The sequence below is a fragment of the Varroa destructor genome, unplaced genomic scaffold, assembly GCF_002443255.2.
Source record: "Varroa destructor unplaced genomic scaffold, Vdes_3.0 BEIS01000001.1, whole genome shotgun sequence".
NCBI classification, from domain to species: domain Eukaryota; kingdom Metazoa; phylum Arthropoda; class Arachnida; order Mesostigmata; family Varroidae; genus Varroa; species Varroa destructor.
Window position 1 is genome coordinate 75,092,262 of NW_019211454.1, and position 119,970 is coordinate 75,212,231.

The 119,970-nt window shown below is 38.1% G+C and overlaps 6 protein-coding genes and 3 long non-coding RNA genes across 50 annotated transcripts; 4 read left to right on the top strand and 5 right to left on the bottom strand.

The window, feature by feature from the left end:
• Positions 1–14,112: 14,112 nt before the first annotated feature.
• Positions 14,113–16,373, top strand: LOC111255395 (uncharacterized). Its single transcript, XR_002675466.2, has 3 exons — positions 14,113–14,199; positions 15,083–15,189; positions 16,235–16,373. It is a non-coding gene; the product is annotated as an uncharacterized LOC111255395 (long non-coding RNA).
• On the bottom strand, positions 14,192–30,180 carry LOC147759097 (uncharacterized). Its single transcript, XR_015319443.1, has 3 exons — positions 29,781–30,180; positions 28,549–28,633; positions 14,192–15,089 (listed from the first exon to the last, which is right to left on the bottom strand). It is a non-coding gene; the product is annotated as an uncharacterized LOC147759097 (long non-coding RNA).
• Positions 25,193–51,734, top strand: LOC111243091 (intraflagellar transport protein 140 homolog). 2 transcript variants are annotated; one of them, XM_022788163.2, is made up of 9 exons: positions 25,193–27,692; positions 27,937–28,109; positions 34,650–34,896; positions 40,576–40,719; positions 43,426–43,587; positions 47,475–47,900; positions 48,156–48,414; positions 48,777–48,987; positions 50,301–51,734. In XM_022788163.2, the coding sequence occupies exons 1-9, from the start codon at positions 25,365–25,367 to the stop codon at positions 50,512–50,514; spliced, it is 4,164 nt and encodes a 1,387-aa protein (XP_022643898.1). In that variant the 5' UTR covers positions 25,193–25,364; the 3' UTR covers positions 50,515–51,734. The 2 variants fall into 2 exon arrangements, with proteins under 2 accessions (XP_022643898.1, XP_086833992.1); XM_086977866.1 differs by lacking the exon at positions 43,426–43,587.
• A 433-nt stretch (positions 51,735–52,167) lies between these two features.
• peng (Pumilio and CPL domain-containing protein penguin) lies at positions 52,168–57,509 on the bottom strand. 3 transcript variants are annotated; one of them, XM_022788176.2, is made up of 6 exons: positions 57,308–57,509; positions 57,036–57,105; positions 56,618–56,872; positions 55,867–56,436; positions 54,207–54,482; positions 52,168–52,930 (listed from the first exon to the last, which is right to left on the bottom strand). In XM_022788176.2, exons 2-6 carry the CDS (start codon positions 57,078–57,080, stop codon positions 52,220–52,222), a joined length of 1,857 nt encoding a protein of 618 aa, XP_022643911.1. In that variant the 5' UTR covers positions 57,081–57,105; positions 57,308–57,509; the 3' UTR covers positions 52,168–52,219. The 3 variants fall into 3 exon arrangements, with proteins under 3 accessions (XP_022643911.1, XP_086833994.1, XP_086833995.1); XM_086977868.1 differs by having other exon boundaries at positions 57,261–57,312; XM_086977869.1 differs by lacking the exon at positions 57,308–57,509 and adding an exon at positions 57,237–57,260.
• Positions 57,510–57,577: 68 nt separating this feature from the next.
• On the top strand, positions 57,578–89,052 carry LOC111243107 (glycosaminoglycan xylosylkinase). 5 transcript variants are annotated; one of them, XM_086977870.1, is made up of 10 exons: positions 57,579–57,814; positions 58,491–58,736; positions 58,845–59,033; positions 60,214–60,431; positions 61,513–61,706; positions 63,137–63,311; positions 81,882–82,067; positions 82,232–82,291; positions 83,512–83,675; positions 84,497–89,052. In XM_086977870.1, exons 1-10 carry the CDS (start codon positions 57,785–57,787, stop codon positions 84,511–84,513), a joined length of 1,479 nt encoding a protein of 492 aa, XP_086833996.1. In that variant the 5' UTR covers positions 57,579–57,784; the 3' UTR covers positions 84,514–89,052. The 5 variants fall into 5 exon arrangements, with proteins under 5 accessions (XP_022643938.1, XP_086833996.1, XP_022643928.1 ...); XM_022788203.2 differs by lacking the exon at positions 84,497–89,052 and having other exon boundaries at positions 57,578–57,720; positions 83,512–84,048; XM_022788193.2 differs by lacking the exon at positions 84,497–89,052 and having other exon boundaries at positions 83,512–84,048.
• Positions 70,312–79,043, bottom strand: LOC111243126 (uncharacterized). Of its 4 annotated transcripts, none has more exons than XM_022788241.2 (6): positions 78,699–79,043; positions 77,747–77,925; positions 76,883–77,126; positions 76,405–76,674; positions 73,668–73,897; positions 70,312–73,455 (listed from the first exon to the last, which is right to left on the bottom strand). In XM_022788241.2, the coding sequence occupies exons 1-6, from the start codon at positions 78,868–78,870 to the stop codon at positions 73,315–73,317; spliced, it is 1,236 nt and encodes a 411-aa protein (XP_022643976.1). In that variant the 5' UTR covers positions 78,871–79,043; the 3' UTR covers positions 70,312–73,314. The 4 variants fall into 4 exon arrangements, with proteins under 4 accessions (XP_022643976.1, XP_022643995.1, XP_022643967.1 ...); XM_022788260.2 differs by having other exon boundaries at positions 76,345–76,674; positions 78,838–79,042; XM_022788232.2 differs by having other exon boundaries at positions 76,345–76,674; positions 78,699–79,042.
• Positions 89,053–89,219: 167 nt separating the features above from the next.
• Positions 89,220–93,233, bottom strand: LOC147759098 (uncharacterized). Its single transcript, XR_015319442.1, has 3 exons — positions 93,096–93,233; positions 90,662–90,716; positions 89,220–90,417 (listed from the first exon to the last, which is right to left on the bottom strand). It is a non-coding gene; the product is annotated as an uncharacterized LOC147759098 (long non-coding RNA).
• A 546-nt stretch (positions 93,234–93,779) lies between these two features.
• On the top strand, positions 93,780–110,229 carry LOC111246163 (uncharacterized). Of its 31 annotated transcripts, none has more exons than XM_086977882.1 (11): positions 93,780–94,018; positions 101,527–101,657; positions 101,900–102,124; positions 102,855–102,916; positions 103,205–103,261; positions 104,548–104,650; positions 105,046–105,259; positions 105,385–105,638; positions 105,916–106,002; positions 109,020–109,221; positions 109,929–110,229. In XM_086977882.1, the coding sequence occupies exons 1-3, from the start codon at positions 93,888–93,890 to the stop codon at positions 101,995–101,997; spliced, it is 360 nt and encodes a 119-aa protein (XP_086834008.1). In that variant the 5' UTR covers positions 93,780–93,887; the 3' UTR covers positions 101,998–102,124; positions 102,855–102,916; positions 103,205–103,261; positions 104,548–104,650; positions 105,046–105,259; positions 105,385–105,638; positions 105,916–106,002; positions 109,020–109,221; positions 109,929–110,229. The 31 variants fall into 31 exon arrangements, with proteins under 31 accessions (XP_086834008.1, XP_086834009.1, XP_086834006.1 ...); XM_086977883.1 differs by having other exon boundaries at positions 102,855–102,910; positions 103,205–103,321; XM_086977880.1 differs by having other exon boundaries at positions 102,855–102,910.
• A 5,922-nt stretch (positions 110,230–116,151) lies between these two features.
• LOC111242898 (mitochondrial adenyl nucleotide antiporter SLC25A23-like) lies at positions 116,152–119,865 on the bottom strand. Of its 2 annotated transcripts, XM_022787832.2 has the most exons (3): positions 119,619–119,865; positions 118,598–118,920; positions 116,152–118,114 (listed from the first exon to the last, which is right to left on the bottom strand). In XM_022787832.2, the coding sequence occupies exons 1-3, from the start codon at positions 119,812–119,814 to the stop codon at positions 118,097–118,099; spliced, it is 537 nt and encodes a 178-aa protein (XP_022643567.1). In that variant the 5' UTR covers positions 119,815–119,865; the 3' UTR covers positions 116,152–118,096. The 2 variants fall into 2 exon arrangements, with proteins under 2 accessions (XP_022643567.1, XP_022643566.1); XM_022787831.2 differs by lacking the exon at positions 116,152–118,114 and having other exon boundaries at positions 118,128–118,920; positions 119,619–119,863.
• Between the last annotated feature and the right edge of the window lie 105 nt (positions 119,866–119,970).

Below are 119,970 nucleotides of genomic sequence, written 5' to 3' on the forward strand. Positions count from 1 at the left end.
ATTAAAAGATTAAATCAAGCGGGATAACCGAAAGCACTAAGCGATTGTCAAACGGTTTATGAGGATAATTCAAAGTTGACCCTAATCCAATGCGGGTGAGCAGCTGCCATGAACCGATGTTACTTAAAACCTATCGAAGTTAAATTCCCGAACTCTGCGTCCGGAATTCATCAGACGGCAATTTCTGGTAGGAGCATTCCATATATGCCACACATTTATGTCCAGCTTAAGCTCAGCAACCATCCATGTTGAAATTGAACAGTCGCAAACATTTATGGTGTGATGTGTGACACTACAAACATTCTGTATCTTTTTTTTTACTGAGAAGAATAGCAGACTACCTAAAAGGCCATCGACGTAGCGGGTAGTGTGACGTGCATAAAATAAATGCAAGACTATAATAATTACAATACACTGTCATTGATCAAAGTACAGGTTCTACTGTGGTATTGGGAACAGGAAGTACTGATCGGAATCTAGTCGTTTCGTATTGAAACCATGTACTAAAATTATATTGACTTGTAGAAATTACTTAATATTGCACCATGTTCATTATTTTCACTTTACAGTCTGTCAAATAATGCCATCATAACATATTGTTGAGTTTTATCGAAAGTGTCTCCATTTGCCTTCTTTGATTTCTAATAATAATACACGTGACTACACTGTTATTGGAGAAGCATTTGCAAATTTCTGTGAAAAGAGAATCGTTCATTGGGACGCGTGGTGCAAAGGCTGTTCACTACAAAATGTATGAACATCTGAGCCATTCGCAGGTCCAATTTAATTTTCTTCTGTTCACGGAAAGACAAAGGTGACGTGAGCCATTTTTCGTTACTCTCGTTTATTATCGGATGTTGTATTAAAGCAGATTTCAATGCTTTTATGACCTTATATGAGCTCTTAATAACCTGATAATGAAGAGACCTCAAGGAAAAGAACTGAACCGTAGTAGCCACACACATATAAGCAGAACGATCGTGAAACGAAATTGCTGAGTGGGTTGCAAAGGGCAAGGTACTTTTGTCATTCACAGATATAGAAAATAAAATTCTAAAACGGCGCATAATGCAGCTAGGGAACCATATCATTCTAGTCGCATTGTAGAAAAGCTAATTCGTTAAGGCTTCTCAACTGCGTCAGAGCGTGGCAAAGCGCGGAGTCACTACACCCATGAGGTCCTTCGGACTTCCTGTCGAAGTCCGAGTGAGCTGTTAGTTTAAACCTCCCAAAGAGCGTCGACTAAACTGTGCACACAAGTATGCCTGTTTCAAGCACAATGTCATAGTTCGACAGTTAAGCAGCGGTCTGTTTTTTAGATATTGCATTTTGAGATTTTAGGCGATAACTCTACAGACGGTCCGGCGAAACATCCTGCAAGTCTTTTGTAATCCAGTAGGTCAAACATCTGACAAAAACAATCACATAGGTCATGATTACTATCAACGATGCAAGCGCCCTACGTTTCGTCAATGGGACTGTGAAGAAGTAACAATACAGAAAAGTAATTGAGACGAAAATGTTGGCTTAGGTACAAGAATAGTTCCCTGTAGAACTATATTCATCTATGACAGGTGTTTACCGCTTATTGCGCGAAGGTCCTGCTTTGGCCTGAAAAGTCACCCGATCTGAATCTGACCAAAAACTTGTGCCTTTATATCAAAGAGCGCGTCAGGGCTGGTCAGGAAATGACGAACATTTTAGAACTCAAGAATACAGTGCTGCAAGTAGACAGCCGGAATTCTAACCTAACGGAAAGGGTGTGTAAGTACGTCTGGAGCATATTAGATTAAATTGCAGCAGTAATCGTAGACAGGGATGGAAGAGCAAATATCATTAGCCATTCCATTGACCACCAGTTTGGTCACATGTGTTATCACCAGAAAGTAACCTTTTTATGGGAAAAAAAAACAAACATAGATAGACCCTTAAAATTAAAACGCCTTTTGATGTCCCCGTCGAACGACGATTAGACACAAATCCGGCTCGAAATGTAGTATTTCATGAATTCATGCAGTGGACATACCGTGACAGAATCCGTGCTGTTGCTGAGAAACCAGTAGAGATTTCGGGAATTTGTCTTGTATCACTTCTTAACTACCGATCTCTTTGATGTAGCACTATATGATATCAGTACACATATTGTTCTATGAGTTTTTGGGGTCTACCTTAAAATAATCGCAAACGAATAGCTGAATCTTAAGCAAAATAATTTTACATACAAACCCTAAAAGAGTGTTTGAAGTGATGCATCTTAAGTAGACTCTCTCTGGAATAGCATAAAGGAACGGCACTAACAATTTAACTTTGTAAAACACCTTCACCTATAAAAGATAAAGAATATATATGTCAATTGTCTTGGAGACTGTTCCAACGATTATAATTTTTGTGGCAGACGTCCTTGGCCGAGTGAAGCAGGCCTAAAAACTGGTGTTTGGGAAAACCTGTCTTCATTTCTAAAACTTGCTTGTTTTGAAGAGGTACTCATAGCATTCGTTTTAAAAAAAATAGACAATTATAATATCTATAATAATTTAATCATATGTTTTATAAAACCCTTTTCTCTCACAAAAAACTAAGTAGGGCACTTGTTTGTCATAATATATGTAACATTAATAAATATATGTGACTGTTCTATTTTCGTTTTCGTATCGTCACCCTTGATCGTTAATCAATCGTGTCGTCTTCTCCATGCTCTTTTGAAAATTAAAGTAATCTTTTCAAACCCCACTTTCCCGCTTTTTACTTTCCTCTGTTAAATACTGAAAGCGATCATCTTTTATTGTAGATCATTCGAGGTCCCAGGATCCGATACTTCTGTCTGAAGCGACGCTTAGCTTCTCGCGTTCGTTTCCGAAATTTGGTTACCACTGTCTAAAGATGCTCAAGAGGCCCCTTTCCACCGTGGTCTTTAAGGGTAGACAGTTTTGCAAATTTTGAATTCTGAAAATTCTTGCAAATCGCTAAGTTAACTTTGTTCAGGAGCGGTTCCCGGTCTTCTTTTTTACGGCTCCAGCCAGAATCATCATCAGTCTGTTGGGGAATTATGGAAATCATCCTTAGGGTTAGCTAATTGCGGGCTTCCAAAAAAATATTATAATCGTATGTCACTATTAAATTGATACGATTCAAACCATAAATAATTGTCTTCTTTCTATTTTGTGTATGTCTGAGAGATCGAATTCTGGTACTATTTGTAACCCACTATTTAAACGTATACATACTTCAAATCAATGACGGTATACTATACTATTAGTAAAAGAAGACGTGCCCCATCTGAGTAAAATCTGAAGTTTCAAATACTTCGTGTTATTGATTTTCCTTCTTTTTACGGTCAACCAAGGCCCTCTTAAAAATGTCTTTGGCATATAATAACATATATTAACACCATTAGTTTGACTGGCGCATCAGTAATAGCAAGTATTTCTAACATTCAATAGTTCTCACTGAAAGATTTCCTTACACAACGTAATTCATAATAAAACGCTTCAAATTCATAGCATTTTTTGCGTAAAAGTTTAAACCACAGTAACGAAAAAATATAATAAAATGATAAACCAGTTTACCGTGCTAGATTGCTAAGAGTTCCGCTACTGAGACCCGTTATTACTAAAGTACTATATTTTACAGTATACATTTCAGTTCGACATACTCCTTTTTGAAGCCAGAAGCCAAGAAGCCGAACTGGATCTGGCAAAAAAAAAAGCAATCACAAAGAAACACGGAGAAGAAGGTTTCTAAAGGCTATAACACTTGACCATCAACAAATAAGAGAAATTATAAAAAAAGAACAGGAGCAGCTATTGCATGTACATCAATATTGCAATTACGAAAAATAGCAACATATAAAAGCTTGTTACTAAAAAATGCTGTCATTAACCCCATTAACCAACCTGTACAAATAATAATTCAAATGAAAACTAAAATTAAAATGCCCTGTCTTCTGCGAACTTTTACCGGGGCGCCCTGGGTCTCTAAAATGATATTAGGCGCCATGAAGTTTGGATGTGTTAATAGTAATGAATGTACCCCTCACTGACCACCGGTAGTATATTTTGTGTAATCAGATCGTTATTTGAATGATTGATTTTATCGCCGTATGTGTTAATTGAAAAAACGCGTCTCGACGTACTTGGTGGCGCGGAGAGTTTCCTATCAAGTGAAATTATTACGTCGTCCTTAAGAAGCTTCTAAGGAGGAGCTAAGTCGGCGTCCAAAAACGGGCCTATATTTTCTTATTTGACCGACCTCATGGTAACACTGAGCAGGTTGGCCTGCTGCAGCAGCAGGCGGTTCACAAGTACAACGAAGAAAAGTGATTATACGGTCGGTAGTGGCGTGCAATGATCGAGTTGACCTGGGAAGAATTAAACGGTAAATCATTCAGGTGTCTTCAATAACAATGCTATCTTCATATTCGGAGTACACATCCGTACAGGGAGCACTTTATTTTGGCGATTAGCAAAAATTGTTTCGAACGCCGACATAGCCGATATAGACTAGAACACTTTCCCTCAACACACAGACTTTAAATGTTTGTTGCGGCCGCTTTGAATGTATCTTCTCGGCCGCAGAGCCTTATAAGAAAACGGTTGTGTATAGCTACATGCGACTGTACGCTAGAAATGATCGCAGTTTCACGGAACTAATTAACAAAAACAACAAGCATACACACAGCACATATACTGCAATAAGTTGTGTAGGAAGATACACTAGGTAGACGTGTGGGGCAACTAAAATTACCTTTATTAATTAGAATTTTGATTTTAGAAACTATATCGATGATGAAGAACGTTTTGTTTCTTTTAACAAACCTACCTGCCGCCGATCACACATGTTGTGAAGGGTATTTTTTTTTAGCATTTAGTGTGTTTACATGTTTATATAGGTATTATATGTAATGCAATCCGATTATCTTTGAGCGAGTCGGGACTACTTTAATACAGGAAGCTGAGTCTGCGCATTTCGTATGATATGTAGACATAAGAGATTTGCCCCCCAATGATGTTCAGTTGCAGTTTCGAAGAGAATCAGGAGGAGATTGAACGAGGTGTTTTAGGATGTCTGTACTGTACGTGTATATGCACGACACCCGGTTCTTGCTCTATATAGTTTAAACTACAAGAATTTTCAATAGGCTACAATGAAGGTTCGATTTGCACATTTTCGGCACAAAACGCAAATTGTGACGGAAGTGGTAATTGTGGTAGTCTTCATACTGCATATTAGTACATTTTTAACACTGGCCATTTCGTCGCCCGCCATCCGGGACTCTAAATGAATAAAAGCAGAAGGCAGCGAGTAAACAAAAACAAATTTGAGCGTTGACATCCATAATTCTGTTACAATACTGCCATAAATTTACGATTTTGCGTCAAAATAATGAAAGGATCCATTGATACCACTAGACATTTGCTCAAACTTGAGCAGTTTTTACTGTAATGCACAGGAAGTATTGCAGATAATTAGGATATAAACTGAAACATATGAAAGGGATGTGTGCATTTTATAAACCGCATGCACTAGAGACTATTTTCCTTTACAAGAAGATGTCTTGAGATTATTTTAAGCAACAATGTTGTTTTGAAAAGTCAGACCTGCTCTAAAACATTCGTCCACTTGCTTAATATTCCAACGTCAAAGTCAACAGTGGTCACTACTCGCCTTTTAGTTCCGATAAATGTTAAGAACCCCAACTTGCATCTCGGACTTCATAGTACAAACTCTGTGAATAATATTATTAAAGATAGTAGGTGGGAGTGTGGATGGGTCTGGGTAGACAAAACGTTACTGGAAAGAAATCAGTTTTATTTTTGCGACCCACTTGCTGGAACAAGTTGCCTCGATATATGTGGGCGAAAGAACATCTGCTAAACGTAAAACATTCGAGTGTCTTGCGGTTTGGTAATGGTTACATGCTTGCTTATAACATTACAGACCCACGATCGGCGCTGTTGTAGAGACAGAATAGATCGCGTCCCAATGGACAGTGTAAATATGCTTGAACCCGCAATGGCATTTGCTGCGGGGTTCTTACCCGTTACTGGTAAACCCTGGCTGCTAAGAAAATTTGACGCGTCGCTTATAAATTGCGTCACGTTGATAAAACCAGGAGAAATGCTTTCTAGAAACTATTTTGTTTCGTAATACGAGCAGGCTTGGATACATTTAACTAAGATGAAAACAGTTATCCTTCAACATTGTTGTTCATTCTTCCTGTTATTCCCACGAATGCAATTTCAAGCTAATAGTAGGCCAAGGGAAATTAGAGGACGTCATTAAGTATGCACGGCCTTTCAAGGTAAAGATTTTTCCTCCGTGTAGTCTACACATGTTATACGCCACCTATTTTGAAATAGTTACTACGATAGAAGCTTAGATTGAATAGAATAGAAGATTAAAGTAAGCTAAACTGAAATTCATCGTTGAGTTTCTGTTTCATGTTGTAGGCGCTGCCGATGCCGTATGTTGCCGTCTTGAAAGCTACGGTACAAGATGCCAGAGAAGGTCATATCTACAAATGAGAAGTTAACCTAGGTACTTGTTTCATGCGCGGCTACAATTTCAGAAAGGTGTAACACATTTTTTGTTAACACCGGCTATTGAAATAAGTTCGTGATATAACGACCTATTCATAGAAGTTTCACTGTTGCCCAGTTTTTCATTCCCGAATTCCCACGGTTTATGTGAATGCAAGAACAACACCCACATATATCTTGGTGCCACGGATTACTCTCACGGAGAGTTAACTTTGCTAAGTGGCAAGAAAACCGTAGCTGGATGATCAGCATACTAAACAAGTGGCACTAAACAAGTGGTACTCTTTTACCAATAGAAATACAAACCTCTTTGAAATTAACCCTTTAACTGAATGTTTTTAGAGGTACGTTTGACTCGAGAGTTATATGTATTAAAGGCGCTGGGGGACGTTTTACATAAACAGTGGTAAAACACACACATGTACAAGTCACAATACGAGATTAAGAGCATACGTCTAAGTATTGCCTTTTTACTACAGGATCAAGTGCGCTTTACATGAAGCTCCACCAATGGAGTGTCTTCAATACTCCGCTGAAGACTCCGGTCTAGTTTGTTTATTAACCTAGCAGCAGGATTCAACTACACGATTTTTGTTCGTCGTGACAGCAACAAGTGCTACAAATTTCTTTTCAATGTCTTCGATAAACAACAATGCGGTCGCTTCAATGCGAGATTACGGACGGTATAAACAGCAAGATCATCGTTCTGAAGATAACTTTGATGTCTTTCCATTTTCATTTGCTTAAGACCATAAAGCATAATGTTAAGTTTGATTCTGACACGAAGTATTTGCAAAGCGTGAGATTGTTTGTGAGGGAAAAATAAAAGAAATTTTTTTAGATTATTGAAAATACACATGCAACTGTGTATGTAGACCCATGCGCGAACTAAAATTGTGAGCGACCAAAGCAGTCTTATGTTACTAAAACTCTACATGCATACTAAACGTTTTTTTTTATTTAATCATGTGTGCATTCATATGTATTGAATTATGTACGCTACATATAACGTGTATGAAAGTAGAGAAGCTCTTTGTTATAGTTAAGTGGACTAGCTGCATCGCGTGGTTATCGTGTAGAGGTCAACTTCGGCAAGTTGTAGGGCTTCAAGGTCCATGTCAATAGCGTACCTCTAACGAAATCTAAATTTTCCAATGGTCCTTCCGTTACTTCCAAAAAAAATGTTTGATGATAAGATAAGACTCGGCTATTTTTAATTAGGCAAAGGTTAAAAAAGTACATTGTGGTACATTTCTCGAAAAACGAATAAAAACCCAAATTTGCGTAATAAAGAAAGGATTTTGTGACACAACGTTTATATAGTAATTTACTACATGTGAAGCCGACCGAAGACAGGGCTTTAGTGTGTTCTACCTTTGCTCTTATACGTTTAAATTTCGACATTGTTTTGGCTTCGTTTTGATTGCATCTATTTTAACGTCTTGCATATCCGTGATTCATCATTTTTTCCATTACCTTTTTTGCAAATGTTAACTTTTTCTTGGAAGCTTACAGATCATATTCCACTTTTTGAATGAGTGAATTTAAGCCACACAGACTGATTAAGATACACTTCTTTAGAACTGGCTTTAAAACATTGGATTTTGTGGATATCTTCTCTAGCGAATACGATAGATATTTACTTGCGGACTTTACTGCTCGATAGGGCTACGACATTTCGACACGGCATATTGACTGATTTTGCGAAGGTATTTTAAGCGTTCGACCGGGTTCAAGAAATTCATCTAATATCTATATGGTATCAACACCCTTCCAAGCTCGTAGAGGCCTACCACAGACGTTAGGCTCAGGCTTGATGCTGATCTTCCAGCAGTTGCAGTGCCTTGACCCACCGATTGCTCATACTGTATCCGGTCATAAGTCATTAAGGCAAAAGTTATTTGGAGGTAGCTCAGCGTACATGTTACTATAAACAAGTGGTATATGTATAGTAAATTAGTATACTACGTACGCATTTTCCAAGTTATTTATTTGAGTTACAAAGCTTTTTTATGTTGAATCATTTTCCAAGAGGCACGTAATTTGACTGAGTTCCTCTCTCTATTTCTCTCTCTCTCTCTCTCTCTCTCTCTCTCTCTCTCCCTATATATATATATATATATCGTTTATGTTCTTTCCAACAAAAGTAGGGTTCATGACCAAATCTTGCATGACTCGTTGTCTAGTTTTTTGACGAGAACTAGTTTTATTCGAGTTTCTAACCACTTATTCTCTATTCACTAAAAATAATGAACAGAATTGGTCACGGCAAACTAATTAGTAATTAGTGGCTACTTTTAGTGATTCCAAATGTCCTCGTTGCGTCTAGAGAAAGTTACAGCTGCTTCTCTCTTGTTTTTCAAGAAAAAGGAAGTAGACAACGGTATACGTTAACGGATCAGACTGGACAGATGTGTTTCAATTATTACAAAATAACTTTCTAGCCAAAAAAATGAAATGCCTCTCTCCTTGTACTGAGGGTTCAGTTCAAACTCGTGTCGGTCTCCTCGTTAGTCGTCTCTACCGACACTCTTCGGACTTCTCCAATAACACACATTGTAGATACGTGTGTGCCGGCGATCGCCCAAGCTACCACTGAACGAAAACATCTACAGATACGCTTTTGGAAATTAGAAGAGACTGAAATCATCTGGCCATATCCTGTACACTGGTGATAGCCTAATAAAGCGGTATCCATTGCAAGAGCCGGACAAAGTACATTTTGACGGATTAGACATGCTGGGTGGCGCCAGAACCACCTAGTCGAATTGGCAAAGGCCTCTTAAGTTTAGGAGCTAATGTGTTTGCACTCAATCTTCGGATTTGTCGGTTCGTTCACCTCTGTATTTTCAGTAAGAGAAAAATCATCTAGTCTGCTCCGTGTAGAATCGCGTTAACGAGGTTACGGTTGGGAGCCCGCAAAGCCGGATTGGGACGCAAGGGGAAAGCGGCCCAGGAGTCGCACGTTTGCGAGCCCATTGTTTCATTCCAGTAGGAGCCGACTTACGTCTTTGCAGCCGCCTTCAGTATTGTGAGAGCTGTGAAAAAATGCTCCTCTAAATTACGAACAGGGCTAATCTCAGATGCAACCTTTTTGGGCCGAGTCAAATATGCGTATGGTTGCCCATCTGTGAGATTTTGGTACACCACATGCTGGGTCGAGATACATAGTCGACAAAAAGACGAAAAAAAAAGCGAGGCTGGAGCATATATGCACATGTAAGCTACTATAAGTCTTTCTGGTACGCGACCCGCGTTTAACGTGCAACATTGACGGATCAAAGGAATTCAGCAGTACTTAACTAATGAACTCTCTATCGCTACTTGATGCCTCCTCAAAGATTTTGTTTACCGAATTGCGCATAAAGCATATGTCGGCACACCGAAATCCATTTGCCAGATGGCAAGATAACTTCTTTTAATAAGCTTAATTAGATATAGCACTACGTATGAGTGGCTTAAAAAGTAGTTACATGTGTGATACGCGTTCAAGATGATGTACCCAAGTAACAGCTAATCACGTACAACGTTTCCTAGTAAAGTCGCGAAGGCAGGGGGGCGCCGATGGGAGCACAGAGCGAATTTCGCACAAGCGTCCATCCACTATTAGTACTAGCAGTCTCGTAGTTGCTATCTGCTTATCTGAGATAGAGCTATATTGGTAACATGCCCGAAATGTGCCGCGATGGGAACAAGCAACTAAGCATTTCAATAAGATCAGTCTAAAAATACTCGCCAGCCGAAGGCAATAAATAAGCATGTCTGATCCGTAAAGTTATCAAGATAGATATGCGTACAGTCTTCGTGAAATCGAGCATTACATACAATTATATTTCTTGATTTCCTTTGTCCTAGAAGAAAAAATAAATTACACGCAACATTTTTCCTGGCTTGTGCCTCATACTTTAAACAAAAAAAATGTTTGTAATAGTCAAGATTCATTCTAAGGACCCACTAAGGCCTTACTCGCCTAACTGCTTAGATTTTTACACTGAACTTTTCCTGAGCTGAGCTGCGCAAGCGCAAATCGACAGCGTGAATCCGACAAAAAATCACCTTTTTGTTCAACCGCTGCGTTACAACGACTAGCTTTCCAATAACGGAAACGACCACTGGAGTACTTGAAGCATCTATTCAGCTACAGTCAAGAACACACAATACGGAGTTGCTAGTTCAGACGCAATTGGGGCATAAGAGCCTTATTTACGACTTAACCCTTCCCATTTTAAGCCCACACCCATTCAGCTCTTGTCGAAGCAATAGAATAAAAGCACATGGGAATCAACTAGCTGGCCGACATTGAGGCCGGAAACGCGGCAGCGACTGGTCAGATCATCTTAAGAAAAAGATCGTTTGAAAATTAGATTGCCGCAGAAAGCAGGCACCTTCGGGGCAATGATTAGTACTGGTAGCAGCGTAGGGTCGTGGTTCTCCTTTGTCACCGGCGTCGAAGCAAAGGATGGAAAGAGAGTTCGCTCTTGCTGGTAGCCATGCTGTGTCACGGAGCATCCGTGTGTGGCCCGTACGGCTACGGTCTTCAGAGTTTACTGTACTAGTGGCCTTGTGTCCCTATTGAAACATCTACTCAGCGGCTGTACGTTGTCGTGGTTTGTCGTGGTAGATCTTCGGGTCCTTCAGGTCGTCAGGAAGTTCTCACGCCTATGTACTTCAGCCCATCGTCATAGTATGTCCCTGACTCCTTCCCGTTGTAGAGTACCTGCGTTTGTAGCAGGCAATACGAGGAGGGTACTTGTAAGGATCAACTGAGCAACCCAAGAAGTTGCAGTCGCTCTTTGCCGTTGTAAGCCGAGTCATCCCGCACCGCTGTCAAGTTGCCACACCCCGCGGTCGATAATTGACTATAATTAGAAATTAAATACGGCCGTATCTAAAAACATATCCCAACAGCGCGTTCAAACGTAACGATGCGTTTTGCAAACGTTAAGTACTTCATGCTTTAAAGGTAAATGCGGTTGAGGTATCTGTAGAACAGGCTATATGGAGTCCAGGGTTCGCAATTAGGAGCTATATTATTTATGACAATATATATATATATATATACATAGTGTAAAATCAAAAGCGACTGTCTTATATTTTTGTTTCCTAGTTTTGTCATGAACTTGGTGACATTTCTAATCCGTAAAAAAGGTAGCTACAGGTAACACTGGTATTACCATCATTTAGCAAATAGCTCCATATGGCTGCATTTTATGTTAGCGGTATGAATTTGAGCGGAGAACTATATATTATGTGGGTCAGACACACTCGTTCCCTCAAAGGGGCCACAAAAATAATTTAAACCTTTACTTATCTTGAGATTGAAATAGTTTTAGCCTATATTATAACTTCTCTATAAATGCCAAAACGTCAAGCTGAATTCTGGAGTCGGTTAAATTGTATAATCATAAAAAGGTTCAATATAACTTTGCAAGATAATACTTACGCAGGATATTCATTTGCCCAGTATACATAATAGCCTTCATCAAACAGGATTGTCCATGCATTGTGTTACTGCTAAAATATTTTTAGCCCTTGTTGTTTATGTAATATCCAACGTCTTTTGTATAAGTTACGATTTTGTTTTCTCCATTATTTTAAACGCAAAGTTTTCAATACTTTAGGGCGCTTAAGCATAAGCGTTAACTTGATTAATTTCTTAATTATAGGTTACCGTCTTTAAGACATATGTAAAACTATTTTTGGAAGCTCCTTGCCTTTGGTTAGGCCCAGACCGTATAATGGTGCTGCATAAATCATAATTGATTCAACATATATAGAACACAGCTTAGCGTACGAATCGAAGAGTTCACTTAAAAGGTTGTGTCGCGAGGAGCACTACGTCCGTTGGATGTTCTAAATGTTTTCTTTATTTAAAAAAAAATATAAATCTTTAATTGCATTTCAGGTATGAAGATTTGCGTAACGTAACCTTGTTCCATATTCCCATGCCCAAAATAAAAAACGGCACGTATATCAGGAGATGATTTTAGGTCTAGTCCTTCAATCCATTTATATAAATCTATCAAAGCTTGTTGCATAACAAATTATTTTTGTAAACTAGTTACACTCTTCAATCGTCTGCATGCATTTTTACCGAGACTGATGGTAGCAGTCTGTACGCTAAGAGCCTTGTGTGCAATTCCTACATTAGAAAGCCCAGTGCAGTGGCTTAACGACGTTACATTAGCACCCTTAAAATATTTGGCATGACGGGTGCTTCGAATCAATCCTCCAAATGATTTCCGACTCCTTAACGCGGCAGAATGGTCGGCGACAAATTCAGCGGCAGATTTAAAACCAAATACGTAGCATCAAAGCACAAAAGGACTCTGCGCACCATGTTGACTAGTGGCCTTGAGTGTTCAATAGCTGAATTGTTGTAGTTTATCCTAGTCCATAGGCGAACTACGTGTCCCATATCAGTCTCTGTGCATTGGCATTTTCGTATATAACTAGAATTACGGTACGTTCCAGAATCTTGCACGCCACAGGGAGAGAGAGAGAGAGAGAAGGGTCTCTATTATCTAGAAAAAGGGTCCTTTTGGAAGCAGGCCATCTGGCGTTTCGCTAGCCTTTACCTTACTTATATGTGCCAGATGCTATGTGGATGGACATAGAGAGGTCTTTCTGGGGTTGCAGGTGGACTCCTTTGATTTCGTTGTCGAATTCCGTTGACTTTCGAACGTCTTTTTTGTGTTCCTTCGTAATGGGTTGCCTATTCATAGCCTCGGCAACTTCCTTCTGAGGAATAATGATTGCATATTTGTTTTTGCCTTATGCTGCTACGCTGGTTCAAATCTTAGCGTTGGTCAAAATTAACATCAAATATTAATAATTCGCAAACTAAGGCACAAATAAAAAATAAGGAATTAAGGAAATACAATAGTATTAAAGTTAACAGCTGCTTACAGCGTTGGCGTGCCGTTTCACAGATCTGTTAGAAGGAACGTCAGATTAGTCCACCAAAACCCGCTCAGGTTAGACTTTTGACGGAGGCGAATCCCTGACCGTAAGTTTAAAAAGAGGCCTTGTTCACATTGAAACTGTAATTTAAAATGCCACAAGCGAAAATACCCCAAAAACATTATGTTGCCTTTAAGAAATTCATTGTCATCTTATAAAAGAGGCTGATTCCGCTATTCTTTACAGTGTAAGTACTAATATCATTGTCAGAGACTGTAAATTGTTCAATATTATACGTTTTGAGAACGGTACATACAAAACGATTTATTTTTAGTTTTAAACAATACTGGGTTTTTAAAATATATATATATATATATATATATACATGAGGTGAAAGTAACGGTTTTGTTAGCGGATGATGACGAGTTAGAACTACTAAATCACGAGTTATATGCTACCAGTTGATTGTGCATTTCATTTAAATTCATACATTCTTCAAAAACCGATCTGTTTAATCTGGAAGTAATTTTCTTGTGGTAAAGTTCTCCTTTTCGTAGTCTAAGCTAAACAACGATTCTCAGCAAAATCACCAGCGAGACCGGGTTCTACATGATCTCCGATCTTAAGAGATCGGATTGAACCTTTGTTTCTAATTAAGTCATCCCTACCCGTTTTTTGGTCATAGTGGATTAGTTCGGTCACGAACTGTGTAAAGCCATATGCAGCACATAAGTTGAGCAAGATGTTCTTTTTAAACGTAAGGTCTTTGAAATGCTTCGTAGTTTATGTGGGGTTAAATGGGCCTATAAGTTTCCGTAGCTCCTCTGTTAGCTTCTTTATGCGATTCACAGTAGCTAAATTAACTCCATTAACGAGAAGTAGGCCAATATTAAGCACATGGTTTTTTTCGGCTAAGATAACGTTGCAGCCGGCTGCTTCAGATGATAGAGCAGTAGCCCTACTGTCGGCCCTTGCGAGATCTTTTCTGAGCGAAGACCTATGTTTATTTAATTCACTTGCGCTATTTTTGGTAAGTCATGACACCGCAAAATATTGGTTATATCGTCTTTTGCAAGGAACTAGGCACTTAGTTGTTGTTAAGTACTGTGGAGGGTTTAAATACTGCTATCTATGATGATCTGAAGTGAATCGGGCACGGACGGCTACAGAGCTATGCTGACTGCCACTCGCTGGTCATGGAATAAGCCATTTGGGGGACAGCTTCGATAGAGGCGCTGCAGTTGACTACCAGAACTGTTAGCTTTTCGTATGATATTCCTTATTGCTTTTCCTGTCCTAGGCCCCTTAAATCTAAAATACAGTTGAATCATAGCCCAAGCTTCGCTTCTGGCTGATTTTGTTGTCGACAGAGAGTTGAATGCGACTCTCGGAACGGTTTCTTTGCAAAATGCCAGGGACATTTTTTGGGGTCCTTCTGTTTCGCTGATAGATCACTCATTTTCATGAACTGTTCCACTGAGATATTCGTCTCGTCCTTTTCCTGCTTAAGAGTTTTCATCTATTTTCTAAGCTTGTATCCTTCAAGTGGAATCGTTTGCGGTGAACATCTATCAGCGGCGATGCGCCCAACCTTTCGCCAATAACCTCCTTATCCACCTCTCTGTCTTCGTTGTTTGAAGGATTACACTGGAACGATAAAACAGAACTCGTTTTAGAATGATTCCTCAGATCGGCGAAGATTTCGAAGTAAACTGGGTAGTGGAAGTAAACTCAATCGCTTCAAATGGTACGTTTCACACCTGTTTTCTTCCTTCTCTCTGTTGATGAGCTCTTTGCACATTGAGCAAGTAAACTTCAACAATTTGTTTGAAGTAGTAGTTTCAAGGTCACCTTCCAATCTTCTGCGGCACTGTATCATTCTTAATTCAGCGTCTAGAGATTCACTTTGGACCTCGTTATAGTGTTCGGTGCAGCGCTTTGTCGGATTTCCATGTGAAATTATCTACTTTTTCAAGAACTCAGTATTTTTCTTTGTTTACCTTCGTATCTTCTACATAAGGCTTTTCTTTATTATAAGATAATTACACTCGACACTCTGAGAAATTAGGGAAACTGTTTTTAGAGACATACCTTTTTAATTGCCTGACTCAACTTGCCTCCGTTTATTCTGTGAATAGAATTTATATATATAAAAAAAAGAAGCCTAAAAAAAGAAAATATATATATATATATGTATATATATATATATATATATATATACATATATATATATAAATTCTATTCTTTTTTATTCTTTTTTTCATTACTTTTTATTTTTAAATGCTTTTATATTATATGTATATTTTAGTTTTATTTCTTTTTTATTTTTATTTAACTTTTTAAATATAGATAACATAAACATGTAAGAAAAGTAAGTCATTATTAATATTTCCTGGTCCGTTCTGGCAATACAGCATCCTACAACATAGTAACACGCCACGGCACGACACTCCTGTATATAGCCTTTCTGGTTGTCGAATCTTTTAAGGTCGGTTGAGAGGACTACCGGTTTAAAGACAGATGTTGTCTTTTGATAAAAATAAAATAAACATTAAATTCTAAACTCTTCATTTTTGCCTTCTCCCTGTGTATATATTTGACCCACAATGTCGTATTCATCGTCTGCTCTTTGGGCAAGCTTCACTCAAGCTACTATTCAAGAACACTGGTTTGTTGCCATCGCTGCATATAGATAATGAATTCTATTTTAGTTCATGTTTTTAATAAATGCAATTGTGATATCTTATGAAATCTAAAACATACGTAAATTTTTTAAAATACATGTTATGAAGTTTCAACGAAAATGCCGAAAACTAAAAATGAAGTAGAGAACGGATAAAGACGGTGTGGTATACACAAGGCACAATTCGCATCTGGTGGACACCGTCGCCGTGGACGAGGTATGATGAATTAACCTGTGCCGGCCCACAAGGGAAGAATCAAGTAAGAAAACGATGTCAAACACGAAAAGAGCTATTTCAGCGGCAATAGTCAATAAACTGAGGCCCAAACTAATGTTTATACTTGCATTTATGATTACGGATAAGGCCTCAAGAGAGAACGGTCAGCCCTGTTAGTATCTTGACTTCTTGAACAGTCCCATGGATAAGCGGCACAACAATCGATAGCACACATAATGGTCGTTAGGCATAATCCTATCGCTACGTTTCAGTAATAGACCGAATCAGGTAAAAAGAAAACATTCGAGTTTTGACTTCAGCCCTAATACTAGGTTCGATCGCCTTCATGCGTTCGAAAGGACGATATGTGACGCAGCGTATCTCGCTATCGATTCTATTGAAGTATTGCAAACAGTTTCTGAGATACTCCTACTAAACTCCTAGTATAGCTAATATTCACTATATAGCTATGCCAACTGTTTATGATTGAAAATAGGGAAATTCCTTCTGCCGGCAAATCACTGGCGAGCCTCGGCAGAGAACTGTTTAGCATGAATAAAACAAAAAATAAACAACATTGTTTACAGAATACACTTTTCGATTGAATGACTATAATTTTATCACAAGTAGAAACCAGCAGTTCATTACAAAAATCCAATGGGACGCCAAAGTGGTGCCATTGTAATTAATGCTTGTATAAATATACATTAAACAGCCCCACCCTGTTTGGCAATATGAACAATCGACTTACTAAGCAAGCAAGAGAGGAGAAGAGACTTTATAGGCACTACGTAAAGTCGTTTCTGAGACGCCGTTGGCGTCATTGAACAATTACCATTTGAGATAATATCGATTTGTCTCATAGTTGGTCCACAAGGAAGGCTAACGGTAAACAAGTCTACCGTTAGTCTCCGTTTTTAGGAAGAGAACTTGTTCTTTCACCGTTTTCCTCAAATCACAAACCAAAAATATGTACACTTTGGGCCTTAAAGCATTACATTACAAAACAGTGTCAATATCAGAACGGATTAACCGACAGAAGCAAGATTTCAAAAGAACAATCGAACCCTGTGACATTATGGGTTTCTCTCGCGTTCGGTTTGCCGCGACAAAACTCAAGTTAGCAATCAGGCTGAAATACAGTTGTGCATTTTTGTCAATACAGTTTGCCTGTACACTAGAATTTACGAAGGGCTAAAGGCGACGAAATCTCATACAGGCACGTTAACGAAGTAAACTCACAAGTTCGCGTCAATGTTTTTCCTTTGACTTTTACCCCTGCAGAATTTGCTCCAGGTTGCTCCATATACATGCAGTAAAGTCAATGTCATTTGTTATTAAATGCACAGTTCGAAGCTGACGCATATCCTTTAGGAAAGCCTGTGATCCGTGACTAGTTCATGCGACCCGTAACAGCCTTTACAACTTCGACAAAGGCCATTGCCAATGTTTTTCTGTTAAACAGATACGTCTAAAAAAAGGTTAAAAATGTTGGTAAAATCTGTGTGGTAGGTATGTACATATTATATCATGTTGTTACCGCTTTTATACACTTAGGATGTCCTAAAATTCGAAGTTAATGCTTTAGAGGGTTATATAGCTGCATAAACAACATATTTTTCTTGAAGGACCCGCGAAAGCAAGCACTTACTTTACCACCAAAGCTCTAGGTTATTTGTGAAGGAGGTAACATAACAGAAACAGCTTTAGAAGGGACGCTATTCGCAGAAAACAACTGTTTTAGTTGACTAGGTAAAGTAAGTGGGGCTTGCGCGCCCAAGAGAGCTCGCCATGATAGCTTGAAAGGGTAACGTATTTGCCTGCTAATCTGAGAGAAACGTTGCGGTTTAAGTTCGAACTCGGGCATAAACAGACTTCGTTTTGTGCTGCAAGTCAGCTGTCTGATGGAATACCTAACGGCGACACCGGCCATGAATCTCGAAACGTAGATACGTTTGCATCTAAATTAAATTTAAAAACTTTAAATTTGAATACCTATTTAAGGCTCGTTGATTATAAAGAGCTAATAATAACAAGTCAAATAATAAAGAATTTTAACTCGTTACGCTCGATTTTTTTAATTGAAAATTAAAGGTTGAGAAGCATCTGTCTGATACTGTTTTATTTTAAACGCCCAAAGTGATAACAAAATATCTTTTGGATGCAATCGTACATTTTCGCTTAATTCGAGATCGAGTCAATTTTGTTGTACGGTTATCAGTGGATATTGCCTCAAGTGCCTAAAATAGCGACCATTAATAATAATACATATTTTTAATACATTAATAATACAATGGCGAAAAGAAGTGTGATACGTATCTTTAAGGATCGGGTATTTTTGGAAGACAAACATTGCCTTAAGGGAAGTTATTATGTTTAATAACAATTCCGAAAGGCCGACATTAATTTGAAGACGAAAGTCTTCATTTGTTTTAACGGGCTTCTTTAGTCTAGTTGAATAGTGCTGAGTTCTCGTGTTTGAATAGGCACCCATGGCAACATCAAGGGCATTTGATCTCGCAGCCTGAGCTCTAGTTGGTAGAAATGATCGCGAAAATAGTTGTTCTGTTCTGTCGCAATCTTCAAAAACGTGTCCTACTCTTTCTGATTTGTATCAAGCCTGTATTGCACTAAAATCACCGTTTCGAGCATTTGCTGTGGTATCAACAGACAAATAGCTAAAAAAAAAAAGTAAGAAAAAATGTATTATAAAATAACATATTTTTTATTACTTTCCGCATCTAAGATTTATTTTAGTATTTTGTTAGCACATTGAGCTTGGCTTGATATCAAATAAAGGTGTAGAGTTTTAACTCTATGCGGATGCTGCGAGGTCTCCGGCAATTGGAAAATTTCTATTTCTAAAGGAAAAATATAAATTTTCTTTATATTTGATCTATTACTGTAAGTTGTTGTTAATTGACTTGCAATAATAAGTGCTTGTTTAAAAATAAGGCCACTGCTCTAGAACTCCAGAAATAGAACTTGTTTTTATAAAAACAATAAAGATATTTCTTCAAGAATTGCGTTTGCTGTTTGCGAAGAAGAGCAACCCTAGATAGGAAAACCGATTAAGACAGGCAAAAGATCATCTGGCGGGGTATGAAGTATCAGTACCAGTTACTTTCCTAAGCTAAGCCAACTGTTTGCGTTAAAGGCGGGAGATGTCAATAGTTATTTTACAGCCCTGTAGTATCGCGACACGAAGGGTAAGCGCATTCGGAGAAACACCCATATGGATCAGCGTAAGCATAACCTTGTCGTTGAGCGTCAAGTCGAAGCTTATTTTTGAAATCAACAAATCGTGAATTGAAGACGTCCTCGAGATTGCTTAATGAGTATTTGCCCGCTAATCTTAGAGCTACGTTGCGGTCTAGATTTGAATCCGGGCATAGACAGACTTCTTTTCGTGCTGGAAGAGCCGTCTGATGAAAGGCCTAACGTCGATACAGAACGTAAAACTCGAAACATACATAGAGGCTCTCAGAACTTGGGTTAGATTCTCGCACTGTAAAGTCTTGTTGTATGGAGATCCCTTCTTTCCATGCTGCGGCTAAAAACCACGGATCATGACCCAAACATCTCCGAAAAGTGATTTATGAAGCTTAAGGAGCTAACTAGGTCGGTCGCCGAGCTCCATGGCGCGTTGGCCACATGATGGGTTCTGAATCGGCGACTAAAGGGCTTGCCATTCCTTTAAGGTATTGACGCACACATATTTTTGTAGATCGTTTAAAGGAAGGAGGCGCCTGATCTCGAATGAGTTTCACAGTCGTAGGGAAAGCATTTCTCGTATGAGGATAACAGCCTTCATCAAGAACGCTACATGACCGCGCAGAGGGCTAAAACGTCACTTGAAACAAGCGAAAAAAGTGCCGAGTACTTGAACTTAATATTTAGATATAAGTAAAACGATTCGGAGGAAATTACCCCTTATCGACTCAAGATGCAATGTATTAAAATCGACACCACTATTTAGTTGATGTTAATTCATGGAAACGATAATTTCAACCAATTATCTTTACGAACAGATTCTATCGCTAAGTACATTTATCCACTCTAGGGGAATTTCAAGCTCACGACTCAAGTCTAAATAATAGTACAGGGCTCATTGTTTTTAGCGATAATATCCAGCTCAGTTCGCAGTCTCGCAATGCCTTACGGAATTTACCAAGAATGTCAGTCAAGCTTTTTTGCATCTCACGATATCAACGGTGACATGCTGACCCGCTCTCGTCGTGCGTTGAGGTTAAACGTACCAAAACATGGGCAGCCTAAGCTGGGGTAGCCGTTTGATGTTTTGTCTGCAACGAAACCCTCGCAAACGGTGCTTTCAGGTTTTATTGTTCAATTATTATTCAACGCGTAGTATATACCGAACTAAGTCGAATAAAGCTTGTTAACCTAAACCCCGTTGTAGCTACATTGAATCTTTGTGATGGTACGGTATTTACCAAACTTTACGTTTACGACAGATATAGTCCGTTTCGTTCCAAGGATAGCCATTTGAAGGACCACTTAACGGCAAAGTATCAGGTATAACGATTCAAAGCATTTACCTGTGCAGTAAATCTGAGATACTTGTTGCGTGATACTACTCGGTTTTCGGGTGCGCATAAGCGTTTTCGAGGTAATTCTTGTTAAAAAAAAGATAGTGGCATAAAGACCTGGTTACAAAATGTGACGGCCTTTTGCCAAGTTAGCGATCTGATTCGCAACTGACCTACACTAATATAAAAATTCACCTAAAAAAAGCATGGATTATCGTTATATTAATAGGTACAATCAATAAATCATTGAAAATGAACGATGGCGGATCCAGTCACAATCTAAATGGGAGACTGCCTATGGCCTGCTAGTAAAATTTGCGTGAGTTTTGTCACTCCTGCTATTACACAAAGCAGGCCATCTTCTACACACGTGTGTAATCAGATAAAAAATGTACACTACAATCAGCTTCTCTTGATGTATATATGAGCCAAGTCCGTATATTAGGCTCTGCCGACCTTACATTCTTTTTTTTTTTTACTTTCACTTCTATGACATATTCGTATAGCTTTATTTAGTGCTAGCTGATTACTGCTAGTTTCGAACCACAACGATCAACTAATGATAAAATTTCTAACCTACAAGTCAGCTGCAATTGACGGCTATCTAAGCACCTGTTAAGCGTATCGATGCTTGCTGACACCTTATAGGCGTTCCAGTTGATTAATCTATCGATTCGACTTCAACTGGCCATCATCAGAGCCTAAATTTTGTTTTTTAATAATAGGCCTTTTCACATACTGTGTTACTAACTTTATTAAACATATTATTATTATTATTAAACATAAATAACGTTTTCTAATTTTTGTTTAACGTATCCTCTTGGTAACAATCGCATTAATCTCACAAAATAAAAAAAAAACTTTTAATTCGAAATAATTGGTAAGGTAAACATATTCCACCAAGGAGGACAATATTAGAATATATATCGATTGATAATATTGCCCGGAAATTCTAGGTATGAAATGGCAAAGCAAAGCCGTTCACAGTTTAAACTGTCAGCCAGATTATATTCTGCTAAAAAACTTTTGTTCCTCAAAATTCGAAAAAAACAATCGAGATTATCCTTAATCAAGCTTCATTCAAAGGTAAGCAAAAAACATGTGACATGAGTATCAGAAATTCTGTTTGTAGCTGACAAGTTTGTTTGCATAGTTTTATAAGCGAGATCAAAGAAGCAATTGCCGATGATTTTGAAGTTGAGTAAGTAAAGGATGGCACGATCAAACTATCCGTCCTGCGCTCATTTCGTTGTTACCTGATGTCATGCTCAGCCTTATTTGGCACTCACAGGTATCTCGCTACAGCTACCGTGCTTAATCTATATAGTTAGAATCCTTTGATTGATTGAAAATGTTCTGACAATCGTGGTATCTTATTGTGTTTATTTTATCAGCCTGTGTCAATACGAACAGATTTAATTTAGCTTATGCCCAACCTAACATACTGTTGCGGTAATACGGTTACAGTGATTTTTATTTCCCTGATCTAGTCAAGCCACACGTTTGAAGTTTTTGAGCCCGGTATCATCGTGAGGCCTAGCTTTCAACACAAAGCCCGAGTTCTAACGTAGACCATAACGTGTCCCTAGGATTAGCAGGCAAATACGTTACCCACGAAGCTATCACGGGATCTAATCAACCTATTATCTTATTCCAGTGATCCTGCTGCTTGGACCCTTTTCTAGCGATCAGCTACGTGCGACATAACTAGCAGTAATCTTATTATAATATAGTTGGAATGTCAAAACAATCCTGCTATTTGCTACATAGTATGTTCATCAGCTTATCCTAATATCAGCGCGTTATCGAAACCTTATCAGTAATTATAGTTGTCCACTAATCTGGCGGCGTGTTTGTAGCTGTCCGTTTGCAGCAACCCTATCGCTCTAGTCGGGTCAATCTACCACATTGTCTCAGCTATTTCGAGATTACCTTGATACGGTTATTCTGATGTCGCTTCTCTAATAGAATGTTTTTTTTCTTATTTGACCCACTTCGAAAGCATCAGTATAGAGCTAAATTATATCTAAATATTTTTATAGGGTACCATTCGCTCAGATTTCACCTAGCTAAGGTTCTAAGCCAATATTTCAAACGCAAGTCCGGCACCGCCGTCAAGCATTGCCTTGTAGACCGGTCATGTTTGTTACGATACGAAGTATATTTACGCCCTCTTTCCAATATAGATCAACTCACATGTATCTAAGATTAGTATGTAAACAAGTTAAAGTTTTTAATCGTTTTGTATATTTGAACACCCAGGATCTGAACCACGGGATCCATATTCTGAGGTCATCTAAAGGCTCACTTCAATCCTTCGCATTCGGTTCGCAAAAGCAGGCTTATATTACCGAATGTCTGCCCCGCTGTAAACTACCCTATGCCATGTCACTTTTCCATCAGTTCTTAACTGTATAGCCTGATTCATTAGTGATATGTGGCCCCACGATGCCTGTGTTTTTCATGGACTAAGAGACGTGAGACAGTTATGGCTGTTGTCATGGCCGCCATAGTTGCCACCAGCCACTATCATGTAAGTGTTGCTTTATGCCTGAGCTTTTCACTCGGAATTATGGTCGCTTCGGCCATAACCACTGAGATAAGAAGTCAAGCGATTCTCTTTGTTCTAAAAAAAAATTCGCTTTGGCCTTCAGCTTGAATTGAGCCTATGCCCATTAGGTTGACGCAGTGTACAAAAGCCTGTTACCGGCTGATTATTTCACTCAGAAAGTAACCGAAGTACTGCTGCACCGTCACAGGTAATCTGGCACAAGCTTTAACTTTTAGACATATCCTATTGTATTGGCATCATCTAATTGTTGTGTCTATAGGTACCCAGTCATCGCGTGGGCACATTTTCGCATTTACAAAATCTATTACTAGTTCTTTGTAGTCTCCGATCGCATTTCATCCGTTACACAAAATCGGCATCAATATGTTTTAAAAATTCTCAATAATTTTTTCAAAAATCACCAATGCATCCTTCAAACACAATAACATGAAAAATTGATTTTTACCGCTATTCTGGTTTCGTTCGACTTTGTAGAGCATTTTACGGAGCGGAAATGCACAATTCTTTAATGATGGCCTCCCAGAAATGCGCAATACTGGTCGAATATACCGCTCCAATAGGGGCAACTTACTCACACTACACCCTCTAGCGAGAGAAATTGTTCTCAAAAAAGCATTTAATTAATTTCCAAAAATCTCAAGCACAGCTATAAAGTCTCGCATACTTGATGTATGTAAAGATAAATATTAATTATATTGAGAGATAATACAATAGAGAGACGAACGCAAATGTAAAGTCTGTCTATCGGAAGCTCATTTATTGCACTTCCATTGCTGACCTATAACCTAGCCCGGTCGGCGAGTGAACTTTGAAGCTAACATAAACATATACAAAACCTAAACCCGACAGCATCTATATGTCATATTTGAAATAAGGGGCGTATGGATATTCTTGTGCGCACCAGTTAGCTTCACAGAGAGGTCCTAGTGAACTTCTACCGATTAACTCTGTAGCATTGCCACAAGCACTTACTGGAGATCGTCGGTGAAATAACAACGAAACTTTTATGTGCTAGCTCTACATGACCGGTATCACACATACAACATACAGTATTTCAAATCAAAGTAGTTTTGCATTTTTTTTTTTAATTATCTTTAATTTGATTTTAGTCTTGTATAACCCGCTAAACGAAGCGCATCAGGTAGTTTAAAACACATTTGCTATTAAACATATAATGTATACAAAGCGGCTATTTCACAGTGTTTATCCAATCTAATCCAATGATTCCCTACTATAAAAACGTTTTGCCAAGTCGTAATTTTAAAGATCGAGTTCAGTATATATATATATATATATATATATATATATATATATATATACTACACCTTGGCTCAAAGAATCTAAAATTCCTTTCCATACTCCTAGGCTAGCGCCTTTTATCATTCTGGATGTAAGAATGCATCTTTCAGGATCGTTCCTTTCAAATTATCGTAACCGAGACTCTGCTGATATCCTTTTATCCTCTGGCTACATTGTATGTGTATTCTTCGATACGTAAAATAGATGCTCTAGGATTTTCGAATAGAATACATTCCATAAGAAACATATGCTTTGTCTCCGTTCACTCACTAACCAAGGTCCGCCATTGTCACAACAGGGAAGTGTTTGAAGCGGGCAAAGTACCCATTTAATCCGGCAGAGGATCCTCCGGTCGCTAACGTTGCTATGGCAACCCTCTTAAAAGCAGGAACAATAACAGATAGTGAACATACTCTCCTTGTCCTGCTCTCCCACTCTTGCTTCCTAAATCAGGCGAACAACGAGTGACCTTTGTTTCCATACGTGTTGGACCTAAGTGTAAGGTAGTGGAAGACGATGCTTTATTACACTTTATGAGTGGTTTCGAGACTCGATTTCACGGCAGTGTGTCCTTTCCTATATAACATATGACAAAAAAAACATGGCAGGTACAGTGTATCTGGATGTAACAGTAGAATTCGAAACGTTGGGGTCGAGGACTGAAGTGACACCTTTTGATGCCGTATGGCATTCACGGTACCCGCTATTAGCAATTGGCTACGCTAAGAGTGAAAATGGATTAGTTCGTATTATAGAGTATTCGCTGGAGAACGACACTATCCACCCATTAGAGGACTATGAACATGAGTCTGCACAACCTTGTTGTCTGTCATGGCATCCGTCTGAACGGTGTCTTGTCGCTGGTTGGGAGAATGGCGAGGTAACTATCTGGACGCCAATCGGAGGCACAATTGTGCAAACTGTGCAACATCAATACCCCGTATCGCAGATTGAGTGGAGCGCGTGCACACCCGTTCGACTAGTGACAGCTGATACAGCTGGGTCCTGCCTCGGCTGGCAGTTGCAGGATAATGTAGGTGAACAATTATTTTATCATGAAATCCGAGAGACCCTCGTTGACATTGTATTCCGGCCAAACGCCAAAGATTTCTTCGTTGCTACGGAGTCCGGAACATTATTCATAGTAACTGATACGGGACAATGCCACGATTTGCTTCGTGTTGATGGGCATGTTATCCGCTTGCTGTACAATAGCAATAGCAATACCCTTGTAACAGTAACGGAAAACCTTGTTATATCTCAGTTTCGACACACAGAACAAAATGGCGTGGACCAAGTAAGTCGTGTCAAACTTGCAGGTTCAGGTTATCGTGCACGCATCGAGTGGCTAATGATGGGCGTCCTAGTCATTGCTGCAGGGGATACAAGTTTACGTCTAGTAAATCTGCGCACCAACGACAACGCTAACCTTCATGTAAGCTCGGAAAACAGCAATGAATCCTTTACTGCTCTTGCGGTTGACACTGGAAGTCATAAGGTAGCAGCTGGTACAACACATGGCAGAATTTTCATTTGGAACGAGCCATCCACAGCTGAGGAAGCAGAGGAAAGAAATGCAAACCCGTACGAGGTACAAGTGACTGGAAATTTTCGTACGCTAGGCGTTTGTTCCGCTTTTGGACTAATCAGCGCTGTTGCACAGGAAGTCACCGTGTTTCGGGAACAGCAGGCTTCCCTGGCATATTCGAGTCAACTACTCGCGCTCCAGACAGGCGCTAGAAAGGCTTTCATTGACCTTATCCAAATGTCCGTTAGTGTCAAATTAGAAACTGAAGTGCCAATTCGGGCGCTCTTCGCCGGTAGAGAAGTTGTCGGCGTTTCAGATCGGAAACGTCTTTTATTTTATGAACTTCAACATGCGACGCGAACAGCAAGATTTTTAGGGTCTATGAACACTACTTCAGTTCTAATTTCGCTTCACGACCAGAACGCTTTCGTCATCCAAAACGGTCAGATTGAGGTGCGGTCCTTCCAAGGTGCGCTCAATCAAACAATTGTGGCGCAGCAGGACGAGGGCGAAATAGTCTCAATTGATGTTGCTGGCTTCTTTATAGCTGTGGGCAGCAGCAAAGGTTGTATTCGCATGTGGGATGTCGGAAATCGAAGAGAAATCACTTCGCATGCAGGGCCGAAGTCCCTTCTCATTCCCGAACGGTCCAAGTTACACAGCGTTCGATGTAACGCCAATGGAACTAAAATCAGCGCCATTATGTCCTCCGTAGGTGGAGATCACACGCTTCCCTTATTATATGTGTGGGATATTGAAGAAGATGATGTCTTCTGCCTAGATTTTAGCAGACCCTCGAAGGAAGGTGATCGTAATAGGATGTACACGGATATGAGCGGCAAAGTCCCTGTAAATCACCTTTGGGATGGCGAAGATCCGCGTTTGTTGGTATTAGAATGCCATTTCGAGGACAGCAGTACGGGCAGTTCTGAGGCTGTTATTGTTACTGTCTTCGTGACAGCAGAGTTTGGTCTCGTTGTGCAAGATGCGGTAGCTTTTGATAAAAAAAAATTTTCCCTTATAGGTGCGCATGTACCTTACTTTTATTTAGTTTCTAAAAATGGGTCGTCGGAACGAATGGGACCAGAAAAACTAGCTTATGCGAAACACGCTTACCGTCTAAGTATGAGTGATTTTGTTGGCGTGGAATCATGCGATCGAGAGACACGAGAGGCGGTTCTCAAACTGAGTTTTTTCCTCACAATTGGAAATATGGATGAAGCATTCTCAGCCATACGAAGCATTAAAAGTGAGTCTGTCTGGGAAAATATGGCACGTATGTGTGTCAAGAATAAGCGATTAGACGTCGCTCCCGTCTGCCTAGGCAAGATGAAAAAGGTCTCCGCTGCGATGGCATTACGACAGGTTCAGGCCAAGCACCCTGAGAACATCGATTTACAAGTGAGTACGGCATATATTTTATTCAATACATAGAATATCACAGTAGCAATTACAAATGTAATCTTGGTATATTTAGCATTATGAAGGAGGACTATCAAAAATCAGCTCAGGCCAAAAATCATGCAGTGCACAGCCATATTTTTTTTTTAACGAAAAATACTGCCATGATGCGCAAGTCATTACATCATTGGCAAAAGGAAACTTACTAATGATAAAAGGTACTTCAATATGGTCGTTTTATCAGGTAGCGACGCTTGCTATTTACCTTGGAATGATAGAAGAAGCTAAGAATCTTCTGGAAACGAACGCAGATAACCGCATGCTCATAAAACTCCTTTGTGATTTGAATCGCTGGGACGAAGCACTTGAGCTAGCCGAACGAAAAAGTCGTATCAACCTCAAAAACACCTATTTTAGGTAAGTAAAGCTGTTAAACCCAGCCCGGTTTCCAGAACCCGAACCACTTTGGGCTCTTTGGATTTTCTCTGGACTGTGGTTATAAAGATTAAATTTTACCATTAAAGCATTTCGCTGGTACTGTAGGAACCCTAATGTTTGTGAAAGTCATTTCTACCACACTAATAAACGTGAAACAAAGTAATTTGGGATGGGACGGCCCCGCATTACGGGTCGAATGGTGACAGTCACTCAGTCTCAGTATTAGTGAATGATATGACCGAGCGAGTAGTTTCTGTTTATTTATATAAACGGTAAATAAGTAAGAGTACGATCGTTTTTCTTCTAACTGTCCGAAGACTTTGCTATTAAACCTGCTTACTTTTCGTCCATTACATCGTTTTTAGCAATCGGTGTTTTTTAATATAAACACAAAAATAATATTTTTAGATAATAATACCTTCATTGCAGTAGGAAGAGATTCGTTCTCGAACGCCTTTATAAAATTGCAATAGTGCTTGCAGCTGAAACGCACCAGGATCTTGCTAAAATAAAAGGTACAGGTTTGTTAAATCCAGACATTCTGTCCAGCTTTATTTTGTTGTATATGAGGCTTTAGAGGACCACGGAGAGCATTTGGACCAAACATATGACAATGCAAACACGGCAGCGGTTTAGAGCGTTCTTTAGTCAAAGATAACGTAACATCCATTTCGAAAGGCTTCTTCACTATATTATAAACACGTAAATACATCTAGGTGCGATTTGACTGAGATTATATAGTCTATACCCTTTATTAGCGGGGTATGCATAGCTTATTTTTCAAATTTTTGGCTAAGAGAGTAGGTTTAAAAAATGTAGAATTTACGTATTTTATTTTTACTAATTATTACGATTGGATTTACACTAACCATCTCAACAACATATCAGTTTAGAGCCATGTGTTTCTGATGAAATTTTTGGTAGTCTGGGTTACCCAAGCTTAAACTGCAGATACCGGCCAAGCATTAAATTGGACGCGTGAAATGGGATGCATTACAGCTCGTTTTACCCAAATAAATACGTTTTTGACTTCGCCACGTAACAAAGTTTACACAAACATAAATATAACCTGAGGTAAGGCTGACTCAAGTATACTGATGACACATTGTTATATTCAGTATAAAATATAACACATGTGATATAAGATATCAAATTAATGCTTGTTGCTTTTCATATGCTTGTACGCCCGGCCCAGCAAGTTCCTTAATAAGGTTGCCCTAGTTACTGCGATGAAATGTAATCTTTACGGAGCTCCCTTCCCTTAAATTTGGGCAAATTTGGCCAATGCATATAACGGAGGATGATATTTGTGTTGAAGAAGATATGTTTTTTGGCGACCCAATGAATAACTGCTAAGACTGCGTGGACATGCACAAAAAATGTTGACACACTGTTTGGAATAAAGCAATTCGAGAACGGTAGGCCGAATGGCCTCAAAAAGGCCATCTATACTTTTTGTCTTTAAGTATTGCAGTCCTCCCGCAATGCTGGTAAGATTGAACTATCATAACATGTTTAACATCAAACGCCGAACGCACTTGGTAAGGTATATAGTTGTGCTTGTCTTAGAACTATTTGATTCCTAATAAATAAAATCTGACAAGGCAGGGCTAGTAAAGTATTTATTTTTTTTTACCAATGATTTTTTACCAGTTGAATTTAGCAAAGGGTCCGCTGAATTCTGCCTTCTTCTGTGAGGTAGTACTTGAAACCTTTAAAGAACAACATAATGGTATTCCTGGAGGGGACCTTCACACGATCTGCGCCAACATCTGTAAGATACGGGCTCAATGACCCAATTCTAGCCTCTGTGAAGTATTTTTTCAAGGCTTCTCTAATTCAATTTCACTACAAGAGGGTCAATACACACCGAACCGTCTTCTACTCGGCTACTTTTCATATTGAAGCTTCCTGGTGCACTACGTCATCAAGATGCTATCGAACATTTGACACGCGTTTAATGAAAACCTTGGCCACGTTATAATGTATTACTGATATTTCCCTCTAAAATTTCGTTCACGTCATATGCAACATAACATATTACTGGACAACACACAGGTACGTTTGCAGGTGTACGACTGTAGTTTCCCTGAGACCATATTGCATTAATTTTGTTATTCGGTGGCAACCATCAAAAGAGCGCTCCAAAATTGCTCGAAATGCATCTTCTCCACTGTAAATTGGGGAAGACGAACCCCGATATGGGTTTTTGACTATTTTTACACAGAAGTATATATATATTTTTTTATTTCATTTTGATTCAGCCCGGTGAGAACTTTTGATTGATATCTAGAATGAACCTTCTCCCATAGACCTCCATGTAAATATTCGGTTGCTGTTTTTCCAGTAGAAAAACATTGTTGACGAAAATTTTACGAACGATAGCACATTTCAGCCCTTACAATTTTCCCATGGACATTTATACGAGGACCTTCAAAAAAAGAGCATGAATTGCAGATTGTTTGACAATTTGTTTGAATCGACATTTCGGTCTACGGGACAGAGAATTGTTAATCCAATCGGCTTCAATTTATTGGATGGGCTTACATGCAGCTGTTCTCAGGATGAAACTCATCATGAGAATCAGTCTAACCCGACTGAGACGTGAGAAATGGGAAAGAAACTGCTGACCTGCGGAATTAAGACATCCTATTAAGTTTATTTTCCGTGCAGATTTTTCCAGAATGAAGCTTGAGCGACCCAAAGAAATAGTTTAATCGGTGCACCTTAAACGGTCGTTTTGCGTCAGATAGACCTGTGAATCTACCCTTTTCATATAGATAGATAAACGTAAATAACCTGCTGACTGTGCCTTTTTTGTGACTGCATCTATTCTAATTCGAATGGAACTAAGAGTTAAATGTTTGATTGTAGGTCGAGCCTCACGTGCAAGTATTTGACATGATAGAGGCCGGGGGGCCTGTCCGTAAGTAGGTCGATTTATGTGCAACCCCGTAGTTCATTCTCTCCCTCATTCCTTGCCTAGCACAAATCAAATGATTGCCTTCTGATTATCCTTTGTTTTTCTAAACGCGCATCCTCCAACAGCTGTTTTTGCAACACGTCTGAGAGCACTCAATAACAGCATTTGCAATCTAAATCATGTGAAATAAAATATGTGTCACAGTAAAAGAGGCACGATATAAAGCCCGCAGGGCCCGTCTAATCTATCCTATTAAAGGCTTCGAGTAGTGGTCCAAAGACGATCTTTTAAGGTGGTTCGATGGGAGTCGCTAGAGCTTTATTCTGGGAAGATCTAAGCGGAATATTGAGCCGCCTGAATGAACACGTTTTTCCTATAAAGCAAGTTTCCTTTTCGCCAATGAGTATAACTTCCACTCACTCAGATTACTGCGTACAACCATAGCTGACTATTAATGACGAACCGACCAATCACGGTATCGTTGCCCTCTGCCGCTCTATCCGACCTTCATCGGTTCAAAGCCCGTGAAACCCTGCTAGTCTACCTATTTACCTATTTACAGCTAAAACTCTTTGTCTGTTTATTTGTTTTTCTGTAAAAAAAAAAAAGGTCGTTTTTAATATTAACCAAAAGTTCGTTCCAAACTGAATTAAAATGCAATACATGTTCTTATACCGAAATCTCAGTTTTAGCGTTGGAAATTCCCTCCTGAAAATCAAAGGCTTTATCGAAGCGGTATCTCATATGAAGGATTTGTTCCTGGTGCCAGTCGACAGTTCTCGCCTAACCGAATTAATCGCCTATATCTAAAATGAATATTTCAGCGTGAAAATGGTCAAAAGCCCAATCAGGGATTCGTATTGCCCACATGAAAGCGTCTCAAGTTATTTTTGTGTACCCTTTTGAACGAATTTCTGATAAGTTGAAAAATTGCATTAGCTAACACAGCGGATATCTTTCTTGAACAGCCTTTCTCAAAGATATTATCTAAAATATTTTATGAAATATCGAAACATTTTTTCATTAACTTCCGTATAAACAATATGAATATTGTTTATACGGAAGTTAATGTACTCTAACCGAAAGCTCTCGATGAAGTAAATTAAACTACCATGCATGTTCCTATAACTATCCTATATAATAAATCTTACTTTTTGGCTGGTAAGTGCCATTTGAAGGGAGAGAACTTTACATGCTGTTCTCGTAAGAAGGATTTTTTGCTACCAATCGATAGATCTCCACGAATGGAGTGAAGATGCAATACATGTTTTTATAATTGTTGTTTTTATAATTGTAGTTTTTATAATAATAATAATGTAGAAGTGGCGAAAACCCTATTGATCATATCGGTCTCCTGCGTAGCATTGCGGTAAACACGCGTTTCGAGCGGTCTCTAATAAGTGTTAGTTGGAAAGGCGCCAAGTGTAGAACTGATCTTTTTTTCATTCGTTCTTAATAATCTAAAATATTAAAGAAGTATAACAAAAGAAAAAAGCCTACGAAAAGTTGTGATTTTTCGGAGAGAGAATCAATATGCCAATCAAGAACTATTGAATATTTGTCACTTCTTTCTATTTCATATAACATATTAACAAAACAAAGGTTTCATTCTTAAGCCTTGATGCCATTTAGGACCAAAGTCAACACATTAACCAAAACATGTAAAATCATCACGAAATATATATCATTTCCACATTTTATTAGTATACATGCAACCATTTACGACAATAAAAAAAAAAAAAAAAAACTATTCACCCTGGTAACATCTTCGAAAAGGAATCAATAGATCAACCAATTGCATCAATCACAATGCGCATCGGCATACAGCCAACGCTGATTTATTCACTTGTATCCCCGGAATCAATCAAACAAGACTCATTTAGAGTCCCCCCGGCGAGCACATTAGCACAGGCTTATACTACAAACTATAGAAAAGTAACCTGTTAAATGGAACAGGTTATTACAATTTATGTTGGGTTGAGTGTAAGGCCAACAAATCGGATAAATCAACGGCAAAACAGATGCGGGTCCATTTAGTCTAATACCAAAAACCTCTGTCTGTCTATTCGACCCAAACCGACTCGATAGACTGGTCGGATTGGGCTGCTTTATTCTAGCTCGCCAGAGTTCATCTTACGGTTAAAAACTTATTAGGTAAGTACACCTTTTCAGGGGAAATTTTTTTTCATAAAGCGTTAACTTAATTTACTTAAACTGGTCGTTCTTTGCAATGTTCTCAAAAACGATTCAAAATTTGTTAATAAAAGTATGCTATAGGAAAAATGTTTGTTCTTTTCAAAATAGGTTTATTGATGAAATACTAAATATTTCAATTCATTTTTTTCAAAAGTGCGAATAATTTACTCTGCAGGAAGAGCCAGTTTCTTTTCCTCTACGGAACGCGTGATGTTGATTTGGCTAGTAATTTGGTAGATGAATTGCAAATCACTGGGCATACCTACTACCTACCGAATACCTTGAGATGAATACTTTTTCCCGAACGGTTGGGTTAACCCAAATTGGGCAAGCGAGAACAACTGTAGGGAAACGCGCGACGAGGGTTGAGGACTGGCGCTGCGTTCACGGCCAGAGGTAACATTAATCCCATTACGACAACTAATCACTGCTGAGACAGGCTAATAGAGTAATCGCTCTGCACTGACGAAATGAAAAAAAAAACAAAAAAAAACAACAGGAAAATGACTAAATCAGGGAGATATGATTGCTATTATCTGATGGTTGCAATAAGACAACAAGATGAACAAAACGGGGCCTCGGGAGAAGTTCAACCGATACCTACAAAGGTTTCGATTTGCAGTCGAGCAATAGCTTATTTCAAGTTAGATATGACGCGTATCAAATGTTACAGGAGGCGTGCGGAGTAAACAATGCTGTAGGAATAGGAGAACGGGATACGTGGATCACGGTCTCTGCAAGCGATACATGTTATTAATAAATTCATTGAATTAGGGAATTTTTAGAATTACTGCAACAGGACAACGTAGTTCTTACTGGATCTCAGGACTCCGATACTGTAATTGAGCTACAGTGTATGTTAGGCCAGGTCTAACGCACAATAGATCCGTCCATATTAGAATAGGCTGATGAGATAATTGCAACATCTTAATGTGTACAATAGTGTAGGTTAACCAAAATGTAACAAATCAAATTATATAAATCAAAAACAAAATAGGTCCGCCTAATTCAAAACAGATTTTCATAATTAATACAAAATAGTATACGATTAAAGAGCCTCACACAATCAGATTCTTAGCAAAAACCATAGAAAATACGATAGTGATGTTTATTCTATATGGCTCTAGCCGATATTATCCTACTAACTTTTTACTAAACGTTTTGACTTCAAAGCAAGGTAGTAGTGAGATTGCGAGTGTCCGAGTTTACTTTGAATAAGAGATGTTACACTAAAGAAGCAGTAACGTGCCAATATAGGGCATCTTGCTTCCTTTTCCTTGGTTTATTCCTGGTAAAAAAAAAAAAAAAAACAAACAAAAAAAGGATATCGTAATGCCTCACGGTTTAAGCTCGGGCATAAGCTTATAATATGATAGCTCATATTTCCGACGTCTTTACAGATATGCCAAGCATTTAGAGGAGTTGGGAAAAGTGCAAGAGGCTATCCTGTATTACGAGAAGTCTAATACACACTTGCAACAGGTGCCGCGCATGCTCATCGAAAAAGATATTCGGGCCCTAGAAATCTATATTGCCAAGAGTAAAGATCCACATTTTTTCAAGTGGTGGGCGCAGTATCTCGAAAGTCAAGGCGATACAGAAGAGGCGCTTCGCTATTACGAAATGGCAAAGGACTACGTTAGCTTGGTAAGTGCACAAATACTGTCGTTCAGCAGATTTGTCCTACAGAAAAAATAACACATGACAAATAGAATTTCAATTAAATGTCTGATAATTATACTATACTACAAATATACTTTTTCACTCTCTTTTTTATACCGAACGTTAATTTGTAATAACTTGCTTTATACGCATAAAAAAGTAATTACTAAAACTTGCTAATAACGCCAAGTCAAAGCCATGCTTCGTTCAATGGCTAGAGTCATTTCAGCCAATAACAGTGTAGTTCCCGTTGCAGGTATCTTGCAGCGTCATCACAAAACATTAACTCCATACACTATAGAAATTGATTTCATGAATCTTGCATCTGTTCTTGCAATGAAAAAAAAAAATGTATCAATAATACGGCTAGGTTTGTATCATTTCTCTGTATCTGTGACAAATTTTTTTTGTTCCATATCAAAGAAGTCATTCAATTGTTTTGAAAATCTTCACATCAGCAGAGCACGCGTGACTGGTTTTATTGCCACTCAGACTCTTTGCGTTCAAACGATTTTCTTTGCTTTCAAAGCGAAAACCAAAATTCCGCCAGCGAACTGTCGTCCCGTTCTCGCCGACAGCTTAGTTTTTGAAAGCGGAGTAATACCTTTAAATTATGTTTACGCAACTAAATTCCCGAAGGCTATATAAAATATTAGGCAGAAAGGTGTTGCATTTTATCTTTAACTACTAGATAAGTGTAAAAGCTCCCTAGATCTTCTTCACACGACATTTACTTCACTATTTGGCGCCTTTTAAGCAATTTTAAGAGAATGGGGAAATTTTCTATGCCACAAAAAATTATTATACGATCTAGACCGTTGACCTGAATTGTCACACGAAGCTTATTTTCTGCAACGATCCTCTTCAGCTATTAGGTTAATCCTAATAGCTGAAGGGGACCAAGTAGAGTGAAGTTGGCCTGATTGTCAGCGCTTGAGATTGTTTTCCTACTCGTTGCATGATAAATTTTTACGAATCAACAGGAAACACCTGATGTAATGTGACGACATGTTCAAAGATGTAGAAGTCCGCCGATCACGTAAAATTGTCATTATGTAATAAATAAAAGTTCTTCTTAACGAGCTTCCGATCCCCATGCTTGTCGGATATTCTCCACGTGCTATGTCTTACGGATCCGCATGGTTATCTGTCCATGATAGTACTTTTTGATCGTAACATCGATTTTTCGTAGACAGAGAGTTTTCCCGAAACAAAATTCCCATTTATTAACAATAACCTCCTCTATGTTGTTAGGAGAAAACAAAGCATCGTATAATTCTGCTGAGCCGTGTGGCGCAGCTGAGTTGCTAACTAGGTACACCATGTTAAGCCGAGTTTTTATGTAGAGAACGTACATAGTTCAAGCTAACATACTGCCAATATACGCTTAGTTAAACTCACAGCACTAAAATACACACAACAAGGAGACAATATAGTATTTTAGTGTTATGTTCCTTGGTAAATCAGGAGTTGTATTGATTCACAATAAGGCTACAATAACCAGGAATAACGGTATAAACTGTTAGTCGCCTAGTGACCCATTGGAAAACCATTGATTAATTGAAGAACATTTAATTACGGTGTAATATTCCAGAAAAGTTGTCACTGTATTATTTCTAAAGCGGATAGGTTTTTGTCAGCATAACAGTCGTAAGTTAATATATTCTTTCTATTAAAACGACGTGAATAAATGACAATGAAGGTGCTAATTTGTTTGAAACAGACTACTTTGGCCGTATTGTCTCACTGTTGTCCATGTTTCTTTTCTTTTCAAATTGTTATAGAACATCTGAAAATTCCAATAGGCTGCTAAAATATACAGCTGCCGAATAAATCAGGACGTTGCATATAAGTGCAACTTATTACCAGGAGAGTCTATATAAAACATTCTACTGGTCCTTTAAAGGGTCCAAATTGATCGCTCATTAATTTATAAATTAGTCTGGATTAAGCTTTCTAGTTTATTCTTTAGATGTTGCGCACCTTCAAAAGTGTGACGGTGATACGTTTTATTAACGATTCATGCAGATTAACATACCGTCGTTACTCAAGCACATTGTCTATTGGGGAAAAAAGCTCTTTCAAACTTTTCTACTAAATTTCTGAATGCTTGTCTAAAATGTCACTATATTACCCCTATTTATTTGTTGGTCGCGAACGCAGCAGCTTTTTCGCAAAGAGTATATTTGTCCCCGACTTATTGTATATACATGAAATTAAATCGCGCTTAAATTTTAAGTCTGTAAGCTGTTCTACGGGCTTTGCTGTTTACCAAGAATATTAGATTAAATATAGAAGTTTTCATTAAAAACTCCTCCTTACCACTTACCCACACTTATTGTTTATTTCTAATATACTTATGTACCGTAACGGCGCTGTCACGTGTGGAGAGCTACAATTGCAATACCGTCGTTAACCAATCTCAAGCCCTTTGAATTCGGGCACCTCATGAACTCTCCGAATTTAACAGGGAATCTCAGCATTTTGCCCGGCATTAAGAATCACCCAACCACAATAACCGATTTCTATGTATAACGATCACTAATGATAAAAAGTGGCGTCTGTACATCAGCATGAACCAGATATTGGAATGGCGGCTACGGGGAAGAAATGAAGGCCAGGTTTCAGCCAGATCTTCTTCCGCAAAAGACTACGGCTTGTGTTCAATGGGGCTGCGAGGACCTAATTCTGTGGGAATTGCTTCTTACGTATCAGAGGAGGCATCGAGTAAACAAAACTAAGAAAAAAAAGCCCGATGGATAACGTCAAGTTATCCTGCTCCATAACAGCGCAAAGCTCCACCAATAAACATCGTCAAAGCTGCCGTCCTGGATTTTGAGTAAAAGGCGTTGTTGCGCCCTCCATTTCCGTTGGACCTTGCGCGGGTAGGACTTGTTCATTCATTGAGCAGTCACCTTTATGGCGTTACTCTTGACAAGCATTAACAGTACAAAACATGACTGGAGAACCTGCTACCTTCTGGCGAGACGGTGTGCACCATCTGGTAGGAAAATCGGAGAAAATCATGAACACTAACAGAAAATACAGAACATCACAGTTCTTTGTTGCAGAAATAAAAACTATTTATAAAGATTTCGTTATCATACCTTTCAACCGTTTTAATTAGTCATCTGAGGGTTCAGCAATTTTTAATTTAAAAAAAATCAGCAATGAATCGTTAACGTACACGAATAACTATTGCCTCTAATTGAGTTCGCTGCCACCTTTATATCCAACTACTTACCTTACGTCCCATTTGTGCGCATTTAGCAAAGTACAAGTAGTTGATCTCTCGTTGTTCTAGGAACACAGTGAAACGGAAAAGGATATCGGAAATACCCTGTTCGCGACCTTGAAACAGAAAGAGGCTCAAGCAAATGACCGGATTTAATCTAGCCAAAAGGCGATGCAGGCCATGCAAGAGGCAAGCTACTGAGAAAATCAACTAATTGTGTCCTGTTTTATACTTCCGTTACGCATTACTTTAAATGGCTTATTCTCAGCGCGACACTAAGTGCGCCTACACCCTGATTTTAACATGAACTAATTCACTTGATTCTAATAGACGTGCAGCACAACGGGAAAAATGAACGGACCAGCTGAAAATTGGGCAAGCTCAGACTGCATTCGAGTGATGGTGCTTCGATCGACGAAGAAAGTGACTTAAGAAGAGTTGTCATAAGAGATACTCGGACAAGTTATAAGGTATATGGATAGTGGTGATCCACACGCTCGGGCGAAACACAGCCGTCCGAGTGGCAGAATTGGTTGATGCAACAGCAGCAGCAATCAGGACACAGAAGGCTCTGCGGAGGAGACCTTTAATTAACCTAAATAATTCTCGCTAGGGTCTTCGATTGTTTCGTCAGAAGTGAGTGTTTTTCCTCCTAACCATAGAAAATCGCGTGCTTGCTACAATTTCCTCTCCTGTTTGGTGCCAAAAGCAATATGCGTAGGCCACAACCAACGTTGCTATGATACATTTGGAAGGCGAAAATATGTTCCTCGATGTGTCTAGGAACACTGCTGCGTGAAACGAATTTCACCCGCTATACAAGCATGACAAACATGCTACCCTGAGCAATTGTTTTTATTATTTGTTGCCCGTACAATAACAATACAGATGGTAAAAAGGCAAATATATTTATACGTAAAATTTGTGATTACTACTGATATGAAACCAGATGGGGTCCGCCATTAGACCTGTATGATAGTGAACCACTACAGAACTCAATTTACGATTGAAGGCTATAATAATGGCCACTCCTTTCTTACACATAACATCCTGCTATTTTTTTTCTAACAGAACTTGAACCACGTTGAAACACGGGACAAATGCTTGAATTCGATGTAGTTCATGCTTTGCTCTTGTTAATCGTTGCCCATCATCGGTTTTTAATTGTCTCGTCTCTGTTTTTTCATTACCCTGTTTCGAATAACCGACTGCATTGTTATGGTCGTTCTGCTATCATCAATTATTGTTTTGCTGCCTTCCAGAGACGTGATAACATTGTTGTTCAATAATTCTCTTAGCCCGCTTTGCTACAGTTATCCTAATATGAGATTGTCCATTAATACTGTGAAGCTTCTGTCCTTTTAAAAGAATGCCTTTTCTTCTTACAACGGTTGTTTTATTGGCTTCAATCTCGTTTTTCTATTGCAAGTTATCAGCCATTTTTCTAACCGAAATTTTATGGAAGTATTAGGCATCTTGAAGATGAAAGCACCAAAAATTAATATGAAGAAGTCCGCAACCTAAAACGTAACGCAAAAGAAGTTCCGTAAACTTCTTTCGTTAAAGTTTTTGCACATGCAAAGGACGCGAACATACCGACGCTCGTAATCGATACCCAGCCGTGTCTAATGCGTTTGGTATCTCCGTCTTGGTCTTACGATTCTAGGCCTAGACGATAGGCCTTTAAGCTTGTCGAAGTTTATTCTCAGGGCCTTGTACAGTTAGGCTAAAGATGCTAGAGAATTCAATAAGCTGCAAAGCATGTAGTAAAGGGAAATCATCAATTCGGAAAGCTTTAATTATATTTGTTTGTTTTTGGCAAAAAACAAGTGCGTGTAGATATAAGATCGGTAAAGTTTTTCAATGCTCATTTCTTTGGTCTCATTGTAGCTATAAACAAGATACATTCGTAGAGCATAAATACGGAAATTGTTTAGAGGGTCCTAATCCAAATACCTCACTGGAATTGTAACAAAAAAGCCAAAGATTCATCAGTTTAGGTAGTGGCTAGCCAGTTTTGTGAGCTGGTACTTGTGATAACCGACGTCTATTGTAAAATAACAATTCGAACAAGGTTTTATTTTTCAATAAATGTAGCTACGTTTGTGACGCCTAGGATTTGAAATTAACCTCTTCGCCGTAATGATAAAGAACGATTGTTCCGGTAAAACAGGCCACAAGTGCTGGATGTACTATTATACAGACATAAAGATGTGCCATATACTCCCAATAAACCGTTAAGCCAGATACCATTTATTGAACTTCGTATCCACGTTAATTCAAATATTTCAGATATTGAGCTTAATATTCCTCAAAATGTTGATTGTAGAAATAAACTTCAGCGTCTGATATCAATATATAACTTCAATATCTCAACTATCAATATATCTGCAGTCAGTACAGTTCCTCGCAAATCTTATTTTTGATAGGTGCGAATAAATTGCTTCTTTAACAACGTGGAAACCGCAATGGAAATTGCCAATGACGTCGGGGATCGTGCCGCTTGTTTTCATCTTGCCCGAAATCTTGAAGCACTCGACAAGCCCTCGGACGCTGTCCACTTCTTTTCCAAGGTTAGACTAGTGAGGTTCTAAAAATATTTTTATCTACGCTACATTATTAGAAAGCTGCGACCGTATAAATAGCGGTAATTTCTGAATGTAAGTTATTAAGGTCGTATTAAAATTGCATTGTTGACTTCTTGTCGTCTTCGGCTGATTCGAGAGATAGTGTCTTCGAGATTACCTAAAGCGAACACCAAAATAAATTTCTGGGTAATATCTACCTCTTATACAACAGAAGATATACAAAATCTTATAAGGAAGTAGTTTATGTGGCTATATATTTCTGCTTTTGGTGTTGGGTAATTCCTGCATTAATAATTGTCTATTTTATACAGAGTACGTACATTCACATAGTAGCAATATTATAATTATAGCCAAAATAACAAGAAGCATCTATAACACCTGGAAATACACCGCAGATGGAAATGAAAATGTAATAATGCAAACGATATACACACGCACCAAGTCCACTTTCTACTGCGGCATCATGCACGTATCCCACTTTACATATACTGGATGGACTTTTGTTTTTCCAGAAGTGATGATCTTAGTGAGACTTGCCGGATGAATACTTGCCCTGATGTATCTAACTTCATTCCTCTTCAGTGCTCAAAACGCTGACCTGGAGTGCTCTTTATAGCAGAGCTAGTAATAGGAAAAAAGCATTTGATACCCCACAAAACGATTCTCAGGAAGTCTTTCATATACGTGGAGGCACAGGAATTCCATTTCAACCAGCACTATCGACTTAGTAGTGCAATAACGGTGGGCGAATACGGCTACTAAATTTAGGGAACTGCGCATGAAGTAAAATGGTTTAGGTTGGGAACCAGGCATAGACACGGGATATGTTTTATGCTTTCTGGGTTCAGCGGTTTAAAGTAAGACTTTTGGGTAGTAAAGCAAAACGTAGGACTGGAAACAGATTTTATTTATCTATTATTGGTTTCAGGTCCTCCAATCAGTCAAGTTAAGTAGACTCTTTAACACGCTGTAGTTCTGAGTTTGGGTCTTTTTGCCCTTGGGAAAAACGATTTATGAGCTTAATCGCTTCGCTAGGGACAACCGCATCAAATATATGAGTTTATGTGGAGCATACGGCTTTTTCTTTGTATTCACAGCTCCGTATGGGGCGCGAGACAGTTAAAGTTTAGCGAAGAAATCTTTAATGGCTTAAGGAGCTTCAACATGCCAAATATGCTTGATCCAACTCATCTGTAATACCACGACAATGATACCCTTATACGTCAGCTGGAAAATCAGAAGATCACCTTGCTAGGTTAACAGAACCGCTTTGTAAAGGTTAAGAGGACTGAATAGGCTGTCGTTGGCGCACATGCGCTTTCTTCACTTAATAATTATAAGAGTTGCCTATAAAATTACATTCAAAAATCTGGTACTATAATTTACCGGAATAATTAATGATTTACATTTAAACGACCATAAAATGCTATTACGGAAAGCACTTAAGGATACTGAGGTATTTTATCAGTTATGTTATTATGCGAGATCGCGCCTCATATTGCTAATGATTGATGAAGAAGACACTTTCTGGCATAAAATACCGGACCAAATTTACTAACCAAAGGTCCCCGAGGTTTCGTTAACTACATCTCATCAGTCGTTCGTTGAAATGAACCGTCATCGACCACCACGTTTGGAATTTGGAAATGGTGAACTTTATTTTAAACGAAAGAAGAGAACACCTTTGATTAGATGCCCTTCGAAAACATCAAGCATGCCATCTCGAATGAACCACGATGGAAGTCGTTTTTCTTACACGTTACAGAGCTCCCTCATGCACTCTCCGTTTAGATTAGATCAGTATTCTGGGTTCGATATGGACGAATGGATTCAAGGGCGTGGACAGAATCAGGCTTGGAGTTAATATAAACAGTTTGGTTCTCTACAGGGCCACGAACTCGGCCCGACGATCCTTCTGAGGCAGGCTCCAACATTGTTGATGATTGTAGGCCATAACATCCGCTAATTGTGGGAGGATTTCATGAACATTCGATCATTTTTCGATCATGCTTGTACAGTTGCCACTTGTGAAGATATCAGCTTGAGAAACCTTCGTTCTTAACGTAGAAGCTTGTGTATATAACTTTACTACGCAGAAATTACAGCATGATTGAGTACGCTGTGCTTGGAAAAAGATCAGCGATGCCTCAGGGCTCCGTTTCAAACAAGCAATCTTCTAACCCTTGGTCAGGTCTAGTGGCCTACAGATAAGGGATGGGCCATTAAAAGAGACTCGTAAAGTAACGAGACTGTCGCGTAGGGCGTGACTGTATCGGACATGTATGTTCTTGGATATCGCCGGTTTTTATTGTACCCGAATTGACAATATTTACGCTGAAGTGAAATGCACAAGCGGTAAATGTATGGGTGATTTATACAGGATTGCACATTTATCGATTGATCTAGTGACTTTCACGATATTCGAAAAATGATTGCAGAGTAAATGAGAGTAGTTTACCATAAAAACAAAGTATACGGTTATAAATTAAATACAAATATTATATGAATATTTATGATACTCCGGCAATTGAGTCAGAATAAGTATATAAATATAATCCCCCAAATTAGCTGTTGTTAATATTATTTCTCTTAGGTATGAGTACTCAGGTGAATACCTATTGATGTAGCATGATCTTATCCATGTTATAGGGTATGTAGAAATTAATTGTAACATTTTACCTCATGCTTTAGGCAGGTGCAATTTCTAACGCCCTTCGAGTTTGTAAGGATAATGCTATGGACGACCAGCTTTTCTATTTGGCAATCCAGAGTCAAAATAGTCAAGATATGTTAGACGTCGCTACATACTTTGAGAATGAAGGCGAAAAACAACGCGCTGTCACACTCTATCAGGTAACACTGTATTATGTATGGGATAGTTACTGAGTGAGTGTAACCTAAAGACAATTCCCAAGTAAGAAAAAGCCTAATTATATTTACTGCAACAAATATTTATGTTTCTTATACAAATATATTGTATTTTATCCATATAAAAAGGCTAACCATCTTTAGAATAGGGGTAACGTCAAGTGACCTCCGTTTTATTTTGAGATCTTTCTCTTTTAACTTTTGCACATCCTGAAAATGGTCGTCTGTGGTGATAGTGTCTTCTTGAATTAGGTATTTTTTGCGGATGGCGTAGAGGCAATGTCATTGGGAACCAGATTTTCAATTCTAGGCCGTATGTACATAAACTGACGTGTTTGCGTATTTTTAGTTTTTTTTTTTTCTGCTGAAGACTATAAATAACGACACTTTTAGTTTTATTGGTTTGTTTAAGCAAGATAATAACGTTTTGGAAGTTCCTCACATGTCTGAGAACAACGTGTAATTGATCGTAGCTAAGCACAGGTACTTCGAAAAGGAGTAGAACGTCTTTTGTTGTTTGTTTTTGTGCTTTGTTAATTTTCACACCTGAGTATGACTCTAGTGGAAATCGACAGCGGTGTAGTGTGAGGCCGTTGTCTTATGAAAGACTGAGAGTGACACTCAAAAGCATGGCAATGTGGCCCTTGAATCTATAGGTGGTAAATTTTTCGGCAATAATATGACTGTATATATCATGAACGATCATTATTGTGTTGCTGCAAAGTTTAGGAGGATCCAAGTTCCTCATTAAGGTGATCAGCGGACCCTTTTGTAGTTGCAAGTTACGAAGAGGGAAGTTGTCGAAGAACTGTATTGCAAAGTATGTCGCGTTTGCCGTTGCTTGACCGAACGAATTATATTTGATAAGATTTCCGCCTGAAAATATTGTCTATAATCCTGTCCTCGTTTAATCGGCTATCATGTATTCCGGCTTGTCTTCATAGATGTGACCCTTCACTACAGGCCTCTTCGGTATCGGCACTGTTATCTCACTTGACTACTGAGCGAAAAGTTTATTTTTACTGCGTACACCATAGAGCGGCCAGCCTCGTCTAATAATGCGCCATTTGTCTCAGACGTGGGTGTTGTCAAACTAAGTAGATCTGCTAATTTTGAATTGTTTTCTATGGTACATACTGTATTATCTTTGACACGAATGGAAACTCCGAATTAGGAGTCCGAAATCTGGCTTCCGGGCACCAAAAGGACGGCGATGTCCGATGATGCTATTGCAATTATCATATTTCCGTGCCCGGGTACTTTGGCTAGCTTCAAATCGATCACGAAGAGTTCACCTACCCTTCCTGGAGTATCGGTGAGGATTATTGAGCCGCTGTATTTGATTAGACAACAAAAAAACATCAATCAAAATTCTCTTTCTCAGTCGTTTAAAATTTAATTCTCAAATCAAGTTAAATCTCATTCTGTTCATAATGTCGTGTTGGAGTCCCTGCAGAATTTTGTTTTCTTAAGGTTGATATTTATTATTATGAGCAGGTAAAATTGCTATATTTAACTTGAAAGTATTTAAGAACTTTATTGTGATGAATTTTAGCTATAGCGAGAGTCACGTTGCTCTTCGACAATCGGTTGTTGCGATGATGGCCTTAAGTTCCATCATTATTATTACTGGATTTTTGAGGAGGTTCTGTTTATTTAACAGATTGGTTACTTCTTTCGTCATCAACATAATTAGGAATAGATTTTGAACCTCGTGAGGCATTTGCGTTTACCCAACATTCTTTATAGATTTTTGCAAGTAGTCATCTTTGAGCAAACTTGTTTGAATGTAGCAGCTTACCCAACGATCTGCATGGATAGATACGCAAAAGTATATTTTTTAATAATAGGTACTCTAATTTGAAACTTCTAGTCGTTCCTTATGTTTGACCCACCTATAGAATTTCGGTCCGTCGGCGTAGACCAAAGTTTTTGCAAGGTTATCCTATTTGCAAGAAGCCATGAATAATAACAACAACATTATTTGTCCTTTTTTTTTTCGATATATTGTGCAGACGCGTTTTTCATGCGAAAAAAGTACTTGTTAGTTCTGAGATAGATGTAGATGCAGTCGCTTTATGGGCAGATATCATGCACGAATCGTTCAATGTCGACCGTCGCCATGATGTTCGATCTCCTCTGCCTTAGAAGTAGCTTTTCCGCGTTCCTTAAATTAATATACCGTAATAGATTTAATTGCAATCGATGGTCTTCAGAAATTAGACACTGTATGTTACGACCCACTAAAGCCTAAGCGCATGATGTTTATGCTATTTGTTCTCTTTGTAACCTACCAAACCTTTTCTCTACACAGAAGGTCGTAGGTGTAGCGGAATATGTGGCTCGGTTAACTCTTTAAGCAATTCCCATCTTTTAGGACAGATCAGACAAAGTGAATCAGTTGTATGATACAGGCCACGACTAAACGTAAAATTCTGGATCTGGATTAGAGACTTTCACACTCGTAGTTGAGGTTTGGTGTCTTCATTGAGCCACAGTAGAAAATGAACATGCGCTGGTCATCTTTTTTCGTATTTTATGACTGCCAAATAAGCAACAATGTCGCCGAATTTTTTTTATATGTTATTTTATAAAAAGGTTTTTTTTTTTTTTTTTAGTTAAAACACTGTTTCAGTTAAATGTGGTTGCTTTTCTAGTCGTTAATCTTCAGTAAAGTGGCTTACATTTTGCTTAAGTGGCTTACAGGGCGCATTGGCCATCGCCGTCAGGTATAGCGACGCATTTTCATAAGTGTCAATGTATCTGCGTAGATGCCATGATCCGCTTGTGAACGAAAGTGAAGCGCTTACTAACGTCTGCGAATTTACATAGTTAATCATAGAAATTTTCGGTTATTTTGAATATCGGATATATTTTCAGACCTAATCTTTGCAGCCATACCAATGAAAGAAACTGGAAATATGATTGAATCGACCTTTGCAATGTCGATGCACATATCGAATCGAGATTGATAATCCAAAAATGATCTGCAAATCGCTCGTCTGTCGATTTGGTCACTTTGTTTACGGGGATTATCTTGGTACCATAGGAAATGTGTCATAGTATTACACTTGATTCTGTTGCATTTTGAATAATCCTACCTCGTTGCTGCACTGTGCGCTTGTTCGTACTCGTCTAGTCGTGATCGATCGGGATCAGTAAGGATATGAGCTCATGATATACATTTTGACTGTTTTTAGATAGCGTAAGAAATGTGTCTCCAAAGTACCCTTGTAAGTCTTCAACGATGGCACAAACTTTCTGGATGATTTAGAAGGTACAGATGGTGTGCAATGCTGGATTTAAATAAATAGAGTAGAGTTCACCAGCTTTTCGATGATGATACAAATTGAATCTTGTAACTTATGGATTGCATTGTTGGCTGACCTAGGTAACAGACAGTACCAGGCATTTAGGGAACCGCTGGCTCGAGTAATTCGAAAACATTTAAAAATTAGGCAAAATTGACCCACAGTTATATGCTAAATTTTCTAAATACAAGGTCTATAGAAAGCGCACCTTCAAAAATTTCTCTGGTACTAATGGGTAAAGGCGCAAATTTAAGGAAAAAAAGACTTGTTTTATCTTGTTCTCCAATACAACGCATGCAGTATCAAGAAAGACATCATTACGTTTTGCCTTTACTGCATAAGAATAAATTTAGTTGTAGGGAATGCGCGTTGTGTAATCTACGTAAAAACATCTAAAAAAAAAACCTTACAAAATTAAAGAACCCTATGTATTACGTTACATAGCCTATGTGCACATAACGAAAGAGCATATATATAATATTACTGCTACCACTAGTGAAAGCATTCGATATTTTAGTATAGCCAATTAATTCTAAACGAAGGTGTTTTTTTGTTTAACAGAAGGCCGGTTGGCTAGAGAAGGCGCGTGAGTTATCTGGAGATTCAAGAGTCAGTATAGGTGAGGAACTTCTTGGTCAAGTAGCACAAGAGATCTCAGCCTCAAGCGATGCTGCTGAAGTGCAAACCGCAATAAGACGCCTCATCGATATGGGGCTCACGGATCAAGCCGTGGAAATTCTTGCACTCAACGCGCAGGCCGAGGCTGCAATGGATCTCTGTGCACAATACGATGTGGAACTCAGTGAGCCTCTTGCTGACAAAATGCTAAAGGGTGTCTACGGTGATGCTCGGAGAAGACTATTGATCAAAATAGCTGATTTCTGCCTAAAACAGAAAAGCTTTTACTTAGCTGCAAAAAAGTATACCGAGGCCGGAGATAAGCATAGCGCTATGCGTTCTTTAATTTTAAGTCAAGACACAGATAAGGTGGGTCTAAGTAAATGAGCATTGGCTCAAAACTTCATTAGTTTATATGACTTATTTCTGTTCTCAGTGAAATATATATGCTATGAAAATCTGACATAGCCTAATGTACTATAGACTGTACTAAGCTGCTACGTTGGAACATATTCACATTTAATTAAATTCGTTTACCAAAGTAAAGTATTGTTTTAACATATATCAATGAAAGGCTAGTAATATTTCAATAATATAAATAGAACATTGCACCTGCCTTTTCAGGTCATACTACTTGCTCAGGCATTAGAAGATCCCGAAATATATATCCAAGCCGCGAGCTATCTGCAAACGCTCAACTGGCGGGCCCAACCGGCTATAATGCGACACATCATCGAGTACTATTCGGCAGCCGGCGACCTCGAAATGTTAGGGAACTTTTATGAAAATTGCGCGGTCTCCGAGATTGTGGAGTACCGAAACTATGAAACAGCACTAAGCGCCCTAAATGAAGCTTACAGAGTCCTTAAGGATGCTCCGATCGGTGAGTATGTTCTTGCTTCTGCTATTAACAGTTAAGCTGAATAATACAAAGATACTATTACGAAATGCAACACAATTTTTTTTACGATACTTATAAACACAAACAGTCGTAAACACAAACCCTCTTTAGGAAATCGTTAATCTATGCTTTACTGAAGTTGGCCAATACGCACATTGTCGGTTCGTCCTCTAGTGTCAAGGACTAGGAATAAAGCTCTCCACTTCCTTTCAGTGGCACAAAGCTGCAATACATGCAGTGGTTTATAAGCAGGCCTATATATTCCAGAAGATCTATAACAATATAAAATAAATATAACTGAATTTGCAGAAAAGACAAGTTAGTTGATGTTTTTAACATTTTAGGTACTGCCTCGAGTAGCAAAATAGACGGTTTGAGACAGAAGATTAAGAACGTGCAGCAATTCCTCAAACTGAAAAAGGTATATGCGGACGGCGAATTACGAGAAGCTTTGGAGAAAGCCCAACAAATGATTAAAGAAAATAATGTGATCGTTCGCAAAGGTGACATTTACGGATTCATCATAGAGCACTACGTCGACAATGGCCAAATGAGGTACGTCGCTCATTACGTACTATCTAAAATTAAGCTTGCCAGACAGAACCCTAGTTCAAGTAGTCAAGTGGATAGAGGGCCATGTGCTGGCTGTAGTGCCTGAAAAAGAATAGGCCGTTCTGTTGACAGGAAAGAAAGTAAAGGCTTTTGGATATCCACTGAGGACATAAAATTGCTATTGAGTTCAAGTTTATAAGTCAAGTTCCTGCAAGTTATTCTACGCTGATTTATGACCTTCTTAGTGTTGTGGACAGGAACCAAGAGGTTACTCACGATCGTGCCCGGCTCGTGTTGAAACAGAACAAATATCATTAGCTTGCTACTGTGTTTGACCCTCTCATACTTCATATGCGGAGCATTGTGGAAAAAAGCCCTCAGCGAGGTAAAGAGCACACAGCTTCTACTTACAATCAGGATGTATCTAACGCGCAACCCGATTGCAATAGCGGAAGCACTATGCGTTCTAATATCACTTGTCTTATAGAAACACTTACTAAAAGGGGGAAAACTTCTGTGTGAGCACTTTGCTTTGCGGATTGAAGCAGAAACTTTTAAGCCACAGCAAGAGGAATGCAGATACGCCGCGGGCACTGACGCCGGCGGCCAGTGGATTCAGAATAATAGTACCTTGGCTCAAAAAAAATCAACAGCAAAGTTACATACCGCACGAAACCTAACATTCTTAAAAGTTCTTGTGCAATTGCCAAGCCAATATATTATCCGTGCAGTGTGGGGGGGATCGACAGCTCAAACCATGCTGTGCTAACCCTCTAAGAGTTAGACGGAAGGGACCGAACAGTAGAGAAAATCTCCACAAGAGAGCTCATGGGGGCATTATAGCCTTTATGGCGGAGAATAAGAAGTAGGTCGCGGCAGGTGTCTGACACGAACCGCTGCACAAGCATACGTACATAGAGCCAGGCGCAAATAATATAATGAGGAATTAGCATAATTAATATAAAGATCTATTCTAGTCTGTCAGAAGACGGCGCATAAGAATAGATCCTTCAGAACGAATCTATAATATCAATTTTGGGTTGGTGAATATCTTAGATTAGACTAGTGAGTATCTTACTCATGAAGGTCGTTGTCCACTATGAATTTTCCCTTCGAAAAAGAACATTTTAACCAAGTTTAGGTAAAAAATCAATAAGTTTATAGGTAGTCATATGTGGAAAATTACGAATAAACTTTGACGATTATTTTGAAATGCAATGTTTTCATTTAGCCCTCACCAACCTTAACATAGCGTAGAGAATAAAACTCATATTTGTAATGGTAACCTATATGTTTTTTGACTGAATTTCGAACAGGACCGCGTTGCGAAAATTAGAGGAGATGGAAGCCGATTGCGGGGGTAGCGCGAACACGTATCTTGATGAACAAACCCTCGCCAAGATTTTCGCCTCTACTGGAGGGGGTTTCTCTGATTTAAACGGGACCCCCGAAGCCAGCGAGAGTATAGCAGCAAAACAGAATGGGAGTGTGAAACATGCCGATCAACAGGAGATATGGACGGCTCAGTAACAACTTATTGATTGGCACGACAGCTATATCACCGCCAATTGAATTACATATCATTATTGGGGCATAGACTTGTAGTAGAGAACAGCAATCCTGTTTACTCATTGAAAACAAGAAAAAATGTGCAAAAAAGCGTATTATGTTTATTTAATTTTTTTTTATTAACATCTTTCGCGATTCCTTTATTAATTAAATAGTGAAGTTCCGTTTCCTTTACAATTTACCTTTAATGCGTGCTAGTAATACGAAGGTTGTAAGACTTGATAGTAGAAGCCGTTGTACCTCACCAGCTATTGTTCCCTGGAAGATGCTTTATTTTTCAAACCTTAACACGCGCATAGATTGAGCGTATAAATACTTACAGCTGCAAGGTTTTGTAGAAGTAGCCTGGTTATCAGTAGGTCACATTGTCACCAAAACTATATTAGAATTACGCATTATAAGAGAGGAGTTTTATCTTTTTATTGCTGACAGAAATATATTCTCGTTTCAAAAAAATTCACACACTGATTTTATTGTATATTTAAGCTGACTATATACTAAGCGCTTGAACTACGAGGTCTAACTGCGGTTGACTTACAACCAAATGCCATATAAATTTTCATGGCATTTTACATTATATGTCAAAATAAATTAAAAAATTCTAGATGTTTACAGAATTGAAAAACATCATATGCTCCATTGTAAACACTTTATAAATGAAATAAGTCTACAGCTGAGTATATATACGAAAACAACACCTCAATGTCGTTCTGCGATCTATGAATGTCACATATGCGAAAAGCTTGAATAGTTTTTAACTTTTTGTAAGTTCTCTCAAACGAGACAGGACAAAGCTCAACAATAGTCATCTGCAAACAAAGCTTGAAAGCTTTCGAAAAAGTGTATAATTTTTCAGATTGTTGCTGTAAATCACTTTCATTGTAATGATGAGATTCACGAGAAAAACATTGATCCGATCTTCACTGTCGGCACCTTCCTTATTGTAGCGGTTGATGATATAACCATAGTTGATGAATGGCTTTTGGCACTGCTACCCATGCATATTTTCACCCCTTAAAGCTTAGCCTAGATGTATTATGTGGGATCTAATTCAGATAATGGCAATGGCAATTTCAATATAAAATATTTGCATTTTAAAGCTGTTTTGCTATTAAAAATGAATACAAACAAGTAACAGAATTGATTTTGTTGAATCAATAAACCAACACTACGAAAAACAATATCGACTTTTAACTTCCTTATCCCTGTAACCTCCTTGAAAGCAAACAACTACGTATGTACGAATTTAAACCATCCCTATCATTTGATTGCCTAGGCAGTATTACGTTATTGGCTTTAACCCAGAAATGGTTTTCTGTGGTAATTTCTAGGCGTCAGATTGAATACAGGGTTTTTGATAATAAAGAAAATTTATGTGAAAGGATAGTTAGAGATTTTAAATAATTCTAATCAGTAAGCAACCAATTTATTCATAAAAAAAAAATGTTACTTGAAAGAGATCAACGCAAACAAGTATCTCCGATTAGATTTCTTTCATTAGACGTCTTCATAGCCGCGTTCCGCTAAAGTCTATATTAATGCAGCATGCAATCCATCGTTTTTTTTTATTTTTAGTCATTTAGTGAGCTACGTCGCTAGTGAACGACCAGTGTCTTTGTAAAATGAAAAACTTTATTATATACGGTTAAAGGACTTATACATCAGTTTACAACTTTTGCAAGAGGATTTCTGCTCCCTTGCTATCCTTCTGTTGAGCAATTTCACACTTGTCCTTCGCAAGGACATTCTTTGCCCACTCCTGCACTTCAGGATCTTTCACCTCTATCAAGCTAATGCACAGAAAGGCTCCGCGGTTGCACTTCCACCAAGAGCGGATTACATCTGCTCCAAGCTCCTCTTTAACAAGAAGAGAAAGCTCCGCTTTATCTTTGTTTTTGTCGTTTAAAAGAAGCTTTTTGATGAAAAAATTACCATGTTTACTCTCAATGATATGATTGGTATCCTTCTCATAAGGCTTCTTGAGTAAATTAACTACGCGAGACATAGCTTTGAGCCGAAGTTCCTGCTCCATCGCGAGAATGATGTCCCTGACTGCTACAGAAGTTTCTCCCGCATCGATAAGCTCCTCAAGGTGATCACAAATGGTTTCGATGAGAGGCTGCTGTGCAAGTCGACGTAATTCTCTGCGCCGAATCTCGGGTTCCTTCTTCGAGCTTTCGTTCTTATCCCCCTGTTTTAAAAGTTCGATTGTGTCCGGGCTGATAGTGTGTGGGTCTCGACCAACCATGAGGTACACAAGCACTTTAGAGCCAAATTTATCTTTGAGAAGGTCCGCGCAATTCTTCATTAACTCGACGATAATTGATTGATTGAGCATAACAGTATCGTCAACGGCATCAAAGAGCCCCATCAACACCTAAGAAAACAAAATATTGATAAAATCACTAGTAAAACGAAAGCTTTTCACTGACACAGTTTCATCAGCAGTATTATATCTGTGCTAAAGTTTTCTAGAATGCCACTGACTCTCAGTTTCCACTCCCAGTATACTGAATTACCCAGGATCTTCACCGTGAAGTTTTGCTATGGGGGGTCATCTAAGAGACGAACCAGTACATAATAGGGCCCACGAATAAGCCGCGAAATCCCCTAAAATTGTGGAGTGTCAGCCCCAGTGTAAAATGCTTTTATTGCAGGATGTTGCCAATTGGGTCTACTGCATCAGTAAGATATGGAATCATACTATGAAATTCTTATAAGTGATGAGACATGCGAGACGTTCGTTTGTTATAGTTTTGTTATTATGAATACGACCGGTTGTTGTTTAGTTAGTTAGAGCCGATCCTCTTTGCACACATAAGGTCGCTATCCTATGAAGTACGGTAAAAAAAAAAGGGAATTTCTATATGAAAAATCCTTTTATATTTCAGCGCGAGTTGAACTCATGCCGCACTGTACAGTGCACTCTACCGACTAAACCATTCCACTCGGTTACACTGTACCAGTCATCAAATAAACTCATTCGAACGTACCAAAAACTAAGTTCTCTACGGCTACAACAATTCTACAGACTAACTAATTTTATAAAGTGTTTAACCTCTTTCCGCTTCCGTGCCAATTATACCACTTAATCGGGCGGAGTAAAATTTGGTAAAATAAAAAAAAACGCTAGGTTTTCTTCAAAATTCTGATGTTAACTTAAAAGCGTAATCTAAGATGAGTAAAGTTAAAAATATTTATTATATATATCCATAAAATTATGTAAACTATCTTATAAATACCGTAAGTAAAAAATACCCTTGCTGATACGAATACGTTAATAACGCTTTCAGCACCTTAAAGTAATCTAAATAATTTTCAAACCAAATCAGTTTCGAAAAGAAGTGAAATTACGCCTATCGTCCAGACACGTCCACTTTAATTTCCATTTTGCATGACTGTAGCAATAAATGCCGAAAGCTTTCAACTGGAAACAAAGGCTGGCATAAGCCTTGAGTTCATTCTAATGAGCAAAACAGCCATTTTTGTTAGATTTGTGATCGGCGAGATAAATACTGTTGGCCACTATATATTCCAAGTAAAAAGGCCACTTCTATAAACTGCAAACAACGACTACCCGCCAACCACCGTGAAGATGAACAATTTATTATATTGGTACGATTGATTCAGCCTTGTGCCCCTGTCCCACGTACCTTGTGCCCCTGGTCATCGGTAGCGATTTTCATGACGTAAGGCTTGAAACTTTTTGCAATCGCTTTTCTTTCCTTGGCAGTTGAATGCCATAAGCTCTGAAGCGCCACCTGCATACCTTCTTTTGTATGAAGTATTTCCACAAGTATGTGCTGTATTTGACGGATCATATCTAGCCGTTCGGTGTTATCAACAAGAACCTCAAATAACTGGTACAATAGCAGGTGATATAGACCATACTTAACGACGCCTTTATCCGTCAACTTAAGAAGCATGTCCTGCAACAAACAGAAAACGGTAGCGTTTGAGCAATATAATTAACTTATTTATAATTGCTTCTAAAACAAAAAATGCAACTTGAAATGGTATTAAATTTAATCACTTTCCTACATTTTATCTATTTTCAGAAATATTTATAATTATGCGCAACACGTCATAGTTATACATAAAAGGTTTAAAACTTGCGACAACAGGCTTCAAAAATAACAAAAGTAAGTTTATTTATATCCTAAAAGACCGTTAGCATTTGGTTAGTGTCCATGATGTTTGCTAATGCTGAAACATAATATAGCTGACACTGCTGCACCAAGTTCATCTCTGGACACAGACTTAAGCTGTTTTCAGGCAAAACGTATATTCATAGAATATCCGCATACTAACGGTGTGTGAGATCATTTGCTGAATATAGGTCTCTTTTCTGACAGAGCAATGGTGTGTAAAACGAAGTTAGATAGATAATTATTCCAGTACATCGGGCTTTATTTTTCTTAGTTTGATTCTGACAGTGGAAGTGTTAATGAGTTTGATGTCGTACTAGAACATAACGCTGTCTTGATTATGTCAGTCCTTTTAGACAGTATAGTCTGAGACTGCGCACAAAGTCTGAATGACGATCGCTTAGTATTTCGCTCTATCTGACAAAAAAAAGTATCCTTCAGGCGCATGTGATCATATTAACGAAAGCTTTTAAATTCAACTTCCATTGATAATAAAAAAAATGTTTACTTAAAAATCGGGAGCCTTTCTTCATCAAGCCCGAATTATGGTTAAGACACGGTAAAGGTTGTGGCATCTCGAGAATTTTCCTTCCTAAGTTTTGAGCTAGTTAAACTAGTTATCAAGCATTTACTAGCATCTTGAATACTGCTACGATCTTGGCCACAATACGGTCTTCCTGCGTCACGAATTATTTGACATATTTTTGCAACGACTCTGCAACGAGGGCAGTATTTTGTCATTCTGAGCATGGTTTATCTTCATGGTTGAAACTAGCCCCCATCTAACTAATTAAGTTCTCAACGATTTCGCACTGCCTTGAAAACTGCTTGAGTTTGCTCAGTTAACTCCCGTCTGAGTCCATTACACCTTTTAGGAAAATTGACGAGGCTCCTGTTAGCCAAACGCTACTACACGTCTGCACTTGAAACTTCACACCGAAGGTGAGCGTAGTTTTTTGCAACTGTCTAGTCTTCTGAAAAACGCTTCTCTTATCGACATAATTACTAGGACATGCCTATACTGGCAACGTGTAGAGCATTCTAATACTTTGACTGGTATTTGTAACAATCAACACTTGTCAGGTACAATACTCTTTAAGCTTAAAAATAGATAAATGCAAAATACACCAACAAATGCATATATGTAATCCCTTTGCGTACGAACCTTAAATTCTGCAAGCATTTTCTCACTGGCAGTTTTCTCGGTACACTTTTCGTAGGCCGCTTTAAACGTGGTTGCGTCTTCACTTTTGAAATACGTTAGCTGTCTTGAGTAAAATTCTTGTGCCATTTCCGCCCGCCTTTTTGTATTACAAAAGTCATTATACAAAGCGGATATGATGTTTGCGGCCTCTTTATGAAGAAATAACTCTACAACACGTGTCTGAACCGCTTTGTAGATAGCTTCTTTATGACACTGGCGACCATGGCGCAAAAATGCCAAAATAACATTTTTAGCATATTTGCATTTGGCATAATGAATAATCTTTTGTTGTAGTTCCTCAAAAATGGAGTTCTTAATCTCGTGACTGCCGTTTGAATATAGGCATTCTACGACACGCGAGGTGTCATGCGCCTCGATGATGTTGGTGATTCTACCTTTAAGCAACTGATGTAACTCATCGGCAATTTTATATTTCTCCTCCGAACGTACGTCGGACCGACGGAGCTTCTCCCAAAGCTTCTTCGCATCCAACTGCAGTTGATAGAATTTATTGTCTTGTTGACGACGTATCTGAAAATAACGATTTTGTTTATATCGTACCAATACAAAATATTAACAATAATAACAATATGCAGACACCGTCTGTACAAATGGTCAAAACAACCTCATTGATTTTTAGAAAATCTCTCATTAACTTAGATAAAGGTTGCATAATCTATTAGAATTTGCCAAATAAAAATGACTCGTTTACCTTTTTTCGCTCTTTTCGCTTCACCTCAAACAATTTGCGCTTATTGACATCCTTTTCCTTGCTTGCGGTTACACGTTTGTATTTTTTACCCATATACCCCGTGTTAAACGGTTTTTGTTTTTTGAACATTATTGCTTGCTTGACACCATCCATCTTGGCCACTTTAACTGGAGGGGCATCATTCTCATCTGTGGTGCGGCTCTTCGCTTTTCGAGGCATTAGGACTTTCCCTGTTTTCCCACTATGCGCCGATTGCTAATGTTTATATCACAAAAAACACCAGAGAACATCACTAATTAAATGGCCGTACAATTTGTTACCATGCCAACGAAATCAGATATTTTAAATATTTAATGCCGTTTGAAGAGGAAATAACAAAATTATGGTACAAATCTGACTTTTAGAGATAACTGCTTACGTTTTGCAAAGATTTCTTTGTCTTAATTTTTCCTTCGTCGTCCATTCACCTTGTTCAGGGATTATTCAGACTAAAAAGAGTACACCGTAAATCACAAGAATTTTATGAGAATATTTAAAAAGACAACCAAGAGAATAAGTAGAAGTCGAGAACGTATAATTGTCAAAACCAAATCTTGTAAAGCTTGTTATTATTATTAACCGATGTATTAACACAGTAATTTACGTAGAATAGATGTTTAAAAAATACTGTATGATGGCTGCACCTCGTACCTCAGAACGCGAACCCGACTTGCACACGTGCAGTTGGTAGTGGACAATTTGTTTACAAACAGAACACCGTACGCAAGCCTTTGTTTGAATAGAATTTCAAGTCCATATATCATAGCTTACGTACTGTGCCAGTTACACACTTTTATATATTAGATACAACTATTGCACCGTGATGACCTCATTACGCAGATTTTAGGCAGGCTTGCCTAGTTTTCTGACATGCTGCGAAACGGGACGGGACCATAAACTGTCTGCTACTGGTGGCGCGATATTTAAATTATGGAACGTCTAGATCAGCTGCTAGGTTTGCCTTGGCAATGTCATTGAAAATATGAGGAAAATGTGGCAGATTCGATTAACGAGTCTTGTTTAAATGAGGCTGCTAGAAAGATGAGATGCAAAATATTCCTGAGGTATTTGAAATGTATATGTATGTAATTGTATAAATGGACTCCTAAAAATAAGTTGTGGCCGTGAATGTGTCAGCTAATGAGAACAATCATTAGGGTAGGTGAAAGTGCATATAGTATATTTATATTAAAAAAATTCTGGCTGTACATAGTTTTATTCTCTTCTTTATGGAAAGCGGGTAATTAGATCTAGGTAATTCGCATAGAATATATATATATATATACTTAATTTTTCCTTCGAAAGCACTACCGACGAAGCAAGGAAGGTCCACAGGAAGGCCAGCTGCGCGAATTTTTTTGCTTTTTTAAAAACTTTTAAACGTCAGCTTAAAACTTAAAACGTTAGCTGTACCGCCGCATTAGTTTTCCTTTAACACATATTTACTCTAATTAAAATTCAACTTGTTGTACAGTAAAAAGTTAATAATCAGTAGACATTTCGCAAAAATAGGCAAATCAGTCTTCTCTTTTATTTATGTAAATTCGTGCAATATATCATAACATCGGTGTGTGGTTAAATATATATTATATATATATATTTTTTTTTTGGTAAAGTATACTTTTAATTAGTAGGCAACGAGTTACAGTGCCAAACACATTGTTGCGTGATGATTTATGTGTTACAACAGTATTTACACAATGGCCGATTAAACGTGCAGGGGAACAGAGGTTGGCTCGGGGTTTCCTTGCATCTCATGTAACGATAGGTATGAACGTCAGTACAACAACCAAATTGTTTGCTCAATAAGTAACATGAATGTTATAACTTTAAGATGTGGGCCCTTTATCGTACTGCACGCGTGGTAGGTGGCGTTTGCCTTTTTCTGACAGCATATTTGTGTTTGGCGTTCTACAACTTCGAAGGAGATGTCGAACGGCTTCGAGCAAGACACATGACTTACGTAATGCGGCCAGAATTGAAACCATTGGTCTACACTAAAGGCTTGAAGCCTGCAGACATTGCAGGACAAAAAAATGGCGTTGTAAAAGATATTGAAAGTCAACAATCTCCTCCCGCGGTAAGTTTTCTACAACTGAACACTGCCTTTTATGTTGGTAAAAATATCATTGGTATCAATTAAGTAATAAAGACAATAATACTTGTTTATCACCTGTTTCTCTAACAGGTGGCTCGAAGGCAGCCAGTACTTCCTGGTAATCTATCAGCTCCTCATTTGTTGCACCTTCGGGTAGAATATATAGTTAAATCGTCATTGCTGTCATCGATCGTTTTTGAAAATCTACATGATCCTTACGAGGCGGACCACGTTTTACGTGACTATGAAAGTAAACTTATTAAAGCTCGTGGTAAACAGGTAAGATTACTGAATTCAAGACTCCAGATATGCCATTCTGGTATTTTGTAGAAATATAGCTACCTTTATTGAAAATATAAGGCCTACGTTCTCTATATCTCTGGCCAGAAAAGCTGATTCAAGTCTGGCAAAGCGACATAACTATGCATGCATGAAGTAACAGAAGATTAAGTAAATATTATAGTTCCGCACAAAACGATCTAAAGACACTTTAAAGTTGAGAAAACAGATTTACTTAAAAAAATATGAGTATTCTCAAGTTTTTTTTTAAACTTGGCTGTTAGTGTACCTAAAGTACATTTTAAGCTGAATTTAGCAAACGTCAGCATTGTAGTTTTTACTGCACTACCATATACGACTTCGGTATATTTTTTTAAGCATTTGTTCCATTGAGGTTTTTGCTGACTATATCAAACAAAAAGATTGAAGATTTTAGTGATATTTGGGTGGAAATCCGACTCAAAAACAACAGTATAGTAGAAACAATATATCGACTTCATGTGCCAAGTGGTAGTGGTACTTCTTTGAACAACAAATTTCGAAGATACTGCGTACTTTGTTTCGGCTAATTTTTACAATGGCCATAAATCAGAAGCGTTGCTAAGCCTGTACTTACACTAATAGCAACCTTGACTGCATTGCGTACAGATTTACAATTACGATGAGCTACCTACCCACTCATTGTAATTATTGTAAAGATAGTGATTTACAAAAAGGTGGAATAGATAAATGTCTCTACGTTTCGATATGCTTAGCTATACTTCCTATTACTAGACATACACACAAAGCTATCACACGTAGTATTGTAACAATGGACATTTTATCGTGAGTATATTTGGTTATATAAATCGTACAATAAGAACGCCCTCTGGAGTACGGCGGTATCTCGCGCGATATGATAAGCCGAATCTATCATATCCACAAAAATTGAGACCAGGACATTCGTACTCAAGTCATTAAATGAAAAAAAGAATAGTTTGATAGATCCGAAAGGATGCTCTGGAAAAAACAAAGACAAGGATAACATCAACAAACGCTATTAGCAATTACTTCGTTAGGGAAATCAAATCTTTAAAGTTCCCGAAAAAAACATTTCTATAACCTGTCTGAAATAAATGTTTGCAAAACAGGACTTACACTTGATTAATTGCAACGACCTATTGCGCATGATAATCATTAGGCGGACCATATGGATGCAAACAAATGGAAACTTGCAGAATCTTGGGTACAGCCTCAACACGGAATAGTTCCCCATCGAGTACCAGGTAACCTTGGTGAAGTGTTACGTGAGCTAAGCACAGCGGACATTCTGACGGCTGATATCGCTACCAAGGGTACCCAGTTAAAGCTTCTTCTCACCCTACGGGGTGGGCAACAAGCACTCTTCAAACCAATGTTGTTAGTATACAACACATTTACATTTACTCTCACTCGCTTTTTCTAAAAATTAATGATAATTGTTAGTATATTTCTATTCAACATATGCCACTTTTTAAGTACTTGTGATACCAAAAACGCTCAATAACTGTGGGCATCCTTTTACAGTACTGGTCCTTAACCCTGAAGTGCTTCATTTTTCACTAAACATAGATTAGTTGACACTTTAGACCTTCTACCTTCAGAGTATTGTTTTCCCGTTTCTTGTTCTTTTATATCTCGTTCCTAATATCGACCTGTTGGCGGCCTTAAAATCGACTCCAAGAAACTAATCGGTTATTGAAACTCTTTCACTCCGTATGTGAATCGATGAAAACGCGGTTGGGATCAGGCAAAAACAATGTTATCTTTCACCGTGAACTGTTTAAATAAATTGTGTGATGTAGGAAATTCCGAAACATTTAGATTTAAAGCTTCTTACTTATTTCAAAATTAAGTACAAAAGAGCTACTCACAAAAAGGCGTTTTCAAGATTTTTGTGAAATTATTTTTACAATTTAGCAGTATATAAAACTTAAATTCATTCAAATAAAAAAGAAAGGTTATTTAATTGTTAAAAAAGGTTGAAGACAATTCTATACTGTTTACAAACAAATAGATATGTTACGAGAAACGCTTTTTCAAACAGATTCCTTATTAGAACGATTATAAGAGAATCATTGCTTTGTTCACTTGGTTACTAATACAATTCGCGGCACTGAAAATCTTAGAAAGGGCTGACATAAAGATATCGTTCCAATTTGTCATGAACTTTCTTTAGTAATAGATGCGTGAGGTTCATATCATAAGAAATAACTCTGATTTAGACGGTTTTCAAGAGGGCACCAAATCCTTTAAGTCAACTAAGCGGATCGTGATGCTTAAAGCATTCGCCAAACCATGCATTTACTCGGTAAAGGTAATTTTTACCAGGGATGGATATCAAAAAGCCATATATGTTAATGCTTTCGTACCCCTAGAGAATAATTTTTAACATCATGTCAGCGAATAATCAGAAACACGTACATATTAAAACATTAAGAATGAGCCTTATTACCTACAGTTATCCGCGGACTCACATAATCCGCGACGGACCATTTGCGGGATCGGACCGACATAATGGAGAAATCGTAGCTTTTCACCTCGCAGGATTACTTGGGATGCATCGAACACCAATTGTCGCTGGGAGACGAATCAGCCTTGATGAGATCCGAGGGAAAAGCACACCTGCACTCAATACTACTTTTTATAAAGAAGGTACGCATGTTTACGTTGTATACTTTTATGCACTTCATATTTATTTCCGGTCACGCTCAAAATAATGTTATTCTATCAATAAACAGGTATTTTGTAATCAAATATTTAAACACATATTGTTACTGCAACTATTGCTAGCAGAAATAGTTTTTCTTCTTATAGAATGCCTAATGGCGGTTCCATATGTCAGACTTGAAACATTTACTTTTAGTAATGTTAGTAGTATTAACATAGCTATCACGAATATGTAGTGCTGTAGCGATGCGCGGTGACGTTGTTGTCTCGAAATCTGAAAGACACTCGCTCAGTGATCTGAAAGATCTGAAAGAGTCCCGCCAAAGGTGAAAATAATTTATATGCAGATTGCACTTTCCGGTACGTTGGTAGTCAGCTGTTAGAAAAGCTGCCTCAGCAGAAGCAGGCACCGCAGAATGGAAATTCACCATTTATTATAAATAGATCAGGTTTAATATCAGCACAAAACATCCAAATTCTTCAAAGTCTTTCATTAATATTGTTTTTGGATGATTTTGTACTCTAAAATTCCTTTTTTTTATCTATATAAAAAGCCTTTCTCTATTTTATACAACTTTGCCTAACGTTTGCGGAAATCAAAAAAAAAATGCGACGTAGATTTCAGCGCTAAAAATAGAAGATTAGACATTTTATGATTTTAATTCTATTCTAATCAAGAAAAACAAAAACTTAAATAAATTCGGTGTCTTTGCACCATTTGCATAATTTAAAACATTATGAACAGGACGTAGAGAACTATTAGCAGAGGAACATAAAGTGACGTGTGTAGTTCGAGAAGATATTACTTTACCATTGCATACTGGTTGGAAATAACCGATTTTAACCAAAAACATCAAATTAATATTAAGAATAATATCAATTAAATCCAGCGAATAGTAAACCTACGTGCGTATTTCCAGCACCTCTTAATCCCTTAAGATCATCACCACTTACTCAGAAAATTTATAATCAATACAGACCAGTCAACTGTTTGAACTATTTATTTTGGGTATTTACTTGCGCTCATTTGCCGCTGGAACAGCGTGCGTGCTTATTTATATGATCTTATACAGCAGCAGACGCAAGATGTTTCTAAATTCGCTTATTGCGCAGTACTCATAATGACGCTGTCTGTTTCTTAGATTCTATGTTTAGAGTGATGAATTATTTATTGCCCATCCAAATCGATATTCTCTATCACAATTTTTTGTCATCATTTTTTTTACTCATTTCGCCTCTTTATGTATGTCTTCCTTTTTTCACATACTTAGCATTTATCGTAAGTAGAACTAAAACGTACAAGGATTGGCTAGGTTAATCCTATTTATTTGAGTATAATTTTTAAATAGTGCAGACTTTATTGACTTATCCGTCGATGATAAAACTAATCACTGTTGACGGTGTCATGTTTCCAGGAAACCGAAGCTGTTTCTACGGCAAATGTTATTATTGCAAAAGAGCGAATGGAGTTTGTGGAGATGATTCTGGCCAGTTGGAGGGAGCCGTTGTTTTATTGCTACCACCAAAATTTCGCCTTCAACCTCATAGAAGTCCATGGCAAAGAACATATAAAAACGGCGTATATGCCAGGTATGTAAGGACAAGGATTATAATTGAAGTTGACGAAGCACGAGTCAACGTATCAACTTTCTCTAAAAAATGATGATCACTGTTAACTATGAGTAGCATTGCTACATAAAATTACGAACTTAACAACGAAATATTGATGTAAATTGCTAAAAATAAACTAGCAACATAACATTCTTTATGCAATTGATACTATATACTAAGGTAACCGTTCAATAGCTTTATGCTGTATGTGATTCTCCAGGATGACTGTTCTTCCTGCGTTCCTTTCCTGTGTCAAAACTAAAAGATGCTAAAACATGATTATATAAACTTACGAAAAGATAATTGAAATCTCGTTTAGCGGATAAGAATGTAGGTACATATCTGTTAAAAGTACTAGCGTTGTGCAAATGGTAAGAATGTAGTACGGTAAAATTAAACGTTGTTAAGGATCAAGTGGTGTTCGCATTTGGTCATTGTGCATAAGTAATAAGTGGTGAAAAATCATACCACACAATCGACTAGGCTGCGCAGACCTTCAGACTGCTGCAGAGTATTTTGAAGACAAAAGCTCTCTTATCAGACCGTGGTAAAATAAAGTGTAATCACTTAATACAAGTGATTACACTCTATTTTGTTGTTTTTCGAATATCTGGACTTTTCTCTTGGTGCATCAGTAATGTGACACACATAATTTCGATAAAATTACAGCAACAAATCGATTTATTATAAAATGATTTTCCATCATTATCTACGATCTATTTTTGATTTGCGAATGTGTACTGGTTGGGGTCGACCAACATCGTAAGAGGCAATGCGTGCTTACTTGTTCTTCGTGTATACGGGGTACCAAGGCTTCTAACATTTGATTCATCAATTATTTGTCGGTCATTTTTTCAACCTCGGTTTTAGGCGGTTTTCATATACCTTGGACGGCCGACCAAAAGGCGGTCGGGGTGCATCCCCAGGTCCAAGATGCCTCCTTTGAACCACCTTCTCTCATATATAGAGACCTTGCTGCATACGGCACAAATTTCTTTAGTTGTTCAAGTAGGTGCTTGACCTCGGATAAGCAGAATGAAATAGGTGTCGAAAATGTATCTTTTTTTGCTGGGAACTCCAACCTTGGGACCTGAATTTGATGAAAATCGTGTTCGTGACACAATGCACAACGTTGATATACGTGAGTCGGTTAAGCTTGAAATATGCCAAGGAAGAGTGAATGCGCTTTTTCTCCCGAGACTATTTATACACCTGACGCAAGGCTTAACGCCACTACCGATAACGAAAACCCAAAGCGTTTAATTATATCTAGCCTTCAACGTTAAACTTGAATTGAATAATACCTTTATTTATAGGAAATTACAAGTGTAACAAAAATAACTTAATAAGAATAAGCTAGTTAGTAGGTTTTCGTGTGGAATCTAATTACTCATCTTTTTTACAGTTGTTGTAATGCTAAACTACTGAAAAAGAAAAAGAAGCAATTTCTTACGCCCTCTAATCGTTTTCATAGGATCGTCTTATTGTATAGAAACCACTGCTTCTAACTAGAGAACGCTACTTGATTAGTGTCTATCATTGCAACGAGCGTTTACATTGAAACTCCGCCAGTAATTTCGCAGCTTTAGCGACTTTCCTTATACGGTAGTTTACGGTATTGGACTTTATCGATTACGATGACGATTTTCTTCATGTGTTTATTTTAACGGTTTGGCTAGCACTAAAAGTGCCTTTTTTTTTAATTTGCATGCATAGCTAGCCTTGTCTCAACTGATTACTCGTCATTTTCCCTCCTCGGCTAAGGGCTACCTTAGCTCACTTTTTATAATTTTGCTTGTTACAGGTTTTTAGATAGTATCCTGCTCTGGATTTTAGCTTTCCATGCTTGTTTAACTTAATATCAGCAAATGAAGTCGATGTGGTTATGATAGTTGCAATTTGTAATGCGTAGTTTCGAATGAATTCCAACGACGTTATAGAGGCACATAGCTGTGCATACCTCGTAACCCCGTGCATCATAAGGCCACGGTTCGAGATCATGTAGAACCACTTCGTTAGAACTTGGAATTGTATACATATTTTAAAATTTTTTTCTCGCCCCTTTTTATTCACGCCCTCTATTACTGACGGAAAGCAATAGTAATTAATAAAACGGAGTTACTTCCGTACTTAAAACACCTTATTGACCTTTTGATATGCGATTAAATCGATGCCATAGAATAACACGTTCATTTTTCTGTTTTATGTGGTCTCCATAAATTCCTTCATATTTGAGTAGCTAGATTAGCTAAATAGTTAAAACATCTCTTTGGTTTATTGATGTTATTCGTTACAAAATATTCCTTCTACAGTGCGCTCCTTATCGGCTCATATAGGATTCCTCAAAGCGTATATTATAGAATTTCATTGAAAACACTAAAGATGAAGGAAAAAGTCATAGATTTTTACAAACTGAGTCCACTATAGATCGAAATATGTGCGGTGTAGTTTAAAAATAATTTGTATAGCTGTTTTCAACAAAAACGCTTTTTGACGCACCGCGGCCATGCGCGAGACATGACTGGGTCTTCGCCGCTCACCAGAAAAGGATAAGGTGAGGGAAGGGGATGGAACAAGATAAAAGCAATGAGTGTAATGGGTATCAGAAATTGCATTTTGGCTATCCTGATCCTTGTGATGTAAGGCTAAGCGGCATTGTATAATAAAAGCTTAGCTTTGTTCACTAATCCTAGCTGCCTAATCCAGAGTTGGTTCATTATCTACTTAACAAACCAGGACTCATTGGGCTGTTATGGATAACACTTACACTAGGCACAGCTTTTATCGCTGCACATTTAACTTGACATACTGCCCCGCTGACTAGATCGCATCGACCCATTAACATGACTACCTGGGGTTATCCTAGATCCATGTTTCGTAAGACTGACAATTCGATGTGAGAATGGGTCACAACGTGAAGCCAAAGAGAAGCAGGCATTTTTACTTTTTCGCTTTTTAATTGTCGCTCGAAGTACGCGACAGCAATTTGTTTACTTTTGTACCTCATTGTCTGACCGAGGTGAACAGATATGAGATATTTAAGTATACAGACCCTAAGTGCCAACTCCCGTGCACTTTTTAGATAAGACAGCTTTTATTTCAACCTTCAACACTTCGTGTTCGCTTTCACAGGAGGTCTTCGATGAGACCCAGTTTCAAATTCAAAGAGTCGTTCCTAGTATTTTAAACTAACGGTGTGATCAGTAGCAGATCCTCCAGCGAATACAAAATTTACACGAATAGCGGCCTCCGCCGCTGTAGGTCTAAGATTAAACCTGTATTACTAAGTGGACCTGCTCATCTGCTGAAAGATGGACGGATGATATACAAGTGAACAGTTTCATTTTTAAAAAAAGTGCAAAGTACTCTAGAAACCAAATATAAAAATAATAATAATAAAAACCACGAAATGCGATATGAAATCTCAAAACTGGCGAGTTGTTCGCCCGACTGATTACTGTTTAAACTTAGAAATTGGAGGGGGGATTACGATCGCGGAAGCTACGAGCTACATGCCTGCTCCAGGAGCTGCTGCACCAGAATCGTGTTTTCGCTCAACACAACTATAAGCGAGAACCTGGGGGAAGACGCCGTTTGAGGGGCTTCTTGGCTACCTGTCCATAGTACCCGGAAAGCGTATATATATATATATATGTATATATATATATATAAATTGAAATTGCTTATGTTTTAAGCTAATGCGTATGTATGTGTATGTGCACATATACATACATATGCTATATATATACAGATATGTATATGTATATATATGTATATATAGCTGAAAACAAGAAATTTCAATTTTCTTTGCCTGAAAAGAAACACAGCAGAATTTATTCGCATTCATGCTATAATTTATTATGTATCTGCCGTTACTGCACGACTTTCTCTCATCTATTAATTTTATTCCTTCTCGCCTGAAATTTTTAGGTCTAGTGTAAAAGAACTCATCCAAACAGGTTTCAAAATTCCCGTTACTATCAGCCAAATGCACGGCTTTTAATTTAATTCGGCAGTGATCGGAAAAGGTGATAATACGTCGGAGTGAGATCCAGAAAACATGGTGGGTGCAAAAAAAACCTCTTACTGAGGCTCTTGCAAGGCGGCTGTCACAATCTTTGCCATGTGCAACCTGGTATTGCCGTGAAGAATAATTAGTTTCCTTCCTGTTGGATAGCATCGTTGCAACTAGGTCGTGCGCAGAACCACGTTAATCGTCTTGTTCTTCTCAAACACTGCACGTTTCGATCTTACCAATCGCAATATGTTGCATTTTTGGGATGGATATCTGGTTTAACTCTGGGATTGGGCAAATTTTTCGGAGCTGCTTATTCTTTTCTCTGCTTTATACGAACTTGAGGTTACCACTTCTCGTCATCGGGGTAGTAAAGATTTCGTGTAGCTACCTATCACTGTGGCTGCGTATTGCGCGGTACCGGACAAAGTATTGAGAGGCAATGAGAAACTGTTTCCCTGTGATTCCTCAAATCATCAGACGCTCGGGGTCAAATTTTTGATAAGCATCATAAGATAAGATTAATAAGCATAAGACTGTAGTTTATTATTTGTCAATTGCTGAATTGTTTTCCGGTCGGCTTCGTTTAAAGCAACCTTAAATTGATCCTCATCAGATGAAAGATCCATGCGTGTTCTAAGGTGCTGCCCTCAAAGTTCGAAACAACTTAAAGCGAACGAAAAGTCCAAAAAGAGACAAAAAGTTTTAAAAAAGGCCAACTATTGGAACATGACCCAATAGTTTGGAACAACAATTGAAACGTGGAAGACGACCTAATAAAGAGCTCATGTTTTCCTCTCAAAAGCAGGCATCCATTTCTGTGTCAAAAATTCAGATATGTCAAAAATTAGCCATTTTTTTTAGCCATTATGAATCCCAACTCTCTAGAGGATCGTCCAGTCCTCCCCAAGAAAATTCGAAAACGACGCATCGCGTGTTTCGTTATGAACAGTTTGTTCTAGAAGGAACATGGTTTTTCTAAAGCCAAGAATGGCCGATAAACGCTTGGGATAAATATATGGCTTTCCAAAGTTTATCCCAATTTGGTGATATATATATATATATATATATATATATATATATATATGTATATATATATATATATTAGTACCTTTTATCTACTTTATACAATTACTGAAAGCCAAGTGTAGCGGGTTTGCCCGACTGAAGTTAACTTTCGAAGTATTTGAATCTCCCTAATTTTTTTGAGTTGGTTTTGGAAGGAGCTGGTCTTAATATGGACAAAATCCTATGCGAGTGAAACGTGACGGCTGTAAAGTTGATTTTGCATGACAGGCAACTATCTCCGCTCTGTCTCAGTCGAATAGTTATGAGGGAACTACAGAGAGGAATAGTGTGTTACAGTTGCATTATGTTCGAAATTTGGTTCAAACTAGGCAACGCCTTCATCTATTACGTATGCCGCTTGTCATTCTGCCCGACTATCAATGCGAGACAGCATCGAACGTCATCAACAAATGAGTACTCTAGGCGGTCCTGTTATAGCTGAACACTTACAAAGTGAACCACGATAGGGCAGTCCTTATTTTCGGTGCTTCACAGTAGCTAAGGACCGCATTAACTATTGACGAGACGTTCGCTCCATCGTTGACCCACCAAGTAAGCTCAGAGAACATTACACGCAAATAGCGTGAGAGATGCGCACTGCTGTTTCACATGGGTCCAGCAGGAAAACGGTTTGCTTGTATGACTACGGGGTCTGACTTATATAGGATTTTAGACTAGGGCCGTGCGCAGTATCGGAGGTTAATTACAAATGAACAGATGAAGAGTGAGCGACTATTTACATGAAGTTAAATTTTAACAATTCTGAAGTCATTTTTTATTAGTTTTAATTATTTCTTCAAGCAACATTATATAGTACGTTAGCGAATTATTTAAAAAAAAAAAACTAATGAAATTACTAAAACATACAAATAGGAATGCACCCTTATTTTAGCAGGGTAATTAATCGCTGCTAAAACAGGGTGAAAAAATATAATACTGTAACCGGAAAGTTGCAAGGGTACAAAAATTCATGCAGCACGCTTACACAAGAACTGCGACAGATGCCTATAAAGATGTTGGTAAACTATTGAGCACTGTTTTCTGTTAACCCCATATCAAATATTATAGCAAAATGATAGCACAACTGTAGGGCGGCAATAGAACTGCTGGAAGTTTTCAATGGAAGAAAAATATACGTGGAGAACGATAACCGCAACCGGTTAACTGTTTTTGATAGAATAACTGAATGAGGAAAATAAACTAGGTACATCGGAATAAGGTAATTGCTACTTTAGAATCTTAAAAGATTTTAATGCTGTTAATCTGCAGACTCAGTTTTGCTGTCGGGTACGTCAGGGTAGGTATTCTGTAGACCAAATCCGTTTACTTTATAACAGGCTAATGAAATAGCGAACACACGGTCAAGTGACCAGAGCAAGTGCTCGATATAATTGTTGCTCTAGACTGACGTATGGGCTAGTTGTACTATTAGCAATTCCGTATTACTAAATCATCCCCAGAAGATGCGCGGAGAACAGCCTGTCCGCCCATGTGGCTTGATACACATGTGATAGCATGTTGTTTTTGTTTACACTACTAAAAATCTACGTTCGTGGGTTTGGATCTAAAACGAATACTCGGTAGGCAATGATTGGGCTGACTCTGAATACCACTAGTTCTATTTTGGGAGAGTTTACGCAAAATATGAAGCCGATCAGACGAATAGTTTTTTTTGGAAGGCTTTCCGTTTTCGCATAAAATGTAATGCATATTTAGTCAAATTGTTTTTTTTGCGATTTGCTGAACTACCGTTGGTAACTTGATATTTTTAAATTTATATAAATATATATAAATTAAAAAAATTGAAGTATTCGCTGTGAATTTTACATTTTTGCAATATATTAAATAGTACGTTTTGTTTAAAAATTTTGTTGAAGATTAACGAAACATGAACCATTCCATTTGATAGTCTTTTATTGTGCAAATTCATTCATTCCTTAAGAGGTAGTGGAAAGGCATGATGATTAACCTGTGAAATGGCTGGTGAAATATCATCATACTATTAATTTCGACATACGACAGATTTTCACCGATTGATTAAATTATTTTTTTCGGATGAAGTTTTTTATTGTGATAGTATATAACGTTAATTGGGGTAATATTAACTTTTTGGCCACTTGCTCGATAGTCGCTGAAAATTCGTAAAACGTCTGTGTTGACAAGCCGTCGTACCAAAGCTGACCCCCCCCCCCCCCATATTGTTTTGTTTTTCTTCCAATTAATGATCGTGATTCCTACCCAAAAAATTCGTAATTCATGCAATATGAATTGCCGCAGTTCACAATATTTACCTCTGTAATTATTTTTCCAAGGAGTCTGGTCCTTCTTGTCTATTACAGGCGGTGGTGTTTGCTTATTCGAGAAGAGTAAATTTTTTACTTGTACTGTCTTTAGGCGATTTTTGAATAAATATCATATATTGGGCGTTCTGCGACTCGTCCCAAATGGAGCAAAGAACTAAGATTTTGTGTAAATAATAAAATTTCTTTGCGACACTGGCACTCTGCGGATATTTTAGAAGGCCTGCTGCAACCAGACATAAATGAACAGACGTTTTCGCGTTTCGAAGATGAACAGGAATCTATTAAAGACGATCCTTATCCAAAAGGCCTATGACAACGATCACAAATGAGATAATGAAAAGAGTGAGACGCCTCGTGCTTGCCGACCGCCGAATCGCTATAAGAGAGCAAGCAAAAAAAAAATTGTATTTAGTTTTAATTGGCCCATGTTAGACCATTTTGACAGTTTAAACGTCACCACTGAATGTTTAGCGAAAGAACGCTCGTGAAGAACTGTGTCAAAAAAGCCTTTTGGCACTTTCCACACTTATTCGAATATGTCATTACAGATGACCAGACGTAGGTGTACGGCTATGGCTAAGAAACTAAGAGGTAATTTTCCGCACATCGGCACAATAACCGAGGGAAGTTGCACGACGCAGGTTTAGAACCATACTGTTCCTATGGCTTTTTATGGCTAAGGAATGGTTTCCCGTGAGCTCATGCCGTCCAACTTTGCAGCTGGTTTCTCCTGTGACCAGTTGGCACCCAACAGGCTTGTCTCTCGCGGCAATCTGACCGGTGGTTTTTGTGTTCTCGGTTTAGTTTTCCGACAACTAGCCTGTTTATTTTCTATTTCGCTTACTTCCACAAGCTTGGTTAAGCGCAAATTAACTTTTAAAGGACTAGGCCGTTGCTCGAAGAACGACAATATAGCGGTTCGTGGCTAGAGCTTTCATACCAAAACAGGGACCGAACTGTCCGCTGTTTATTGTTTACATCCTTGACCGTATAGTATATATGCTTTATTGCCCCTATATACATTAATACCATAATACACCATATATACATTAATCTAAGTTCTAGGAACTTTGTATATAAATAAAGTTTATATACATACACGTTTATATCTATGCACATGAATATATGTATTGTTCTTATATCAATATATAAATTCCATTCAGGTGTGCGATCTATTTCGCCAAGCGCTCCACGTAGTCGTTTAGTTAGTAAGTTGCATAGATCTACAGTATATACAAATTCTATGCTAACGTTTACGCGTGCCTAAGCAATTGTCTTTATTTTTTGTTATATTTTTATTTCAATTTTGTTTCTCTTCCAGTTCCATAATGCATTGCTAAACTCATTTTCACCTTGGTGAGTATCACACTTCACCTTTATATTCATTTTAATCTTATAATAATTACGATGGGAGCAAGTGCATATAGCAGGTAAATCTGCGATGATGCCAGATACCATTGGTAAAATACCGGTTTGCTACTTTATTTTCGTGATAAAATTATGGTAAATATTACTTTGACCATATCAGCTTCAGTCAATGAAGAATTGAATAGCCTTTACTATGGATTTGGACATTGAGTAGACGAAAAACTTACAAAGTAAATAAAGACACAAAAGGAGGGCTGACGAAATAACTTTTAGGTCGGTCAAAGTTAATTCTATTCAGGTATTCGATTCAAACTAGCGTACCTTTTAGCAGGTTTAGATTTTCTATTATCTGCTACAAGTACATTATTTTTGGCAGGTGGACAGCTTAAGCGACCGACTTTCGAACGAACCAACCTTTCTTTTAAGTTAAATCGGTAGCATTGACTTTAGGGCAACAAATTAATTCTATGTTAACTTAGGCGAGTACAGCAAGTATTTAGCAATTCAAGTTTGTGTTAGAGTCCTACTTACATAAATTCACAGTATAAGTTTGATGTCAGTTTTATGTAATGAAATTTTGAGGCACGAGCGCACGACGAGACCTTACTGCAAGGGTTACAATTCTTAACCCCTAACAACTTTCAAATCATGATTCAAATCATGATTTAGAGGTAAAAGGAAGTTAAATATAATACAGATAGGGTAAAGTTTGCGCCCCGAATATCTGTTGGCTAAAATTTTCATTACTTGAATGAGGGTTATTGGAATTACAAAGAGACGCCTTATATTCTAAATCTAAATTGTTGACAGTTACTTTATTTTTTTTCCAATAGACGGTGAGTCTAAATGAAAATATTAAAGGATTCTTGATGCGGTAATACAAATTGTTCTTTTTAGTGATACGAAGATCATCGTATATTGCACATTATCATTAAAGGAAAAAAATGCACTGTTTTTTGCACTTAATACGAATGTATTGTCCAGAATATTAAATATGCTGGCTAAACACACGATCTCTTAAAATCACGTCCTGGTTGAAACCACTTTGACCATAACGATTATGCTAAACACCGAACGAAAAACAATGCGCATGTTTACATATACATTTATGGTTTTAAACATTTCGATGGAAGCGTTCCTAGGGTTCGTTGACAGTCTCCATAGAGAAAGCAAAAAACAGGCCATTACATAGCCTGTAAAAATTTGCGGTAATGACATGGATTACGTATCAAAAGGATCTATTACTTAAAATCCCAGGTAGCGTGTAGGAGCCATCTTCATTTTGGTGATTTTCGAGTAAAAGGGCGATAATCCTTTGGGCATCGGCACAGACAGCGAACATTGTAAACATGGGCTCCTTTGCACTCACCTATAACGGTATTTGATAATTATTATTGATTTCATTACAACGAATTGGTACGTTTTCACGTAACTTGCTAATCTGGTATTAATAATTAGTAAACTCATACATGTCATGATAATAGTAAAAGTTTTCTTTTGAGACGTTAAAAGTTTTCATTAACTTTCTAAAATGCTTATATCAGGAAGGGATAGCGTAGTGAACATTCATTGTCTACGCACCATATGCAGTCGACTAGATAAAAACTGTCCATGCGAAGCCACATGTGCTACAACTTTCCACTCACGAGCGGCAGGGCTCCACACGTCCAGGTCAATTCGCAACTGTTCTACGAATGAGAGGTGAGGGGGCCCAACTAAACGCATACGGAACGGTACATCCAGATCCATGTACAACTGAGCCAATAATGTTAGCAAGTCTTCCACATCTGATAGAACCTCTTTTCTTGAACCTGTAACAACATAAGTGAAAATCATCGGTTAGTTCCTATCAGATAAGGTAAAGGATTTAAGTGATCAAACTACAAACTGGACCTGGTCGCAGGCTTCGTTGTTGGTCAATTAGTTTAAAGTATTCATTCCAGTGAATCTACGGGGAAACAGATCTATTTTAAATTACCCGTTTGTCATAATGCACACTGTACTTTATATATTAAACTGAGCGATTTTGGTACATTTTGGAGGCTTTTGGAGGTATATTTATATATCGAATAAAACAGACTATATATAATAACTTCTTTTTATCAAAAATAAGTAGTTCTTTGGATGGCCTTCGTTTATCTGCGTATGAACCTATCTTGATGTAAAGCAAATCGCTCTGAAAGTAGGGTTCTTTCTGAGTTCCCCGTAGGCAAAATGGGTTTTAGGTAATTTTGACCCCTACGTCACTCCTGGCCAAGAGCCTTAAAGCCTCTAGGTCTTGAAACTTGGAAAACTACTACGCATGAGGTGCGCGCGTTCAGCCTCGAAGTCACGCATGCTCCACGTGTGTCATTGGTAGCATTTTTTATCCAAGTAAACTCTTTTCCTTGCCGGGCCTCGAACACCCTAGACATCATTTTTCGGGTACAAGTGTATATCCTCTGTTTCGAGTTATGCTAACGGTGATATCGGATCACCGCTAAGCATCACATAAGATAGCTTCTTCCGAGCATGAAACGAGGTGTCTACGTCCGGGTTTGAACCCAGACGACAGCGTGTCCCCCAGGCTAGTAAATAAATACGTTACCTACTAAGTTATCACGGGGAAAATATAAGTTTATCCCCCACATAATAGTACCTGCATTTTTAGTAGGGCTCAGGTTATTCTCTTCCTTTCGCATTTTTCCCTGTTTCGAGGACTTACTAATTTGCGACTTGCACCCGGATATTTTAATTCGCGCGTTATTTCGTGCACAAGTCCATATTCTTTGGTGGGTATGACGCTCTTGCTCTCATGTTTTTCCTCGTTCCCTCATTTTAGGATGGCCGGATATGGGCAAACTGTGGAGTTTTTTGTAAAAAAAAATTTTGTAGAAATGATTTACGCAAATATTTCGACTCGATTCGAATATAAAAATATGGAAAACTGTCTTATGATAATTTGCTATCGCCTTAACCATCCAGTAAGTAAGTGGTGGGCGCGCAGACAACGCGACTACCACGCGGCGCTAAATCAGTACTGCTACTTTCATCGTACAAGCCGAGTAGTTAGATAGGCGCATGGCGAAGCCCTTTACTTGTATGTAAGATTTTGTCTATTACATGATCACTTTATTGGGTTAAAGTAACTTCGTGACCTTTTATTTAGGTCTTAACAAATGCTACCAAACATCAGTTTTACATCGAATGAATTGCAACCAAGATCGAATAGAGCATTTTTTAGATCTATTGCAGACCTGCCTGCACAAATCAAACAATGTGTAAGTCGAAATTGTATGCTAAATCTAAGAAAAAGTTGCATATTAGTAATGTCCAAAGGTCGGCGATCAGCTACGTTAACAGAGTACCTTGATTTAGTCACTGATTAGACATATGACTTGGGCCCATATGTAGACTTGGGTCCATATGTAAAGTTCTTTATATAATTATTTACGCTATATGCCCTTCTAATTGTCACACAGGCACAGGCCGTACCTAGTTCTTATTGGGTGCTTGTATATCTACCAAGCTGATTTTCTGTGAACGAATGCTTTGTCGAAGAAACATGTTTATTCTTTCTCTTGGTTTGACTTGCTTGAACAAGACCTTATTTAGTGTAGTTTTAATACGTTGTGGTACCATGCTTACGTTTGTAATTCAACGTAATTATGGTAGATAAAGTAATAATATAGTGCTATTCCGCAGACCTGTAGACTTGTTTGAAAGAGGCGAGGGCCCGATACAACGTTACGTTTCGATAACTCGTTCACCTTTGATCCCTGTGCAGATTTAATCTGTTAAATTATAAGTGCGTCACAATCTTACTGTTTTTTTTTATCACAGGCAGCTAAAGTGGGTGCTAGATAAAACATATCAGTTATGTTTTGGCACATTGTCCTAGTCGAAAGAACAAATATATGAATAAGAAAATTATACATGAGCCCCGATTTAAGGATAGTCCTAAAGTTGCATTTGGATTTTTATAGACACTTGTACTTCCTACATATGTACTTAACAAAAGGAACTGCCTTTATGCCTGAGATCTAGGACAGATACAAATTTGCGTTCTTATCAACCGCGTACATAAGATACACAAGGTTAGATGTGACAGCAGGATGTAACAAAACTCAAGTGGTCTATTTTCTAAAATACAGCTTTAAGTAGCCTTTGAATTGGCCTAATTCGTAGCATATTTGACAGCCGAGAATTACTGGCACGAAAAAAATTACATGGCCCCAAAAATTGACTCAATAATATTATTGTTATCATTATTATGTACCTGTGAATGCTGTGACCCGTGTTGACTGTGAAAGAGTGTAGAGGCCACCTTCAACGCTACCTTCTCTATAGAATCGTGCACTGCAGTACTGCCTCATTGTGCTGACAGAGATCTCCCGTCTCATGAGCTGAGCACAAAAAGCCTCAAGGCTGCTTCCTCCTGTTAAGTGCATCCGGTGTCCTCCTGAATCCTGCTCCTCAACAACAATGTTGTTGCCTGTAGCGGCTCCTTCCACAACTGTGTCAAGAACGAAGTCTGCTCCGGATACCGGAATACGACCCGATGCGTCCAAGCTTTCCACAAATAAGGAACATATTTTTTGCTCCAATCCTGATCAATTCAAAAATGGAAAACCGTTATAGACAGCTTTTATTTACAATCTTGAATCCTAAACTGATATGAACTTATTTTCTTGGCATTAAGAACGCCTTTAGCATCGCTCGCGTGTGGATAATACAGTTTTATAGCCAGTCACTGAAATATCAATATTTGAGTTATTTCTTCAGATATTTCTTTTTATTGCGGTTTTCAAACATACCTGCAAGATCTTCAAGTAAGTAGCACAGCGTCTGGTTCATAAATTGAAGCTTACTACCACCTAGCTCGACGTGATTCTTAGGTTTAAATGAGAACTCCTTCGGCGGAACATAGGTTCGGCAAAGACGAGCTACGGGTTTGATATCCTTGCATAAGGGTGTATTAGGTATTTGTAGTAGCAGTGGAGCACAAATTGCGTCGATCTTGTAGAAGTCTTTTTTCACATTCTTTTGGACTTCGCTTAACTGCAATATTATTAGTGTATAGTAGTTGATTTATACTATTTTTATTCAACGAGTTCATAACAATGTAAAGTTGATACTATAAACTTACTGTGATATAACATTATAATAAACGTTTGTTTACAAAGGCTTTTGAAACTTTTTGACGCCATTATTCCCCTCAGAGGCTTGCAACTTACCTCTAATATTGCACAATACGAATGGAGCGCGTAGTTGTGTTCGCGCTGTCCAAGCATAACTGTGCCCTAACAAGCCGATGGTTATCAACTAAGTGACTTACCTACATAAACCATTACCGCGACGTTATGTGTGTTGTTCTACAGTAGCAGCCAAACAAACACTTACGGGTGCTCAGACTTGTTTTCATCGTATATGCAAAACTCATGTAAGTTCACTATGTTGATGACCATAGTTATGTTAGAGATGGTAACTTCATAGTAGATTTTGTGCGAAATTTAATAATAATTTACATTAATGGGGAAATAATTACGTTATTTCATTCTAGCTCGATATTAGATACCACCAGAGAAATACCATTAGCTTTTGAATCTACTGACATAGAATTATCAGTTACGAACGTATGTAAAAGTGGAACAACTAGTAATAACTTTCAGTTTCGTTACCTGTTTAATTTGTGCTTCGAGTATTTCATCTCTTTTCTTTTTACGCTGTGCGGTGAGCCTTGAAATTTCTTTTTCCAGTCTTACAAGTTCCTTACGAATTACCGTATAGCTTCTGGCCACGTCTCGTAAAGGTGACAAGTCCAAATGCTGACCTCGAAGTCTCATATGGTGTTCAATTTCTAGAAAGAAGCAGTGGTAACGATTATTTTTAGCCTTACTAACTCCGCCACATCAGGAAATATGTAGAAGCCCATTACGATATGCCAAATTAGTTGCTTATATTCAATTGACGAATAAATATTGCGGTGAAAACTGGTTAAAAGGCTCGTACCATGCCAAGCTTCATGAAAATGCATGATAGATCTCTTCTGTCAATTTGGGTAACTCAAATTTTACAACTTGCACCATTATAAAATAATCAGTTCTGAGACGTATGATCACAATGCAATAATAGTAAAATAAAACTGCGCTTAAAACTTAACGGTACTTTCTAATAGGCGCGCATAATTACTCCACTGCGAATCTTATTATGACAAAAATCAATATGTATAAACTAATGAAAAATGGTTACTGTCAGTCAATGAAAGAGAGCTGTATAGAGAGAGAACCTATACGTTTTACAAATATACAGAATAAATGGTCTCAGCGTATTTTTATATATTACAGCCATTGGCGCATGTAGCTTAAGAACCATTAGATTTTCTACATAGTGGATAGGTAGACGAAATACTCACACGACGTGTATTATATTACGTATTAGACTCTTTTTGGAACTTGACATTGTTTGTTAGATGGTGTTAGCCAAGCGTCTCTATTTCAATTATTGCAGCACTTAACAAGACTATATTGCTGAACAACGTTTTTAAATTAATCTAATAGTTAGGTAGAAGAGTACATGTCTATGGATTTTGTTTACATGCAGTTCCAACGAGTTTGTTAATTGTATACCAACCAGGAATATTGTTAACGATTTTAATAAGATCAAAGTGCGGAAGGACGATAGCTCTTTTCGTTGATGCCGCTTTTCCGCGGAGGTAGAGAGCTGTATTAGCCAATACATCTACTGTTAAGGGGCGCGAACCCATACGCACCATTGTGGTGCTGAAATGCCAAAGCGCCAACATTACATACAATAGTATATTACACGCACTATACACCTATTAGGAGAAAAACGTGGTAAAAAAAACGTTGTCATATACATGAGTTGTCCTAGTACAGTTGTACAAAAAGAAATATAAGTGAGTACAACTGTACCGTAAATCAAGCAATTGACCACCGAATATGGTTTTCGTAAACAACTGCTGAACAGACAGCTGGACAGTCGCCATATTGGTTGGCGGGACAGTTCAAAAACGTATCTTTGCTTTACGACAGGTTTAAAAAAATGCCAAATTCATTTAATATTGTCACTGATTTCGAATCAACAGAGTGGCATATTTATATTGAAACATTTAGTATTCATCTTAATTCAGCTTGTTGATTATAGCATATAGCCCGTTTAACAACAATAACAATCAACGAACATGTACTTTCTTTAATCTGAGACGTTCAGAAATCGGTATCAAAATATGGATGTCATATATGTGGGACCGACATATCTAAGGCGACAGTGTTGTCCGCCGGCACGCACAATTTAAATTCTCAGAAACGTTATTTAAACTTTTAAACAAAAAATTATTTTTATATATAAGGTTTTTATTATAACGCTTTATCATCAAGCTAGACCAATTCACAACAAATCATATATGTGAGATTCGTGCGGTAATATCTCAGCAAATAAAAAGATCGAAATTGGACGAATTAAATCTAGATTTTAGAAAAAAAAGTTTCTTTACAGTTTAATAGTCCTCATTTTACATCTGTACGATATATATACATACGATATGCAAAGCGATCTGTCTAAACTTAATTTTCCTTATGACTCCTCTTTAAGACTGTATCTAAATGAAAATAGATATTTTAAAAATGTTATTTGCGTGAAATTCCTGATAGTCTTGTTTATTCAGTATAACGTCCACTCGTTACGTTCGCATGTTGATTTTGTTTAGCATTTCGTTCATCACGTTCCATACATAATAACCTAACGGCCAAAAATTCGGTTGTATCATAATCATACATACTGATTCCAAAGTACACATGTTCTCGATAGCCAGCTTTAACCTAGTATAAGCTTGTATATTATTTTGCAAGAAAACGTAAGCATTTCATAGATTTTAGCTATATGCGGTTAGAAGGAATCTTAGAAAATACGAATGAACTTCTTTAGTGGTACGTTCGCTTTTTTGTAAAAAGTATAATGGCATGATGCCTCCTGTACTAAATTCCATACTCGGAACATGGACATAGGCCGACAAATTGCTGAACGTCCATTAGGCATATCTGCTGGATCGTGAGTAAATCACCAATCAGTCCTGCCGTCGATTTTCACATCGCGGACAAAAATTTTGTCATCAGAGAAAAATCAATAATTACTTGCTGTTCATCCTTGAAAAGATTGAGGACCATAACACTAATAAAGTTTCTTGATTTTTGTTGGCTTCAGGAAGCGTCTGTTTGACTAAACGACCTGTTACATAATATGCCTATTTACATCGATTTTTTTTCAACAACGCCCTGATCGGGGAGAAGGATCATCAGAGATGCATGTTGATCAACTAGCACTCCAGTCCTTTTCTGTGGCGGACCTTCTGTCGTGTCGTGCTATGCTAGAACCTGCTTTTGAAGCCGCATGCATATTTGATAGTTCGTAGTTTGTTGATTTGGACTAACCGATCAAGTATATAGGCTTAGTGTGGTATTGTCTCGCGTGAGCTTATTGTGTAATTTTTTCGTTCAAAGCCCAAAAACAGCGTACCGTTCTAGAAAGTTTTGGCTGGTATGAGGCGTAATAAATGAATTTGATTCTCTGTGGAAAAAAGCAGCACGTTGTCTTCCATTCTTTTCTGACCATATTCTAAATGGAAATATGACCTGCAGAAATGATTGCTAGCTTACTTATGACCTTAGGCATGTATCTATTCTGGGTAAAGGCAAATTTGTGATCTCCAGCGCAAGAGACGTGCTGATTTTTCGAGAAAGGCGAACGTACCAAAGTATTCTGCCTGCGTGGTTTACAAATCGCTGTATAACCGTAAATAGTTAAAGTGTCTTAAGGAAGATTACACGTCTTCCAACAAGAGTTTATCTTCGCCGAGCAGTGCCGTACCAGTATATTATGGAATGAATACGTATGACCGTTAAACGTTCCAGATTTAAACCCGCTAAATTGCTGGGCCTTTAGCTAGTGTCTGGAATGAGACGTGCGTTATTCCACTACGCCAATGATGTGGTTGAGCAAAGTCCAATAGGCCTCGACATGATAAGGTTGAGATGCTGACCTATGCTATCAAAAAGGCGTTTGCATACTTGCTAAGGGAATATTTGAAACTAATTTATGAGCGGTAAGGTGCCAATTTTAAGCTGTCATCGCGGTGGATAGTGGTTCTAGTGTATACATATAACAAAATGGCACCACGCGTAGAACACGTGAAAAAATTCATTGGTTTGATACATCTATTTTATCTATATACAGTTTTAAAATCAACTTATAAGAGGAAGTCCAAATTTGGACGCCTTATCCGATTCATATGTATAAAATAACTAATAAGTAAGTAACTTTTTAATAGAAACCATAACAATAATAAAAATAATATGAAACTTTTTTAATAGAAATAGTCAGATGATATTGGTAGATGTAGACTCGTTCAAGTGTCGCTCGAGCACGTTCCACCTAAAAAAATTAAATTTTGGGCTGATAATAGGCTAAACGTTCTATGTTCAATATATTTGAGGCGATCGACAACACCAAAAGTGTAAAAAGACGCAAAAATTTTGTCGGCTTTATTTGGTCGGCTCATTTGCCGACAAATTTGTTGAAATTCTTAGAGTTGTTTCAATACGCCTATTACATACGTTTTGACGTACCGACAATTTGCAGTCTCATTTTTCATACATGAACTTCACCGTTCGCAAATGTAATAGAAAAAATGGAGTGAGTGACCACCGTATGGTTGCCACTCACTCGCTTGAAATGTATGAAGTAATAATTATAATTCAAAATATAGTTTCACCTGTTATTACCCCAATTTATTTACAGGTGGGAAACGGATATGAGTTACTGCAAGAGAGTTCGATTTATTCCTGAATTTTCTGGACGTCGAATTCTGGATTTGATGGACAATGCTATTGTAGATTTTCTTATTGGGAACGCGGATCGTCATCATGTAGAAACCTTTCAGGGTGTAAAAGATAGTCCTATTCTTCTTCTAGATAATGGAAAAAGGTAGGAATACTCTGCAGGATACTAGCTTGTCAAATAAATTTCTGGTAAATAGTGTATATAGCATGGTCATTATCTTTAAATGGAAAACAAATAGCACGTGCAACTCAAGTTATAAAGCAAAATAATAAGTTCATTTATTGGACATAACTGGCTTTGTTTTTCAGTTTTGGCAACCCGTATGAGGACGATTTTTCGATACTGGCTCCTCTATATCAATGCTGCTTGTAAGTAATTATACATATATTATTTCAATCCTTTCATGTTTTTCCAGTTGCGTCGAAATTTTGGTCGAAACTCCTGTATTAAGTAAGCTTTAAGAATATCATGTAGGTAAAGCGAATATGGAAAAACACTTGAACAGTATTCACTGGAACTGTCAGAGACAACAGATGCTGCTTCGTAGATCCTATAGGCCATGAACGAGATACACAAGAGCGCCTCGTTTTTCAAAAAGGCCCGTGTTCATCGAAGGCAAGGGCAGATTTAAAATCTAAAAAGTCTGCGCCAAAATGCACGTGTGTCTGGGATAAAGTGTGTGAATCCCAGAAACGATGACGAATAGAATTTGTCGTGTCCAGTACTGCGCTAAATCACCAAACATCCGTAGTTTTAAGAGGACTGCACCATTTTGATGGATAGGCTAAATGTTAGTCAACACAAGTGTAATTGGAAAGCAGTGGCGCGTTCTTATGAGCAATAGGCTTGCTCAGAGAAAGAGTGCGTTTACATTCTGAAATATATTCTACATTATAGAAAACCAGCTGACCAAACTTTACATAGAGTTTATACGCAAAAATTCATTATTATTAATTATTTGTTGCAAAAAGAGGCTAAAATACTTGTGTTTATCCGCAATTTTTGCACAATTTAGGCCAGTTAATGTTTGGATGATATAAAACAAAAAAGGTCTTTTTTGTGCAGGTGCTTCTTAGTCTCTAGCCATAGTTTTTAGCTAGCTCTATTTTAACGTCAAAAGCCAAAGTACTAAGTGAAGTAACTACGCATTTGAAGCATATTGTGTGCATGTCTAAGCGCGAAATTGCAGCACTACTAGGATATATAGGACTTCTCCACCAAGGTTTTCAAGAATTTCAACTCAACGTTATTGTTTATTCGACTATTTTGGAAAAAAACAGTTGCATTGTGAGCCTGGCTAGAAAAAATGTAACAAAAACATTCGGCCGGAAGAATTAGCTCTCAAGCACATTCTCCTGTCATTCACAGACTCGTACATAACCAATGCAAGTCAACTGATCGCATAAATGCTCATATTGCTCGTATCCTCATACTGCAGTGGTCGGTAAATTGGACGAGTTACACTGTTAATTACACGACACGGTGGCTCTAAAACATATTCGTGTTTATAGATGATATTCACTACTGGAATAGAATTAATATAAGGGGAATGCTCTTATGCCGTTATTAAAATATGATAAACTTTCAGGTTGCGGAACCAGACGTACCATCGATTAGCCATGTTTGTAGGGAAGCTGGGCGCCGGTTTAGAAAGAATGACTCGAGAGGACCCTCTTTACCCACTCTTAACGCAGGACCACTTTGATGCAATTGACCGAAGGCTTAAATTAGTATTAGGAACTCTTCTATATTGTAAGAAATATTCAAATCTTACGATTGTAGAGAAATGAATGACTATCGTGATGTTCGTTCTGCATACCATTGTGAAATGCAGTGAGGCGTATTGTAGGATCGAAGTGACAAGCTACATTTATATAATTCAGTTGCTTTAAGGTCTTAACTCAAATCCTACCCAAGTAGTATGAACTTAATCGCTGCATGTATTATCCGATACATAATTTGATGAAAAAGGCTAACAAAGATAATGTTTGTCGGTCAGTTTTTAATCAAAAATGTTTGTAAAAAGACAGAGGCTATGTTTCAGAACACGAATATATAAATTTGCTTATGCATCGTTGTATATGCAGTTTAGATAGGCGCAGAATATTAAAGCCTATCAAACAGCCATCCGCGGTTTTAATTGACGTTTCTTATTTAAGATTATGATATTTTATGGATTCCCTGTTTTTGCTATATTCGATCTTCGTTTTTACCGGGCCACAGACATTATTGCCCGTTTCGCAAGTAACGGCGCTAAAAGGTTCTGAACGTTTATCAAAAGAAATTGTTTCGTTCTCAGTTGTGTCAAAAAAAACCTTGCCAAACTAAACAATGTCTAGATGCTATCTAAAAATATTATCTTGTCCGTAACTATTTAGCGGGTCGAGAATTTTGAATAACTTTTAAAATACATGCCGTTTGCGGATGAAGTCTAGTAAATATGTATATCAAGTCTTTAACATTGTACGGCTAGAAGCTCATACAGTGTTAGTAGTAAACAACTACTTTAGAGCTGAAGACGTCGTTCAGTGCTGGAAATTAACTCAGAAAAATTGCGTTTTTGTTTCTTGAAGATGGAATCCATCGATAACCGTTGAAACCGTTGGGCAAAAAGGTCTTTAGGATTTAAACGCAATAATTTTAAAAACAGAAATTAGGAGATTGAAGACAAATTTCCATCTAGATGACTACACCTCAGGATCTCAAACGGAGGAACAAGTTGCTGTAACCTTAGGGATTTTTGAGCAAAACAGCGCATGGCCAATTCGCTTTCTGTTAGTTTAATACAGATTTATTTAAAATAAATATTATAAAATTGATTAAAAATAAATATTATAAAAATAGAGAATACTAAAAATGAAAAAGAAAAGTTCTTCACGATCCAAAACAGTCGAAACAGAAGTACTTTTGATGTGTGATAGAACCATTTGCAAAACTCTTATCAACAGAAAAGCCATTGGAAGCACACCGTCGACATAAACAAGAAGCTTCTATGATCACAGTACCTGGTTCTTTCGATTCGAGCCCGAAAATGTAATCACCTTCTTTGTAGTCCTGAATCTTCCCATTTGACACATCATTGTTTCGTTAAAGGATTCCTGGCACAGTGTTTTCACTAGTCTTCGGTAGACCTGACTGAACCTTGATTTTCACAAGCGAATGTTGTATTCGCCTTTAAGCTCATAACTCTGAGATAACACTCATTCCTCTTCTAATCATAGACAGCCCGAGACATTATGTAAATATTTATAAAGTATCACCTTTTAGTGGTGTGTAGTTTAAAACTTATATAAGTTTTTTATCCGCGCTAGAGCATCACGTAACCTAATAGATTTTCATAGCAGAATCTAATATCCCTGTACATGAAAAATGTTCTTTAATTCTGATCTAAACATTTCGTAAAATACTCCTTTCTTCAATTTTTTTATTGTTCGCGAAACTGGACTATTTCCAAATAACTTCCTAAACGTGCGTTTGTATGCCTTTTATTTTTCTTTACCGTTATTGATGAATAAAAAATTTGATTTTAATCATTGTAGTTGAGGTATAAGTTAAAAAAACTAACTTAGATTTGTTTAGCTAAAAATCTAGTCTCATTTATAAAACCTTTGTAATAATCTACGTCTATATTTATATTTACGTCCGTTTTACTCACTCTGCCCTATTTTTATGTAGCAGACGATTTAGTTCCTTGTGCAGGGAGGGCCCTTCTATTTTTTTAATTATTTGCTATTTAAATGATACGGCCTCTATTATCGTGCTCTCAAAAGTTTTATTCATAGAAGGACTAATATAAATGTTTCTGAATGCAACGTAATATTATGAGGTAATCACAGTATATTCGTGTTAAAATAATTAGAACTTACTGTTTACTTCACTGGTCGTTCTGAGATTTTCAAGCTAAACTGGTTGCTACAGGGGTGAAAGCTTTCATCATATATAATCCTTTAAAGTCTTATTACTAGTTACGGGATATGATGTTTTGTTTGCTTAATTTTTGCAGAAGATCTCTGTAGTTTCGGCGCAGTGCTTTTGAGTTAGCAGGTCTTGTAAAATCGTCTCCAAAAGTAAAGCTAAACGTTTAAATTTTGTAAGAAGCAACCAGCCTGCTACAAGCGAATCCAGCGGACTTTGAAATTGAATAACTTTTGAACTACGTGCTGCGAGTAAACAAAATTTTGCTACTAAATACTATAGTCTTCTAGAAACTTCTAGAAAAACTAGAAAATGAATACCAATTGAACAGATAGAACAAATAGGATGCGGAAGAAAAATACCTTTCAGTCTAGAAAATCAACGCTCTTTTTCGCAAAAAACGCAAATTTTTGTTCCTCGAGGATCACAGCGCTGCGAAAATTCATGGAGGATCTCTGAAAATATCAGGCCTTAAGCAAAAGCACAGTACGTGCCCCGTGCAAACGTTTCAGGAATTTGAAGTGTTGCAGACCAGGAAAAAGATGACTAGGTTTTGAGACCGGAAAGACAAGAACACATTGCTGCAAGACTTTTCATGAAAGCAGACCTTGGAGTTTGGGGCTTTGTGGGCCGAAGCTGGCTTGCAGCGTGTTATGGAATCAAAACCAAAATCTATGAAAATGAGAATACCGGGTCCTTTGCAAACTGACTTCAAAAAGTTGAAAATGCATTTGGTGTGTTCCTAATTTAATTTGCGGAACTTAATTAACATAAGCCTGTTTGAGACACATGGTCACCATAGGCGAGACATGGCTCAGTGCTTACCGCCAGCCGAAGAGAGACCAAGGGGGAGAATGCTATCGTCTTGGAAAAAAACTAGAGCTTAATGACAGCGCAGAGTGGATTCTGGTGTAAAGTAATGGCAATAACTGCAGCGGACATCACAAGCATCTGCTACTGTGGGATATTCACTGAAAATTAGACAGTGAATGCAGCCTTTTATCTCAACAGACTCATGAACCGTTGATACGGCTATCGAAAGCACGCCGTCTGTTTATTTAATGAACATGCCAGACTTTAGTGCCACACCGAAGTTACAAGAGAGTAAGCGAGTTAATAATCTGTTGATTCTTCTTCTTCCGCAATGAACAAGTCCATGTTTTTACGAGGCTTCCCGCACCTTAGAAAGGGCGAGTGATGGGCAATATATCCCACTGTCGATTCACTTCGAAAAGTCACGGATAGAGGATCCACATACGGAAACGCAACTAGTAGGTATATGGTTGCCCATAAGCTACCGGGGCGCAGGGACAGGTGGCTAAATAATGAAGTTAAGCGCCCCTAGCACATGTTAAATCATCATTGTAGCCCAACTAGCTTAAAAGTTATTATTGAAATTAAATAATTTCAATGTTTGCGGGACTCGCTTCATAGATCACCGAAACCGCTATTTTTCGTTTTTATACTAGATTTGCTTCACAAAATTCGGTGTGGCACAAAAAACAAACAATGGAATGGCTGTAACGTTGAATTACGTGTTACCTGATAGAAGGTGAGCCTTTTGAGGAATCTAGGTACATCAAAACTTTGAAAAAATCTTAATTACGCAGCGATGCGAAAAACGTATGGAATAATCATAATAATAAGCTGATTGCTAAGGGGGCAAATAAACTTTAAGCGTCGACATAGTGTAGAATAAGTGCACGAAACAATACAGTGTATAACTTGATGCAAGCGTTACAGATAACTAGTTCAAGGTCTGCACAAAAGAAAGAAAAAGCATCTTTAGTTAGTTTCTCTGAAAATCAAGAACTGGTTTCAAAATTTTAGTTCGCCTCGTCTAATGTCAACAGTTGCAGTTTACTACCAACCAACACATCCATATTTCATACACTTCCTTTGGAAAAGTATTGAGTTGCATATGCTATTCAAACGAGCAAAAACATATTTCATTTGGGGTAAAGTGTGTTGAATATGCAAGGTGACACAAAAGTTCCTAACTCTTGCAGAGATATTAACCACTATAACTCTTTAATTGTCTCTACCGTTAGTGTCGCGACGTGCGACGAAACTTTGTTTCGTTACTGTTAGGTGGTTATTATCAGTCCTTGAGTGTACGTCTACCCCGGCGCTCAGTTAACGGTGCTATATATAAAAAATTCATATACATTGATTTTGTGTTTATGAGTACAACAGATATTGGCTGCTGCAAAAACGTTCAATTAAGAAGAAATGTAAATTATGTACTGTTTCCTTTATCTAGGTTGGAAATCAAAGTAGAAACTAACCGTTTCTAAAAAAACAATGTTTTAATCCATAATGTTATGACGTTGCTATTATTTCTTGCGGTTAGGTTATGCCCACGTATCCCAATCGCCTTTTGATTCTATCTCGTTATTGCACAGCTCATGGCGATTAAGACATGCCGAGTCCATCGTAACATTTATATTCGTTCTTTTTTTATTTATACGTGTGAAGTAGCGAATATGAGGTTAATTATCGGTAGGGAAAGTTTTTTTTAAGGGAAAGTTTGCCAGAGCTATAAGTCGACGTACCTTAAGTACAAAAAACTTGTCCTAATGGATGTAATTTCTTGCGATCTATCAGAACTCGAACTTTAAACGAATGGTTAGTTATTTATTGACCACTGGCAGATTAGCGACCCCGGAGCTACTAAACCTATAACGTAACATTTCGCCTAAACGAGTCTGAGTATATAGTCACAGCTTATATTTTAACTTTCAATCTGGCCTTGAATAGATTTCAGAGGTTTCAAATTTAATGAAATGAAAAGGATACGACCATATACAGCGTGCGCTTAATAACATGTGTGAGTGATTACGTAGTATTCAATATAATTTTCCGCTAAAGAAATGCGTTACCTACATGTCATACAAAAAAAAAACTTTTTTACCCGCATTTTACGCAAAATCAACACAATTAGCAAAAAAAAAAGTTGTATATTCTGCGGATAAACAGTATGACTACAAAAATCAATAGGAATAGAATCCTAGATGAAGGGTTTTAATACGTTAGCAGACTGCTGAGCCCGTAACAACTATCCCGATTTCATTATATGCTGGTCACACATTATTGTTTACGAAATCACAAGACGAAAGTGTTTAGACTTAATCCTGTTATTGTCATCACCTAGTGTCGCTCTCATCTCATACTAAAAATAAATAAATATTCTCAAAAAATATATTCAAACTTTTATACTGTTCTCTATTGTAAAAACCGCAAGTCTCATTAAACACAAGGCAGTGCTTAAAAGGATGTAAAAACAATTTTCAAAACGACTACGTTAGAGATTTTCGTTGGGGCACTAATAAATTGATCCTCAATCCCTATGATAGTTAACTGAAAACCAAATCGTTCGCAATACTGTCCCAACTGAACAAGGTATTTTATTGAAGATTTTCCTTTGAGTTCAGACCTATAATAATTTATGTAGCAAGTGTATACAGTTGTCAAGCTCATTGCGTGAATTTAAATTGCGGAAGGATGCGCGGCTGATTCTACGAGTGCGGCACACGTACTTTCTTTTTCTTAATTCGTATATGCCACAGGATGCTTTTTTCTTTACCGCACACTCCAGTTCAAATAATGGCAGAGAAAATAATACTAGTAGTTCAGTATAATTTACTAATTTCCCAAAACGGCTTGTCCGCCAGCTACTTATTTCAGTTCGTTTTAGCCAGATATGCTTCAACTGTTCAGGCTGCACATCATTTAAATTGGTAAGTTGTCATTTATATTGGATTATAAACGTAAATATTTGAAATAACAAAAAAAACCTCTCGAAATGTCAGTTTCCTCGTACAAATCTCATGTGTAAATGCATTATAGCATACAAGCCCGTGGGTATTTAAAGCACAAGCTACAAGAACAAGACGTACTTCAGCCTCAACATGGAAAATCGATATTTTTCTTCATTATACGCTTACACCTTTATAGTGCTCCCCCAGCAATGCTCACCATTACGCTTTGTAAACAATGCTCGTTTACCACTGATTTTGCACAGTTGTCGTCTTACTAATTAAAAGGCCGCAAGGACTAAGCCTGTACTAGCCCGAACGTGAAGTTACGCATTGGTTTATCAAAAATTAGGATATAAAATAGTCACGTTTCGTGTAACAATAGCACTCCACCAAATTAATGAATACCTATGCTTTGCTAGTGCACTAATCCACGGGTTTAATCCTTTCTTTATCAAGGTAATAACTCTGCGTTTCTAATCTAATGGCAGTCTTTTGCAATTGTCATCTCTGATTGTTTACATCTGGACTTGACAATATCAAAAAATATCCTGTTTTCATATATCCATGTATATACGATATAACAGTTCTGTAACATACCATCTTAAGTGGTAATGTGAATCATCATGGCCAATGTTAGCAACCTGTGCTTGAGGATATTGGAAAATGGAACGAAAATTAGCTTATGTTGATTTTTCAAGCAGTAGTAGAAGCAAACTCTTGGAGTCTCCAGAATCCTTTTAATGTCAATAACACCGCAGTTTCTAAAGGCCGATTCGAGTTTTGCGCTGGCGCTTCCTCATCTGCTCAAAAAAATCCGCCTGAAAAATGTACTCTTTTGTTTGTTAGCCCTTTACACACTCGATAAAGAGATGACTTAGGCCATAAATATTAGAACGTTGATGGCATTTGAGCCATAACGCATTACTCTAATAATCAAGACTTCGTAATATTTAACTGATATTTTCTAGTGTTTAGAAAATATTTAATATTTGTATTAGTGGTTGCACGAGTTAATTAGAAAATCTGATCTCAATTATGGTTCAAAGCCTGAAAAGTACTTACTTTTCTTTCAAATAACACAACACATTTCAAGATTCGCATGAATAGTCAGGAGTACCTGATAAGGAGTAATTAATTAGTTATAGACTGAGTGATAATGTCTAAATGAAGCTTTTCAAATAAATATCAAACTATCTATGTAAAGTGACGCATAGAAAGCTACTCAGCTCTCTAATACACCATTTTCATTCAATTTTCATGCCATAATAAATAGTCTTCGTCCAACAAGTGGGCAAATCAAACACGGATCACTTTTATGTTTTCATGGCTACAGAAAACTCTGGTTAAGGCTAGAGCCCAATTCCATTAATAATCACTTTATTTAAATTACCAATGTAAAAGAAAAACCCATTTAATTCAATGCTTATGGTGGTATGCTTAAACAGTTCGCGCTGCAAGCTAATTTACAAGTTAGTTCCTTAGCTTGCCATAATTTATTACATACACCGTGGATGTATTTTAGTCCTTTTGCACGATTTGCATACTTGCAGCTCCATGTTTTCTTATCGAAGTTATTTTAACATACTTTACGGAGACGAATTTGAAAAATAAATTCAAGAGCTTAAATTTGAATCTTTCTAACCGCTGATTACAGGCTCTTATACACGTGACGACCTTCTTAATTGCAGTGGTTTTTGATGATTATCTCTGGTACGGTAACCTTGGTTGTTACGGGTTTACGGTCTCATTTATCCCGTAGAGCATGTTTTAAGTTATGGCTCTGTTGTAAGCATGGCCACGTGGGCTCGGCTTACTAAGGAAAGCCTATTTTTCAGAGTCCATGTGTTTTATGGTTGATTAACAATTAACTTGACACTTTCTTATTACTCTACCAAAATGCATTTATTAAGAAATTTAATCAAAACTCGCAACTGCATTCACCTAAATATTCAAACGCTGGAGAAGAGGAGTCTGATTATTTCATAGTGGCGATTGCCTTTGATCGCAGTAAAATAAATGGAAAGATGCATTAAATCAACAGTATATTACTAAGAAGTCGAATATATCTCTAAAACTTATTTAAGAAAAGCATTTTAATATTAATACTGAAGATTAACCTTAAGAAAGGAGGGTATATAAAGGCTTATAATTTTTCAATGTCAGCATTTGGTTTAAATTTTCCGCCTCGAGCCACATCGATAACTTGAACACGAGCAGGAAAGTGTGGCTTTACCGCATGCGTAAATATCATAATCGAGTCTATTGTAGTTTTCTGTAAATACTACGCTCCAGTTTTACGACTATGTCAGTTATTGGCATACACAATTTTTTGAGTATATACCTTGATTCGATGAGAAAGTTTACGGCATATAGGCAAATCCTACATCACGCTATGAAAACGGGCCTATGGCCTGGGCCCCGGATTCGAGCAATTGGACCGTTTTTTTTGTGTTGGATTTAGCTAATATTAAGCTTCAACAAAACTGTACTACGCAAAGTTTCTTAGGAGGAAGTGTTTTAATTCGCAAGACCACCGATTTATAGAAGGAAGCTTTCTCGAGTTCACAGGCTGAAAATATATTCAATGCATGTTCCAGCAAATATGTCTCGCTCATACCAGTCACCAACACATGAAATGGATGAGCGTATCAGAAGTATAGTTTTACCATGAATGAACAAAAGCTGATACGAATAGGAATTCTTTAACCAGTCGAATTTGTTGAAATAGCTATATATATATATGTCCGTGACACAACCGCCTCTAATGGCGCCTAAAGGCCCGCCGCTTGTTTGCTTCGGCTAGAGCTGCCACTGTTGGAATAAATGGTTAATATGTTTTGTCAAGTCACAAATTTAACTGCTAACGACGCGTAAAAGTTACTGCTTGATAATCGTGTTTTGCTTGAAAATGAGTATCCTATTGAAGATCAGTCGGCCTGTTGCCACACCGTCCTTTGAGGCCTGCGCACTCATCTGCCCCGCACTGGCAGGCCAGTGCCAAAAATGGCACAAGCTTTTGAAGTTATAAAGCATTGCCTGCCAAACTGAAATAACTCACCTGACAGCCAAAAGTACACGCTTACGTTGGCCGAGATTTTAACAGGAAGCCATCGCATCAGGTCGCAACATACAGATGAAACTCTCAGTCTGACTGAACTTTTAAATTAAATCTATTTCGAAATATGAATAATCTTTGGGCATGATTTTTACTAGCTTGAAATATTCCACACAAAGAAGCTGGAATATTTTCATTTCTATAAATTGGCCATCACTATCGATTACGCTACATATAATCCTATCGATTCCTCTTCGCGTTTACTAAACTGTTTTCGCATTCTTCAACTGTGCTTCCTGCTAAGTGCATTGATGGTTCCTGGCCAACTAGGTTCGTCTTTTCCGTTTTGCTTCTGAAGTCTGACAAGGTAACTGCCAATTCACGTTCTGTGCTAATAGTAACCGTACGTAACATAGACCACAAGTTGCAAGGTTTCCTCACCTGACGTTTTGGATAACGGTGCTAAGTTGCACCTTCATAACGAAGGTATTGTTACTTTTCCGACTGTTAATAAGTTCATTGGCAGAGAGGTCTTGTACTCCTCTATGTCCCACTGTGATGCTTTTAGACTATTCATAGTGTAGACCAGCGCATCATAGGCGCTTTTTCGGCGCCTAGTTGGCCAGTAGTTGCCGACGACGAACTGCACAGCTTACCCAATCAATACGAAAGGCCCAAAATAACTGCGGCTTACTTCTTCCTCCAACGATGCGCCCTAAAGCACTGATGGAGAAAGGGGTGAGGGAGAGCTGCTTCTAGCGAGCATTTCAGAAGTAACGGAGCGACTGAGCAGCTCTTAAAATTGACACGCACGTACATAGACAAGAAGCGCCTGATACATGGGATCAGATGTGTAACGCCATTATAGCTGCAAGCACGCCCCATTCTTTGAGCCATATTTCGAGAGCCTTTAGGAATCTCTTAGGAACCTCCCCCACCCGCTTAGCTGCCAGCGACCTTGCACCCTTCCGCAAGTTTCTCTGCAGCCTTAACCAAGAGAGGCGCTGCAGCTTTCAAAGCCATCCCCTAAATTTCTGAGAGCTACAACGATAACTAAGAGTGACCTGACGTTGCATACTGCATGTAACCTGTGTCTTTGTTCTGCATACGTGTGTCAAAGTAAATCTGTTTCTTCAAGTGTGCGCCGACATGACACCCAAGCAAGAACTTCCTTCGGGGAATCAATGTCCTAAAATTGCGCAGTAGTACGAAGTACACTCTGGGAGCTTGACGATGATCCGCTACGCAAAGGTTAATTTCGGGGACATAGAGGATGATGGACCTAGTGGTGACGCAAGAAGGCTTCGAAGAAACCAAAGCCTCGAGAAACACTCGCAAGGCAGGAAACAGGACAAGGAGAACAGGTAGTCGTGAAAGAGCTTTTTGTCAAGTTTTTGTAATTAAACTATCTGAATATTAAAAATAGATATAGGGAAGTTTATCTGCATAGAGGCATAAACAGATGTATGAACATTTATGAAAACAAAACCTAAAAATATTTATGTTTGGGCTGCAATTCATACTTTTATGTAGCAATAAGCGACATTATTTTGGGTCACGTATAATATTGGGCCCTATAAGGGCTCTCCATTGTATGTACAGGTAACTGTACTTGCATGAGCTGCTCCGTTACCATAACAGAGCTTTACGAACTGCACGTTAGAAACTACTTTCTTTTTGTTCCCTTAATATCTAGGAGAAACGTTTAACAATGAAAATAGGTTTTATAATTATGCAAAAGCTAAATATTAGTCGCAGTTGCCTTGTTCAATATTTATCGCTTTTTCGACTCAAAATTGTGCCGATATTATTATCATGTAGTAAAAATAGAAAAATTTTAAAAAAGTTTTTTAAAAACAATGAAGAACTTAAAGCTCAAGCGCTTTTTCAATTTCAACTCAACTTTATTCTATTTATAGAGTGAACACAACAAATATCACTACTTGTTATTGTATTCATAGTTCCGTTATTATTATTATTGCCAGTGAACAATGCGAAAATAAAAACCCTGAGAAGTTTTTTTAATGACGATAACTTGAAAATATCTGTTATATTGTTTACTTTTCATTGCACCGATTTTTCCTTCCTGTGTTATAACACGATATAATGGAATAGTAAACCTCTGAAATAGAAGCAAATCCATTCAACACGCATCACACTTCAGGATTTACCCTTACACGTACCCTTTCAAAAAGCACCGTATTATAAACATGGCAATATTGTTTTTTATGGCTACAGATTGAATGCCTTATGCTTACTACTGAGGGAAAATGGGTTTGTCGAGTCCCAGGCTAACCGTGTCAAACTCTATCTAAAGCAAAGACAGTTACCAACTAACACATCCTATAGCGTCGCGGTACGTTAGCCTATATATGGCATTCTATTAAGTTAATAAACTCCCATTAATGGAAAACACAAAATTCTTGCTAAGTAAATTTAGCCCATAGTCTTGTTTTTAATCTATTTAGTATCGGAAGAAGATTAGTTTATATAAACTAATCTTCTTCCGATACAAATGGATTATATACTGATTTGAGCATGGAACGAAGCGTATACTACGCTCAGTAATGGCGCTGGCTATTTAAGCACTTCTGGTAGAAAACTATAAGCACATAAATAAAAATAAAAAGCATCCTTATCTCTTACTTTTTTTTGGCTCGTCATCATCCTACTACCTTTTCTGCAATATCGAAGATGGAAATCGCATACAAATTGTTCTTATTTTATGTTCTTCGGCTAGAGCACGGGTAACGTAGAGCTTAAAACAAATTGAATCGTACTGCAAAAGGCATCCGAAAATTTTATTAGCAAACGGTTGAATTAACTTGGTGCTCTTAGAGAAATTTAATTTACTGTAGCTAACTAGGATCACCATGTAATTGAAACAAATAAACTATTTTGAATCATGAAATGATTTGGAAAAAGAAATTGATATGATCAGATGTAGCATGCCGAAAAAGTCAAACTCAAATAAGGCTACACAACGTTCGTTTGTTCGAAATAATGCTTTCCTAAATAATAGAAACAATTCTAGTTAAAGCGCTATTAAAAAACGATGCGTCTGTTTCCGCACTTCCGTTTTTACCTTAAACATATCTCTGGCTTCGTAATAGAACATTTGTTCGCTTATGTACCGCACCCTTTTTTATTTTATCTAAAGCTGGTTATTAGTTCTATAAAAACGTTCATTGGCTAGATAAATACACCGACTCTACAAATCGAACGACTCATACTACCACATCTAGCTTCTATGTTCCTTCATCATCTTGTATATTTTGTTCTCTTTTGCTCGGGAAACTACCATTCCTTCTGACGGTTTTGCATCAGCATACCTAAACTGCAACTCTTATGCTATCTATACCTGATTGGGGCACTTGTCACCTTTATCGTTCAGATCTTTTTTTCGCTTCTTCTTCGTTGTTTTTAATGTATAAGTTACTTTGATTTTAGTCATTTCTCGCAATCGTTTAATTACGCTTTTGACAAGTACTTTGCGGCTCCCTAAACGCTTAGTCAACGCGGTGACTTAAACGTTGAAACCAGCAGCGGACGCTGGCTTAAATACTGTACATGCATTATAGAGTGCATATGAGTATGTCTGAATTATTTCAATATTTCTTAAAACAGAATTTTTTTCGAAATTAGGTCCACGTTCACAGTTTAGTCCGGTTTTCTTCCATTGTACTTTCCTGCACGTTTATTGCATTTAGCTTCGCCAGACTGCTTCCGGCTTCTGCTCTCTTCATCGTTTCTCTATCTCGCTGTTATGAAAAGAACACAAGGCCATTGATATAACCCCTAGAAGAAATACGTAGCGGTGTCGTAAAGGCCTCTAGTTCCCTTATCTCATTAATAACAGATCAAATTTAAAATGTCTCCAGTGCCAGTGATTTAAATTTAATGTGTAGTAATAAGCATGCATTCTAGGCGAACTTAGCGAGATTTTTGAGGAGCGTTTGTTCTTCTACAAAAACACCTACAAGCTGACACTGGTACAAGATTTTGTCAATGGAGAAGAACTCGAGTCAGTTTAGACGAAGAGGTTAAGTACTCCAACAGGATTTCACTTTATCATCGGCAGTGTTATAAAAATTTGGTTATAGTAAACTGAATCAGTCATTGAGAATTCCGGACCTAACATATTGAAAGATCTCTAAGGGCAGACTAACCCTGTATGGACCTCACTGAGGCAACTATATATGCGTGGGCTATGAGGAAGTACTAATAAGATCAAATCATTGTGCGACTGTTTTTAAGCGGCCTTTTTGAAATAACTATATTTTAGAATTATTTAACAACTTTTTTAATGGTGATCGCCAAACGATTCAGTAATTTTACACTTTATCAAAATTTCCCAATTATCTTTTTGTGATATTATCAATTTATTTGAATAAGTTAAGATACCCTTTCCTTGAATGAAAGCAAAGCTTGACTAGTATTATTGTTGTTTAGTATTTGTTATACTTTAAGTACAGGTGTCAATAATTCCGTTGTATACACTGTAAAGTACATACGATTAAGACAGTTTTCTATGAAAGTTAAATCTTCATTCGCAACTTGATTCTAAAATAACAGATTGAAGTAGATGATCCTCTAATAATCTATTTTACTTTCAGCAATTGTTTTCATTTCTTTGACTTTCAATAGTGGCTTTTCTTTCAGTTTTATTTTTCAAACGTTTATTAATCTTAGCAACTTTAGAAGCCGTCTCTTTATTACACCGAAAAATATTGCCTGGACTGAACTACAGATAATACGTTGGTCGGGAAAAAATGCTGTTTTTTGTTGTGCACTTGAGCAGAAATGACTTGTTAGCTGAAGATGTACATACAGTAAGTAGTTATTTTTGAAGCCCAGGCAGACTAGAGCCCTAGTATACAACACAAGACACCGTAAAGCATCTAAAATGGAAAGTCCCGAGAGACCTTGCAGTTAGTTAAATAACAAAGCCAAATGATCATTTTGGCTTATTTTGCTGCTATAGTGCCTTTTTAGATCTCATAATTTTAACCACGTACTGGATGGGATTACTCTCTGGCGGCTTTTTACCCCCTTACACTAACAAGGAAGCCTTTGTATTAATAATAAAACGCTGTTTCTCCTCGTACATCTCAGGCTTTTTAAAACTCTTATACTATTCATCTTTAAGTAAAGTTTATTGGGTAAATCTGAAAGAAGTATCTATTTATGACTAAACAGAAAACGTGGCGTTATTCTCGAATATGGCGGCAAAGCCATTTATTGCTATTGATTGTCTCTACGACTTTGTCCCATTTCCTAGAAGTGCTGAATCTCCTCGAGTTAATTCTTAAGATCTTTTTGTTGTCAAATGTACCATTAATTCAATGTACTATCATTTACCAGTGATCAGGAAACTCAATAGTTCGTTGTCGCTAAGTTCGTAAAAGACGATGAATGAAAAACCTCTAACTCAAACTTTCGCAGGACGACATCAGCGGCCTTCGCCACCTGTAGATTAACATTACTGTGGAGAACAAAACTTCGTTTTGATCAAATTTTACTAACCACATAACAAAATTACGATGGACTCTTAGAAAAGCAACAGGGCTTTTGTTGTTGTAAATAAACAGTGAACAGACAAAGGTTTTGAAAAAAAATTAAAAAAGGGCTGACATAACTCTCTGATGAAACTAATGCCTTCCCTCAAGACTTTCAAAAAGTCCACCATTTCTTCACTTCGCGTTAACCGAACGTCATTTCTTTTTTCATTTTATGTTTATTATTAAGCAAATGTGTAAAACTTAAATACTAACTATCGAGAGTAGACGGTAACTGTTCGATCAATAGTAGTAGATACTGACGTTGAACAAATTTCTGACTCATAACACAGCAGGCGTAATCTAAACAAACGCAATACCGTTGCTTGGTGCTTTGCACAACGTTATCCTTCCAAAAAAACAATTATGTTTTTGTCGCCAATTTTGTTAGTATAAGAAGCCTACTTAGTGGCCGTAATTCTAGCATAGCAGCATGGTAGTATCATAGTCGGGAGAACGGTGTATCTACCAGTCTACTTTTCGAAAAAAAAAATACTAGTGGCTAATACAACGCGTACAACCTGAGAGTGTTAATTGTTGAGCATTCACAGAAGACGCATGACTGATTCAGTGGCACCCGGGGATTCCGGTAAAAATGTGATCAAAATACATCCAGACTCGTTGCGGCTTGCAGCCGTATACGACTTTAGCTCGTCCATGGTCATAATTCTTTTCGGAGCACCGATCGGCTGATGGGTTGACAAAACAGCTCGTTTGAAAGGTTTGCTCGTTATTTTCAACCTGATATACCGACTGCATTGACAAATTGATAAGTCTATAATTAGACGACAAGGAAAAACGACAGGACGCAGATTGTAAGATATATAAAATCACAAGGATCATACGTGCTGTAAGAAAATAATGTTGTTAACTCGATGTATGGAAGACGTAGTGGCGTTACGGAAAAAGAGAAAAACGCATGTTGAAGTAACAGGGTTAATAAAGGAGAAACAAGAGCTGTCTGTAGAGGTACATTACGTAAGGCCGTTATACGCTGATAGAATATATCGACAGGGCTGAGCAAAGTGTAAATGGGTGCAATATGTTTTTGTCAACTGCGATGCATTCTCTATTAAACAGGTACATAAAATAACGTGTCATTTAAATAATCGCATTATTTTTTTTGTGTTTGCGAAAAATATCATCATTCAAATAGACAATGGTGGAAATGCTGAATCGCGGTGAGTACATACCATAAACTGAGACTAAGAATGCCGTCATAACATCGAATGTAAGCTATATTGAGCTACGCCATGTTTATATCATAACCACTGTGTAGTTTTTCATCTCTACTATTTCTACATTTCTACTATTTCGCGCTTTCGAGGCGCAGCGAATAAAACTAGTAAGTTGGCTTTCCTCAAGGTTTCAAGCTGTTATCTAATGGCCTTTCTCCCCTGTTATTTTTTCAGTTCTTATCGTTTTAAAGATCGGTGTGCACAGTGTTTGTGTATAAGCTTTCATTCCTTTTTGGTAACTCGGTTCGCATTGCCAAACAAGAATCAGCTTTTGTTTTTTTATATCTCATCAATAATTTTTTACGTAGCAAAATATGCATAAACAATTTATGGGGTTCAGTGTGTAAAGACATACTAGTGAGCTCAAATTTTACCCTCAGACTGATTTTGGCAAATTTTGCCCTTATCTACGTTTGTGATGTCTTTAGCTAACTTTTAGGTTACATGTGTTGCAATTTTTTTCCGAAATACTCCATGAGATCGCCAAAAAAGTTTTCTTTAGCTTTAAACATGTTTAGTTTAATTTTCATATGGAAAACATGAAGCATTATTATATTCCCGTTTTTTATCCATTTTTATTCCTACAAAAATAGTATGCTATTGTGTTATATATTCTCCGAGGTCAGTGAACGGGAAAGGCGAAAATACATAGGCACAAAGTCCGGAGATTTCGGGGAGTGCATTAAAATCCAGGAGGGCAGCTTTATCGATGTTTGCCGTGTGCGGCCTCACATCGCCTTGGAATAGGATGAGTTGACGTCGTTTGTTAAGTTTTTTATTTTAAGTAGCTTTGTTGACTTCATGGTACTGGTCCATAGGAACGTGCCCATCAACTGTGTGGTTTGTAGGGGGCAATCCCCAACAGATCAGACCCTCGCGATCCGACCAAACGCAAAGAACAGCTTTTTTAAAAAGAAACTGATTAGGCTTTGGATTCTCCCTGGAGTCATTCATTTCAGTCTCTGGTTCGGGTTACCGTATAGACACCACTTCTAATTATTGATGATAATTCCGTGCAACAAGTCGGTCAGTGTGGCGGCGTGACGCTCGATATCGACCGAAGTGTTTTGACGTAATGCTAAATCATAATGCATGTTGGATTCAGAGAGTTTATGAGGCACCCAAGCTTTATGTTGCTGTGTAAATGTAGTTGACTTAAAATGGTACTTTTAAATGGTCGTTATCAGTCTCGGACGGTCGGCCTAGCATATTATAGTAAGTGTCAAAAAAGCACGTTCTTCTATGTAGAACATCCGTTGAACGGGTTCCGTTTTTGCCATGCCGTCCTGAACGGCACCCATATTACAATACCGTTGCGGCGCGCTGATAGAGCAGGAAGAGCACTTGCGATCGGTACATCAGAGGTAAATAACAAGTGAAGAAAAATGTAAAAGAAAACCTCTTTATACCAACAAAAAAATTTCTTCCAATATAGGATTGTATATTGTCGGAATTAACGAAAAATGCCATTGATAAATTACTGTAAAGGTATAACGGTAACGTATAGTGAATTGCATATAAAGAAAAGAGCGTTGACCTTTGTTTTAAAACTTCACGCGGCACGGCACAAGATCCGCCCAAGTTGCAAACTTCTATTTTCCTATATTCTCTTATATTTGTATTTAATTTATATTTAAATCTTTAAAAAAAATTATGAGGCGCCATGTTTTGTGCTCACGTTTAGAAGAACCTGTCGTACACAGATCCTGGTAACTAAGTGCTGCGAAGCATTCTTTTAATAGGTCTGCACAAACGACTTTAAACAAAATTTAAGTATACAAAAAGTTCAAGCTGCGAACTTCTGTGTTCACCATTTGTACTTACAATGCAAGCTCGTGATCGGACTAGTATTAGTTTTTTACAAAAGGTAAGGTTTATTAGTCTGTTATCCAGTTTGCTTATAGGTATTTATCTCTTGATGAAATGGATAAAAATATCGCAAAAGTTCGCCCAAAAAGTGCCGACTTAAATTTCACTTCTACCTAGCATCCCCGCCTAAAGCAATTATTTTTGTAAAATATCTGATTAATCTGAGTTTTTTTTATGAATATCTTTGATAATTCAAACTCATCGAAGGGCAACAGTTCGATCCGACTTCTTGCAATTTAAACCGATGAATATGGAGGAAGACACTTTGCACAATACAATTGGCTGCAAAAAACCCAGCGGACGTCATCGTCTAGGGACAACGGGATTCACTTTACACGGTATTAGACAAATCCATTCATTGCTGAACATTTATTTGAATTATTGAACGAGATATATAGAAAAGATAATTTCGAATTTGTTGCTGAGGTAATATGAAAACTATTAATTCAAAACTATGTTGGGGCCAATAAGATAATACATTGGTTATACTAAAGCAATACTCTTACCATTGGGCAGGTTTCGATATTCAGTTAATAGAATGCAAATATAACCCTTTAGTCTGCATCTTGTTTATCCTTAGCGGCAAAAATGTCGCTGGGTTTTCAGAATGCAACTGTGTTTTTGTGCGCAATATTTCTTTGTATGGTAATGATGTTTGAGACCCAACGTAAGAATTAAACTGTGGGTTGACGTCGCTGGCCAAGGCCTTGTCGTAGCGATGGCCGTACTTAGCCGTCTTCGATCGCTAGCCAATATCGTCCGCGTGGAGAAAAACCAGCACCTGGTAGCCGCGAGAAGCTCGCTGGTACGTGACATCTTCAGTACCTACACATACATAGTTGGATGTGAGAACAGTACTTTCAATGTTATCAGCACCCGCAGTTCATGTTTACCTTATGTCAACTATATTCTGTCTAATGTTGGCCCCGAGTAGTAATGAACGCAATGGTGCGTCGGATAGACATGGTTTCGAAGCTTCTGGCACCACTTTTTGTAGGCCCGATCATGGCGCGTTGGGCACCGTATTTCTTGCCGGCTGAAACGTCGTCAGTGTTTACCTCGAATACTGTCTTTTGCTTGACTTATACATCAACGTGCCGATCTTCGCACTTAAATATCATTAGCAAGGAGTCTGTAAAAATAAGCGATTGCTCTAATAGTTATCAGGAGAACGTGATGAATATAAGAAACTACTTATTCAAACTATCACTCAAATGAGCCCGAATTTTAGCAGCAACTGCTTTGGCGATCTCTCCTAGTTCGCTTCATTGCCTATAAACGTCCATTTACTTGAATACATACTTCAGTGTCTTATCAACTTTGATTACCTTCTTTACATATATTATGTGTAGACACTATTTTTGATCGTCTGAAAGGAACACTTTATTATTCAGTAAGATCTTTTGTTAGTTACAAGGCCAGCACCTGGGTGCTTTCGTGAGATTTGACGAATAATCAATCTCCTTCTTTTTTTTTTGCTGTGCGTTCTCTACTGATTCGCTTCATTGCCGTTTTTCTACTACGTATTTTCGTAGGTACCTTCGCAGACGTGTGTCGATATTTGTCAAGGGAATGAACAGCGTGCTCGAATGTAAATGTAGTGCTATGGTTTAATCCGTTACCGGGGGAGCGAAATGGCCCATAAAAGTTTACGTCGCATTTTGCATCGAATTCGTATAGTATTGTACAACTATTTATATAACCAGTATCCTATTAAGGTGAATGTAATAACATACATAAAATAAAATCTCGGGTCAGCACTAATAGATCTTACCATGGCCTAGATGAGGACATGCGGCCCTTCCTCATAGCCTCCTCCCCTATAAGATGCGTGATTATTTGGGAGGATGGATTCGATTTCTGCAACACCCTGTCTGCTTTGCAGGATTGGGACTGACCCTCACGTTTATGACCGTGCTCATGTTCGACAGTATTACCGTAGGTAAGAATCATGTCTGCACTGATGTTGACAACAGTATACGAAATTTCGTCAGTTTATTAGGTAAGTACTGACTGCAGTGCCATCTTTAAAATACTTGTTGGATCTTTGTTTACAACGAGGGTCAGTGTCTGCCTAAAAAAACAAAATTGCATTTCAATCAAATTTAAATTTGGCCAAACATTTGAAGCGATATTGTGCGAACTATGAATTATAGTAAATCGACGCTCGCGTCCCCGCTCCCTAATTTAAAACCGTCGATATCCTACTGCTACATTATGCGGAGAACAGGTATTATTTTTCAAGAATTAGCTATATTAAAGCAACATATAACCGTGCTACGTCCAAGAAGGAACAACTTTATACTCTTGTAATAGGGATACTTTTGAGTAGACGAATGTCAGCGTGGGTTTATAGGCCCAGCGTCTCAGTTATCTTATTTTGAAACTTATGAAATAAAAGGCTTTGATGTATCTGTTTTTTTTTTTAAGACATACCCATAATTCACAATCGTAATTACAATCATTTTTTAATTCTACGAAGAGAAACATATATAACTACGACAAGTCCTTATGGCAAAATCTCAACCGAAAACGTTTCGCAGGATGAAAATCGCGCCACAATAGCATGGCGTGTACACATTGCGCTAACAGAAGTTATGACTCTGAAAAAATGGTAAAGCTGTAAAGCTCTACAAATCGGAAATTAGCATAATTCGGAAAAGTTATCTTAGAATACTACCGAACTTTATATTTCGTAAATTACGCTATGGGTCACAAAGTTTCCGTCCTGATTTTCGTTAACATATTTTGAGGGAGCCAGATTAAAGCGGACGTTGCACGACGCATCGCAGTTTTTTAGGTCAGTGTAACTACAAGCTTCTCAACCGCTCATTGAGTATTCATACGATGCATAGCCGTCAGTCATGTGAGGAACCTATTTACTCGTAAGTAGTTGTGCCGAATATGCGTATCGTTTTAAACAGGTCCAAAGTCTTGATGAAATAGAATCGTTGCTTGATTTACACTGTACTTCTTTGGCAAGATCGGAAATCGGGGCTTAATTGCTTAGCCGTACAACGTCTGTTTTTCAAGTAAACACGTAGTCGAGTTCTTATAACAAGAATGAAAAAAACACACGCAGATAGGGAATATCTGAAAGTGATATTATGGCTCTGCGTGTAGTGTCAAAGCCGTTTAAAGCTATTACCATGTCCCTATAAAGGAGGCGTTCTAATACACACACGCAAATCTTTACGAGTTGTGCTATTTCCATGTCATGTACAACAGGAAACAGGGTAAAAGGTCTATGAGCAGGTTATGAAGAACGATGACTTCACTCAAGGTGCCCAACTTCGACGTCTGTTCCGCGATGATTATTTTGCCTATTAGTGTAAGTTACCCATTCCAACTTACAATGATATAGGGAGATCGTAAACGATCATCAAGGTATTTCAAATACCACAGCTTAAAGTGACGTGAAAGTATGACGTGGGGGGTCATACCTGACGTATGACATTTCCGAGTAAATCTTGCGCAGCTATTAGGAATTTTTCTGTAAAAACCACTTGTCTAGGTTAGTAGGTGTCTTGACCACTTGGACTAGTTAGTTTAATTGACGTTTAAGGTTTTTGTTTCTAACCATACTCATATAAGACGACTGTGACGTTTTAGACGCGCAAGAATATGTTTCTCAGTTTTGATATGAAAACTCACTAGCCGATATATGTTTCTAGATACATTTTTATACATTTAGAACTTGATTGCGACAATGCTGTTGAATCTTAGGTTATATCTATAAGCAAGGTATCTTCGAAGCTGTTGTGGGCCTTGTGTCTGCTGGTACGGGATTTGTAGGTATATTTGGCACACTGGCCTATCCATGGCTACAACGAAGCATCAGACTCGAACGTACGGGTCTCCTTTTCTTAATTTCCTGCATTACGCTATGCGTCGTCTCGATGTTTGTCAACGGGAGCCCCTTTGACCCCATGCTAATCAGGTGCGTATACTCGAGAATACTTGTTAATTGATGTATTGACATAGTTTACTAGTGTTATTGCAGCCCATATCGAAAGACATACATATATTTTTTCGTAACTTCAAATTAACTACATGACCTTTCAGACTATTCGGAAACGATATAGCGAACTTTAGACGTTCCCTTGGAATTCAACTGCCGACAGCCAGCTCGACTTCAATAGAAAAAGAAGAGTTTACCAGTGAAACAATTATGTATTTTGTCAATGACAAAACGCCCATCGACGATGAAGGTTCGGCGCCACGTTTACCATCGTCTGAATATGAAACAAACTTTGTCGCTCACGAGACGAACCCTTCCTTTGTGATGCTCATAGCAGGCATATGTCTGGCAAAATTTGGTACGTTAGAGATCAAAAATTGCTGATCAAAGAATAACTAATTTACTAAACATACGTATACGTGTCATGTTTTTACTTTGTCTCATAGTCATGTTTCATCTTATGTAATTTTGTCTCATTTGATCCGAATGTTTACTCCACTCTGTCCTCTCCAGTGCACTACTGTTGGAGAATAGCACATTTAAAAGGCTATCCTATTGTTGCACTCTTAATCCAGGCCTTTTCTGCTTTTGCAAATCTCTGGATTGCTGACCTGGCGGCAAATCAATTTTTACAGGAATTAGTAGATGATGGCGAACGAGGTTGCATCAACGGTGTCCAACAATCTATCAGTGTATCAATGGGATTACTGAAATTTACCATGGTGAGTGAAATTATAGCGATTTATGAGTTATACAATACCGTGCTATTGATCGACCGTTTACCCTGAAAAGAAGATGCCGGTTAGAAATGCCGGTATTTACAACCTAATCTATCTAGTCCTGTTACAGGCTGACATCCCCCGCACTCGCAGACTGCTCAAGAATGATTGACCCTATCTTAGCTAAGCTAACTATTCTATTATCGACGGCACTTGGAACGCTTTAATAGTCGGTATTTTCATTCACATATCGTCCTTCTACCAATCCTTAATATCAATTAAAACCCAGCTTTAATGAGAACGTTTGCTTTTCGAATTTAATAAATTAATATTAATTTAATAGAAAGCTAAGGCTGGTCTTATTATAAACAGCAACACACTTAGGCTGATGTGCAGAAAATAGATAAGCAGAAGGATACGTTTAGATTAATATGAAGTTTTGTTCTAAATATCTATATAGCCATATGCGATATTGCTAAAGCAAGGGATAGATACGTTGGAAAGTGTTTACGAATGTATTTGTAATTTGTTCTTTTTTTTCTATCCCTAAATATCTACAGTGAGGTGTCTGATGCATACGTTCAATGTACGTTTATACATACACAACAGGACACTCTAATCATACATAACGCTTATCATTTACTCAAGCATGAGTTATTCTGTATTTTTCAGCAATAGCTTTTTAGCTCTATGTATATTATTTTGCTTTTGAACACAAAGCAAATATGACTTTTCAACTTATCTATGTCTAGTTATAGTTAGAAAGTTGACGCATCTTCGGGCACAGAGACGTCCAAACTACTTAGTAAGGGTCGTAGGATAACAACTCAAGCGAATACAGTAGCGCAAGGTTAGAGGCGTATTAATTACAAGCTGATATTTTCGGATGAAATATATTTTTTATCAAGTACCCTCACAAATTTACAGTATAAAACGGCACAATTAGAGCAGTTGCAACTGTAAACTGTACTATTTAATATGCCATCGTCTGCGTATGCATAGTCGCCCTGAAAATTCATGTTTCCATAGCTAAAACTTAAGCAAATATTGACTGCATAAAGCGCCACTAACCGCCACTGGTATAGAACTGTTTTTATACGGACAGAAGCTCCTTCTAACGTTTGCGCCTTTTTTGAAAGAATTGAAGTCGTAAGCTTATTTAAGACCAGCACCATCAGAGTATAATATGTATCTTATGTGAACCTCTGTCGGTTGGACCTAAATCCACCGAGATCACTACTTACATACTCTCAGTTCCTCTCCCAAGGCTCACGCCGAATCAGCCCAGAGCTGCATTCGATTGTGCTACGGGCAGAGAGAGCACGTAGTGCCACCAGATTATGAGGATAACCTCGGTCAGATTTCCCGTATTTCCAGACGGGCTGTCTCCTTGTGCGGAGGGCTGATCTTTATGCGTCCTTTGAACCTTACCGCTAAGCAGTGTCTGCAATTTTGTCCAGCCGTAACCTTACAAACCATTCATTTACCTTTGAGATATCACTGGCCAGAGTCTCATCCGCCCTTCAAAACTATCGCAACCGGACGGCGAAGCAAGTGAGTCTTTTATACCGCGTCCTACGAACAATCTCATTTTTCCCGTCATGTGTCCTGCTCTATTGCAGGCAAGCGCCATATTGGTGGCTTGCGTGTGACGTGTCGTACCCTGCAGGCCAGCAGTGTAAAGAACACAGATATCCGTGGCGCTAATAAACGAAGACAAAATTCCTTTACCGTTTACGACTTTAATATAACTAATAACATTAGAGCACAAGGTTACCCGCTTAACTAAGTTAATAATAATGACCCGTTTCAACGAAACTATCCCTTAAACACCTAACCTTCTAGGCTATTGTGACACATGCTAACATGAAAATCTCGAGATGACAGATCCAGTCTAATATAGACTTGCAGATATGGTATGTGGTGTCCTTTCAGAGACTCAAAACACCTAATTTTGGCCAAAACGCAAGAAAGATTTAATAGATAACGCCCGCGTGAAAAAACGTTTAGAAATTACCGTAAAAGCGCTAAATTCGTATCATGCAGATCTGATAGGTAACTCTATCTAATATGTCTGGAAATATCACCCTGTCTACGACTTGGAGACGGATGCCTGTGGAACATTAGCAAGAGAAATGCTAGAGCAATGTAAAGGTTGATGCCTCTATTCTCTGTTCTGTTTTTCGCATAACATAAGTTAAATGATTCATTTGCAATTAAATTGCATACGAATCAACAGTATACTGCAATATACGAATAATGTAATTCATTAAATCACCGTCTTTGTGAAGTTTAATTAGAACAAACCTTGGCAGCATCAAATTTACAATTATATAACTTAAATCCAATGACTAACAGGAACTGAGTTGTCTGGTAGTTTGTTTACATTAAAAATAGCTTTATTTTTTGCTGTGATATGGTGATTTTTCTGGTCAGGTTATTTTCATTCCGTGGTTCCACACATTTGGAGGTCTTATAATCATTTCATTTCTATTCTCCTGTACGGGCCTAGTCTGCTACGCAGAGTTCTGTCGCCGCCAAGAAGGTGACGGAAGGTAGAAAAAAACTACACTGTTACATTAAAATTAAAATAAGAAGTATCACGTGCCCCTTAAAAACTAACTTGCCTTCTAGGCAGATTCTTATGGAGAGATCTTCTCCATTAAGCTTTACACAAGCATGTTAAACTGCTGTGGCTCTATATGCTAACGATAGTATAATCAGGCGCAGAAGACAAAAGTCATCAAGTGTTGTATTTGAATGTTGATAATTGCTGAGGAGGACAACGTTTCACAGAAGTATTTTGATTATATTTATTATCCGAAATTGCAGGGCGTACTAAAGAAAACAATTTGTTCGAGCAGAATATTTCCAGCAAGATTATTTAAACGTCAAAATTTGAGGCTAACTTTAGCGTAGCTGTTTATCTGTCGTTGTTCTTTAAGGCGTTACCATAAAACATTACAGATCCCGCCAGAGTTATCTCTGAAATAAATATTGATCTTAATTGTTCATTACAGATCACTTTTATGCTACTTTTGCATTAACTGCTGTTCACGTCCCCTGGCAGAGCAAGAAGATCGGAGCACCCCCATTACTGAAGTTGTCGATATTACCCACGTTGATGAGCTACTTAGCTCGGTACAAGTCGTTCGTGAAAACGCGAATTCTGGCGTAATGATAACGGAAGACAAAGACGATTCCAGTATCACTGATTCCCAAGTATGATTTTCGCCGGATTTAATGTATGTATAGGTAGATCTACCTAAATGCTTCGAATCGTATAATTGCAAAATGCTCTTTGTATATCTATGTATGCGGTAAGTATTATGTTTGTCTCCCTTTCCCGGAGAGAGCTTCCATTGTCTCAATAGCTTTAGTTTTTTTTTTTATAAACATTTTATAAAACGATCGCTTGAGCGACATTTGGACTTATTGCATGACTTTTTAGAACTTTAAAAACTTTTTTCCGCCACTGTGTGTGTTGTATTTGTTTCGTTTGATGAGACTCGAAACAGCTAACCGTAGTTTCGTTCAACCGAAAACGTTTTACTGGACTGCTTTTTTAAGCTTGTTCAATACTGTATAGCAGGCTATGTGCTCATAATTCCATAACTAATTTCTCGACCAATTTAGCATATTAAGATATTTGCAGGCAGTTGAAACACTGTCACAGTTTAAAGTATATATTTGGTTGTATGTGCATACTCGGCCAAAAACATAATCGTCTTGCCCTCCAAGAGGAAAGCAGGCTTTTTACACAAATATATATATATATAAAAAAAAAAAAAAGAACAAATAAAATTTATCTAATTTGATTTGTGTTTCCCCGGGGGTCGGAGTGTACGGACGTTGAAGTTACAGTTAATCTAGGTTTATCACGTTCGACGAATAATTTTTATTGTCTTTCGTTTGTATCATACTTTCAGTTACATTCTAAATGATCACACATGAATCAGTGACCACTGCTAAAACTTGTCATCCCATGTACAGCTCTAAAATGAAGACCCTTGTCTTCGATGTTCCTCGCCGACATCTCACTCAATCCATACTCACAATAAACCACAGGTGGCAAAAATATCTGCAGCGGAATTGCTCCTTCACTCATTCCTGCAATTCATCTGGCGTATTCCACGCAGTCGTCGCTTAGCTATATTTTGCTCAGTGGTTTGAAGTTGGAGACCCAGCCAAAAAAAAAATAAAGCTTTTTTAGCCATCAATGTACAGAGATCGTTTCCATATTCTGTTTATTCAACGCCTATATAATAATCATTCTGCTGTTAATTTTATCTGGAGTGATATCAATTGTTAGTCTTGAATATGAACCTAAAGGAGAAAATACAGCTGAATCCTACTAAATGAAACAATACATTATATACTACATATGTATCCTTAGTGAATGACAGATATTTGGGGATCAAAATATGATAGAGCGCAGCGTAAGACAGGATTACCGGTCCTGTTGTCCGTCGGTCCTAAGAACATTCCAAATCGGTTTTACAGTTTAGCTAGATCGTTTATATATTGTTACTGCATTGTCTAAAACAGAAATGTTCTTACGAATTCCAGTTTAATAATGAATTGCGTACAACATCACATCCCCGAATAATAGTCCTGAAATGCATTTGCTAGTTAAGTGGGTCGTAGTAAATGATAGAATGGTAAGCTTCCTGGATAGCAAAACTGATGAAAAATATGTTAGTAAAAAGTAAGGAATACCACGCACGTGCCTAAATACGGTTCGCGGACGGAATGTAGTTAAGACGTTGTCATAAGCGGCGCTTCTGGCAGAAAGGCAGAGGAATCTTTGTTTAGACTCCACTCGTATAAATATATTCATATATGTATATACATAGATGGGTTCGCTTCTTCGAAACGTAGACCGACGACATGAGTCTTGTCGCCGCTGCAGTGCAATATGATCAATCAAAGGCAACGTAAATATATATGATGCAATGTCGAGGCTCGACTAGTAGCAACTGGCGATTAACTGGCCTGCCAGTGGGTATTATGTACAGTGGTCCAGAATCAAAAATACATCTACTGCAACAATACATATTCTTTACGTTCGTTTTACTCTACCATTGGAAATACTTTCAAACAGCGCCCATTATTTTCTGATAACTTGTAGGTTAGCGGTGCCACGCTGCTACCATAACCAGTGCGACCGGTAATTCGCTTCTCGACTTTATCCAGGTTCGAACTTCAACAGCATCTTTAGGAATGAGCTGAAATGGTGTCAGCGGAGGCCTAGGAGCAACAGCTCCATATGCCAAAAGAACCGACGCAAAAGGAGTGTTGTTTTGGGAATCCATCTCACCTGGGGAAGCCCGACGCGAGAAACTGGACGGTTGGACTGACACCGACTCTGTGGGCTTACCACCTATCAATACCGCTTTGAGCCTTAAGCAATTCTAAATGAGTTACATTTAAGGCCTTGCTCATGGTAGTATTCACCGTAAAGATGATCTTTAAAACGCTTCGTTAACTGTGCGAATCATCCACTCCACCAGACCGTTCGCTTGCGGATAGGCAACAGTAGTCTTCATCGCACATGTTAAGCGCGCCAAATACTGCTGAAAGGGACGACCCCGGAAGTACCTCGCGTTGTTTGCAATGACAACGTCTATGATCCTGTAGCTGCCCAGTCTACCCAGCTACCAGAAATGTCAACACACAATCTGGGAAGAGGTGAACGAAACGAGTACCATAGTCTCTATTGACCAGAACGAATAATGGAGCGCGTCGTGGAACGAGCAGCGGTCCCACAAAAATTGAGAACCACCTTGACGAAAAGCCATGTCGGCAGATTCACACGTGTCTGGGGCAGCCGAGGCTCAAGACCCGGCTTTGTGTTTTCGAGGACTTTTCAGCTGCAAACGTACTTCGGACTCTTAACCATACGCCATGCTTTGATACGTAATAATACACCAATCGCTGGATGGTTTTTGTCAAGTCCAGATGATTTTGGTGGTAAAACGCGACGTCACTATCTTGGCCGATCGTGGGAGAACCTATCGGAGCCACTGCGGCCACGTAACAGTTTTTAAATAACAAAGCAAACTTATCGCCTTTTTGAAATGTATTCATCACCGAAATCCAACGCGGGCTTTTCATGTGTCCCAATGTAGACGTGATAGGGCGTCGGTATTGTATTTCGCCATGCCACTCTGGAGTCTGACGTCACAGTCGTACTCCAGCATTATTTAAACAAAGATCCCTCTTGCTTTGCAGTATTTGAACAAACTACTATTGGTGGTCACCGTAAACCACTGCCTGTACGAACGAAATGACAGCCAAACATTCCATCTCTGACAAATCCCATGTCGCTTTCTGGGCTGAGAATCGCTCGCGAGCGCACGCCATCACGCATTCCTCAATTTCGTTCCTGGGCGAGAGGCGCCCAGTCTGGCGCCGCCTACATCACTCTATACTTTTGGTTGCAAATCCACTCGGAAGTGTTGCTAAGTTGGTATGCCTGCGAGGGCCATGTTTAAAACTAGAAAGGACAGTCTATTTTTAACAAACAGTGCAGCGGCCTGGCAGTTCCTGCAAAACCTCTCACAAACCGACGATAGTGTGATGTTAGCCCTAAATAGCTCCGTAGCTGACGGACAGCCGGAGAGGGCTTGAGGGCGTCTACAACGGCTTCCTTCTCTGGGTCAAATTAGATGCCTAATGCAGAGACCCGATGAACACTTCTTGCACAGCGAACAAGCATTTCGACGCAGGATGCATTTTAAATCGCAGAGCTGAAAACTAGAAGGGTAATCTAGCTTGATTTCTTTGACAAACGCTATAATATAATCCAACTAAATCAAGGCCATTTGCTGTTTCCCTTTCATTAGCCGCTGAAATATCTCAAGGGCGTTAGCCAGCAGAAAAGGCATTTGCTTGAATTGATACAAGCCGTACGGGGTGCAAAACGCTGTCTTCTCCTGATCCTGGTTCCATGCAAATCTGTCAGTAAGCACTCGTAGAAAAAAATTCAGGCTCTTTCCAACAAGTCGAAGGCGTGGATTTGCAACAGAAGGAAGCCGATCTTTATCGTTGCGTTCAACCTCCAGAAGCTTGCACAAAATCAAATCAAGCCATTCTTTTTTTACAAAAACGACAGGTGAAGCGTAGGGACCAAAAAAAAAGTCGATTACGTCATTGTCGTCTAGCATCTGCTGTAACTCCTTCACAATGGTGGCCTGCTGGGTAGGTGCTATTTATCGATGTTCATGCAAAGGGGGCTACTTGCCCGTCGAGATTTGTTTCGAGAGGCCTCTTTGGCTTTTTCAATAAATGTCCAAATGCGTCAAGCAACAATTCTAGCAAACGACTTCGGTCAGGCCTACGCAGGTTTCCCCCGTATGAAGTCCTGGGCCTACCTGTTTACCAGGTGTATCGGTTTCCGGTTCAGAGAGCGGGGTGCATTTCTGGACGAAGTCTAACCTGGTGCCGGCCTTCAGGTAGATTTTCGTAGATAAAATTGGTTACCAGGACTTACACCAACCTTTCAAACTTGTGGTCATTACGCAGTGCTATAAATGGGCTCATGATGAGTCTATGGAAGCACAGTCCATTTGGACCGCCGCCCTGAGTACGTTGACTTATATTGACGGTTCAAGGGACACTAGGTGACTCTTCTTAGCAGTGGCTGGATAAGGACAAACCGATCAGCACTCTGTTTATTAGTCAAAACAAAGTGATTCCTAGGAAAACCTTTTCAGAGTTACGTCGTCCGCCTTTACGTCGATGACAGCACACGTTTCGACCAATTTCCCGACGACCTTCAACTGGCCTCCCCTTGTGATGGTGACGGGCTGTTACTAGACATCAAAGAGTCGCACGGCCTACTTGGCGCCCCGAATCCGAGGTCACATGTCGATGTACTTTAAAGTCACAGTTCATAGAGTTTGTACCTTCAGCACGGTTCTATATATATTATATAACGTTAAAAGCACAGCTTATATATATATATATACATATATATATATATATATATATATATATATGAAATACTTTACATCAAATAATACATAATAATAGCCGAAACTATAGTTTAAATCTGATTTTAATCAAGACCACTGAAATAAGGCATTGTATGAAAACTGTATGTATAACTTCGGACACTATTTCTTTAAAATCAGTATATAGTAAACGTCAACATTTCTTAGGCCGCTCCTTTCACTGGCGAACATCTTCGGCGCCTTTGCACCTTTCAAACCTTGGTCCTTAACAGAAAAAACCTGCACAAGCATTTTTACAGCATTATTACGCTATTTGAAACAACACGAATGATGAATGCTCTCACAGCAGGCTGACATCTAACCTTCCATTTTTCGAATTTGAAATATTAATTATACTACATCGTTTAAAATCTATGACTGGTTATTATTATTTAGGGCGTTTTTAATCATGACTGACTATGATTTGCTATTTTATCGTCGCCTTCTTAGCCTTACGAAACGACATTTAAGGAAGATTTTAATTATATTTTATCACGCATCCATTTGCAGGGCAACGAACTTAGTTTCCCTTATCTGCTGACTTCAATGCCTGTACCACCCCGTTTAAGTATCGCTTCCAACCACGAGGGTGCGCGACTCCTCCAGCACTGAAGCTTAACCAAAAGGCATCTACTACATAAGTGTAGTAGAACGAAAAGATCTCTTACTCTCTTTCAAATTTTTCAGGGTCTAGAGAAACCCGGTCATAGTGAAGGTTATTGTTACATGGTATAGGAATCTTGGCCAATTGCCTTCTGCCGTTGATGTGTGTTAAATCAATATAATTGCTAATTTCGTCGTACATTTGTGTATCTTGACAATGGAACCTATCGCCTGAGTTTAAAATGACGCAAAATCGAAGCCAGGATCAATAATGTAACCAGCAAATGTGTGTCAGGCGGCGACCTTAATAAATCGCGTTTCTATAGCTTAGTGACTCTTACATACTTCTACGTTTCGAGAATAGAAATTATGAAAATTTTATGCATAATCTGATAACGATCCTTTTCGATTTATCTTTCCATTTTTTTTTTATCTTCAGATAATGTTCTTTCTATATTATACCTCTTTGTTGTTCAAATATATATATACATATTGAGGTAGCCAATGATAAAGTATTGTGACCCCACCTTAACTTTTACCTTTAGCAAAGGAAAGTGTTTCTTTCGTTGGTTAGTAAAGTGGTTGTTATATAAAAACTGGTGACAATCAGCCATTACAATTGGTAAGTAGATCGCTATGTCAAATCGGGACCTAAACTGCTCACAGGCTCGTTTTCGATGTTTTCTTTACGAATTTGCAAACAGAACTTTGTGCACCCTCATCATAAATGGCAAGCCAACGCGTTCCAATCTAGGCTTCCAATATGTGCCCATTAGAGAACATGCCCAGAGCAGCCAATCCTAAACTAACCAGCTAGTATAAGCTAATAGTTGTTCTCTAAACCTATGGACGTCCTTTAGATATAAAAGTAAGAAAATCAGGTAACATCTGCTCTTTGTACAAATTTTTACCTAGAATCACTTTCTCTTATCTAGACGCAAGCTTCATTTTTCTTAAATCGAGCTTTCTACTATTAGTACCGATCCCAAATAAACCCATTATATAGCCTACTCTTAACACAGTACGACTTTAGCCGGGGTAAACGTGGATAGTAGCGGATAAATGCGTGTTTGCTACGGCAAATGATCTATTCCCTATTTTACCCCGAACGGCTTATATTTCATACACAGCACTCGCGTTGAACGACATATTGTTAAGCTCACTCGCTAAAATCATTAAAAACATTACCGTAGTGCGGCGGTCAACATCCAATAAAACTACCAGAACCCTTGAAAACAGAAACCCCCTAGTGGGCTATGCCGGAGCCAGCATCAGGCATTTGCGTAGAAGTTAATACGAGAATCGCGCAAAAAATCAATAGTCATTATTTTAGATGGATCTGTTTTTTTTATATTCCTGCTATGTATCTACTAAAATATCTTACGACATTCACTAATGCAGGCATCCTGTAACACACTAACTTGTCTCATAATGTAACAGCAGTAGCCGTTACATTTCTCATTCGAAATGTACGTACACCTAACGAAAATAAACTTCATATCGGGCAATGTATATAGACGCTAGGTTTGGTGTAAGCACAACACAGTTGAGCTTAAAGCACGTAATACATTTATTTATATGTAATTGTATTAATACACCTAATTTATTTAATTATTTACCCTAAGCAATAATAAAACATAATATGGACATCATCTCGTTCTTTTGCATCGTCCCCGAACCTCTAAACCCGAATATTTTTTTTTGTTGTTGCCACTCTGTCTTACTACACCAATTTATGTATACTGTCAGTGTAAATACAAAGCTCATTAGTGATGACGCGTATCATTCCGGTAACATTCGCTGAATAAGTTTCTGTTTAACTGCTGCCACAGATATTCGTAGTGGGATCTTTTGATTTGTTATGCCAATGATCAACTAACAGTGCTAAGTTGAATTTCTGTCAAGGTCTCACTCATTTTCGTGTTTGATATAGCAACGTGAACAACATCAAATAACATTTGTTTACCCTCTATCTGCCTATAGGTCGCTTAACTTCTCTCATCATATTATTACGCTCTTATAATTAACAGAGATTATCTTTTCTAGTCTTGTAATTACAAGAGCATTCTCTCAGTTAAGAGTAGCAGTCGTCTCCTTATACATTATGTATTCTATTTTTTGGCTCTATTACAGTCTTTACGTATGGCTCTTTCGTACTGAGCTCAGTTCCTTCTTGCTTTGACATTGTCAGAAGATCTGGCTCCCTCTTCCTGATCAGACATTCAAATGTTGCACACTGCTGCTTAATATCAATTGTATACTTATTACATGTCGTTCATGGCAACTCTTGAATTTGTCTAAAAAGAAAACATACGTAAATAATTACCGATGATAATGGAAACTTTGCGAGTAACTAATCATAGCGCTAGGTTTTATCACGCCTTCGCTTCGCTATTTATATTTTTTGGTCTAGTACATATATTTCAACATTTAGATAATACTCTGACAATGCTGAAATGTAGCTAAATATGTAATCGATTTTTTCAAGCACGACAATGGACGCTAGTACGATACAAGGAGAAAGATCAGAAAATCTTGGTTATTGTACCGTCATATCAAGGATAATCTAGTCTCTACATAAGGACACAATACATAGAAGCATTGTCGGGAAAACACAATTGACATAGCTTGTTTTTCTTAAGTGGCTTCCTGGGCTAACACTTTTTTTTACCCATCCCTTCTATTCTCCACACCACCTCGTTACCACCCGTTCATTTGTTTTTCTTAAAACAAATTTGGGTTAGTTTGAAAAGCAACAAAAGGTTACAGGTGTAGCCTCGTGTTCATGCCGTAGGACCACGGCAGCTAAGATTACGACTTGTGTCCTGAAACTCTCTCACCTTCGTTATTCATCCTTTAACCGTTGTTGCACAAGGTATATTCACAAGCCATTACTGCGTTACGACCAGACTACGTTGAAATTACATTAAACGTAGCACACGTTCAGTTCTATTCAACACTACCCACATTTAGCATACTATACAGCCCGTTCATAGCTCATCCAAAGCTGCGTAAAAACGTTTACGAAACGATTGCTGATTTCATTTGAGGTCGCCTATCTAGTTCTAACTGAAACGAAGCACTTGCCGTTCGTTATTAGAACCCTGTTAACGAAGGATCTTATTAATGTACTCCATTGACGGTGCTGCACTGTCCTTAGCACCAGTTTATTCTAGAAAACGCAACAACGGTTATCAACTAATTTTTCCTGTGAGAGGTAGATTGGTAACTAGTAAGGGGTCGAAGAGCCAATAGCACACTAACGACAGCTATAGAATAAATTGGGTCAGGCGTTAAGTCACTCTCTTCCTAGTCGATTTAGTAAGTCGTCCATTGAGACGTATGCGTTTTTGACATCGTTATCGCATTGCATCGAAAGCGTCTGCGACATACGGCAATAGCTGTACGGAGTGCTTCGAAAATTCGCTTGCGCTTTTCTTCAACTCTGCATCTCTTATTTTCACCTGTAGTTGCTTCCATATTGAGTTCGTGCATTATCACAGAACAGCAGTCACCTAGTGTGTATTATATACACATACATACATATATACATACATTTTATATATATAATATATATATATATATATATATAGTATATATACATATATATATTCTATATATATATATATATATATATATATATAGAATATTTGTTTAATATTAGTTTTAGAACAAAATCAGTGGTGAAGAAACACCTAAAGCTTGCTCTCTGGTACCAAAGTAGTTTCCTGTAACAGAGCTGTCGTTTTAACAAGGATTTCCGCTTAGCTTCAATTTCGTTTATGGCTATAGGACAATCTATATATTGTCGCGTCTCAACCTTATTTATACATAAATATATACATAGCTCGACAGCCCCTGCTTTTTTCCATTATGCTTAGTCACTCAGGTCCTCGATTTTTAAACGTCACTAGATTACGTTACATTACTAGCTGTGTTTCTCACGTCATCTGAACGCCGAAAAAATTGAGAGCGGTCTCGTATGTGAAATAGCTTACGACGGCGGCCGGTCCAGCTTTCAGAGCGTTTGGTGCGAAGCCGCGATATAAGCCACGGTAACCTTCATGTCGACCGATATTAATTAGCATACGTATGAACGACGTTTTCGGCAGCTGACCAGTATTTGCTGCCTGCAGACGCGTACGTACGAGGGTAAGCGGATAACTCGCTGCTTGGCCACACGACGACGACACTAGTGGGATGCCAATGATTATATACGTAGTCGGCCGCTTATTCTCCCCCGGCGAGTCAAATTTTTCAAGGTACCAGTTCTTCAGGCTCTCATAGATCATGAGATCGAGGCCAGCATATGGAAAAATTCCTGTTTTTATTAATCATACAGCAAAAAAACAAAATAGACCGAATCGTTATTTTTAATTGCTGTTCTTATTAATAAGAAAAATGCCTATCGATTCAAATTAAACGAAAAGCCCTTACGTCAATAGGTGTACCTTATATGATAGGTGTACACCTATCATTTGTAATGAGTGTATACAACGTACACATGTACAAATAACGCATTTTACTAATAATTTTCTATGTGCTTGTTCGGATGTTGTTTACCGCTAACTAATACTCCCGCAGTAAGACACGTGGCGCTCTAAACTGCAGAACTCATAATGCCGTTTCTGAATTTCCTCAACTCACGTTCATTTTTGCCAGACGCCCGCTAGATACCAATGGTCTGCGAACAAGAGTTAAGTCTCTTTTTCCACTCCAAAAATTTTACCGGTAATTTTCGTCTAACCAAATAGAAGTCAACTTTTTGAATGCGTGCATACATCTACATTAATCACCAGCGGCAGAAAAAGTTTAGGTGCCGGTTAGACATAAGACCTATCTCGCAATCCGTTTAATATTTGGCACGAAACGCATGAAAAGATTACACCATCTTCCACCTCGAAATCGTATTATCTAATATCATTTAAAGTGTTGCAAGATAATCTAATTTTTCAACACTTAAGTTATAGTAGACTTATATTTTGTACAAAATCATGGAGCTGATGTTCGTTTACGCACCGACAAGGTTTGGCAGATAGCCTCTGTACAGGGCTCTCCAGCCCTCCTGGCCTCTAATTTTGCGGAACGCATCCCAAATCCCAGAGTACTGCCCTGTTTTTCTGAGAGCTAGACGGGTCTTTAGCACCTCAGCCGGATAAATGATCGTCTGTGCGACTGCACCCGCCAAAGCGCCCGCGATAAATCTTTCGCTCATTAGAATTTCACGCTCCTCGTCGCCCTATGAATAATCGTAATGTATAGATATAGAGTTACTAATAACTCAAATTCTAAGTGCAAAACGGATAACTACGAGTTGACAAATTTAAAAAAAAAAGTATATATACATATATTTTTTGTACGCTATACGCTA

Excerpts from the sequence above, each read along its gene's own strand:
- LOC111242898 (XM_022787831.2), bottom strand. The coding sequence starts at position 119,814 with ATGAGCGAAAGATTTATCGCGGGCGCTTTGGCGGGTGCAGTCGCACAG. Across the intron at positions 118,921-119,618 it reads CTATCTGCCAAACCTTGTCG|GAATTTTTCCATATGCTGGC; the intron begins GTGCGTAAACGA and ends TAATAAAAACAG.
- peng (XM_022788176.2), bottom strand. The coding sequence starts at position 57,080 with ATGGACGACGAAGGAAAAATTAAGACAAAGAAATCTTTGCAAAAC. Across the intron at positions 56,437-56,617 it reads AGCGAAAAGAGCGAAAAAAG|ATACGTCGTCAACAAGACAA; the intron begins GTAAACGAGTCA and ends CGTTATTTTCAG. Across the intron at positions 54,483-55,866 it reads AAATGCTTGCAGAATTTAAG|GACATGCTTCTTAAGTTGAC; the intron begins GTTCGTACGCAA and ends TGTTTGTTGCAG.
- LOC111243091 (XM_022788163.2), top strand. The coding sequence starts at position 25,365 with ATGGCAGGTACAGTGTATCTGGATGTAACAGTAGAATTCGAAACGTTG. Across the intron at positions 27,693-27,936 it reads CTGAGAACATCGATTTACAA|GTAGCGACGCTTGCTATTTA; the intron begins GTGAGTACGGCA and ends TCGTTTTATCAG. Across the intron at positions 48,415-48,776 it reads CCTTAAGGATGCTCCGATCG|GTACTGCCTCGAGTAGCAAA; the intron begins GTGAGTATGTTC and ends TTAACATTTTAG.
- LOC111243126 (XM_022788232.2), bottom strand. The coding sequence starts at position 78,870 with ATGTTGGCGCTTTGGCATTTCAGCACCACAATGGTGCGTATGGGTTCG. Across the intron at positions 77,926-78,698 it reads AATCGTTAACAATATTCCTG|AAATTGAACACCATATGAGA; the intron begins GTTGGTATACAA and ends GCTTCTTTCTAG. Across the intron at positions 76,675-76,882 it reads CTTACTTGAAGATCTTGCAG|GATTGGAGCAAAAAATATGT; the intron begins GTATGTTTGAAA and ends TGAATTGATCAG.
- LOC111246163 (XM_086977884.1), top strand. The coding sequence starts at position 93,888 with ATGATCCGCTACGCAAAGGTTAATTTCGGGGACATAGAGGATGATGGA. Across the intron at positions 94,019-101,526 it reads AAACAGGACAAGGAGAACAG|GGCAACAGTTCGATCCGACT; the intron begins GTAGTCGTGAAA and ends AACTCATCGAAG. Across the intron at positions 101,658-101,899 it reads AACGGGATTCACTTTACACG|CGGCAAAAATGTCGCTGGGT; the intron begins GTATTAGACAAA and ends GTTTATCCTTAG.
- LOC111243107 (XM_022788193.2), top strand. The coding sequence starts at position 57,785 with ATGTGTCAGCTAATGAGAACAATCATTAGG. Across the intron at positions 59,034-60,213 it reads TTAAAGCTCGTGGTAAACAG|GCGGACCATATGGATGCAAA; the intron begins GTAAGATTACTG and ends GATAATCATTAG. Across the intron at positions 82,068-82,231 it reads CTTCTAGATAATGGAAAAAG|TTTTGGCAACCCGTATGAGG; the intron begins GTAGGAATACTC and ends TTTGTTTTTCAG.